This window comes from Bombina bombina, chromosome 1 (genome assembly GCF_027579735.1).
Source record: "Bombina bombina isolate aBomBom1 chromosome 1, aBomBom1.pri, whole genome shotgun sequence".
NCBI lineage: Eukaryota > Metazoa > Chordata > Amphibia > Anura > Bombinatoridae > Bombina > Bombina bombina.
The window spans coordinates 92,593,267-92,737,445 of NC_069499.1; the positions used below are offsets into that span (position 1 = coordinate 92,593,267).

Genomic DNA, 144,179 nt, shown 5'->3' on the forward strand with positions numbered 1-144,179 from the left:
GGCAGCTATAAGATTTATCAGGATGATCAGCTTCCATGTCTTGTCCTTCAACTTCCATATAAGAACAACGCTTCAATGCTTGTCGTTATACCTGAAATGGGAAAAATCCGTGAAGTAGAAGAAGCATTATCAGTTGATACAATTAAAAGATGGAAAAAATCAGCGCATTTAAGGTACAAAAACATTTTTTTTTTAAACATATTTTATTTTATTGAGGTTTTTAACAATAATTACATAACAAAAACAAGAAAAAATCGCCATTATTCAATAAAGACAGGTATAAGAACCATTTTTGTATCACAATGAGAAAATATCCCAAACAATTACATTTTGGTGAGACTATAGACATCAAGTATAACAATACAGGTGCGACCCTGCAAACATATACATATACAGACATATAGACCAAAAGCTGATAGGCGAATAAATCTAAAACCTCTTTTTATAAATCTGTAGAGACCTCCACTGCTAATAACAGGCCACTCTTGGGCCCACAGACATCAACTAGTTGCGATGGAGGTAAACTAGAATACTATATAAATTTACTGGAGGTTAAAGAACTAGAGTGATATACTGGTAAATGATAGCTGCATCTAGGCCACACATGGGCTACTGATCAGGTTTAACTTAAGTTGTCAATGCTAATCTTAGACAATAAAATAACTAATATGTGTATAGCTTAACACGAATACCATGAGGCTTTGGAGCAACCAAGTTATTGCAGTGCAGAATGCAAGATACATTTAAATAGTGTCGGAAATTTTAATTCTAGGGGTTTGTCCTAATATGCATGTAATGAAAAGCTTGCTTAAATGAGATAGTTATAGGTTTGCATAAACCTTTTTATATCTAGAGAGTATGTATAACGTGGTATTGATTTGTTCGTGGGGAAGTGGAGGAACCTAGTTGAGTCATTGTGCTCATAAAAACCTATAACACTTAATTGCGTTTGGTGTGCGTGTCAACCCCCTACTATAGCTAAAAGGGGAGGTGAGAGGGGTAATCCCTTCTGGGGGATATACTAAGAAGTCTTCTGTAGCCAATTACTTAAATCTCAGTAGATAGCAGTTAAGAGTTTGGAAAGCTACGTGCATAGAGGTACCTATAATACTACATAGTGAAAGGGTACATAGTAGTAGTCTAAGAAATTGGCGCAACTGTGCTTTACACCTAGCATGCTGCCTCGGCCACAGACAGCCCGTTGTCACACAAAAACACATTGGCACAGTTAAGCTGCATATGATAAAGTTCTAAAATGGGGTACCAGTTGATAGAGAACCTGCGGTGGTATCAATAAACTCGAAGTAATTGCACTTTAAGTTAGGAAACATATATGACTCAACCGTAGTATGACTTTTAAATAGTATGGGGGGTAGTTATCAAGCCGTCAACCTCAAATACGCTGGAATTCCGCAGCGTATTTGTGGCGAGGCTGATTCGCCTTAGTTATCAAAGGCTAGAGACCGGCAAAAGTAGAATTTTGTGACGTAAGCTTCGATCCGCCGGACTCAGTCCGACACAGATCGATTCTTCCGTCACTCCAGATGTTCCGCACACAAGTGCCGCACAATCTGACTACTTTTGCTAGTTATCAAATGACTAGCAGGTACGCTCGGCACTTTTCCGGCCCAGCGTACCTGGAGGCGGCGGATCTCATAGGAATCAATGGGAGTCTGACCATAGCGAAAGTACAAGTTCGCTGCTGCCAGACATCCCATTGATTTCTATGGGAAACGTCTACACCTAACACCCTAACATGTACCCCAAGTCTAAACACCCCTAATCTGTCCTCCCTACACCGCCGCAACTAAATAAAGTGTTTTCCCCCTAAACCGCCGCTCCCGGAGCCCACCGCAAGCTACTCTATACATATTAACCCCTAAACCGCCGCTCCCGGAGCCCACCACAAGCTACTCTATACATATTAACCCCTAAACCGCCGCTCCCGGACAACGCCGCAACCTACATTATACCTAGTAACCCCTATCCTGCCCCCCCTATACCGCTGCCCTCTATAATAAAGTTATTAACCCCTAATCTTCCCCCCCTACACCGTCGCCACCTATAATACATTTATTAACCCCTATCCTGCCCCCCCTACACCGCCGCCACTGTAATAAAATTATTAACCCCTAAACCTAAGTCTAACACTAACCCTAACACCCCCCTAACTTAAATATTAATTAAATAAATCTAAATAATATTTCTATTATTAACTAAATGAATCCTATTTAAAACTAAATACTTACCTTTAAAATAAACCCTAATATAGCTACAATATAAATAATAATTACATTGCAGCTATCTTAGGATTTATTTTTATTTTACAGGCATCTTTCAATTTATTTTAACTAGGTACAATAGCTATTAGTTACAATTACACCTAACACTACACTATACTTTAATAAATTATTCCTATTTAAAACTAAATACTTACCTGTAAAATAAACCCTAATATAGCTACAATGTAATTAATAATTACATTGTAGCTATTTTAGGATTTATATTTATTTTACAGGTAACTTTGTATTTATTTTAGCTAGTTAGAATTGTTATTAAATAGTTATTAACTATTTAATAACTACCTAGCTAAAAGAAATACAAAATTACCTGTAAAATAAATCCTAACCTAAGTTACAATTAAACGTAACACTACACTATCATTAAATTAATTAAATAAATTAAATACAAATAACTACAATTAAATACAATTACATAAACTAACTAAAGTACAAAAAATAAAAAAAGCTGTTACAAAAAATAAAAAAATAGGTTACAAACATTTAAAAAATATTACAACAATTTTAAGCTAATTACACCTAATCTAAGCCCCCTAATAAAATAACAAAGCCCCCCAAAATAAAAAAATTCCCTACCCTATTCAACATTAAAAAAGTTCAAAGCTCTTTTACCTTACCAGCCCTTAAAAGGGCCTTTTGTGGGGCATGCCCCAAAGAAAACTGCTCTTTTGCCTGTAAAAGAAAAATACAACCCCCCCCCAACCTTAAAACCCCCCACCCACATACCCCTAATCTAACCCAAACCCCCCTTAAAATAACCTAACACTAATCCCCTGAAGATCATCCTACCTTGAGTCGTCTTCACTCAGCCGAGCCACCGATGGAACTGAAGAGGCGATCCGGAGCGGCAGAAGTGATCCTCCAAGCGGCGCTGAAGAAGTCTTCCATCCGATGAAGTGATCCTCCAGGCGGCGCTGAAGAAGTCTTCTATCTGGGCGATGTCATCTTCCAAGCGGCGCTGAAGAAGTCTTCTATCCGGGCGATGTCATCTTCCAAGCGGGGTCTTCAATCTTCTTTCTTCAGGATCCATCTTCATCCCGCCGAAGCGGAACATCCTTCTTCCCCGACGGACTACCGACGAATGAAGGCTCCTTTAAGAGACGTCATCCAAGATGGCGTCCCTTCAATTCCGATTGGCTGATAGGATTCTATCAGCCAATCGGAATTAAGGTAGGAAAAATCTGATTGGCTGATTGAATCAGCCAATCAGATTGAGATTGCATTCTATTGGCTGATCGGAACAGCCAATAGAATGCGATCTCAATCTGATTGGCTGATTCAATCAGCCAATCAGATTTTTCCTACCTTAATTCCGATTGGCTGATAGAATCCTATCAGCCAATCGGAATTGAAGGTACGCCATCTTGGATGACGTCCCTTAAAGGAGCCTTCATTCGTCGGTAGCCCGTCGGGAAAGAAGGATGTTCTGCGTTGGCGGGATGAAGATGGATCCTGAAGAAAGAAGATTGAAGACCCCGCTTGGAAGATGACATCGCCCGGATAGAAGACTTCTTCAGCGCCGCTTGGAAGATGACATCGCCCGGATAGAAGACTTCTTCAGCGCCGCCTGGAGGATCACTTCATCGGATGGAAGACTTCTTCAGCGCCGCTTGGAGGATCACTTCTGCCGCTCCGGATCTCCTCTTCAGTTCCATCGGTGGCTCGGCTGAGTGAAGACGACTCAAGGTAGGATGATCTTCAGGGGATTAGTGTTAGGCTATTTTAAGGGGGGTTTGGGTTAGATTAGGGGTATGTGGGTGGTGGGTTTTAATGTTGGGGGGGGTTGTATTTTTCTTTTACAGGCAAAAGAGCAGTTTTCTTTGGGGCATGCCCCACAAAAGGCCCTTTTAAGGGCTGGTAAGGTAAAAGAGCTTTGAACTTTTTTAATGTAGAATAGGGTAGGGAATTTTTTTATTTTGGGGGCTTTGTTATTTTATTAGGGGGCTTAGATTAGGTGTAATTAGCTTAAAATTGTTGTAATATTTTTTAAATGTTTGTAACTTATTTTTTTTATTTTTTGTAACTTAGCTTTTTTTATTTTTTGTACTTTAGTTAGTTTATGTAATTGTATTTAATTGTAGTTATTTGTAGTTAATTTATTTAATTAATTTAATGATAGTGTAGCGTTAGGTTTAATTGTAACTTAGGTAAGGATTTATTTTACAGGTTATTTTGTATTTCTTTTAGCTAGGTAGTTATTAAATAGTTAATAACTATTTAATAACTATTCTAACTAGCTAAAATAAATACAAAGTTACCTGTAAAATAAATATAAATCCTACAATAGCTACAATGTAACTATTAATTACATTGTAGCTATCTTAGGCCTAGATTTAGAGTTTGGCGGTAGCCATGAAAACCAGCGTTAGAGGCTCCTAACAATGGTTTTAGGCTACCGCCGGTATTTGGAGTCAGTCAAAAAAGGGTCTAACGCTCATTTTTCAGCCGCGACTTTTCCATACCGCAGATCCCCTTACGTCAATTGCGTATACTATCTTTTCAATGGGATCTTCCTTACTCCGGTATTTAGAGTCGTGTCTGAAGTGAGCATTAGAAATCTAACGACCAAACTCCAGCCGCAGAAAAAAGTCAGTAGTTAAGAGCTTTTTGGGCTAACGCCGGTTTATAAAACTCTTAACTACTGTGCTCTAAAGTACACTAACACCCATAAACTACCTATGTACCCCTAAACTGAGGTCCCCCCACATCGCCGCCACTCGATTAATTTTTTTTAACCCCTAATCTGCTGACCGCCACCTACGTTATACTTATGTACCCCTAATCTGCTGCCCCTAACACCGCCGACCCCTATATTATATTTATTAACCCCTAATCTGCCCCCCACAACGTCGCTGCCAACTACCTACAATAATTAACCCCTAATCTGCCGACTGCAAAGCGCCGCTACTTAAGTTATCCTTATGTACCCCTAATCTGCTGCCCCTAACACCGCCGACCCCTATATTATATTTATTAACCCCAAATCTGCCCCCCACAACGTCGCCTCCACCTGCCTACACTTATTAACCCCTAATCTGCCGAGCGGACCTCACCGCTACTCTATTAAATTTATTAACCCCTAAAGCTAATTCTAACCCTAACCCTAATACCCCCCTAAGTTAAATATAATTTTATTCTAACGAAATAAATTAACTCTTATTAAATAAATTATTCCTATTTAAAGCTAAATACTTACCTGTAAAATAAACCCTATTATAGCAACAATATAACGAATAATTACATTGTAGCTATTTTAGGATTAATATTTATTTTACAGGCAACTTTGTAATTATTTTAACCAGGTACAATAGCTATTAAATAGTTAAGAACTATTTAATAGTTACCTAGTTAAAATAAGTACAAAATTACCTGTAAAATAAATCCTAACCTAAGTTACAATTAAACCTAACACTATACTATCATTAAATTAATTAAATAAAATTCCTACAATTACCTACAATTAAACCGAACACTACACTATCAATAAATTAATTAAATATAACATCTACAAATAACTACAATGAAATAAACTAACTAAAGTACAAAAAATAAAAAAGAACTAAGTTACAAAAAATAAAAAAATATTTACAAACATAAGAAAAATATTACAACAATTTTAAACTAATTACACCTACTCTAAGCCCCCTAATAAAATATCAAAGACCCCCAAAATAAAAAAATGTCCTACCCTATTCTAAATTACTAAAGTTCAAAGCTCTTTTACCTTACCAGCCCTGAACAGGGCCCTTTGTGGGGCATGCCCCCAAAAATTCAGCTCTTTTTCCTGTAAAAAAACACATACAATACCCCCCCCCAACATTACAACCCACCACCCACATACCCCTAATCTAACCCAAACCCCCCTTAAATAAACCTAACACTAAGCCCCTGAAGCTCTTCCTACCTTGTCTTCACTTCACTGGGTATCACACCGATCCGTCCTGGCTCCGATATCTTCATCTAAGCCCAAGCGGGGGCTAGACATCCATCATCCGACGGCTGAAGAAGTCCAGAAGAGGCTCCAAAGTCTTCATCCTATCCGGGAAGAAGAGTAGATCCGGACCGGCAACCATCTTCTTCCAAGCGGCATCTTCTATCTTCATCCGATGAGGACCGGCACCATCTTGAAGACCTCCACCGCGGACCCATCTTCTTCCGACGACGACTTCCCGACGAATGACGGTTCCTTTAAGGGACGTCATCCAAGATGGCGTCCCTCGAATTCCGATTGGCTGATAGGATTCTATCAGCCAATCGGAATTAAGGTAGGAAAATTCTGATTGGCTGATGGAATCAGCCAATCAGAATCAAGTTCAATCCGATTGGCTGATCCGATCAGCCAATCAGATTGAGCTCGCATTCTATTGGCTGATCGGAACAGCCAATAGAATGCGAGCTCAATCTGATTGGCTGATTGAATCAGCCAATCGGATTGAACTTGATTCTGATTGGCTGATTCCATCAGCCAATCAGAATTTTCCTACCTTAATTTGATTGGCTGATAGAATCCTATCAGCCAATCGGAATTCGAGGGACGCCATCTTGGATGACGTCCCTTAAAGGAACCGTCATTCGTCGGGAAGTCGTCGTCGGAAGAAGATGGGTCCGCGGTGGAGGTCTTCAAGATGGAGCCGGTCCTCATCGGATGAAGATAGAAGATGCCGCTTGGAAGAAGATGGTTGCCGGTCCGGATCTACTCTTCTTCCCGGATAGGATGAAGACTTTGGAGCCTCTTCTGGACTTCTTCAGCCGTCGGATGATGGATGTCTAGCCCCCGCTTGGGCTTGGATGAAGATTTTGGAGCCAGGACGGATCGGTGAACCTGGTATGGTGAAGACAAGGTAGGATGATCTTCAGGGGCTTAGTGTTAGGTTTATTTAAGGGGGGTTTGGGTTAGATTAGGGGTATGTGGGTGGTGGGTTGTAATGTTGGGGGGGGGGTATTGTATGTGTTTTTTTACAGGAAAAAGAGCTGAATTTCTTGGGGCATGCCCCGCAAAGGGCCCTGTTCAGGGCTGGTAAGGTAAAAGAGCTTTGAACTTTAGTAATTTAGAATAGGGTAGGGCATTTTTTTATTTTGGGGGTCTTTGTTATTTTATTAGGGGGCTTAGAGTAGGTGTAATTAGTTTAAAATTGTTGTAATATTTTTCTTATGTTTGTAAATATTTTTTTATTTTTTGTAACTTAGTTCTTTTTTATTTTTTGTACTTTAGTTAGTTTACTTCATTGTAGTTATTTGTAGATATTGTATTTAATTAATTTATTGATAGTGTAGTGTTAGGTTTAATTGTAGGTAATTGTAGGTATTTTATTTAATTTATTTATTGATAGTGTAGTGTTAGGTTTAATTGTAACTTAGGTTAGGATTTATTTTACAGGTGATTTTGTAATTATTTTAACTATTTTAGCTATTAACTAGTTCTTAACTATTTAATAGCTATTGTACCTGGTTAAAATAAATACAAAGTTACCTGTAAAATAAATATTAATCCTAAAATAGCTATAATATAATTATAATTTATATTGTAGCTATATTAGGATTTATTTTACAGGTAAGTATTTAGCTTTAAATAGAAATAATTTATTTAATAAGAGTTAATTTATTTCGTTAAATTTAAATTATATTTAATTTAGGGGGGTGTTAGGGTTAGGGTTAGACTTAGCTTTAGGGGTTAATACATTTATTAGAATAGCGGTGAGCTCCAGTCGGCAGATTAGGGGTTAATGTTTGAAGTTAGGTTAGGGGTTAATAAGTGTAGGCAGGTGGAGGCGACGTTGTGGGGGGCAGATTAGGGGTTAATAAATATAATATAGGGGTGTTAGGGACAGCAGATTAGGGGTACATAGGGATAATGTAAGTAGCGGCGGTTTACGGAGCGGCAGATTAGGGGTTAATAATAATATGCAGGGGTCAGCGATAGCGGGGGCGGCAGATTAGGGGTTAATAAGTGTAAGGTTAGGGGTGTTTAGACTCGGGGTACATGTTAGGGTGTTAGGTGCAGACGTAGGAAGTGTTTCCCCATAGGAAACAATGGGGCTGCGTTAGGAGCTGAACGCGGCTTTTTTGCAGGTGTTAGGTTTTTTTTCAGCTCAAACAGCCCCATTGTTTCCTATGGGGGAATCGTGCACGAGCACGTTTTTGAGGCTGGCCGCGTCCGTAAGCAACTCTGGTATCGAGACTTGCAGTGGCGTTAAATATGCTCTACGCTCCTTTTTTGGAGCCTAACGCAGCCATTCTGTGGACTCTCAATACCAGAGTTATTTTAAAGGTGCGGCCAGAAAAAAGCCAGCGTTAGCTACGCGGGTCGTTACCGACAAAACTCTAAATCTAGGCGTTAGGGTTTATTTTACAGGTAAGTATTTAGTTTTAAATAGGATTAATTTATTTAATGATAGTGTAGTGTTAGGTGTAATTGTAACTTAGGTTAGTTTTTATTTTATAGGTAAATTTCTCATTATTTTAGCTAGGTAGCTATTAAATAGTTATTAACTATTTAATAGCTAGTGTACCTAGTTAAAATAAATTGAATGTTACCTATAAAATAAAAATAAATCCTAAGATAGCTACAATATAATTATTATTTATATTGTAGCTATATTAGGGTTTATTTTAAAGGTAAATATTTAGTTTTAAATAGGATTAATTTATTTAATAATAGAAATATTATTTAGATTTATTTAATTAATATTTAAGTTAGGGGGGGGTTTAGGGTTAGTGTTAGACTTAGGTTTATGGGTTAATAAATTTATTACAGTGGCGGCGGTGTAGTGGGGGGCAGGATAGGGGTTAATAAATGTATTATAGGTGGCGACGGTGTAGGGGGGGCAGATTAGGGGTTAATAAATTTAATATAGGTTGCGGCGGGGTCCGGGAGCGGCGGTTTAGGGGTTAAACTATTTATTTAGTTGCGGCGAGGTGCGGCGAATAATAACTTTATTATAGAGGGCGGCGGTATAGGGGGGGCAGAATAGGGGTTACTAGGTATAATGTAGGTTGCGGCGGTGTACGGGAGCGGCGGTTTAAGGGTTAATACATTTATAAGAGTTGCGGCGGGGTCTAGGAGCGGCGGTTTAGGGGTTAGTAACTTTATTGAGTTGCGGGGGGCTCCGGGGGCGCTGGTATAGGGGGTAGAACAGTGTAGTTTAGTGTGGGTGCTTAGTGACAGGCTAGCAATAAAGCTGTAAAAAAGCCGAAGAGCAGCGAGATCGGATGAGTGATAACTCTCACAGTCCGCTGCTCATCGCCCCGTACTTGGTGCGCGGCTTTTTGACAGATTTATTGATAACTTAGGCAAATTTTTTCAGGTCCGCGGCGGCGAAGGTAGGCGAGCTTAGGCGGGCGTATTGAACCGGCGAAGGCAGGAAAGTTGACACGTTGATAACTACCCCCCTATAGCTCTCTCTAGGATGTATATGGATGTCCCTATAGGTATTAAGTTAAGCTGTAAATATATCACCCCATAGGTGATTCTAAGAAGAGTGCCCACCAAACAAAGGTCCCTTACCTGATACAGACCTTGGTAGGAAAAGTTTGTTAGGCAGCACATCATTAGGGAGGCTATTATAATCCCCATAGCCCTGAGTAGAATCAACTTCCCAGTAAGTTTCTTCCTCTCCTAAAAACCTAGGTATACACCTAAATTTATCATATATAATCAATAGATATAATACATATCCCCATGGAATGAGATATATATATATATATATATATATATATATATATATATATATATGTAACTATAACATAATAAAACATATAAAACTAGGACATCTGTCATACAAAAAACCCCTATAACTTAGAGCTGGAGCTTTATATGTATATATGTTTGCTAATATTCAAATAACATTTTGCCAACAAACATATTACTGCATTGCAGACCCTGAAGTAGTTATAGGAACACTCAGGTTTTATTAAATTTTCATGATGCAGATACAGCATGTAATTTTAAACAACTTTCCAATTTACTTCCATTAAAAAAATGTGCACATTCTTTTATATTTACACTTTTTTGAGTCACCAGCTCCTACTGAGCATGTGCAAGAACTCAGACTATACGTATATGCATTTGTGATTGGTTGATTGCTATCACATGGTACAGGGGGAGTGGAAATATACATAACTTTGAAATGTGTTAGAAAATAATCTACTACTTATTTGAAATTCAGAGTAAATGCTATTGTATTGTTTTGCTATCTTGCATTTGCTGATTATGCAAATCTACTGTGTTTACTGGCCCTTCAGTTTGAGAAATTTAGTAAGAAGCACAATATTTATAAATGAAAGAAGCAGAAACTGGTATTTCTAATATATGGCTGACACAAACATAATGCTTTCATAATAAATAACCCCTCAGAATATATGTAAACGGAGTTGGTTAACTGAGCAAAACTTATAAGGTCCTGTACAGTCTTTCACTTGCGCTGTTAGAGCCGCATCTTAGCCGATTCCACATTTGCTTGGTGACCCTTGTTCCCGGGCTTTCAAATCAGCTGTGCGTATGTCCAGATACACAGCGAGGCAGGATCTGAACTCCAATCCGATGTCCATAAATTGCTCCCTCACATCTACTGAGGGACAAGTATAACGCTCGCCCAAGCAGATCGACAGCTCAACCAACCTGGATGCCAGAGTATTCTCCTGCTGCTCAGTTAGAACGATCGGTGTAGTGTTCTCATGACTGACCTGGGCAATATCTACAGGAGTGATAATCTCCCTTGGCTTCCGACTCAAGAAGACTACCCGCTGCTTGTGAGTATGGCTGTGTCTTAAGTGTTCAGCCGATGAACCACATGATGAGTCGCCATCTTTAGTGTCGGGCCCATGTGCGTTAAAGCAGTCCGCTATGTGCCAAGACAGATCTGTGTAATGCTCATCTAGTGAGTAGCTCAGCTCCTGTATGAGCAATAGGAGAGTGAGTTTTGTGTCCATCATAACGCTGCTTGCTTATAATAGTAGAGCAGTTGGTGTGAACCTGCTTGTTTACGGCATAACCCAGGTGCCGTGGGGGGGGGGGGGGTATACAGTGCTCTAGGAGAGGCCACTATTAAACACTTTGAGTTCCAAATTAGCTTAAAGAAGGCATATAGATGGCAAGTATGTTATATTATTCTGTTCAGCAGAGCTCCAGCAAATTACCAATAGTGATGAATAGCGATGATCCTGGTGATGTCCAAAAATAGCCAAGGGATTACTTAGATCTCTGATGGAGCCTCAGAAATTGCGACCAGCCATAACCTCTGCCTAGACACGCCCCCTGTACAATTTTTTTTTAATAAAGCTGCAATTGTGTTTGTTTATGACTTTGGTTATATTCAATTGGCAGAGCTTACCAACCGTCTTTTTTCCTATAAATTAACGAGTAAAAGCCGAAACAGACATATATTGCCAGATTACGAGTGGAGCACAAAATATCGCTTACGTGAGTGTGATATTTGTGCTTCACTAAGTAATACCAGCGCACGCAAATGTGCACTGGTATTACAAGTTAGGCTTAATGGGAACACGACCCCATGTTCACATTGCAGGGAAGCTTTGCACTCAAGACCTTTTACAAAGAACATTGCTTTTGTGCATAGAGAAAATGTTTGATTATAAACAAATATTATTTTCAGTGTTGCCTTATTGTTTTGCTCATCCATCCTACGGTAAGCAAAATCAAAATACTATTCCTTTGTACTTATATTTTGAGCCTTTTTATGTGATTAAGAGATATGTATTTTATTTGATACACTGAGTGTCAGTTAGCATGCTACAATCTAATTTTTTGAGGTTTATTTTCTGGTTTCTAAAGTGTGAAGCAACCAAATTCAGAGAAAACTGGGTAACTAGCTCCACAGGGGTTGGTAATATTCAAGTAGCGGAACCAGCAGTGAGTGTTAATTAACTAGAAGGTTATTGCAACTGTGTATTGCACCAGAAAGTTAATTTGGTGACTATTACAGTGGATCTTAGGCTTATATTTGGGGTTTATAAGTTAGGGCATAATCAGGCATTGACATGGGGTGTTTTTACAAATTAGGGTTACCAGTACTGAGTATTGTGGTGGGACTCTTTGAGCAGAAAGAGGATTAATTAATTAAGAAGATTTTAAATGGTATAAAGTAATTTGTCACCAAGGAGGTATTTATTATATTCTCACATTGTTGTGCTAGTACCAATGAATGTATTTATTTTAATATTAGAAATAGAGATGTTTCTAAACATTTTGCACACGTCCTGTTAATATAACAATGTTTTAAAGTTTTTTGTTTTTGTTTTTTTAAATACTGTTTGGAATATTGCTTTACATTTTCAGAACATGAAAAATGAATGGGCAATTTGTGGCAAATTTGGAATCTATGATGAATTTTCCTTGTATTTGTTAATAATGGAAAACTAAATTTATATCCATAAATCTTTATAATTTGTGTTGACAGAATCACTAGTGGTTTCTTTCTTTCTTTAGGTTTACACAGGTTCATATGCCTAAATTTTCAATTAGCTCCTCTGTTAACTTGAAGGAGGTCCTCAGCGATATGGGAATAAAAGATGCTTTCAGTAACAAAGCTGACTTCTCTGGGATTTCTCAAGATGCTAGGCTGGTGGTGACTAAAGTAAGTGCTCACATTTTATTCAATTATTTCTGCAGATGTTTAATTTAGAGGCACAAAAAATGTAATTGTGCCATCAGTTTATATTGTATTCAAGCATACTTAAATTAAAGCCTGTAATTATCATTTAAAAATAAGAAAATGTATCCTCATGAACTGTCAAAATATCTTGCCCTCGCTTACCTTAAAGGGACAGTAACAAAGTGTGAAAAAATACAGGGTCAGATTACGAGTGGAGTGCAAATTAACAATTCCGCTCAAGCTTTTCGCACTTGTGAGGCTGCGCTCGTATTACGAGTTGAGAGTAAACTGTTTTCACTCTTGCGCTAACCCAACAAGCGCAAAAAGCCGAACTTAGAATATTGCGTACGCATATACCTATTCCCCCCACTCTCACGCAAACCCGATTGCATATTTTTCCCCCCACTCTCACGCAAACCCAATTGCATATTCCTCATTTGCGATAACCCAATATGAATATTTCACATTCCAATGTTCTGCACATTTTTTTACAGTAATTACATAGTTAAAACCTTTATTAAAAATGAATATTGCATTAATATGCTTTAACATGTTTTCATCTACTTAACTGCAAAGGGCTCCAATGCACTTGTATATGTGTCTATATACTGTATGTGTACATATGTATTTATGTGTTTATATCTGTATATATGTCTGAAAATACATATATACTCATATAAAAACATATGTACACATATATTGATATATATATATATATATATATATATATATATATATATATATATATATATATATATATATATATATATACTGTATGTATATACATACATATGCATTTTAAAGATGTATATATATATGTATATCTATGTTAAAGCCCTGCCTTTTTATTCTAACATCTGAGACCTCATATCTTTATATTATGAGTGTGTTTACTTTTTAACGTTTTTTTTGTTTTGTTTTTAAATGTTTTTTATTGAGGACACAGATAAAGATATGCATCACAGTAGTTGTAAAACATAACAAGATATAAACAGTAATCAATATAACCACTAAGTGTCTGTATTGTAAGAGCAGATTATTCAGTCCTCTGATTTTGCATTATTTTCTTATGAAAGTCACAGTTATGTTCACGTGATGGAACAATGAGATTAGAATGCAACAAGTGCTGGGAGGTAGTAAGTCAAATGTGTATCTAAGTCTGTGTCTCGGCAGCAGATTTCGAGCCCTCCGCCAGACCCGACTGGTTAAATAATATTACAAAACAATAGTAATACAATGCTTAAATATCTATCCAATTCAATAACAATTTAATAACAGCATACACATGAGTCACATAGGGGGGGGGGTCCATTCCAACATATATTGTATCTAAAGTGTAGTGGTTTAAAAAGGATGGTGGGGTTGCTTCGTTTCTCCTTTTGTTAAGTGCTATTAACCTGAGGCTATGGGATCGCGGATGGTGCAATGTGGAAGGATAACTATTGTCATGTCTGTCTTGTAATGGTGTCTGATCTATACAAGTTTATCCTTGTATTGTGTCCATTCTTGTAGCATGTAGTCATGTAGCTCTGTGCTACCCTGTTGCATGTGGTGGTACCTTTCTAAGTGTATCAGGGCGTCTACCTGTCTTACCCAGTCTGTTACTCCATGTACAGTCCGTGTCTTCCACCTCTGGGGAATTAGAAGCTTTGCACTATTTATCATAATGAGCATCAGGGCCCTAAGAGCCCTGTTCTCGATTTTAGGGAGATTTAGGTAGAGAAGTGTTTTAGGATCGTTTGGGAGTGTTTTACCTACTATTCTAGTAATGTGTGTTAAGATATCTACCCAGTAGGTATCTAGGTTAGGACAATCCCACCAGATATTGACCAACGTACCCTCACCTCCGCACCCTCTCCAGCACCTCCCGCTGGCAGTTTTGCATATGTGTTGCAGCCTGTGAGATACCACCTCGATAGGTACTTGTAACTTGATTCCTGTACTCTAGCAGAAATTGATGCCTTTTAGTGGTCTCGAAAGTGATCCACCATTCCTGTGGTGTAATGGAAGCATTTAGCTCCCTTTCCCACATTTTTGTATATGAGGGTAGCGCATATTTGTCTGGTTGTAAGAGTGTCTTATAGAGAAGTGATATGGCATGTCTGGTAGGTGCTTCCCGTGTGCATAGTGTCTCAAATGTTGTCAAAGGTCTGGTCAATAGATCCCGGGGGTTGTGTGTCCCTATCAAATGAGTCAGTTGCGTGTGAGCGTACCAATTTATGCATCTGTCGCCAAGCGACTCCTGCATGTCCACTAGAGATCGAAGTTTGTTGCCCTGCAACACGGAGTACAATGTCCTGCTTTTCAAGGTTAGTTCCTGGGTCTGATAGGATTTTTTGAGGTTCCACGGCAATGCCGGGTTGTCGCATATGGGAGTTATTGGAGAGTGGGCCGAGGAGATGTGTTGACTGGAGGCTAACCGCTTGTTTGTATGTATTGAGGTGGGGTACCCCAAGCCCTTATCCCTGGGAAGGTAGAGTGTATTTCTAGCTACTCTTTGTCTAATTCCCTTCCAAATGTATTGCTCTATGTGTGTCTGGAGTTTATCTAAGAAACCCACTGGTAGGGGCACAGGAATAGTTTGCATGATGTAGAGCATTCTGGAGAGGACATTCATTTTTAATTAATCCGGCCCAGCCAGGATATTATTTTGTTCTTCCAGCTGGAAAGATCCGCCACAATGCTGTTTTCCAGATTTATATAGTTGTTTTGAAATAGTGCCTGTGGATCTGGGGATAAGTATATTCCCAGATATTTCATTTTGACTTCTTGTCTCCTCAAGGGGCAGCTGTGTAGTAGCTCGAGGAAAGCCTCTGGGTCATAGGTTATGTTTAGAATTAGATACTTTCCCATACTCTTCAAATATGCCTAGAGCCCTAGGTAGCGTTGTGTCAATTTTAGTGAGAGTGAGTAGAACATCGTCGGCATACAATGCCAACTTATGTTCTGTACTGCCTACTTTAATTCCCGTGACGCGTGTGCACTCCCTTATTTTTTTGTGCAAGTACCTCCATTACCAGTGCAAACAAAATCGGGAACAGGGGCAGCCCTGTCGCGTCCCGTTTCTTATCAGAAACCTATCAGATAGGAGATTGTTAACTTTGACCTGGGCGGTGGAATGTTTGTATAGTGCGAAAATTTGTGCTATAAAATTATCACTAAATTTCATTGCGCTCAATGTTCTCTGCAAGAACTGCCAGTGGACCCTATCAAATGCTTTTTCCGTGTCTGTGGAAATTAGGGCCACCGGCAGTTCCCACTGCTGGGCGTATGTAATCAGTTGCAGTATTTTTAGGGTGTTGTCCTTTGCTTCCCTGCCCGGCACGAAGCCCACCTGGTCGGGGTGAATTAGGTTCGTATATATTTTTATGTCAATGTTGAGTAACGAGATAGGCCGGAAATGCTCAGGCCTGTCTGGTGGTTTGCCCGGCTTAGGCAATACTGTAATGTATGCCATCATCATTTGCTTTGAGAAGCCGCCCTCCATTCGCAGTTAGTTAAATAGTGTGGTAAGGGGGACTAGAATATGGTGTAGAAAGGTTTTGTAGTATGTTATCCCCAGCCCATCGGAACCAGGGCTTTTGCCATTTGGCAAGCTTTTAATTGCCCATTTGACCTTGTCACTTGTGATTTCTGAATCTAAGGTTTTGGAATCCTCTGTTGAGAGCGTGGAGAGGATGTGTATATCAGTAAGCTACTTGTCGATATCTGCTTGCTTGATTTTGTTTTCTAGGTTGTACAGTTTTTGTAATATGTCTTCAGAGTCTCTGCTATTGCTACGCTATCTCTTTGTATGTTACCTTTCTCATCAACTATGTTATATATGTGGGAATTTAATTGTCTACGTTTAAGGGCTTGTGCCAGGGAGGTGCCCACTTTATCATTGACATCAAAATATTTTTGCTGTAATTTGGCTGAGTTTTGTTGGTATTTTTGAAGAAGGTGGTTATGGAGATCATTTCTTACTTGGTGTAGTGACTGTTTAATTGTGTTTGAGGATGGGTTCTTTTAATGTTCCTGTTCCCAGTGCTAGGGTGGAATTAAGAAACTGTCTGTTTGACCTATTGCTCCTGGTTTTGTGTCTTATAAACTCTCCCCTTATCACCCACTTGTGTGCCTCCCACATTATTGTGTTGGAAGTGTCAGCGGCCATGTTCTCCTGAAAATAGAGTTTCAAAGCTGTGTCTATCTCCATCTTAATCAGGGGATGGTCAAGGGTCTGTTCTTCTAGTTTCCATAAGTATGGAAGTGCTGGTGTGTTAGACCAGTCTAAGGTGCATAGCACTAGTGCGTGGTCCGACCATGTAAGTGGAAGGATTTTGGAATTATTTATCCATGAGATTCCTGTCTGGTCAGTCATAAGGTAGTCTATCCTCGTATAGACCTGGTGGGGGTGGGAATAGAAGGTGTAATCTCTATTTCTGGGGTTGGCATCTCTCCAGATGTCATGTAGTCTGAACATCCTAAAATGGGTATTGGCAGCTTTATTTACTCTGGCTGGGGTACTAGTTTTCCCGCTGGATGTGACCCTGGTTGGGTCTAAAGGTAGATTCAGATCCCCCCCAAGCAATATCGTGCCTTTAGTGTGTTCCAACAAATTGTGTCCTAATTGCTGAAGCAGAAGTTGTTGCTCTTGATTTGGGAGGTACACGCTCAGAAGAGTAACCATTTGGGCAAACAGCAAACCCACCACAATTATGTACCTCCCACCTTGGTCTTTTTCTATATGTTTAGGTTGGAAAGCCAGTGTATTGCTAAGAAATATGCCCACTCCTCCTGTTTTTGAATCTCCTTATGATAGGAAGAAGGTTTTATAGTTATTGCTAATGAGCTTAGGTTCCCTCCCCTTCTTAAAGTGAGTTTCTTGCATAAATATAATATCCCCTGAGTCTCTGCAGAGTTGATTAAAAGCTATGGACCTTTTCGCAGGGCTATTTAATCCCTTTGTGTTTATTGTGATTAAGGAGATGGATCTGTTTTGCATTTTAATGGTCTCCGCTGTGTAACGGGAAGGGTGTTTTGTGTGGTGCCCCTGAGTGTATTAGTAGGAAAGCGAACCGGAGGGGGTTTCCATTGTGTTAGAGTGTGCTCCAAATTTACTAGGCACTCCAGATAGTATCAAGGTGGAGGTTCTAATGTATTCCCGTGTATATGCTGTACAGATATAAAACAATCCAAGTGTAAACAGTAAATGTATAACAATTTTTCAGAGAAAATTAAATAACAGTTTATAATAAATATACTTTCAATTTCCCTGTGTAACTTATGCAGTTGTTTGAAAGTCAAACATGCAGCGCAGTGGATTACTGCGAGTACTTACTGAGTCTATAAGGGAATTATCCCAAACCAACATGCCCTATAACAGTAAAGATTTTTTATTTTTTTTAAATATACAATATATTACGACCTGAATTCTAATGAGTTAGCGAGAGTCCCATCCAAGGAGCAAGTGCAGTCCTTTTCATGTAGTGTCATTTTAGCCAGTATGCTACCGACTGCTCCATGAAGTGTGTCTGTGTCTTCGCCTGTGGGGGTCGTTGACGGGGAAGGTTCTCTGTCTGGTGGTGCATTTGAAGTTGCTCTCGGTGGCATTCTGGGGTCATTTGGTACTACGTTGAGTTGTAGACTTTTGCAAAAGTGTTGAAGATCTTCTGCGGACTTGTAGACTGCTGTTGTGTCCCCTCTTGATGCTATTATGCTCACCGGGAATCCCCATCTGTAGGTGATGTTTTGGTCACATAGTGCTGAGGTGATATTGTGCAGCTCCCTCCTTTTTTGTAGGGTGGCCGGGCATAGGTCAGCAAATATCTGTATCCGTGCACCTGCGTGTGTAAGGTTTTGCTTTTGCATGGAGCATTTCAGTATCTCCTCCCTGTCCTTGAAGTGCTGCAGTTTGAGCACCACGTCTCATGGAGGGGCCTTAGGGGGTGGCTTAACCCTGTGCGCCCTTTCAATTGGTATCTCATGTGCGTTGTTATCGCCTTTTACTGTCCTGAAAAGGGTTTGTATGTAGCCCTCCAGGGCCGCTGGCAGGATTGTCTCGGAAACCCACTGGATGCGGAGGTTATTCCGTCTCCCCCTGTTGTCTAGATCTTCCACTTTTTCTAATAGGTGGTAGATTGTTTCTTCCTGGCCATAGACCAGTCGCGAGAGGTGCTGAACATCATTGTATGTGGTATTATGGCTTTCTTCCAACGTGGATACTCTTTTGGTTACTTTCATAATATCTTTTTTTCATGTCCTCATACCACCCCTTGACCTCTGTCATCATCTCTTTTATATCTTCTTTGGTACAGAGTAATTTCAAGTCACCTTTGATGAGATTTGTGTATTCTGATGTGTGGCTGGTCTGGGGAGAGGCTCCAGCATGAGTGTTCCCTAGTGTGGGGGTTAGGGGGGGATGTCTCCACTTGTTTTAGATATTGCTGCATTGTTTTCGCACTAGAGTGTCCTTCTGGCTTGTTAGATTTGCGCCCAGGCATAGTACAATGAAGTAGATAGACTGATAAAGGTCTAAGGCCTCACCTCAAAACTTTATGATCACTTTTTCTTGTGACTTAATATAGAGATGCCTGAGGCCTTTTTATTTACATGAACCACGTGGCTATTGAATTTAATATAATGCTTAATGTGTGGTCATGGATTCTCTGTGGGTACCCCAGTTTCTGCTGGTGTTACTCGTTCCTGTCTGCAGGATTATGCTATCTTGCCCGGTTTATTAATGCAGGAGTGGTGCCCTGGATATGTCTGGTAAGCTATGTGTGTTAGGGAGTCCGTCTTATCTTAATGGCGTGGTTTTGCGGTACCTGTTAGGCTGTGGTTCCTTTGAGTGTCTGATCTGCCACGCCGCCGGAGCTGGAGCTGTGTTGTACCTGTCTCTGATTTTCTTTAGGGAGGTCTTCTGTGGTGGCGAGATTGTGGCATGTGCGCCCTGTCAATGGCGCACCCGTGTGATGTCAGCCTGCGTTGCCATGGTGTACGCTGCCGGTCTCTGTGGCTGTTCCGCTGCTCCTCCTGCCCACTTACTGGTTGTTTGCCTGATGTTGCAGGTGTGTAGAGGTTAGTGCTGTGCGCTTTGTGTCTCTGCCGGCTGAGCTCCGGTGGCCTCGATTGGCGCGAAAAAGGCTTCCTGTTGTAGCGGGTCTTCCAGCAGCTGTGTTTGTGGCTTTTAGGCTCCCTGGGCATAGGGTACTATGGCAGGGTGTGTTGTCTTTCCCCTTGGTGGGTCCTTGATGGGTTTTAGTGGTCGTATTTATCCAGGCATGAGGATTGGGCCTAGGAGCTGTGTCAGTGTGTGGCCATCTCTCTAAGCGGCCAAGCTCCCCCCCTTTAACGTATTTTTTATGTGTTTTGTGCAACTTTTTTATTTCGTTAAAACAGTTAACCAGAGCTCTGGGGACGCGGTAATCATTCTAGAATAAATTGCAATTGTGCTTAACTAATCACATTTACTTTCAAAACGTAATACCGTAATAACGGTTAACCGATGAACACAAACACCCACGATAAATCCTTTATTGCTCACACTCAAACGTTTGCGCTCCTCTTATAATCTGACTCAATATCATTTCTGTGTATCTGTATAGGCATGTGCTTTTCATTTGTGTAACGTTCACACCCACATGCTGTGCTCCGAAATCACATTCCTTCAAAAAGTGTCCAGCAAATTGCTGTTCAATAGATGGCAACCCTATGCTGGACTTGGAAGGGATCAAAGGTGTATACATAAATGTGTCTATTTTTGTGTATGAGTGTATAAATACTGTATGTATATATGTATGTTTGCTGTGTTTTAAACTTAGATTTCTTTTCAAGTCCATAGTTTATACCTAATTAAGGAGCGCCACTTTTTGAACTTTTTTTTACTTAGCACTCGAGCAATAGTTAATGTGAGTTTTTCCGAGTGCTCCCATCGATGTCTATTATGTGAGGGATTCATTGCATCCATGCTTTTCAACATCCAGATGTTATTGTGCCCTAGAATTTTTTTTGAAATATAATATTTTCATCAAACTATAGCGATATCACTAATATATGTGGACCCCCCGGTTTAATTTAGCCCTAAATACTTTTTATAAGCATGGTATTGAGATTATTCCATGCCTCCCACTAGTCATGGGTGCTTCCATGTTGAAATCTAGATTTCACTGCAATACAGTGCTAATATAATTTAGAAACCTACAGTGAAACTTAATTTCCAAAATGGCACCACCCATAGTAAGAGGGGGGTGCATGAAATGTATCTATTGTTTTGTGTCCCTTTAAGCATATCTGTGATTTATATTTATTACAATTGTGAATGGCTACAGCTCTTTGCATTAGTACACTATAGAAAATTATGCTACCAAAATCATGTGCAAGCAAATTAACAAAACTGTGCATGTGCATTTGTGAGAATCATACACAGAGCAGTGCATGAGAAACGTATACTTATTTCTGGTATATGATTGCCCAGAAAACGTATATAGGGGGTATGGAAAGGGCTATGAATTCTCAAATTAATTTCACAAAAAATAATCAATATTTTTAATAAACATATATAATATAAATATACATATTAATCTTTGATGTGCAGATGATGACACGTCATTGCCATCTGCCCAATGTTTTTAGTACAGATGACGACCGCATGTCGTCATTCTGGTGGGGGGTCTCAGAGCAGATCTACCGAGCCGTTTTAGCATTACCAGGGTTTTTCAAGATGCCGGTGACATCATCATTCTTGTGATGTCACCACACATGGGCTTGGAGAAGCCCAAAAGTGCTAGGCTGCTGCAGGCAGAAGAAGTAACCTGAAAAGGTGGGTAAGTATAAAAAACGCTGGATCTCTCAGTTCGCTTAAGTTCTAGAAATGTCCAAGACCCACTCTTTGAATGCAATTTCTGTGACTTAGAGGTATATAGTTAAAGCAAAATTTGGTTAAGATTACAATAAAAAACAACAACTTGTTGCAGAATAGGGTTTTTCGGCACTTATAATAAGTCATCAAATAGGTCTAGGGACCAAGACCACTCATTTTAAAGCCTAGAAATGTCCCTTTAAAATAAAGCCCCTATATAGGTTTTAATAGTGATCACTGTGGTAATATTGATCACCTGGTGTAAATAAATGTGTATTTATTTAAATAAAGGTTTATGGGAGCTCCTATGTGCATTTCAAAGTTATATAACTATAACCAAATGACCTTATTTATAGAAGGATAAACCCTTCTTAGTTTGAATATAAAATGGTAGTGAAAATATGCATTGTTCCCATATTTTTTGTTGTAGATTTCTCCCATGCCATGATAAATACATAAAGTTATAGTTTGAATTTGCTGGGTCTGCTGGAAAAAAAAGGTATAATTAGTGATGTCGCGAACCTAAAAATTTGGGTTCGCGAACGGCGGACGCGAACTTCCTCAAAAGTTTGCGAACGGGCGAACCGGGCGAACCGCCATAGACTTCAATAGGCAGGCGAATTTTAAAACCCACAGGGACTCTTTCTGGCCACAATAGTGATGGAAAAGTTGTTTCAAGGGGACTAACACCTGGACTGTGGCATGCCGGAGGGGGATCCATGGCAAAACTCCCATGGAAAATTACATGGTTGATGCAGAGTCTGGTTTTAATCCATAAAGGGCATAAATCACCTAACATTCCTAAATTGTTTGGAATAATGTGCTTTAAAACATCAGGTATGATGTTGTATCGATCAGGTAGTGTAAGGCTTACGCCCGCTTCACAGTGCGCAGTGTAGGTGATATACCTGCCCTGACCATGCTTTGCAGACCAGGTATCAGTGGTCAGATGGACCCTTGCCCCAACACTGTGTGCCAGAAATGCCATTATAGCAGACTTATATGGCTTTGGCGTTGCTTTTTGGTAATTAGAAGGCTGCTAAATGCCACTGCGCACCACACGTGTTTTATGCCCAGCAGTGAAGGGGTTAATTAGGGAGCATGTAGGCAGCTTGTAGAGTTAATTTTAGCTTAAGTGTAGTGTAGTAGACAACCCAAAGTATTGATCTAGGCCCATTTTGGTATATTTAATGCCACCATTTCACTGCCAAATGCGATCAAATTTAATAAAAAAATTAAATTTTTTAGCAATTTTAGGTTTCTCACTGAAATTATTTACAAACAGCTTGTGCAATTATGGCACAAATGGTTGTAAATGCTTCTCTGGGATCCCCTTTGTTCAGAAATAGCAGACATATATGACTTTGGCGTTGCTTTCTGGTAATTAGAAGGCCGCTAAATGCTGCTGCGCATCACACGTGTATTATGGCTAGCAGTGAAGGGGTTAATTAGGTAGTTTGTAGGGAGCTTGCAGGGTTAATTTTAGCTTTAGTGTAGAGATCAGCCTCCCACCTGACACATCAGACCCCCTGATCCCTCCCAAACAGCTCCCTTCCCTCCCCCACCCCACAATTGTCCCCGCCATCTTAAGTACTGGCAGAAAGTCTGCCAGTACTAAAATAAAAGGTTTTTAATTTTTTTTTAATTTTTTTTAGCATATTTACATATGCTGTGGTGTAGCATCCCCCCTTAGCCCCCAACCTCCCTGATCCCCCCAAAACAGCTCTCTAACCCTCCCCATCTGCCTTATTGGCGGCCATCTTGGGTACTGGCAGCTGTCTGCTATTATTTCACAGTCAAAAAAGTGTTGTTTTTTTTAAATGTACACTACTGTTACACCAGATATGAGTGATGGCACTGGGCAAGTGGGCACAGTATACGCTGTGAGCCTGACACACACGCTGGCAGGCAGGCAACTGCAATTAGATTACACAGGAAAAAAAAAAAAAAAAGCAGACTGATGTTCTAGCCCTAAAAAGGGCTTTTTGGGGTGCTGTCCTTACAGCAGAGATCAGATGAGTCCTTCAGGACTGTAGTGGACACTGAATACACTAGCCTAGCTATCGATTTCCCTATTAAATCAGCAGCAGCTACACTGTCCCTCCTCTCACTAAGAATGCAGCTTCCAAATGAATCTAAATTGGATGCTGTCCAGGAGGTGGGAGGGTCTGGGAGGGAGGGTCTGCTGCTGATTGGCTGTAATGTGTCTTCTGACTGTGAGGTACAGGGTCAAAGTTTACTCAATGATGGCGAATAGGGGGCGGATCGAACATCGCATATGTCCGCCGTCCGCGGCGAATGAGAACATGCTATGTTCGCCGGAAACTATTCGCCGGCGAACTATTCGCGACATCACTAGGTATAATGTAGGGGTTTAAATTGCCTACAGGTGAGCAGCATCTAAAAACTCTAGAACAGCTCAGCACAAGGGTTATAAATAGAATCGGACTAGATCTTTAATACCCATGTAACATATTACACCCCATGTTCTATATTTCTGTTTTTCCTTACAATTGTAGATGCATCTTATATAAAGGAAGGTCATTTGAAACTGTGTGATTGGATAACATTTTGCTATCTAAATGATGTGTATTTTGTTTATGTATCAGGCTGTCCACAAGGCAGTATTGGATGTTCATGAAAAAGGAACAGAAGCTGCTGGAGCCACAGCTATTGAAATTATGCCCATGTCAATCCTTCAGTCACACAAAGTCAATAGACCATTTATTCTTCTAATATGCAGCGAAGAAACTGACAGCATATTCTTCATGGGGAGAGTTACTGACCCCACTGCAAAGTAACAACCAACAAGAATAATAAGCAAGTTCATGGTCACTCTTGTCATGTTCCATTCCAATTGCTTTACTAATAAAATGTCTCTTTACTTTGTACTTTATGTGTGATTATTATTTCTTAAAGTTTAAAGCAAATGATCATTGTCAGATTCTCTAGCAAATCCATTATCTATATATATTATAACTTCCACATTTTTATAGATTTTAAATTTCTAATCATCTTCAATAGAATGTTTTTTGCTTCCTTGCAATCTAATGTAAACATATCTGCTTAAATGTATTAGCCAACTCAAGTTGTCCCAATGATATCCCTGAACATTTGGATTTCTTTCATTTTGATTGGGTAAATTCATATATACCCAATATACAGTATATAGCTATTGGGGCAGGTTTAGCAGTGGTGGCACTGGAAGCACGGGCAAGAATGCCAGACACTGTCACTTGTGCTTGCACTGTTTTCAGGTTTGTGCTAATTAAGTTGACTCTTCAGATCCATACAATCATCTTAATCTTTTTTTGGCTGCCTCACAGATGACTTATTCTTTGGGAGTATCCTGCACATCTGTGGCACATTCACTCCAAACCACTGCTGCCAGAGGCTGATTGAAAAAGAGTGGATTTCTTTAATGGGACATGACATTTTCTTTTATGACTCAGACAGAGAATGCAATTTTAAACAACATTCTATTTTCCTTCTATTATTTAATTTGCTTCATTCTTCAGATATCCTTTGTTTAAGAAATAGCAATGCACATGAATGGGCCAATCACACGAGGCATCTATGTGCAGCCACCAATCAGCAGCTAATGAGCATATTTAGAAATGCTTTTCAACAAAGGATATCACTAGAATGAAGCAAATTAGATAATAGAAGTAAATTGGAAAGTTGTTTAAAATTGCATGCTCTTGGACACCTGCTCCAGAGGAGGAGCTTAGCACAGGTTGCTGAGAGTTTGTCCTCTAGTCCTAGAGCACCTGGCGGAATCCCCACGCGCCAAGCCCGACACCTGAGGCCACCGGAACACACAGTGGAATTACATACCACTGTTTCACCTTCTCCCAGATTGGAAAAACTGCAACATTTACTGTTTGGTTGTAATCCTATTAATACCACGGATAAACTCCATGAATGGATACTAACTTACTACCCTACTAAAAATCAATCCTGGAGGATTGAGTTGCGGTAAAGATTTACAGTTGCTAGAACCCGCATTGCTATCTTATATTCTAAAGTTAAGACATCACCTTGATCTCTTTCATCATCATACACACTCTTTCTCTCACCTTGCCTCCCCATTTGGTGCGAAGAACGGAGCCTGCCTGGTGGAGCGGACAGCGATTCCCATTGCAGAGCCGCGATTGCGGTAACGAAGGAGGTCACCACAGACGTGAGCTCATCCCCCCCTCCCCCACTGGTGCTGCACGGGAGGAGGTGGACTGGAGCGGAGCTGCTGCTGAGTGCTGGAGGCACTGGGACTTTCGTGTTGTGACCGGGAGTCTGTGGAGGTGGTCAGCTGGGCTGCGGCCGAGAGTTTTGAGCGGGTCGAGTGGACCGGCATTGACCCAATCACCTTGATCCCTCCTCCCCCACCGGTGCTGCGTGGGAGGAGGTGATAAGAACGCCGGTGAGTTAACCGGCTTCACTAAGGGGGCGCCGGAGTTACGCGCTGCTACTGAAACTAGTAGGAGAGAGTGGCAAGACCCCCAATGGATACCCCCCAACACTGCAAAAAGACCACCACAGAACGAGGAACTCAACTCCCTCCTTCCCCATCGGAGGTAGAGTAATAATCACACTATTGTGACCGCACTAAAGGGAATTGGTTGTAGCCTGGGCCACAAGGGAAACATTATAAAGAGCTGAGGATCACTCGTTGTTTATATTTTTTTTTTTTCCTTTCTTCCTTCTCTTTGGCCCAAATGTAAAAAGGGATGGCTATACTCTAAAAACATCCACTGAACTTGGACCATCTTAAAGGCATCCTGGGTGAGGCAGGTGAGTATAACTCAGTTGAAATGGAAGCAGCTTGTTATTCTTTCACATGAACTAGTAATATAACTGGGCAAGGAATTATAAAGCAGTGTGTTTTGATACATATTAATGGTGGGCGTAAGGAAAGAAAGAATTTGTAAGATCACTTAAAAGAACTGTTACACTTTTCATAGCTCTGCAAAAGAAGAAAGAAGAAGCTAAAATTAATGCAGAGGCGATCCTAAAAGGAACAGACATTTGATTATTTTTCACATAGTTTTGCTGAATGCATATGTATTTTTTACAAAGCAAGGGAATAACAGTTTATTTCGTATGTAAGATTGTACCTATAGATACTAGGCATCGATGTGATATTTTACTTTGCTTATTTTTGCTTTATTTCTTGATATTGCCTTCCCTTCTGCTGTTGTTTTTTTTTTAGGCCTCTAATGTGGTATTGGTATTGTTTAAATAGTCTAGACAACTATCTTTATTCTCCACGTACAAGAGTGAAGGTTGTTTACAATTTCAAATACAAGTAGAGAGGAGGACTAATAACTGTTCTAGAATTACTACTACTCAGTAATATTTTTTAGCTCCTCCCCGCTACAGTCATATCATAGTTGTTGAGTCAAAAATCTCCTCGCTCCAAAAAGGGAGGGGGAAGAAGAAGGGAGGGAATTTTGGAGAAAGTTATATCGCTCCCTGACCTTAAAATTATTATATTATTCATTACCAAGCAGGTATACCTACAAACCAAAACTCAATTTCAGGAATACACCTTTATATTGATTACATTATGTCTCATATCATTGCTAGTACAATTGATTGAATTTTTGTTAAGATATATAGACAATTTTAGAACAAAATCTGAATTTGATAATCCTCAGACTTCAGTGTCAAGGTTCAGTGAGTGAGAACAAAGAGTCATAGCTCAGTGGACCAGAATTTTTTTTTTTTTGCTCCCTTAGAATAAGGTAAATCACTGCCAATACTTGACTAAATAGCCTGGAATAAAACTCACTCAATCCCTTCCCCCCCCCCCCCCCCCCCCCCCCCGGTCTCTGGGGCTTTTTTTTTTTTTTTTTTTTTTTCCCTTCCCCTCTCTTTCTTCACATCATTCACAAGTCATACACACAGCACAAAATTCCTCACTCCCCCCCCTTTTTTTTTCTTCACTCTTTCTCCCTGGGCTCGCCCCTTAAACTCACCATCAACTCACATAACCACCTTGTTGTTTGTAGATAATTCTCAATCTTCAAATTCACTTTAAGTCTCTCCTATCATCATTCTTTCCCCCCCCCCTTTTTTTTTTTTTCTTTCTTCTCTCCCCTTATTCTTCACTTTTAAATCACTCCCCACTTTTGGGTCAGACCCCCTAATCACATAATTGGTACATGGATAAATTTCTTGACACCTCCTTTAAGACACCTCCCTCAAGCATGGCGGGTAGACATAAGGATAAAAAATCCAAGGGAGCCCCAGAAATAACAACTGATATGCAATCTTCAATCTCCAATGTAACTCCAGTAAACGAGGTAATCAATATTGAAAACTTGGTTGCAAGTATCTCTGAAGCCCTAACCCCAAAATTTGACTCCCTGAAATCTGAATTAAAACAAGACATCACCTTGCTTACCCTAGAAGTTAGACAATTTTCAAACAGATTGCAGGAGGTGGAACAAAGGGTCTCAGACCTCGAAGACCTTACTAGTACCCAAACCTCCACTTTAGAGGACACAAGAATAAAGTTGCAAAAAATGCACTTAAGACTCGAAGATTTAGAAAACCGATCACGTAGAAACAATGTTAGGATTATCGGTATACCAGAAGGAAAGAAATATGAAAACCTAACTCTGTTTATAACCCAAAACCTAGCCCAATTACTTGAAATACCCACTACGCAACTAATAGTGGAAAGAGCACACAGGTTAGGTCCACCTTTACCCGAAAACGGTTCTAATCACAAACCTAGACCAGTAATAGTGCGCTTTCTAAATTACCTAGATAAAATAAATATCCTTCAGCAATATAGTAAGAAACAGCCTATTAGTATAGATGGTGTTAAAATTCTCATATTTCAGGACTTTTCATTCGAAACTTCTTTAAAAAGACGAGAACTGGCACCACTTTGCACAAAGTTAATACAGAAAGGGATACGTGCAACCTTAATCTTTCCAGCTAAATTAAAAGTAATCATCAAAAATGAAACACACCTTTTTGAAAAAGCATGCAAAGCCGAAAGGTTCATTTCAGAGTTAGTAAGTAAAGAGACTTAAACCAAACACAGAGCAATTCTCGTAAGAATTATTATGATTTGTAAGAACAATATGCAAAATCTGGAAAAGAAATATTCCAGGATAGGGAGGAAAAAGAGGGGGTATTTATCCCCTCTTTATAGATTGAGTTTCCTGATCCTAATTCCATTCTCCTTTCCCCCCTCCCCCCCTCCTTTTTTTTTTTCTCTTTTTTCTCCTCTATTTTTTTCTCTCTTTTTTTTCCCTCTCCTTCCTCTCCCCGCCCACCCCCCCCCACGTGGCGCCCCTCAGGTTCCCTCCTCATCAACATTTTTTGAAAAGAGATGACAGAACCTATAGATAAAATCAAAGTTATTTCCTGGAATGTAGGGGGAATTTCAACCCCAATAAAAAGGAAAGCTATCATCTCACACATGCGAAAGATGCAAGCAGATATAATTTTCTTACAAGAAACACATTTAAATACAGAAGAGGCGATGAAACTGAGGGGCTCTTGGATTAAACAAGTATTCGTCTCACCTAGTTATAGAAGGAAAAGACGAGTGGCTATACTGATAGGGAAAAGATTAGAACCAGAGTTATTACAGTGCAAGAGTGACCCAGAGGGGAGATTCATAATGTTGAAGATTAAAATTGCTAAACAAAGTTATACGTTATGTAATATATACGCACCCAACGAATTAGATTATGATTTCTGGAATTCAATACAATCTAAACTATTATCGTACTCAGAAGGCCACCTGATTATTGGAGGCGACTTCAACATGGCTCCTCAATCCCCGTTGGATAGAATGAGGTATGAGAGCAGACAGACAAAACACAAAAGGGACAACTTAGAAACAAACATATTCAAGAAAATCACCCACAACCTAGCAGTAAGAGATATATGGCGGATGCAAAATCCTGATGCACGCGATTATACGTGCTTATCTAAAGCACATAAGACCCTATCTAGGATAGATCTATTTTTAATAGATGAGCGATTAAATACCAAAAACATTAGGTCTGGGATTACACCCATAATTTTGTCCGATCACTCCCCCATTTTCGTAGAAATACAGTTACATAGTACTAGAAAGGCACCGGCAAGATTTATTTTCCCCTATTATTTGGCGAATGATGCAAAATTCAAGAAACACTTAAAAGATAAATTTAAAGAATATATCGAACTTAACTTTGAATATATAAATAAGCCGGAAATCTTTTGGGGAGCCGCAAAGGCGGTCATGAGAGGTGAAATAACGGCTTATGCCGCCATGATCTCTAAAAATTTGAAGAAAAGAGAGATCGAAACCACCAAATTTGTAACTAATTCTTACAATCGTTATATCCTTCAGAAATCCCCCTTTAATTGGGCCAAATATATCAAAGCCAAGACGGAAAGAGATGCATTGGCATTACTTTTGGAAACTCAAAGAGACCTCAGATTTCAGGCTAAATTGTATCGGTTTGGTAACAAATCTGGCCGATTGTTAGCTAGGCTAGTTAAGGGAGAAAAAAAACCTATTCTGATTGATAAAATTCAACAGGAAGGGGAGATCTTAATAAAACCCGAAGATATTTCAGAAGTTTTTTCAAATTATTATAAAGATCTTTACTCAACAAGGGCTACGGATGAAGAACAGTCCAAGGAATTCTGTGACAAAATACACTGCCCCACAGTCCCGGAAGAGATAGTAAATACTCTGAATGATCCAATTTCTGAGAAGGAGGTTAATGAAACGATTTCTAAAATGCCGCTTCACAAAGCAGCAGGTCCGGACGGGATCCCAAATGAGGTCTTTAAGATCCTAGCTCCAGACATAATCCCATTACTATGTAATTTATACAATGACTTTTACATTAACGATAAAATTATACCACCTAGTTTCTCAGCATCTCATACAACACTTCTCCTTAACTCCCTCAAGGAGTCATACCGGCCTATAGCGCTTCTAAATTCGGAGTACAAAATCCTGACCTCCATTCTGGCTCGCAGACTTCAAGATGGCCTCTCTCATATTATACACAAAGACCAGGCAGGTTTTCTTAAAAACCGAAATTCTGCATCCAAGATAAGGGAAGTTTTGTTGATAACAGAATATTTTTCTTGGAGGGGAGACGAGACAGGGGATAGCCCGGATCAGGCTATTGTAGCAATTGATGCTTAAAAGGCCTTTGATTCAGTCTTTTTTAGCCACATATTTCATTCCCTAGATAAATTTGGGTTTAAAGGTAAATTTTCCAACTTTATAAAAAATTTCAATTAAGGACTGTGTCTTTAAAGAAGTCACTGACTCATTTATGTACCTGGGAATCTCTATCCCAGTTAATCAAGCAGACTTATACAAACTAAACATAACACCAACATTGTAAAATATTCGGGAGAAAATGAAAATCTGGCAAAATCTACCAATTTCACTGTCTGGTAGAATAGCACTATATAAAATGATTCTTCTCCCAAAATTATTGTATATTCTACAGAATATCCCAATATTTATTTTTGAAAAAGACAATCGTTCCCATAATACGGCAGTTAGAAATTTTATCTGGCAGGGGAGAAGGTCTAGAATAGATTATTCTTTTCCAAACTGACAGCAGGGAAAGAGTATGGAGGCTTGGCATTACCTAACATTAGATCATATAACCTAGTATTTTTTGCAAGAACAGTAGCAGATTGGTTTCTCTTGAAAAATTACGTGACCAATATAATACTAGAGGAAAACATATGTCATCCTTTTTCTCCAGCAGGGTTGGCACATTGTGCACCAAAAGTATTACCGTCGGATATCAAGAAACTTAAAACTATCGCGAACCCAGTAAAGGCGTGGTGGAAGATAGGAACCCAGTTAGAAATTAACTGCAATGCCTCACAATTCTTACCAATAACAGGGAATCCTAACTTTCATCCTGGTCTGAAGTCCGCAATTTTTTACAAATGGTCTCTATTAGGATTGGTAAGACTACAACAATGTATCAAAAAAGAGACAAACTGTATAAAAACCTTCGAGGAGTTAAGGAGTGAATTTAAGTTATCAAATAAGGAATTTTTTGCTTATTTACAAATAAGACATTATATTGCAGAACTGGTCAGACTTATAGGTTGGAGTTGGACCTTGGGAAAAATTGAAAGTTGGCTATTATTAATTAAAAGTGGGTATATGTCTATAACCCCCTGTTATATGTTATTAAATAACATCAAGGGAATTTCTCTCTTAGAACAATTAGCGACCGATTGGAACAGGCTAATCGGTACCAATAATATAGAACCAAAATTAATCCAGAAATCAATTAAAAGAGTAACACATGCCACGCTCTCCGCCACTTGGAGGGAGGCACATGTCAAACTATTGCATAGAGCATATTTTACACCAGAACAGGGATATAAAATACATAATTTAACCTTCAATAAATGTCCAAAATGTTCTCTTTCCGCAGCAGAGTTAACTCATATGATATGGTATTGTCCCAAGGTTAGGCAATTTTGGTACAAGGTAGAATATTTGCTTAATAATCTACTGGGAATCTCCCCTCTGGTCCTCACATTAACACAAATCACACTCTGCACCAAACAAAGTGAAGAACTACAACCCCAGGAGAAATTAATAACCCTATCAATCTTAGCAGCTAGATATCTCATTTTCAAGGGTTGGAAAAGCCATAAGGCCCCCACGATTCCAGAGGTTAAAAATTGTCTTAAAAAACAATGCATACTAGAGCAGAGAGATACTGACATTAGTAATGAAGATGACATTAAAGCCTTTTTTAAGAAATGGTCAGCCTTTATTAAAAGTCACTCAGCGAGTGAAATAGAATGTCTGATTTTCCCTTTCAAGAATTCAGAAATGGTCCTTTTAGGTATCTGGTAGAGAGAGACGAGGGGGTGGTGGGGGTGAGAGGAGGAAGGGGATTTCCCCTGTAGACCCCCCCCCCCTTCCCCCCCCCCTTCCTGTTTTTCCTTTCCCTTCATTCTCTGCTTAGTCAGTTCTGGTTGTCAGATAATAATCTGATAAAAATTCGTAGATAATTGGCTGTGCAGAAAAGAGGACAGAGAGAAAAGTAGAGTTCAAAAGAAAAGAATAATCCTAGTAGTGCAGAGAGCCCATTGGGAGGCTCAATATTTTAAGATTCCTTTTGGGTTTATTTGCAGCCACATGCAATGTGAGATAAAAGTGAATTGTATTTGTTTTCATTTTTTTCTTTTTATTGTTATTTATTTTAAGTTTAAACCTGTTTAGTATGTACTTGGCCATGTGAGGCACAAGAACTGTAAATTGGCTCTATTGTAACTCTGCCAGCCATTAACAAAAGAAATAAAGAAAAAATTAAGATTTAAAACATAAAAATTGCATGCTCTTTCTAAATCACAAAGGAAAATATTTGTGTTTCATGGTAAGAATGCCACTTGTGCTGCTGTTTCTCTGGCAGCCCTTTTTTGCATACCCTTTGACTGTATATTAGCCAAACAATATTTAGCTTTTATACGCATTTTTAACTGTTATTTTGGTTTTGGATTCAGCTAAAAAATGAAAAAACTTTGTTGTTTTCCCCACATTCCCAATTAAAAGCACCATGCCCACTATTTTCTTTTATAGCAAAAATTAGCTTTGTTTTTAATAAACACTTTTTTAAATAATTTTTTTATTTAAATTTAGCTCATGCTCTCCCCATCCTTGTATTTACCCTGGCTGCCAAATAAGCTCATCAGGGAATCCTGTAGAATCCCATGTGACCCACACTCCTTGCACACATGCACTACTAGAGAGATGCAACCTCCATGACGAGGCCCAAAGGAGGCTGAAACGTACGTCTGGGGCTTGTTGTTTCCTCTTGTTCTGAGGAGATTTGACAGGTATTTTGGTGCTGGACTGTCATTGGGCAGGGTAAGACTGATATGCTACTGGATATTTTTTTTCTGTGAAGGATATAGTGTGCTAAAAGAGACTGCACCATGAGTGGTACTGTCCTTGTGAACAAACACAGAAGTTTTTCTAGCTTTTGTTCTGTCTCAGTTGAGTACGTCTCTCTATTTTCTTGATTGAATCCCATGTTATGTCACCATTCATTCATCTGGGACTTCCTGACAACTTAATTGCATTGGTAGGAGGAATCTAATAAAATAAATAAATATATAAATAGATAGATATTTTAAAATATTTTTAAGTATTTGTATTTAAAACCTATTCCGCCATCTCTGCAACAAATATAAACGTTCCCCAGAGTAACAACCCATTCCCTTGAGTATCCCTTATGGTCTAGTGTGGGTGAGGGGCATCAATATTCCAGCAGCTTGCCATCCTAGTCCACTCCCGGCCTGTAACAAAGATTGGCTCAGCAAGGAGTCCTAGATGGTGAACTCATTTGGACCCACCTAGCTGATCAGCACAGCAGTGCAGGGAGGCTCTGAGAGACAGCAAGATAGGAGGTCAATTTGCGTGTCAATGTGTAGGGCTGCACTCCAGACTGGGGACTGCTAGCATATTGGCGCACCACAGCCTCACTAGACCACAAAAATAGAAGGTATGGAACTGTTGTCAAATCCCACCCCTACCATCACGTTGCAGGGAGAGGTGATCAGTTTAGTTTTGCTGCAGATTCATTTAACTTGCTTGGCCTGGAAGTCCACATCTAGGGGTGTGTTAAACTCATGTGTTTGGCACTCTAGGGGTTAATGGGAAAAAGAAATCATCCAAAAAATAAATTAATTATTACTGTCTAGTATATTAGATTGCAGATTTCTTAGAGTTCCAGAAAAATATCATAATATGAGCGCAGTTAACTCTTTCTTGAAATCAGACAACCCTGTGTACATTGAGGGGTATGATTGCACCTCACTGATGAGTCCCACAGAAGTCGGGAATACACATCTGGCATTGAAATGTGTCTCATTTAGACGAATATAGCCTGGTATTTTAGGGCTGGTCTGTCTTTTGTAAGAAATAGAACAAAGGATTAAAAATTAACCCTCTCAGCCAAAGAAGAAAAGAAGGAAAGCTTTCCATCAAACATGTTAATAAAAGTTTGCCATTTTCCAAAAGTTTATGATTAAGAATCAGGCTGCTCCACCACTCAGGTAAGCAAAATGCAAAAACTGAAAGAAAGTACAAACTAGGGGTGCCATATAGTGTTTCACATATGAATATAATATTTCTCAAAACCCCACAGAATAATAGAGTTCTGATTACCAAAACAATGATATCCGTATGCACACTGAGATTTCTGAGCTGCTTAGTGAACTCAACTCTAGTATTATGTTCCATATGTCTACAATGTACAGTCCAAAATAAATGTATTTAACTGTAAAAACTTAAATAAAAAATGTGCAAAATACAGCAACACACTCATCAGCTGTAGTGATGGGCAAATGTGTCGAAAGTACAATTGGTTTTGAACATTTGTTTTGGACAAACGAATATCGATAGGGACGAAAACCCTTAAAATCCACTAAACAAATGTTATTTTCTACTTTTGAATGTTACTTTAGTTTTCAAATATAATTAGATTGAATATCTATATTAAAAATATCGAAGTTCAATAGTTAATGTGGTAGTGAATTTAGTAAAACGATGCATAATAAATATTAATATATTGATTCAAATGTTTCTATTTCAAATATTGCATCATTCGAATATTACATTTAAACAGAGCAAAAAAAATACTAGAAATGAGAAAATACTAATAATTAGAAAATAAAATTAGAAAATTCATTAGAAATACTATTTGTTTATTTTTTTTAATTTTGAAAAACATTCGCCCATCCCTACTCAGCTGCAGTATGAGGGTGGATGATTCATCACCCTGAGTTGGCAGACCTATTTCATTATTACTAAGCTTCCCCATCTTATGTTCTTTAAGATGATACATCTTTCTGCATGTGCTGGAGTAGCTTATAAAATTGTAATATTTACTGAAAAATATGGATGGCACAAGTAGATGCATTTTGATCATTTTTGTAGCAAAGTTCTACAAAACATAAAACATCAATCCAATCAACTTAAAAAGAATCTCACACCTAGATTACAAGTTTTGCGTTCGTGTTTTAACGCTGTAAAAATGGTAATTTCAGCGTTAAAACAGCACTGTAGCCATTACAAGTCTTGTCGGTATAGCTGTAAGGCAAGCCTTTTAGCCTGTAATGCAACGTCAGTCCTTCACACGTAAAAACTGGGTTTTTTCATGGGACTTCCATTGCGCAGCCATTACGAGTTTTGCGGTGAAGCTAAAAACCTTGCGTTGCAGCCTATACCTACAAGATCCGTTTCAGAATCTGAGACCAGTAGTTATGAGTTTTGCACCACAAAACTGTTACACAAAACTCATAACTAAAGTGTTATAACGTACACTAACACCCATAAACTACCTATTAACCCCTAAACCAAGGTCCTCCCGCATCACAAATACTATATTAAAGTTATTAACCCCTAATCTGCCACTCCTGACATCGCCGACACTAATAGAATTTATTAACCCCTATTCCGCCGCTCCCCAACATCGCCGACACTATACTAAAGTTATTAACCCCTATTCCCCCGCACCCCAACATCGCCCACACTTTAAAATATCTTTTAACCCCTATTCCACCTTTCCCCGACACCGCCACCACTAAAATAAACCTATTAACCCCTAAACCTAACGCCCCCTCACGTTATATTAAAATTACAATTTCCCGGGGGGCGAAGCCAACTGGGGAAGCGAGCATACACACGCATTCAGAGCTCCAGAGTTCAAAAGCACTAAAACCATAATCCTTGGGCAAAAGAACTTTACTGTCTGCGAGATAAAGTGTCATGAAAGACCACAGCAGTTGTCACTTCCATTAATGGAGACAGTGGTATTATCTTGAGGCTTCAGACTATACACGCATTGGTTGGAGGGGAGCTACGGCCTTCACAGGTGGAAGCAGCGCAGCGTTGTATAGGATCAAGTACTGAAGACTGAGCTGACAGCTTGTAGAGGTGCTGTATACACACCGACATATAACCGCTATCTAGACAACACAATTCAATCCTGTGAGAAGCCGATGCGCCCAAAACCTGATCGCATACGCAGATTGCAAGTTTCAACTAGTAACGGAACACAGGACAGAGGAGATAGTGTCGAGGTGAGCACTCGGGATACCGGTAGATAACCTGAGGGAGATTTACAGGTTAGGGGTGTGGGGAGATACCAGAGTGGCCACAGTAGTAATAGCACTGAGACCCTGAACTCCTTGCTACTCTTTTTGGCGCAAATAGCCGCCATATTGAAGAAATTAGGAAGCACTGGCCTAAAGACTGTCTCTTCCTAAAAGCCTCCAAAGCCTGAGCCGGTTGTGTAGCTTAATTTCATACTCCAATATCCCAAAACACTTCATTAGCTAGATATAGAAGGACTGGGCTGCTATATGACATTTGCATCTTGCATAGCAAGTAAAAGCTTCAGATTTAAATGGGTCTGGACATTAAAGATATGTTTTTATGCTTTCTCCCCATTTGTATTTTGCATAAATATTAATACCAAGCATACCTTCAGTTTACATTATATGTTCGACAACTCCAAATCACTGCTGTAGGTCTGACATTCTTAAAAATATTAAGAGGCTCCCTAACACTTTCCCCCTCCATTTCCTGCTGTCCTGGTCTCAGCAGGTCATATCCACATCCCATCTCCATCTCTGTCCAGTGAGGATACTGAGTGTCTCCTGTTGTGACTTACAGCCTCATAAACAGGTCCAATAGCTTATTAAGCCTTCTGGTTGGGATACCTATAAACTCATCTGAACTATATTTGCTCTCTGCTGTACTTGCTAAGACCCTTAAAATGATACTGGAGAAGTGATCTAACTTTTGAATACCTCCAGAGTGTAAGCAAGAAAATTGGAGTTCTACCTTTAGAACAAGGAGGAAGCGGGTTCTCACCGATCATATTCATTTCCCACTGTGAAAGTGGCAGTGGGTCATATCACAGTAACCCTTTTCCGGCCTGGTCCAGAGGTGACGTGTCCCCGGGGAGAGGGGAGAGGAATAGCTCCAAGATCACCTATATGCTAAATCCTCATTCATATATATCATTACCCATAACTCTGTGAGGATGAGATTCTTTACTACCTAAATGTGACCTAGGGGGTTGAAGGGAGGAATTCCGATAAAGCAGTGTGGAAGGGGATATATACCTAATTGACCCTGAGTGTATTCACCCTTACTGTAGAACTAGGAGAGCGAGAGACTGTGACGTAATGGCAAACTCTAACAAAAAGAAGCAGAGACAGTTAGATGGTTTGAAAAGGACTGTCGCTGACCATTTTCACAGTAAAGTGGTTGTGGACAGAGAGGGCTCAGAAGACGAATCAAGAGATTCATTGCGCTGTTTTCAGGATCACCTAGCCAGTAGTCCAGCTGATATGACACGTCAAAGAGACAGTGATAATTCGGTAATGGAGTCCATCAAAGCCCTGTCTTCTAAAATGGATAACCACTATGCTTCCCTGAAGAGCGACATTAAGACCTCTGTCAAAGATTTAAAGAGAGATATTAGTGCTCTAGGTGAGAGAATGGAATCAATAGAAAGGAGACAGGAGGACCTGTCAGTTGACCAAGCTAACTTGCTATCATATTCGCAAAATTTAGCTGAACAGATCTCAGATCTTGAAATTAAGTTGGCTGATCTGGAAGACAGATGTCACCGCAATAATGTGAGAATTAGAGGGATCTCAGAAGAGGTTGCAGCGTCTGAACTTCCTGACTTCCTGAAAGGCCTATACAAATCTATCCTGGGATCCTGTCAGGATTCAGAAGCCGTAATGGATAGAGCTCATAGGGCTCTCAGACACAGGAGTGCTTCCCAGGATCAACCAAGAGATGTGATTGTTAGATTCCATTATTTCACCTTTAAAGAGAAGCTCATCAGAGCTGCTTTCAACACAAAGGCTCTTCCGGAACAATTCGGCAACATTCAGATCTTTCAGCCCACACGCTCTGCAAGAGAAGATCCTTTATGCCTGTGACACAGTCTTTGCGTAAAGTTGGAATCAAGTATCGTTGGGGATTCCCAGTCAAACTGTATTTCCAATACGACAACAAGACACACGTCATATCGGACCTACAACAGGGCCTCAACTTATTAAAAAAGATGAACCTAGACATATTTCATTCAGGGCAATCTTCAGCTGGAGATCCAGCAAACGGTTTATGTGCTGCCGCCCCAGCTTGGGATCCTTTGCCTAAAAGAAGTTCTACAGCAGTTAAAAGAAAGGAGCAGACATCGGGACATATATAATTTAAATATGTAAGGAAAAGTATCTATCCAGGTCTGCGGATAAGGTAGTATGGCAAAGTAATTTATAGTAACTGTTTCTATGCTGATTTCTGAGACTCTCACTAATACTCACAGACCAAAAGAAAAATGGTAAACCCACTTTCGATATCATATAATGCTAAATGTTTTAGAGACTTACACATTTATAAGTGCCTGGTAGAAGATGGACTGATTTGATGACTCGTTGTTATCTAAATGCCATGTATTGTTTTTTTCCCATTAGCATTGTAATGTTTACTGTGCATATTGTTATTATGTTATTGTAACTGTATATATAATTTACATAGGTTATCTAAAAAGCAATGACCCTATCATTTTCAGGGACAGGAATTATAACTGTCTTATAGGTAGAGAGGTAATAATTGAGTCTTGTTCTAATATGGGGAGCCTCCCACATAACTGATAGGTTAGAGGTAATCTCTTGATTATACATGAGTTATCGCTGCCAGCAAAAGTAAAGCTAGAAGATAAGGAATTGTGAGTGATAGGGAAAATTGTCCCCTTAAGTTTTTCATCATAAGAGGGAATATAGGCGGGACATAATATTTTAGGGTGATCCCCAGAGAGGGGAGCTTTGATTTACCTATTTTTCAAAACTCTCTTAATAAACTTTAGAGACAAGTTAGATTAGTTAACATTGCTAAGTAACACTTTAACAGTTTGGGTGCAGGCATAGCAGACGGTAGACATGAGTGGAGATCTTTCTAACCCCTTCAAGGTTAACATGCTAAGTTACAGTTATTGTATTTTGTTCACACTGTATTTAAATTTCAATATATTCTAGCGGTCATTTGACCAGGGAATCCCCCCACACACACACACATGTACCCCCTTCATACTTTCTGTTAGTATTAATATATTTCATCAAGTTTTTTCATTTTATGCTTGCCAATAATTGAGACTTTTTTACTTTTGCCACCTTCCCCCCCCCCCCACCTTATTTCCTTATTCCCCCCTGTAAACACGAACTATATAGCTGGCTCTAATTATACCAAGGTAACAATTTACCACTCCTTTACCTAACCAGCTATTTAAAATGGTATATTTAAACTGTGGAAGGGGGAATATTCCATTCCCAGTAGTAAGACTGGGATATCCAGAGAGCGGCTTGGTCCGCTATTTTGAAATATTTCTTAGGTTATACCATAATAATTGATTATTGAGATACTTTTTATTATTGTTGTGTACTAGCACTCAGACTCAAATCAGGGCAACAGGTTCGGCAGTTTTTTTTGTTTTTTTTTTTTTCTCCCTCCCACCTTTCTCTCTCCTCACCTGAGGAAGCTCCACTCCCTTGCATACAAATATAGATTTGACATATACCCCTCTTACACATCCCTTTAGCGGTAAATTATGGGAGACTTTAGAATAATAACACATAACACGCAGGGGCTTAACACCCCCACTAAACGAAGCCTCTTACTTAATAGTTTAAGAAAGAATAGTATAGATGTCGCACTTATACAAGAAACACATTGGATACGGGCGAAGGAAAGCACTTACCATTTTCAAAATTACTCTCAAGTTTTTATAGCATCATTTGATTACTAAGTCAAGAGGGGTGACTGTTCTAATTAAAGACTCTCTTGCATTTGAAACAATCTATGTTGAGAGGGATCTGCAGGCAAGATACCTCATTATTGTATGCAAAATGAATAATGTTATTCTAACATTAGTGAATGTATACGGTCCTATCGGGCCAAATTAGGTTTTTGAGAAAACTCCTGAGGCGGGTGTCCACTGTGAGACAGGGTGAGTTGATTATAGGTGGATATTTCAACTTGGTGTGGGACCCAAACATAGATAGACAATCTCATGTACACGGAGGTATTGATAGGGCAGTAGGTTCACTATCAAGGGCCTTCCAGAACTTGGTGGCACAATATCAGTTGTACGATGCATGGAGAGCTATGAATTCAGTTGAGAGAGAGTTTACTTTTTATTCGAATCCCCATAAGTCCTACTCTAGGTTAGATACCTTTTTCATCTCCCCTCGGCTCATTGATAAGACCACTTCTGCTAAAATTCTGTCATCTTATTGGTCTGATCACCAAGCGCTTGCGGTGGGTATAGGTACATGTCCGCATTCTGGTGTTTTTTCATGGAAGCTAGCTGACTGGCTTCTTGGCTCTCCTGAAACAAAAACAGAGATAGATTGTGTAATTACAGACTTCTTTACCATAAACGATAATAGAGAAAACTCAATGCAGACGTTATGGGCAGCCATTAAAGCTTATATTAGAGGCTATTTTTTTAAACAGGAGGCCGTAGCTAAGACAAAAGGGGGGAGTCCTTGGCAGTATTGACGTGTCGCCAACGAGAGCTGCAAAAATTACTCGAAAATAAATTCTCACATCAGGTAAATGATCAGATTCAAACAATCAGAAGCCAGATTAGAGATTTAGAGATAGCAAGAGTACAAAGAACATTCGAGAGATTTAAGCAGTTGTATTATTATAGTAACAATAAGGTGTCCACTCAATTAGCTAGTAAGCTCCGTAATAGGATGGTGCAACGTAGAATTCTAGCATAAAAAGAGGTATCCAGTCTTTGGACATCTCCAGGAGATATAGGTAAAACTTTCCATAAGTATTACAGTTCTCTTTATAATTTAAACCCCCTAGCTGGAGAACAACAACCAAACAGAAATCAAATAAAGCAATACTTAAAGACTCTTAATCTCCCAACCTTATCACTAGATAACATAGAACAGATGAAAGAGCCAATCTCTTTAGAGGAGGTTGATATTGTATTGAAGAACATGAAAATAGGTAAGGCTCCAGGCCCAGACGGCTTTTCTGGTAGGTTTTTTAAAAAAATTAGCGAGCAATTAGCACCTGTCCTCTTAAGATTTTTTAACGAATCTTTCACCTCAGGTAGCCTACGGTCTGAGTTTCTAGAAGCATCGATCATTACCCTATTAAAACCGGATAAAGACCCCCAAAATTGTGGGAGTTACCGGCCGATTTATTTGATCAACATTGATACTAAGATATATTCTAAGATTCTGGCTGGTTGCCTGGCTAAGGTGATTCCCTCCCTGATTCACGGAGATCAGGTGGGCTTTATTCCTAGTAGGGAAGGACCAAATAATACAAGAAGGCTCATGCATATATTTACAGAAGCTAAAAGGAGAGGGGTTCCCCTCCTCGCCCTGTCACTAAATGCCAAAAAGGCCTTTGACAGGGTGAGGTGGGACTACCTATGGGAGGTATTAGAGGTGTTTGCAGTTCCTGTGGAGCTCAGAACGGCAATTAAGGCGTTGTACTCATCCCCCACGGTAAGAATCAGGGGAATAGACATTGTGTCCCATAAGTTTGATATCTCGAATGGTACTCGTCAGGGGTGCCCTCTGTCACCACTTTTGTTCGCTTTGGCAGTGGAGCCCCTGGCGCAGGCGATTAGGCAGAATGAAGACATAAGGGGGATAAAGATTGGAAACTCTCATCATAAAATCTCATTATTCGCCGACGACGTTACTTTATTGTTGACATCTCCTCGTTCATCCCTACCGGCTGTTATGTCTGTCTTAAAATATTTTGGCTGTCTTAGCTATTATAAGCTAAATTAATTGAAAACAGAGGTGCTACATATTAATGTGGAGGTGAGAGACTTGATATACCTCCAGAATAGATATAAATTTAAATGGTCTGCAAAATATATCAAACATTTGTGAGTTTTCCTGGGGCCAAGTATCCGAGACGTCATATCTAAAAATCTTGTAGACAGATTACCTGAGTTTAAGAAACTATTGAATTCCTGGGAGTATGCTGAAATTTCTTGGACAGGTAGAGTGGCAGCGATAAAGATGTCCTTCCTCCCTAAGATCACATATTTATTTCGGTGTATCCCATTTCAGGTTCCTAGAGCCTTGCTGAATAAGTTGCAAGGTTTGGTGACTGAGTATATTTGGAGGGGGAAGAAGCTGTGAATTTCTAGGACTTTATTACATAGACCGATAGATAAAGGAGGGCTAGCCCTGCCAAATTTGATCCATTATCATGATGCAGCACGTCTATCTCACATCTTAACATGGGGGAGATAAACGAGCATTTTTAGGTGGCAGGATGTGGAGCGAGCCCTCTTACCTCACCCACTAGAACTTTCAGATTTACTATGGATTCCAACACACAGTAGGCGGCAGTTGGGAATTGATCACCCCATAATGCTCGACAATTTGAAGTTTTGGGATAGAATTAAGCATCTAGAGGGGGTTGCTCCACATCCTTCACCAATACACCCTCTCAGAAGTATAACGAGATGCATGTTGGAGGCGCATGATTCCCTTTGGGAGAGATGGGATGGTTGGTGTGTTAGGGATCTATACGAAAATGATAGATGGATGTATGCGAGAGAATTCATTGACAAATTCAAATTACCCCAGAAATATAATTTTGAAATATTCAGGCTATTCAGCTTGATGAGATCATGGGGCTTAATGGGACAGACCCCAAGGGAGGTATCCAAATGGGAAAGCTTTTTACAGTTGAGCGGAAAGCCGGGGGGAACCATGTTGTTTCACTACCACATTGTGTCAGAGGGCCATATAGAACATATGTCGAATCCCCAGAGAGCTTGGGAAATTGAACTGGGCTTCGCGGTGGACACCCGCGTCTGGAACAGAGAGTTGGCATTTACTAGGAAAGTACTTAGAGAGCTTCATTATAAGGTAGCGTGAGGTGGCATTTAGTTCCCACAAGATCACATAAAATATTCCCAAACTCCTCCCCGCTCTGCTAGAGAAACTGTGGCCAATTGGGGTCGTGGACCCATATTTGGTGGGACTGTGCCAGAATTGGACCTTTGTGGAAGAAATGTTTTAAAATTCTAAAAGATCTAAATTATAATATCCCCTATACACCTACTAGTGGGTTATTACATTTAACATTCACGAAAATGGCCTTGCCTAGGAAACAATTACTTATTTACTTATTCACCTCAGTGAAGTTACTCATAGAGAGAGCGTGGAAACAGCTTTCGCCATCTACAATTCAAGAAGTCATTTCTCATATGGCATACACACAAAATATGGAAGAATAGGTTTATAGGATACAAGATAGATTGCATATACATTACAATACATGGAACCAATGGAATGAAATGTTTCAGATTTAGTTATTAATATGTAGATAGGGTAGTTATCACTCAAAACATTCTTCCAACTGAACGGTTCTGATAATTGAAGAAGAGACAACGAGACTGTTTGCTATATATTGTTTTATTTGTATTTTGTGAATGTCACTCTATTTGGTTTAAATAGCTAAAGAGGAGATATTGGTTAAGAATGTGATACTATAATTATGCAATGTTAGCTATGCGTGTTTATATTTTGTATTTGATAAGTTAAAAAATCTGGTACAGGTATGTAGCATAATGCTGCTTGAGTTCATCTCCTTAAGACTATTAGCAATAAGCTATTAAACTACAATTAAACTAACAACCAATTAAAGAAAACTAAAATACACATTACAAAAATCCTAACGCTACTCTAAAAATTACAAAATATCTGATTACAAAAAAATTAAAAATACTAAATTACAAAAAATAACAAATACTAAATTACGAATAATAACGAACGAAATTATCAAAAATAAAAAAGAATTACACCTAATCTAATAGGTGTAATTCTATCATAATAAAAAAGCTCACCCAAAATAAAAAAAAAACCCTAGCCTACAATAAACTACCAATAGCCCTTAAAAGGGCCTTTTGTAGGGCATTGCCCTAAATTAAACAGCTCTTTTACCTGTAAAAAAAAACCCACAAAGACCACAAACAAAACTTAACATTCAATCAGAAGAAGGCCCTACGGGATCTTCAAAACAACAATAATCTGGTAATACGCACTGCGGATAAAGGCAGTGCGGTAGTGGTAGTGAACAGGTCAAATTATATAGCTGAGGCACTCTGCCAGTTGCACAATCCACGTGATTATTCAAAGCTGAATAGGGACCCCACTAGAGCATACCAGCTTGAACTCAAACATATTTTGGACGATGGTAGGGAACAGTGGTTCCTGGACGAACAGACTTTTGACTATTTGAATGTACAACATCCCAGGACCCCCTGTTTCCACCATCTTCCAAAAGTACATAAAACTTTATCTAATGTACAGGGGAGGCCTATTGTGAGTGGAATCGGCTCACTGCTAGAACGTCTCTCGCAGTGGACTGATTCCATTCTACAGCCCCTTGTGGTCCAATTGGCTTCCCATTTAAAAGACACCAAACATGTCATCAATATCATTAAAAATTTCAAATGGGATAGCAGCTATACATGGCTAACTATCGATGTGGTTGCACTATATTCCTCTATCCCACATGACAAGGGTTTGGAGGCCATTAAGTACTTTTTGTTGAATTACTCTGACTTTACTGTAGATTTCCAGATATTTATTATCAGAGTTGTGAGGTTTCTTCTCACCCATAATTTCTTTCAATTTGAGGGGGATTGCTATCTCCAGAGATATCATATGCCAATTTATATCTTGGTTGGTGGGAGCTGTGCCGCATCTATCGGGATGGCAATCCCTACAGGGATAATATCAAACTATATTATAGGTACATCGATGACCTGCTTCTAGTCTGGAAAGGTCAGGTAAACAACATTGAAAAGTTTATGTCTTCTGAATTCCAATGATCTGGGCTTGAGGTTTACCTGTGATTTGAATCCCATAGAAATTCATTTCTTGGACCTGTCTTTAAAGGGTTCGATTGACAAAGGGATCACAACGTGTGTTTACCGCAAGCCTATATCGGGGAATTCTATTTTGCATGGTAATAGCTGTCACCCTGAAACGCTTGTCAGCCGAAACGCATAAGCCCAGTGCTGCGCTCACTCTGCATGCTGAAAGTCTTCCATCTGTTTTTAAAGGAATCAATAAAGTTCAAGTTTTATACTACCAGGCGTGGATCATACATTTTTTCATTGGAAGTTTGCCAAGGTAATAGGTCTGTTATACCAGAGAACCACTAGTATAATGTATCTACCGTTTTTATCTTTTACCGTGTGTGTCACCTGAAAGTGGATAGAGTTTTTAAGAAGGATTCCAACCCCCCCTGTTTTAGATTTCCCTGATGCTAAGTAGGTGTTTTGGTATTTATGGCTAAAAAGTTTCGGTTTGCTACCCCTTTTGAAATGGGTTTCCTGAAGGAATAATACATCACTAGAGGCTCTGTATAGGTCTCTGAATACCATAGACTTTTTTTCAGCGCTGTTTGATCCCTTTACATTCATGGTGGTAAATGTAAGCATGTGCGTGTACTGCAGCATTTTGGCTTATTGGAGTGTAAGGCCGGCTAGAAACCATAGAGATGTGTTAGGAGTAGAGGTGCAAGCTATGTGTAATAATGAAGAAGAGTATTGGACAACTTCAGCTATTGAGGCTGTTAGTAAAATAACCCTGTTTCAGTGCAGTCAATAATTCAAAAAGTTTCTTATGTTATTTGCTTTGATATAATTGCAAAACCCAATCATATGTAAAAAGTAAAAACTTTGATATATGACCTGTAGCTACAATGGCTGACAGAATGTTCTTACAGATGTTTAGGTGTTCTGAAAAGTCAAGGTAAGGCATTGTCCAGTGCTCGGGCTTTAAGTGAAGGGGCTAAACTCTGGTCACCCGTTTGAGTGGTGTTGTCTGTGGGGTTGTCATCTATGCTTTGCTCCTTTGTATATCTCTGCCCATCTTCTGGGTGGGGTATGCTGATATTTAGGGCTTCACAAAAGCTTAGAGATGTCATCCATGTTTCTGAAAGTGGCTGTAGAGTCTCCTCTAGTGGCTATAATGCTGACTGGAAATCCTTAGCGATATGGGATCTTCTGATCCTCAACATTGTGGTGATGAAATGTAGTTCTCTTCCTTCTTGCAGCGTCATTGGGCTGAGGTCAGCGAAGATCTGTATGTTGTTACCTGGGTGTGTTATCTTTTGTTTTTGTCTAGCGTGCCTGAGTATCTCCTCTCTGTCTTTGTGGTTCAGCAGTTTTACTATGACATCTCTCTGAGGGGCCTTTTGTGGTGGCTTTGCTCCTAGTGCCCTGTGTGCTCTTTCTATGATCCCTTGAGCTACATGATCCCTTGATTGTTCTGAATAAGTCCTGAATGCATCCCTCTAGAGCGGCTGGCTGTATCATTTCAGGAATACTGCATATGCGTAAATTATTGGGACACCCTCTGTAATACAGATCTTCCACTTTTTCTAGGAGATGGTGTATTGTCTCTTCCTGGTCATAAACCAATTTTGATATATGGTGTATGTTGTTGCAGGTAGTGTTATGGTTTTCTTCAAGTGTTAAAACTCGCGTGGTAACCTTAGATAAGTCTTTTTTTGAGTTCTCCGTACCAATTTTTGACCTCTCCCATAATCTCTTTGATATCCTCATTGGTACATAGGGATTGTAGGTCTTCTTTGGTAATTGTGGCATTGCTGATGATAGATGGAGATGCCCTTTGGGAATCAGCAGGAGTAGTAGTAGATAAAGTGAAAAATAATCCTAGCGTTTCACAAACGCTAGGATTGAATATTGAAACAAATAAAAGGGACTTTCATTCATGAACTATAAGATACTTCATGTAAAAATATAATAATAACTAGTATTTATATAGCGCCTTTCTCCCAGTGGGACTCAAAGCGCTTTTTCAGCACTCGCTCTCGGATTTAACCAAATCGGCAGCTGAATAGTAATAGTTGTCATTATTACCCAATTTAATTGTACTAATTTTATCGACCTCGGAAGGAAGAAGGGCTGAGTCATCCCTGCCGGGATTTGAACCTGTGACCTTGGATCTTTTAAACTGGCTTTTTTGTAGTCAGGGCATTTACTAACTGAGGTACCTCACTGGCCTTAGAAATCTTCTTTATTTGTCTCAACTGATCGGCGATTTGAGCTACTAACAAAAAATTTGCTAAGAGGTGACATTTTCACCTCTTAGCCAATAGCAGTAAATCCGGCTCTCATGGGCGCCAATCAGGATTTACTGCACTGCTAATGGTTAAGAGGTAAAAACGTCACCTCTTAGGAAAAAATGTTTTGCCGTGGCATTTGTTAGCAGCTCAAATAGCCGATCGGTTGAAACAAATAAAGGAGCTTTCTACATGAAGTATCTTATACTTCATGAATAAAAGTCCCCTTTATTTGTTTCAATAGTCATTCCTAGCATTTGTGAAATGCTAGGATTAACTTTCACTTTAAGGAGTAAATGTTGGGCGATGTGGCGGCTGTTTCTTGATGCTTGAGATATTGCTGCATCAGTTTGACGTTGCTATTGTGTTCTGATTTGTTGTTTCTGCAGCCTGGCATATCAAGATATATGGTTTTGCAATACTTTAGGCACTTGGTTGGAAATATAGATGTCTGAGTATGATCAGAGTCAAGGTTAGGGGATGTTGTCTGGGGCCCTTTGTGCTTAGGGTATCAGATATAATGTAGGAGCTTCTGTGTTGTTTGTTCCTCTGCAGGTGTGGATTATTGCTTCCCAGGGTAACCTTTATTATATTTTGTGTCCGTATGCTGCAGCAGCAGGCAGCAGTCTAGCTTGTGTGGCCTCTTGACTATAGCTCTAATAGTGAGCTCAAGGAGTAATATTCCTGTGCTATATCAGTGAAGCTGGTTTGCCTATGCGTTTATATAGTCAAGGAAAAGAAGACAAAAACTGGAACCAAGATGCCAGTGCAAAAGATGGTTTATTCAAGTAGTGAACAGTAGGTCATAAAAGCTCCTACTAACTGACGCGTTTCACGCATAGGCAAATGCGCTTCATCAGAGATCGTTTATATAGTGTTCTTGGGCTGCAGATGCCTGGAAAGAAGTGCCCTTTGTGATCAGTAGCCAGCCAATAAAGTCTGGTGTTAGTGCAGCGCTACCTGTTCACACGTGGTTACGTCCGTTTCCTGCTATGGCTCTTTCAAATTTCAGTCGGCAGTCCCCCACTCCGGGGGTGCTCCAGAGGGATGCCGCGCTGTTACCGCTACAGATCGTTGAGCCACAGACCCGTTGTCTAGTCTGCCTGTTGCCTGCGACAGATGCCAGGTGCCGATTTTGTCCCACTAGGCCCCTGCAGTACATTGTTGACTTCCGGTCTCGTCACTCGTGAGCCCTGCTCCAAAATCTTTTGTGGACCTATGTGATGTGGGTTGTATGGTGCACTGTTTGTGAGTGGATTAAGCCAGCCCTGTAGATCTATGTGGCCATCTTCCAGTGCGGCCAAGCTCCACCCCCGAATTCTATTTTTTTCTGTCTGTATATATTGTTATATACACAAGTTTACATGTTTAAAATAGAAATCTCAGAAATGTTGGTGTTACATTAAAGGGACAGTCTAGTCCAAAACAAACTTTCATGATTCAGATAGGGCATGCAATTTTAAACAGTTTTCCAATTTACTTCTATCAACAATTTTGCTTTGTTCTCTTGGTATTCTTAGTTGAAAGCTAAACCTAGGAGGTTCAAATGCTAATTTCTAAGCCCTTGAAGGCCACCTCTTATCGCAGGGCATTTTGACAGTGTTTCACCACTAGAGGATGTTAGTTCATGTGTTTCATATAGATAACACTGTGCTCACGCATGTGGAGTTCCTAGGAGCCAGCACTGATTGGCTAAAAGGCAAGTCTGTCAAAATAACTGAAATAAGGGGGCTGTTTGCAGAGGCGTAGATACAAGGTAATCACAGAGCTAAAAAGTGTATTAATATAACTGTGTTAGTTATGCAAAACTAGGAAATGGGTAATAAAGGGATTATCTATCTTTTAAAGCTATAAATATTCTGGTGTAGACTGTCCCTTTAATATAAATATGTTTAATCAATTCTAAAATGCTTTGTGATTATTTAAGGTTTGTGGGGAATTGTATTTAAATTACTAAAACTGTTTATGAAGACCCAAATAATTTCTTTCTATATTTATATTTTTTTTAATATTTTTTATTAGATGGTGTTATTACGAGTGTAACTGTACTTTGTAATGTTTTCTTGATGTGTTTTGTGACACTTTCTGTTTCAGTTAACCAGAGCTCTGAGGACGTGGTAATCATTCAAGTGTAAATCGCAATTGCGCTCAAGCGATCATGTTCAACTTGTAATTAGGGATGGACGAATGTTTCTAAAAAATCAAAAATTTGAAACGAATTTTGATATATTCGTTCTTTTGAATCGAATGTCGAATGTTTATATAACATTTTAACATTCTATTTTCGCATTTTCGTTTTTAATTTTTCAATAAAATTTGAAAATATCCGTTCAAATAATAGAATGTTTAGCTATGTATTCATTCAATTTCGAAAATGTAATATTCAAATTTGAATGTGACATTCGAATTCAAATATAACATTCGAATTTGAAATAGTGTTTCTAGTCTACAACTGTGTTTAATAAATGTAATATTCAAATTTGAATGCTACATTTGATAATAGAATTTTTTAGGATATTCATTCTTGTCAACATTCTATTATGTAAATCGAATTTCTACAATAACATTCGTTCTAACATTCAAATTCGAATGTAAACGCATTCGCCCATCCCTCCTTGTAATACGAGCAATAAACACAACGCTCTCAAACACTTTCAATAAACCCCTTTTCGCTGGCTCTTAACTATTAACACGCCACTCGTAATCTGGCCCAATATGTTTATACTATACTAAGTTTTGTGCCAAAAAAGTAGTTTATAGTAATTTTTGTGGTTAAAAAAATAAATAAAAAATCTGAAAATGAAATAACCTAATGCTGTTTCACTTGTGTTGGTGCAAGTTCTGTGTCATGTGATGAGTTTGGTGATTTGTCTTCTTTGTTTCTTGCCGTGAGAGCTTTACAAACGCATACAAATAAAATGTATGCAAAAAGTATAAATAACCGTAAAGAGAAATGTTATATGGCCATTAAAGGGAACGTCTACTACAAAATATGTATTGTCTAAAAAGATAGATAATCCCTGTATTACCCATTTCCCAGTTTTGCATAACCAACACTGTTATATTAATACACCTTGTACCTCTTTGATTACCTTGTATCTAAGCCTCTGCAAACAGCCCCCTTATTTCAGAACTTTTGACAGGCTTGCATTTTAGATAATCAGTGCTGACTCCTAGGTAACCCCACGGGAGTGAGCACAATTGTATCTATATGGCACATATGAACTAGCTCTGTCTAGCTGTAAAACACTGTCAAAATGCAGTGCTAAGAGACGGACTTCAAGGGCTCAGAAATTAGCATTTGAGCCTAGCTAGATTTATCTTAGAACAAAGCAAATTTGAAGATAAAAGTAAAAGTCACTGAACACATCAGAACGAGGCTCCCATTGGAGCCTATGGAAGCACCCTTTGATGAGCGCAATGTTTCCCAGCAATGCGAACGCGAGCTTGCGTTCTCATTGCTGTTAACTTTTAATACCAGCGCACATTAGCGTGTGCTGGTATTATAAAGTGGAATGTAAATATTGCTTTCATGAAAGTGATATTTAGCACTCCACTTGTAATCTGGCCCTTTATGTTCTTATAAATAAATTATTAGTACTTTAGGGATTAATCTAAGACTTTGTACAGGAAGGACTCTGACTAAAGAACTTTTTTTTGGATTTTCTTTCATGATTCAGATAAATCATACAATTAAACACAAACCTTTCTAGTTTACTGCTATTATCAAACAAATGTACATTGTTCGCATGGTATTCTTTGTTGAAGAGAATACATAGGTAGGTATTGTGCTTTTGTCTGGAGCACATTATGACATCTGTTTTGCTAGAAATTTTAACATTTCTGCCATCTAGTGTTAAAAAAAGTTTATTTTTAAAAGCATTCTTTTAAAACTGTGGCTAATTTGGGCCAAATTACAAGTGGAGTAGAATTTAACGCTCCCAATGGCACGCTAACTCCACTAGAAGTAAGCTTTTTGTGCGCTTGGGTAGCACTCATATTACAAGTTAAAAGTTTCCACTCGTGCGCTAACCCAATGCGTACAAAAAGCAGAATATTGCAATTGTGTTAATGTATTCACCCATAGAAGTTAAAAGAGCAAAAAAACACCTAGATTACGAGTTTTGCGGTAACAGGGGTGCGGTGCTAACGCTCAGTTTATGCTCACCGTTCACCTACAAACAACGCTGGTATTACAGATTTTTTTTTTAAACCCGGCGTTAGCCGCAAAAAAGGTGAGTGGAGAGCAAAATTTAGCTCCACATTTCACCTCAATACCAGCGCTGCTTACGGTAGCGGTGAGCTGGCTAAACATGCCCGTGCATGATTTCCCCATAGGAATCAATGGGGCAGATTCGGCTGAAAAAAAAAACAGAGCAAAAAAGCAGCGTTCAGCTCCTAACGCAGTCCCATTGATTCCTATGGGGAAATAACATTTACGTCTACACCTAACACCCTAACATGAACCCCGAGTCTAAACACCCCTAATCTTACACTTATTAACCCCTAATCTGCCGTCCCCGACATCGTCGCCACCTATATTATATTATTAACCCCTAATCTGCCGCTCCGGACACCGCCGCCACCTACATTATACTAATGAACCCCTAATCTGCTGCCCCCAACAGCGCCGAACCCTACATTATATTTATTAACCCCTAATATTCCGCCCCCAATGTCGCCACCCCCTAACTACACTTATTAACCCCTAATCTGCCGTCCCCAATGTCGCTGCCACTATATTAAATATATTAACCCCTAAACCTAAGTTTAACCCTAACCCCCCCTAACTTAAATATAATTTAAATAAATCTAAATAAAATTACTATAATTAACTAAATTATTCCTATTTAAAACTAAATACTTACCTGTAAAATAAACCCTAAGATAGCTACAATATAACTAATAGTTACATTGTATCTAGCTTAGGGTTTATTTTTATTTTACAGGCAACTTTGTATTTATTTTAACTAGGTACAATAGTTATTAAACAGGTATTAACTATTTAATAACTACCTAGCTAAAATAAGTACAAATTTACCTGTAAAATAAACCCTAACCTAAGTTACGATTACACCTAACACTACACTATAATTAAATTAATTCCCTAAACTAACTACAATTAATTACAATTAAATTAAATAAACTAAAGTACGAAAAAAAACCACTAAATTACAAAAAATAATAAAATAATTACAAGAATTTTTTAATTGCACCTACTCTAATCCCCCTAATAAAATAAAAAAGCCCCGCAAAATAAAAAAAAAAAACCTACCCTATACTAAATTACAAATAGCCCTTAAAAGGGCCTTTTGCGGGGCATTGCCCCAAAGTAATCAGCTCTTTTACCTGTAAAAAAAAAATATAATACCCCCCAACATTAAAACCCACCACCCACACACCCAACCCTACTCTAAAACCCACCCAATCCCCCCTTAATAAAACATAACACTAACCCCTTGAAGATCACCCTACCTTGAGACGTCTTCACCCAAACGGCAGAAGTCCTCAACGAAGCCAGGCGAAGTGGTCCTCCAGAGGGGCAGAAGTCTTCATCCGATCCGGGCAGAAGAGGACCTCCAGACGGGCAGAAGTCTTCATCCAGGCGGCATCTTCTATCTTCATCCATCTGGAGCGGGTCCATCTTCAAGCCAGCCGACGCGAAGCATCCTCTTCCAACGACATCCAACTGAAGAATGAAGGTTCCTTTAAATGACATCATCCAAGATGGCGTCCCTTGAATTCCGATTGGCTGATAGGATTCTATCAACCAATCGGAATTAAGGTAGGAAAAATCCTATTGGCTGATGGAATCAGCCAATAGGATTGAAGTTCAATCCTATTGGCTGATCCAATCAGCCAATAGGATTGAGCTCGCATTCTATTGGCTGTTTCAATCAGCCAATAGAATGCAAGCTCAATCCTATTGGCTGATTGGATCAGCCAATAGGATTTTTCCTACCTTAATTCCGATTGGCTGATAGAATCCTATCAGCCAATCGGAATTCAATATTATTTTAAATTATATTTAAGTTAGGGGGGGTTAGACTTAGGGTTAGACTTAGGTTTAGAGGTTAATACATTTAAGATAGTGGCGGCGACGTTGGGGGTGGCAGATTAGGGGTTAATAAAATTTAACTAGTGTTTGCGAGGCGGGAGTGTGCGGCGGTTTAGGGGTTAATATATTTATTACAATGGCGGCGATGTCCGGTCGGCAGATTAGGGGTTAAAAAATGTATTTAAGTGTTTGCGATGTGCGGGGGGGGGACTCGGTTTAGGGGTTGATAGGTAGTTTATGGGTGTTAGTGTACTTTTTAGCACTTAAGTTAAGAGTTTTATGTTACGGCGTTAGCCCATAAAACTCTTAACTACTGACTTTTAAATGCGGTAGGAGTCTTGACAGGAGAAGGTGTACCGCTCACTTTTTCCAAGACTCGTAATACCAGCGTTAGGAAAATCCCATTGAAAAGATAGGATACGCAATTGATGTAAGGGGATTTGCGGTATGCTCGAATCGCGGAATAAAAGTGAGAGGTACACCTGTACCTGCCAGACTCGTAATACCAGCGGGCGTTAAAAAGCAGCGCTGGGACCTCTCAACACTGCTTTTTAAGGCTAACGCAAGACTCCTAATCTAGGCGATAGTGAGGAAAAAACTAACACTCTACTCGCTCGCAAAACCCGATTGCATATTCTCAAGTCCGCTAACCCGACATAAAAATATTAATATTTCACATTCCAATGTCCACAGCAGAATATGTTCTATTTATTCTTAAATACATATTTCTACAAATATCTGATGGTATTTTGGTAAAATATAGCTATATCTATCTATCTATCTATCTATCTATCTATATATATATATTCTGTATATAGATGATTATGTACAGGGAGTGCAGAATTATTAGGCAAGTTGTATTTTTGAGGATTAATTTTATTATTGAACAACAACCATGTTCTCAATGAACCCAAAAAACTCATTAATATCAAATCTGAATAGTTTTGGAAGTAGTTTTTAGTTTGTTTTTAGTTATAGCTATTTTAGGGGGATATCTGTGTGTGCAGGTGACTATTACTGTGCATAATTATTAGGCAACTTAACAAAAAACAAATATTTACCCATTTCAATTATTTATTTTTACCAGTGAAACCAATATAACATCTCAACATTCACAAATATACATTTCTGAAATTCAAAAACAAAACAAAAACAAATCAGTGACCAATATAGCCACCTTTCTTTGCAAGGACACTCAAAAGCCTGCCATCCATGGATTCTGTCAGTGTTTTGATCTGTTCACCATCAACATTGCGTGCAGCAGCAACCACAGCCTCCCAGACACCGTTCAGAGAGGTGTACTGTTTTCCCTCCTTGCAAATCTCACATTTGATGATGGACCACAGGTTCTCAATGGGGTTCAGATCAGGTGGACAAGGAGGCCATGTCATTAGATTTTCTTCTTTTATACCCTTTCTTGCCAGCCACGCTGTGGAGTACGCGTGTGATGGAGCATTGTCCTGCTTGAAAATCATGTTTTTCTTGAAGGATGCAGACTTCTTCCTGTACCACTGCTTGAAGAAGGTGTCTTCCAGAAACTGGCAGTAGGACTGGGAGTTGAGCTTGACTCTATCCTCAACCCGAAAAGGCCCCACAAGCTCATCTTTGATGATACCAGCCTTGCTGGCATCTGAGTCGGACTGGAGCTCTCTGCCCTTTAGCAATCCAGCCACGGGCCCATCCATCTGGCCCATCAAGACTCACTCTCATTTCATCAGTCCATAAAACCTTAGAAAAATCAGTCTTGAGATATTTCTTGGCCCAGTCTTGACGTTTCAGCTTGTGTGTCTTGTTCAGTGGTGGTCGTCTTTCAGCCTTTCTTACCTTGGCCATGTCTCTGAGTATTGCACACCTTGTGCTTTTGGGCACTCCAGTGATGTTGCAGCTCTGAAATATGGCCAAACTGGTGGCAAGTGGCATCTTGGCAGCTGCACGCTTGACTTTTCTCAGTTCATGGGCAGTTATTTTGCGCCTTGGTTTTTCCACACGCTTCTTGCGACCCTGTTGACTATTTTGAATGAAACGCTTAATTGTTCGATGATCACGCTTCAGAAGCTTTGCAATTTTAAGAGTGCTGCATCCCTCTGCAAGATATCTCACTATTTTTGACTTTTCTGAGCCTGTCAAGTCCTTCTTTTGACCCATTTTGCCAAAGGAAAGGAAGTTGCCTAATAATTATGCACACCTGATATAGGGTGTTGATGTCATTTGACCACACCCCTTCTCATTACAGAGATGCACATCACCTAATATGCTTAATTGGTAGTAGGCTTTCGAGCCTATACAGCTTGGAGTAAGACAACATGCATAAAGAGGATGATGTGGTCAAAATACTAATTTGCCTAATAATTCTGCACTCCCTGTATAGGTATAGATATATACAGAAATAAATAGGGATATCTATTTAAAAATACATGGAACTTATTCTGCTATGTACAGAACATTGAAATGTGAAATATTTACAGTAAATACACAGTATAACATGTTATACATGTTTTTATCTACTTAACCGCAAAGGCCTCCAATGCACTATAACCCCAAATAAGGACAAGGGTGCAACAGATTCCAAATAACAAAGTCCAATGATTGCACTCTCTGGGTTTAACTCACAGCAAACTTTAATGTGAACGTTTTTGGGGGAAGGAGTGAATGCTCCAAAAACGTTCACATTAAAGTTTGCTGTGAGTTAAACCCAGAGAGTGCAATCATTGGACTTTGTTATATATATACTGTATATGCATATTTAGACATGTATAAGTATGTAGCTATATGTTAAAGTCCATTGCCTGCCTTTGCCTGAAATCTTTGAGCCCTTATAACTTTTTTATGCAATTTGTTTGTTTTTAATCATTTTTATCAGATAGTGTTATTATAAGTGTAACTGTACTTTTTTTGTGAAACCGTTTACCAGAGCTTTGAGCATGCAGTAATCATTCTAGCGTAAATTTCGATTCCACTCACGCGTTCGTATTTACTTTCAACTTGTAATATGAGCACTACCTCTGATGCCTGCAAAAACTACTACGATATTCGTAATCTGGCTCACAGTGCTTCAGACACATACATTAGGCATGCTCTCCATCAAAGGATAATATAAGAAAAATATAAACACTTTTATGCTCCATCGGAATCAAGAAAGAGAACATTTAGGTGTCAGGTGTCTTTAATCACCTTTTAATTACTTTTTATTTAAATAATCATCATTTTCTGGAAGCAGCCACTATGACATCACATTTTACCCTGACTTTAATTATTGTCCTCCACATGTCAAGGAAGGATAACACTGCTGTAAGATACAGGCTCATATCTCTCTTCAAGCGAAGGGGCCGATTTATCAAATGCCTGGCAGACATGATTCGCTGTAGCCAACAGCATACGCTTGTGAAATGCTTGTGCAATGCCGCCCCCTGCACATTCGTGGCCAATCGACCGCTAGCAGGGGGTGTCAACAATCCTCCCGATTATATATGATCGCAATGATTGCAGTCCGCCACCTAAAAGATGCGGACGAGTTAAGGAGTAGAGGTCTTATGAACGCTGCTTCTTAACTTAAGTTTTTCCGGCGAGATTGCACCAATCGCTGCTTGGTAAATCTACCCCTAAGATTTAATATTGACACCAAACCTTCTAGTTTATAGATTAAATTCTTCCTTACTAACCTTTTAAGCCTTGATGCAGAAAAACTTTTTTTTTTTAAACTTAGCATTTGTTTGTGTAGAAAAATGAATAAACTATTATTGGTTAATAGTAGTCACAATTAGTTACAACTCCAGTAACCAAGTTGGATTGTACTGAATTCACTGCAATTAGATTTGTATTTTCATGAAGCTGAGAATGTTCTAATTCAGTTTCTGTATCTCAGACAGCTTCATTACTTTCAATAGAACGCAGTTTGCAGCTCTCTAAGGCCTCCAGGTACAACCCCTTTTCGTACAGAATTTAGGAAGGTCAGCCCTGTAAGGTGTGTGAGATGTTTTAACTCCAAGCTGAAGAGGTCTTGAGAATCTACCGTAAAGACAAAGTGGAAGCATTTGCAGACTTTGGGCTCCATGTACTAAGCCGTCAATTCATCCGTCATTTTAGACGCGGATAAACTCGCCGTTACTCGCCGCGGGCGAAATGGTGTCCGCTGTCACTATGTACTAATAATCCCCCAATAAATAGACAAGTCTAGCCCGCCGCGAGCAGTGGCGGATTATTGATAAATTTGACGTCTCGCTCGCCGCGACTAAGCTGATGTACTTTTAACTTTCAGTTGAATTGTCTGGCCAATTATTAACACGTGACATGCAAGGTGTCACGAACATCATAGTAGTCGCGGGAATAGAATTTTGCTCCTATAAAAGTTCAACTTATCTAAACAACTTTATTATTGTTCTAAATTTTTTGAAGAGTGATAACAGAGCGTTATTTTTGTAATATTTATTTACAATTTGGATATGGCTTCATCTGGATCTGATAATATATAAATATTAATATAAAAATAATTATAAAGATTGACAACTATACAATACAAATTTAAAATATAGATTACTCTTTAATTACAGTCGACAAATTTGGCGCAATTTATGTACATGGAAATGAGAGACAAATTAGACGCCAGTTATGCTGTACAATGCTGATATTACTGCCTTTTATATATGTCTAGACTGGCGTCTAGATTGACTTTCCTATTGTTTTGTACCTTGCCCGCCACCTAAAAGGTGGCGAGGCAAAAATAACGAGGTGGGAGCGGAAATTGTAGCGAGCGGACAAATAGATTTTTTAGTACATTCGTTTTTGGCGAGTTGGTGGTCAAATGTGTCTAATTACAGTGAAAAATTGAGAGGTAGCGAGGTTTGGCGGATAAGTACGCTCGCAATTTTAAAGATGCGAGTTTGAACATAGTTGACGACTTTGTACATATCAGTTTGCGAGTTTTGACGCGAGATTTGTTGCGGGTAGCTCGCTGACTGCTTACTACATGGAGCCCTTTGTGCCTTGTTTCTGAGAATACCTAGAGGCATTTTTTATGAAGATCCTGAACTATAATGGAGCAGCCATGAATACAATAGGAAATATTAGTTTTTGGATATTTAAAACAGGTTCCCTCCTTAATAATAAATGAAAAAAAGATATAACTTAAAATGACATGAAGCCCAAACTTTCTCTTTCATGATTTAGATAGAGCACAAATTTTTAAACATGTTTCCAATTTACATATACTGTATTATCAAAATGTCTTCATTCTCTTGGTATCCTTTGTAGGAGGAACAATGCACTACTTTGAGCTAGCTGAGCACACAAGTATGCAGCCACCAATCAACCGCTAGCTCCCTGCTCCTGAGCATACCTAAGTATGCTTTTCAACAAAGGATACCAAGAGAATTAGATAATAGAAGTCAACTGGAAATTGCATGCTCTATCTGAATCATGAAGTAGATTAACATAATTTCATTAATTGTATGTTCCATGCAATTTGCAAAAGTGTAATTTGTATTACCTTGTACCTTTCATATATATGAGGAAGGGGATACTCTGTCCCCGAAACGTCACTACTTTCACAGTAAAAGATTTTTCATGGAAAGACCAGAGAGTGCCAGTTTTTTGTTCCGATATATATATATATATATATATATATATATATATATATTAATATTAAAATTCACTGCGTTTGCTTAGCAAACAAAGAAAGAATATTTGTCGGAGGAATAAGTCAATTATTTACAACTTGGTAAATTTAACTTTGGGGGAAACATGGCATAAAAAGGGGTATTTCATCACTGTTTTCAAACATATTAGCAAATATGTTTAACAAACAACCTATCAGGAGGTATAAATTACTGCACTTTAAAGAAGCCATATCGACATGCTGAAGAGGAAAACAGTCTCCTAACGGTAATTTATTTATTAGTTTGATTGTATTGTCTTTTAAACTACAAAAAATATAATTTCAAGCATTATGGCACCAAATGCTGAATTTCCTCAATGCCCAAATTACAATTGTTTAGATACAATGATTTAACTAACTTTACTATAGATAGATAGATAGATAGATAGATAGATAGATGATAGATAGATAGATAGATAGATAGTTTTTTTTAAGAAATAGCAGAAGCAGCTCTGTGTAGATATTTCAAATGTTTTTGCAAATTAAAGGGCTATTATTGTCAAACATTACATGCTCTAATTCATTACAGCAAGTAATTTTAAGTCTAGCGAAAATGTAATGCTATGTTTAACCCCTAAAAAGGCATTAAACACATAAGGCAAGATTACAAGTAGCGTGTTATGCTTTTTCCCGCAATCAATTTCCATTGCGTAGGTATTACAAGTCTTGAAAAATCACGATTGTGTGCTAGCCTTCGACTTTTGCGCAACAAAACTTTCTGCAATCGAAAAGCTTTAGTTAATAACTTTGTGCAACAAAAAAGTTTAACAAAACACTTCAAAAACACATTACAAAATAGTTACACTCATATTAACACTGTCAAATAAAACATTTTTAAAAAACATATTGTACACAAAAGTTATAAGGGGTCAAAGATACGAGATTGCCGGGGATAAAAAAAAAAAGCTGATGCAGGGATTTTACATTGACATACATACACAAACATAGAGAAATATGGATTTATATGTATAGACATATGTTTAACAATGGAGAAAATATTTCACTTTACAATCTTATGCACATTAAACAATATCTCAGATGTATTTTCAAAGAGATTTTCATATATATAGATCTCGAGATATCTAGACATATATATATTCATATACATATCTCGCTATAAAACAATATATAAGTCCAAAAATCATCATATATATAGAGAAATATTTATTTTAAATTTAATAGAATATATTCCATAGCCAAAACACTTTCGCAATATGAAATATTCGCATTTTCATGTACACTTTTCGAGAAGAATACGTCATGGGCTTCTCCATTGACTTCTATGGGGAATACGTGAATGCGCACATGATTTCGCTGTTTGTATTACACAGCTAAACGCGCACGCAAAATAAGTTATTTCTCAACTTGTAATAGATGCGCAACCCCAAATGCAAAAAAGCCATAACGCGTGCAGAGTTTTCGCAACTGATTTGCCACGCGACTTGTAATCTTGCCTATAATATAAGTACCACTTAGTGCATACTATATAAATATATGGTGATGCTGGTACAATGTATGTAGTAGTAGCAAATAATTATTGGTTTTAAGCATTGCTGATGAATATGCGATAGCCATTGTGGTTTTGAAATGTAATATAAACTCTGATGTAATTATGACATCATCAGTGTCCAAAAATAGTTTCCCAAGTAAACTTATATGTGTGAATGTATTGTTTTTGTGTTGGAATAAATATTTAGAAAATGTACTTTTTATACAGTTTTTTTTTAGTTTGTAATATGTTGTCTGTAGTGTCCTTAAATTATAACGTTTATCTAAGTGTTTAGAATGACTTATTTAACCCATTCACTACCTGGAATTTCAGAGAAAAGTTACCAAAAGTACTGCACAATATTTAGCATTTTTGCTTTCACTCAGTGTAAACAGAAATAGAGATTTTGTTTTTTTTAGTTACCTATGTAAACTATATATATATATTGGCATAAAGAAAGTGGATGACAGTTTCAGCTAGCTATTTATTCATAGAATTTAGAAATTATTGTTAAATTATATATACACAAAAAGATGATCACATTCCACAAAAACCTGCAGCTTTCTAACTGTAGAAAAAAATCAGCAGCTTTGTCTAAAATGATGCAATGGGATAAAACTGCCCAAATTCCCAAAATTGACTCCCAAATCTAGATATATTTTCAAATTAGGTGACCCAAGGTATTGATCTAGGCCCATTCTGATATGTTTGATGCCACAATTTGGCTGCTAAATACTATCAAAGAAAAAAATAGTTTGTTAATTTTTTTGCAACCTTTGGGTTTCTCACTGAAATTATTTACACACAACTACTGCAGTCATAAAGCAAATGGTTGTAAACGCTTCTCTGGGATCCCCATGGTTCAGAAATAGCAGATATACATGGCTCTGCTCTTCATTCGGCTACATTCCGAGTTGTGCGTTAAGGTAAAAAAGCAACATTAAGAGGTCCTAACGCTGCTTTTTGTACGCCCGCTGCTATTACGAGTCTTGCAGGTATAGGTGTACTGGCCACTTTTTTGGCCTTACCGCAAAACGACTTACGTAAACTTCGTAAAGTCTTTTTTCTATGGGACTTCCATAGCGCCGGTATTACGAGTCTGTCCTGGGAGGCCAAAAAGTGAGCGGTACACCCTCTACCTCCAAGATCCCTAACGCATCAGCCAATAGGATTTTTTCTACCTTAATTCCGATTGGCTGATAGAATTCTATCAGCCAATCGGAATCTAAGGGACGCCATCTTGGATGACGTCACTTAAAGGAACCTTCATTCGTCGGGTAGTCGTCGGATGAAGAGGATGCTCCACGTCGGATGTCTTGAAGATGGACTCGCTCCGCGTCGGATGGATGAAGATAGAAGATGCCGTCTGGATGAAGACTTCTGCCCGTCTGGAGGACCACTTCGCCCGGCTTGGATGAAGACTTCTCCCAGCTTCGTTGAGGACTTTGGCCCGGTTGGATGAAGACTTATGTTGATTCCTTTAGGATAGTTGTCCGGTCTTCAGAACTGTAAGTCGATCTTCAGGGGGTTAGTGTTAGGTTTTTTAAGGGTGTATTGGGTGAGTTTTATTTTTAGCTTAGGGTTTGGGCCTGCAAAAGAGCTAACTGCCCTTTTAAGGGCAATGCCCATCCAAATGCTCTTTTCAGGGCAATGGGGACCTTAGGTTTTTTTAGATAGTATTTTATTTGGGGGGTTGTTTGTGTGGGTGGTGGGTTTTACTGTTGGGGGGGTTGTTTGTATTTTTTTTTACAGGTAAAAGAGCTGATTACTTTGGGGCAATGCCCTGCAAAAGGCCCTTTTAAGGGCTATTGATAGTTTAGTTTAGTCTAGGGGTTTTTTTTTTATTTGGGGGGGCTTTTTTATTTTGATAGGGCTATTAGATTAGGTGTAATTAGTTTAAATATCTTGTAATTTGTTTATAATATTCTGTAATTTAGTGTTTGTTTTTTTTGTACTTTAGCTAATTTAATTTAATTTATCTAATTGTTGTTAATTTATTTAATTATAGTGTTGTGTTAGGTGTTATTGTAACTTAGGTTAGGTTTTATATTACAGGTACTTTTGTATTTATTTTAGCTAGGTAGTTATTAAATAGTTAATAACTATTTAATAACTATTCTACCTAGTTAAAATAAATACAAATAAATACAAATAAAAATAAACCCTAAGCTAGCTACAATGTAACTATTAGTTATATTGTAGTTAGCTTAGGGTTTATTTTATAGGTAAGTATTTAGTTTTCAATAGGAATTATTTAGGTAATGATAGGAATTTTTAGTTAGATTTATTGTAATTATATTTAAGTTAGGGGGTGTTAGGGTTAGACTTAGGTTTAGGGGTTAATACATTTAGTATAGTAACGGCGAAGTTGGGGGAGGCAAATTAGGGGTTAATAAATGTAAATAGGTGGTGTCGATGTTAAGGATGGCAGATTAGGGGTTAATAATATTTAACTAATGTTTGCAAGGCGGGAGTGTGGCGGTTTATGGGGTTAATATATTTATTATAGTGGCAGCAACGTTGGGGGCGGCAGATTAGGGGTTAATAAGTGTTGGTAGGTTTCGTCGAAAATTGGGGGCAGCATATTAGGGGTTAATAAATATAATGTAGGTGTCGGCGATGTTGGGGGCAGCAGATTAGGGGTTTATAAGTATAATGTAGGTGGCGACGGTGTCCGGAGCGGCAGATTAGGGGTTAATAAATATAATGCAGGTGGCGGTGATGTCGGGGGCAGCAGATTAGGGGTTAATAAGTTTAAGATTAGGGGTGTTTAGACTCAGGGTTCATGTTAGGGTGTTAGGTGTAGACATAACTTTTATTTCCCCATAGGAATCAATGGGGCTGCGTTAGGGAGCTTTACGCTGCTTTTTTGCAGGTGTTAAACTTTTTCTCAGCTGGCTCTCCCCTTTGATTCCTATGGGGAAATCGTGCACGAGCACGTACAACCAGCTCACCGCTGACTTAAGCAGCGCTGGTATTGGAGTGCGTTAAGGAGCAAAATTTTGCTCAACGCTCACTTCTTGTCTTTTAACGCCGGGTTTGTGAAAACTCGTTAAACCACCGCTGCATGTAAGTGAGCACCGCACAGCTCAAAACGAAAAACTCGCAATCTAGCGGATTGTTTGGTAATTAAAAAGCAGCTAATTGCAGTTGTTTACCACTCTTCCAAAATTCTAAGCAGTGAAGGGGTTAATCAGTTACCTACCTGTTAAGTGTAATGTTTGTTGTAGTGTAGGGATTACTCTTCCACCTGACACTTTTTACCCCCTGATCCCTCTGAAACAGCTCTGTTCCCTCCCCACTTGACTAACAAGACTGCAACGGTTGCAAAACCTATCGATGCAGATCTGTGTTATGTGGTATGCTGGGACTTCGCATGACGAAAATCTACATAGCATTGGATGAAGGGGTTAAAGAATCATGAATCCCAAAATGTTCCTTTGTTCTCTTGGTGTCTTTTGTTGGAAAGCAGGGACATAAGCTAAGGAGCATGCATGTGTTTGAACCACTATATGGCAACAGTTTTTCAAGAATGTTATACATTTACAAGAGTACTAGATGGCAGCACTATACAGCTTCCAATTACCCCGCATTATGCATGTTTCTTGATTTCTTTCTTTCATGATTCCTATGGAGCATTTTTTTTAAAGAAATTCTCATGTCACCCTTTGATGGAGATGTGTCTAGAGCAGTATATAGCAGCAGTTTTGTAAGAATGCTTTCAAAAATATAATTGTTTTTACACTAGGCAGAAATGTATACCATTGTTAAAAGTCAAAACTGCTCCAAAAGCTACCTTCTTAGTTATGCTCTTCAACAAAGTATACCATATAACAATGTACGTTTGATAATAGACATAAACTATTGTATTGTATTGTATAATTGTATGATTTATCTGAATCATGAAAGAAAATCTTGGGGTTTAATATCCCTTTAAAGGGAGAATCTAGTCAAAATAAAAAACATAATTTATACTTACGAGATAAATTCCTTTCCTTCCGGATAGGGAAAGACCACGTCTTCATTCCTTACTGTTGGGAAATAAAACACCTGGCCACCAGGAGGATACAAAGACACCCCAGCCAAATGCTTAAATTTCCCTCCCACTTACTCATTACCCCAGTCATTCTGCAGAGGGATCAAGGAAAAGTAGGAGAAATATTAGGGTATAAAGGGTGCCAGAAGAATAAGAAACTTAGACAAAAAAAAAGGATGGGGGCCGTGGACTCTCCCTATTCGGAAGAAAGGAATTTATCATGTCATCATAAATTATGTTTTCCTTCCTAAGATAGGAAGAGTCCACGGTTTCATTCCTTACTGTTGGTAAAACTATACCCAAACTCCAGAGGACACTGAATGAATAACGGGAGGGAACAAAAAGAAAGAGGAGGACCCTATTCTGAGGGCACCACAGCCTGCAAAACTTTTCTCCCAAAAGCTGCTTCAGCCGAAGCAAAAACATCAAACTTGTAAAAATTAGAAGTATGTAAGGAGGACCAGGTAGTCGCCTTACAAATATGATCCATAGAGGCCTCATTCTTAAAGGCCCAAGAGGAAACCACTGCTCTAGTGAAATGAGCCGTTATCCTCTCAGGAGGATGTTGTCCCGCTGTCTCGTAAGATAACTGGATGACACTCCTTAACCAAAAAAAAAAAGGAAAGTCGAAGTAGCCTTCTGCCCCTTCCCTGAATAGACAACAAATAAAGAGGAAGATTGTCTAAACTCCATAGTAGCCTGAAGATAGAACTTCAAGGCACTAACCACATCCAGATAAGATAAGGGAACTCACATTGCAAAGAGATCTCAGAAACTCTGCGTGCAGAGGCAATAGCCAATAAAAAGAGAACTTTCAAAGATAACAATTTAATGTCAACGGAATGCAATCCAATGAGGAGCCCCAGATCTAAACACAGGTCTGATCCTAATTAGAGCCTTATCAAAGGACTGCACGTCTGGAAGCTCAGCCAGTCTCTTGTGCAATAAAACTGACAGGGCCGAAATCTGTCCACTCAGGGAACTTGTAGAAAGGCCCTTCTCCAGTCCATCCTGGAGAAAAGATAAGATCCTGGCAACCTTAATTCTGTGCCAGGAAAAACCACGCACTTCAAACCAGAATATGTAGGTCCTCCACCCTTTGTGGTAGATACGCCAAGTAACTGGTTTACGAGCTTGATTGTGGATTGCTGACAGCGAATAGCTGTGGGCCTCCGCCCACTCCAGAATTTGAGATACTTCCTTCATTGCCAAGGAACTTCTCGTTCCTCCTGATGGTTGATGTAAGCCACCGAGGATATATTGTCTAATTGGAATCTGATAAACTGGGACAAACCTAGAAGTGGCCAAGCCTTCAAGGCATTGAAGATTGCCCATAGTTCCGAAATTATTTACACACAACTACTGCAGTCATAAAGCAAATGGTTGTAAACGCTTCTCTGGGATCCCCATGGTTCAGAAATAGCAGATATACATGGCTCTGCTCTTCATTCGGCTACATTCCGAGTTGTGCGTTAAGGTAAAAAAGCAACATTAAGAGGTCCTAACGCTGCTTTTTGTACGCCTGATGCTATTACGAGTCTTGCAGGTATAGGTGTACTGGCCACTTTTTTGGCCTTACCGCAAAACGACTTACGTAAACTTCGTAAAGTCTTTTTTCTATGGGACTTCCATAGCACCGGTATTACGAGTCTGTCCTGGGAGGCCAAAAAGTGAGCGGTACACCCTCTACCTCCAAGATCCCTAACGCATCAGCCAATAGGATTTTTTCTACCTTAATTCCGATTGGCTGATAGAATTCTATCAGCCAATCAGAATCTAAGGGACGCCATCTTGGATGACGTCACTTAAAGGAACCTTCATTCGTCGGGTAGTCGTCGGATGAAGAGGATGCTCCACGTCGGATGTCTTGAAGATGGACCCGCTCCGCGTCGGATGGATGAAGATAGAAGATGCCGTCTGGATGAAGACTTCTGCCCGTCTGGAGGACCACTTCGCCCGGCTTGGATGAAGACTTCTCCCAGCTTCATTGAGGACTTTGGCCCGGTTGGATGAAGACTTATGTCGATTCCTTTAGGATAGTTGTCCGGTCTTCAGAACTGTAAGTCGATCTTCAGGGGGTTATTGTTAGGTTTTTTAAGGGTGTATTGGGTGGGTTTTATTTTTAGCTTAGGGTTTGGGCCTGCAAAAGAGCTAACTGCCCTTTCAAGGGCAATGCCCATCCAAATGCTCTTTTCAGGGCAATGGGGACCTTAGGTTTTTTTAGATAGTATTTTATTTGGGGGGTTGTTTGTGTGGGTGGTGGGTTTTACTGTTGGGGGGGTTGTTTGTATTTTTTTTTACAGGTAAAAGAGCTGATTACTTTGGGGCAATGCCCTGCAAAAGGCCCTTTTAAGGGCTATTGATAGTTTAGTTTAGTCTAGGGGTTTTTTTTTTATTTGGGGGGGCTTTTTTATTTTGATAGGGCTATTAGATTAGGTGTAATTAGTTTAAATATCTTGTAATTTGTTTATAATATTCTGTAATTTAGTGTTTGTTTTTTTTGTACTTTAGCTAATTTAATTTAATTTATCTAATTGTTGTTAATTTATTTAATTATAGTGTTGTGTTAGGTGTTATTGTAACTTAGGTTAGGTTTTATATTACAGGTACTTTTGTATTTATTTTAGCTAGGTAGTTATTAAATAGTTAATAACTATTTAATAACTATTCTACCTAGTTAAAATAAATACAAATAAATACAAATAAAAATAAACCCTAAGCTAGCTACAATGTAACTATTAGTTATATTGTAGTTAGCTTAGGGTTTATTTTATAGGTAAGTATTTAGTTTTCAATAGGAATTATTTAGGTAATGATAGGAATTTTTAGTTAGATTTATTGTAATTATATTTAAGTTAGGGGGTGTTAGGGTTAGACTTAGGTTTAGGGGTTAATACATTTAGTATAGTAACGGCGACGTTGGGGGCGGCAAATTAGGGGTTAATAAATGTAAATAGGTGGTGTCGATGTTAAGGATGGCAGATTAGGGGTTAATAATATTTAACTAATGTTTGCAAGGCGGGAGTGTGGCGGTGTATGGGGTTAATATATTTATTATAGTGGCAGCAACGTTGGGGGCAGCAGATTAGGGGTTAATAAGTGTTGGTAGGTTTCGTCGAAAATTGGGGGCAGCATATTAGGGGTTAATAAATATAATGTAGGTGTCGGCGATGTTGGGGGCAGCAGATTAGGGGTTTATAAGTATAATGTAGGTGGCGACGGTGTCCGGAGCGGCAGATTAGGGGTTAATAAATATAATGCAGGTGGCGGTGATGTCGGGGGCAGCAGATTAGGGGTTAATAAGTTTAAGATTAGGGGTGTTTAGACTCAGGGTTCATGTTAGGGTGTTAGGTGTAGACATAACTTTTATTTCCCCATAGGAATCAATGGGGCTGCGTTAGGGAGCTTTACGCTGCTTTTTTGCAGGTGTTAAACTTTTTCTCAGCCGGCTCTCCCCTTTGATTCCTATGGGGAAATCGTGCACGAGCACGTACAACCAGCTCACCGCTGACTTAAGCAGCGCTGGTATTGGAGTGCGTTAAGGAGCAAAATTTTGCTCAACGCTCACTTCTTGTCTTTTAACGCCGGGTTTGTGAAAACTCGTTAAACCAGCGCTGCATGTAAGTGAGCACCGCACAGCTCAAAACGAAAAACTCGCAATCTAGCGGATTGTTTGGTAATTAAAAAGCAGCTAATTGCAGTTGTTTACCACTCTTCCAAAATTCTAAGCAGTGAAGGGGTTAATCAGTTACCTACCTGTTAAGTGTAATGTTTGTTGTAGTGTAGGGATTACTCTTCCACCTGACACTTTTTACCCCCTGATCCCTCTGAAACAGCTCTGTTCCCTCCCCACTTGACTAACAAGACTGCAACGGTTGCAAAACCTATCGATGCAGATCTGTGTTATGTGGTATGCTGGGACTTCGCATGACGAAAATCTACATAGCATTGGATGAAGGGGTTAAAGAATCATGAATCCCAAAATGTTCCTTTGTTCTCTTGGTGTCTTTTGTTGGAAAGCAGGGACATAAGCTAAGGAGCATGCATGTGTTTGAACCACTATATGGCAACAGTTTTTCAAGAATGTTATACATTTACAAGAGTACTAGATGGCAGCACTATACAGCTTCCAATTACCCCGCATTATGCATGTTTCTTGATTTCTTTCTTTCTTGATTCCTATGGAGCATTTTTTTTTAAAGAAATTCTCATGTCACCCTTTGATGGAGATGTGTCTAGAGCAGTATATAGCAGCAGTTTTGTAAGAATGCTTTCAAAAATATAATTGTTTTTACACTAGGCAGAAATGTATACCATTGTTAAAAGTCAAAACTGCTCCAAAAGCTACCTTCTTAGTTATGCTCTTCAACAAAGTATACCATATAACAATGTACGTTTGATAATAGACATAAACTATTGTATTGTATTGTATAATTGTATGATTTATCTGAATCATGAAAGAAAATCTTGGGGTTTAATATCCCTTTAAAGGGAGAATCTAGTCAAAATAAAAACATAATTTATACTTACGAGATAAATTCCTTTCCTTCCGGATAGGGAAAGACCACGTCTTCATTCCTTACTGTTGGGAAATACAACACCTGGCCACCAGGAGGATACAAAGACACCCCAGCCAAATGCTTAAATTTCCCTCCCACTTACTCATTACCCCAGTCATTCTGCAGAGGGATCAAGGAAAAGTAGGAGAAATATTAGGGTATAAAGGGTGCCAGAAGAATAAGAAACTTAGACAAAAAAAAAGGATGGGGGCCGTGGACTCTCCCTATTCGGAAGAAAGGAATTTATCATGTCATCATAAATTATGTTTTCCTTCCTAAGATAGGAAGAGTCCACGGTTTCATTCCTTACTGTTGGTAAAACTATACCCAAACTCCAGAGGACACTGAATGAATAACGGGAGGGAACAAAAAGAAAGAGGAGGACCCTATTCTGAGGGCACCACAGCCTGCAAAACTTTTCTCCCAAAAGCTGCTTCAGCCGAAGCAAAAACATCAAACTTGTAAAAATTAGAAGTATGTAAGGAGGACCAGGTAGTCGCCTTACAAATATGATCCATAGAGGCCTCATTCTTAAAGGCCCAAGAGGAAACCACTGCTCTAGTGAAATGAGCCGTTATCCTCTCAGGAGGATGTTGTCCCGCTGTCTCGTAAGATAACTGGATGACACTCCTTAACCAAAAAAAAAAAGGAAAGTCGAAGTAGCCTTCTGTCCCTTCCCTGAATAGACAACAAATAAAGAGGAAGATTGTCTAAACTCCATAGTAGCCTGAAGATAGAACTTCAAGGCACTAACCACATCCAGATAAGATAAGGGAACTCACATTGCAAAGAGATCTCAGAAACTCTGCGTGCAGAGGCAATAGCCAATAAAAAGAGAACTTTCAAAGATAACAATTTAATGTCAACGGAATGCAATCCAATGAGGAGCCCCAGATCTAAACACAGGTCTGATCCTAATTAGAGCCTTATCAAAGGACTGCACGTCTGGAAGCTCAGCCAGTCTCTTGTGCAATAAAACTGACAGGGCCGAAATCTGTCCACTCAGGGAACTTGTAGAAAGGCCCTTCTCCAGTCCATCCTGGAGAAAAGATAAGATCCTGGCAACCTTAATTCTGTGCCAGGAAAAACCACGCACTTCAAACCAGAATATGTAGGTCCTCCACCCTTTGTGGTAGATACGCCAAGTAACTGGTTTATGAGCTTGATTGTGGATTGCTGACAGCGAATAGCTGTGGGCCTCCGCCCACTCCAGAATTTGAGATACTTCCTTCATTGCCAAGGAACTTCTCGTTCCTCCTGATGGTTGATGTAAGCCACCGAGGATATATTGTCTAATTGGAATCTGATAAACTGGGACAAACCTAGAAGTGGCCAAGCCTTCAAGGCATTGAAGATTGCCCATAGTTCCAAAATTGATCAGGTCCACAACCCCTGTGCCTTCCTGGCACTCCAAACAGCTCCCCATCAGGATAGGCTTGTGTCCGTAGTCACAATCTCCCAGGATGGTCTTAAGAAGCACGTCCCTCAGGACAGATGATCTGGACAGAGCCACAAAGAGAGCGATTCTCTCAACCGGCTGTCTAATACAATCTGTAGAGACAGATCAGAATGATCGCTGTTCCACTGTCTCAGCAAGCAAAGTTGTAAAGGTCTGAGACGGTCCAGGCAAAAGGAATGATTTCCATGCAGGTCACCATGAGACCAATCACTTCCATACACTGAGCCACAGAGGCACTCAAGGAGATCCGGAGGGCAAGACATGCTAAAGTTAGCTTGCAACATTTCTGGTCTGTTAGAAATATCCTCATGGATATGGAGTCTATTATAGTACCCAGAAATTCCACCCTGGTACTTGTGATAAGAGAACTCTTGTCCAAGTTTATCTTCCCTCCATGTGATCAAAGAAGACTGAGAAGGGACTCTGAATATTCTTCCGTAAGATGAAAAGAGTTCTGACAATGGTTAGAAGAACCTTCGTAAGGATACTTGGAGCAGTAACTAGGCCAAACTGAAGGGCAATGAACTGTGCTGGTCCAGGAAACCAAACCTCAGGAACTGAAAGTGTTCATTGTGGATTGGAACATGAAGGTAAGCGTCCTTCAAATCTGTAGTGGTCATAAACTGGCCTTCCTGAACTAAAGGAAGGATGGACCTTATCATCTTCATCTTGAAGGAAGGGACACTGAAAAATTTGTTTAAGCACTTTAGGTCCAGAATTGGGCAGAAAGTTCCCTCCTTCTTTGGGACCATGAAAAGGTTTGAATAAAACCCCAAACCTCTTTCTTCAATAGGCACCGGGTCAATAACTCCTAAGGAGGATAGGTCCCGAAAGCACCCTAGAAAGGCATCCCTATTTTCTGGTCTGGTAGACAGGTTCGAGAGTAGGAATCTGACCCTGGGCGGATAAGTTTTGAAGACTATCTTGTATCTCTGAGTATGATCTACAGGACCCACGAATCCTGTATGTTCTTTAACCAAGCGTCTGAAAAAGAGACAGTCTGCCCCCTGCATGATCCGATCCAAGATCGGGAGCCGCCGCTTTTTGCCAATTTGTTTTGGCTGGCTTCTTATTCTGCTTGGACTTATTCCAGGAGCCGGCTTCCAAGTACTCTTGGGTTGCTCGGGCTTGGAGGAGGATTATAGTCGTTGGGATTTTTCAGAATGAAGGAAATTAAAATTAGAATATTGTCGTCCCTTAGACTTGTTCTTCTTATTTTGCGGTAGGAAGGCACCCTTTCCTCCGGTAACCGTAGAAATAATGGAGTCCAGGCCTGGACCAAATAAAATAATTCCCTTGAAGGGAAGAGAAAGGAGTCTGAACTTAGAAGTCATATCCGCAGACCAAGACTTCAACCAGAGCTGGCGTATAGGATCGCAAAGCCAGAGGCCTTTGCATTTAGGCAAATAATTTGCATGTTCGCATCACAGCTAAAAGAATTAGCAATTCTCAGAGCTTTAATTCTGTCTTGAATATCCTCGAGGGGAGACTCCACCTCAATGAGTTCCAACAAAGAGTCGCACTAGTAGGTAGCTGCTCCGGCAACCGCAGCAATGGCAGCCTCGGTTTGAAACAAAAATCCCGTATGTTGAAACATCTTTCTCAGAAAGGTTTCCATTTTCTTATCCATCGGCTCTCTGAATGAAGAACTATCCTCAAGAGGTATAGTAGCATTATCCACCTTAGGAATGGAGCCCCACAAATCTAGTTGAGAGTCCGGGACCGGGAACAACTTTTTAAAAGTAAACGAGGGGGAAAAGGAAGATCCAATTCTTTCTCTTGTGTTTGTTAGAGCGAGGTAATGCACTGAGGGCCGCAGACACCACCAGAAGAAGGCTCCCTCCGGATGGAGGATTAGATGTGCTACGGGGAACTGCTTGCGGAGTGTATAATGTAGCAAGGGTAGTAATCTCACAGGACGCCATGTCCTGAGAGGTAGACGGCTCAGAGGGACTAATAGCCTTAGCAGGCTTGTCTCCCTTCTTAGATTTTATAACAGTGTTAAGGCATGTCGAACATAATTGAGTGGGCGGGAAAACCATGCCCTCCTCACAATATAAACAGGTATGATTTAGTACAGAAGAAGTACCTTCTAACATGTCAAAGTCCTCCATAGCTCAGATTTTTATATACTCCCAATGGCTGGGGCACTCAGCACCTCCTAGACCAAAACAGTTAACAGCCGGACAGATAGCTCAGCAAGCCAGACAGATAACTCAGCAAGCCGGACAGATAGCTCAGCATACTAAGGCACTGGGGCTGAGCTCTGTAGCAACCCAAGGGTTGCAGGTTCGATCCCCAGCGAGGTCCACTCAGCCTTTCATCATTCCGAGGTTGATAAAATGAGCAGTGCCTTGAGACCCTTACGGGTGATTAGCCGTGCTTTACAAGTACCCAATACGTACATACGTCTCCTCAGGTTGAAGTCTCAACTGGAATGAACATAAACCACGTGCTATGAAAAGTACAGCAAGTTTGAAAAACGAAAGTGTAACCTGTTTGTTCTCAAGTGTGACAGTCTTATAGCAGCGCTCCTGATATGGATCTGAGTGAGAGAAAGCAGGCAGTGAAACTCGTCAACACTGATTGCTTACAAGCTGTTAGCAGTAGTCTGGATGGTTTCGCAGAAAAAAATTCCATGCATCTTCAGACTCTAACGTTCATCAATACTCTAACTGAGAGGTTGACATGACTACTTAAAACTCCAGTCCTATCTCAAAGGGCAGATACCCTCCAAATCTTCTGACACTTTTCTGCCACCTCCTATAATGAAAGGCAAAGAATTACTGGGGTAATGAGGAAGTGGGAGGGATATTTAAGCTTTTGACTGGGATGTCTTTGCCTCCTCCTGGTGGCCAGGTGTTGAATTTCCCAACAGTGAGTAACTCTCCCTATCTTAGGAAGGAAACGTTCATGATCCAGACAGGGCATGCAATTTACACAACTTTTCAATTTACTTTAAAACCGTTGAAGGCCGCCTCTTTTCTCAGTGCATTTTGACAGTTTTTCACATCTAGACAGCACTATTTCATGTGTGCTATAAAATGACAACATTGTGCTCACTCCTATGGAGTTATTTATGAGTCAGTGCTAATTGGCTTAAATAGAAGTCTGTCAAAAAACTGCAATAAGGGGGCAGTCTGCAGAGGCTTAGATACAAGGTAATCACAGAGGTAAAAAGTATATTAATATAACAGTGTTGGTTATGCAAAACTAGGGAATGAGTAATAAAGGGGTTATCTATCTTTTTAAACAATTCTGGAGTAGACTGTCTCTTTAATGTAAAGAAAGGTTCTATAAGGTACATTATTAGGTTTCTTGTTTCCTTCCAGCCCTTGCATTTCACAGTATCTGTTCTTGTGTAACAAAGGGAAAGCAGGGATTACTTAGACCCACTGATAAAATCTCAGCCATGCCCTAAACCGTACATAAACAAACTAAAATTACATATAACATTCCCTGATTCCCCTGCCCAATGACCCACCTAAAATTAGCCCATGGCTCACCCTGACTGGGCTACTCCTAGGCTCCTAATCAATCCTAGATTGTCTAGGGCTTCATATACATGTAGGGTTGCCAACTGTCCTACATTACAATAGTGGAAAACCTGGACATGTGTTAGGTGGGGAGCACACAATGACCCCTCCCCAAAGCTTCTACTTTAGTTCACCAATTTACCCAGCTATATATTATTTTATAACTGATTGTTTTATCCCTTAGGCTGCCAATAACACACAAATTAGTGAAACACAAAAAGCACCTTTATAACTGCCAGTAACACATAAGACAGTATTCTTAGTACCCACCATAGATGCTAGTAACCAGGGCCGGACATACAGCATAGGTGTCTGTATGCACAAAAATCTGAAGTGCACCAGTCCCTGCTCACCATTCCCCATTGTCCTGATTATCTTAACTAAGATGGTCGCCAACAGGGAAATAACAGCACAGCACGTGTGCAGGGCCATCTTTGTTAAGGCAGCCACATGAAAGATGGTCACTGCACGTGTGTAGTTCTGTTATTTCAGTGACGTGGCCATCTTAGTTAAGGTCACCCAGGTGACCGGTATTTATAATAGGCAGAGACAAGTGCCCCTCTATGAAGGGCCCCTGTAGGGAAATGCCAGTAACACATGAAGTTACATACCTGCTACCAAACAGGAAGCTGTTGGTGATTGGTGGATATGTGCAACTACTACTGTTAATTGGCTCACTGGTTGCGTTCACTCAGGAACTGCAATACTTGTGGTTCCCAAGGGAGACTTTAACTATTTGCAGGGTCTTAACTTACTCATCTTGAATCAGTCATTTTTGTATTATTTATATAATGATGTATTCCAAGCAAAGATTAGCCTGAGAACAAAATGTAGAATTTTTTTTAATTATGTTAGTGGTTTAAATATTAAAGACACAAAAATAAAGGTTAAGTTTTTATAAAGTAATGAGTGCTGCCATGTTGGAACCTAGTTTTACCCTTATCTATCTCTCCTGCTGAGGAAATTTAGAGAAAGATATAAAACAGTCCATACACAAGGGTGTGCAAACAAGGCTGTTTAGAATACATGATTGTTAAAATAATTATCAAACAGGGTTTCCACACAGCCTTGTTTGCCCACACTCCTGTGTAACACCTGTTCATAATTGTCCACAGCATAAGAAATAGATAAGGGGAAACCTACGGCTAGATTTAGAGTTTTGTCGGTAATGACCCGCGTAGCTAACGCTGGCTTTTTTCTGGCCGCACCTTTAAAATAACTCTGGTATTGAGAGTCCACAGAATGGCTGCGTTAGGCTCCAAAAAAGGAGCGTAGAGCATATTTAACGCAACTTCAACTCTCGATACCAGAGTTACTTACGGACGCGGCCAGCCTCAAAAACATGCTCGTGCACGATTCCCCCATAGGAAACAATGGGGCTGTTTGAGCTGAAAAAAAACCTAACACCTGCAAAAAAGCCGCGTTCAGCTCCTAACGCAGCCCCATTGTTGTCTATGGGGAAACACTTCCTACGTCTGCACCTAACACCCTAACATGTACCCCGAGTCTAAACACCCCTAACCTTACACTTATTAACCCCTATTCTGCCGCCCCCGCTATCGCTGACCCCTGCATATTATTTTTAACCCCTAATCTGCCGCTCCGTAAACCGCCGCTACTTACATTATCCCTATGTACCCCTAATCTGCTGCCCCTAACACCGCCGACCCCTATATTATATTTATTAACCCCTAATCTGCCCCCCACAACGTCGCCTCCACCTGCCTACACTTATTAACCCCTAATCTGCCGACCGGACCGCACCGCTATAATAATAAAGTTATTAACCCCTAATCCGCCTCACTAACCCTATCATAAATAGTATTAACCCCTAATCTGCCCTCCCTAACATCGCCGACACCTAACTTCAAACATTAACCCCTAATCTGCCGACTGGAGCTCACCGCTATTCTAATAAATGTATTAACCCCTAAAGCTAAGTCTAACCCTAACACTAACACCCCCCTAACTTAAATATAATTTTAATCTAACGAAATTAATTAACTCTTATTAAATAAATTATTCCTATTTAAAGCTAAATACTTACCTGTAAAATAAATCCTAATATAGCTACAATATAAATTATAATTATATTATAGCTATTTTAGGATTAATATTTATTTTACAGGTAACTTTGTATTTATTTTAACCAGGTACAATAGCTATTAAATAGTTAAGAACTATTTAATAGCTAAAATAGTTAAAATAATTACAAAATTACCTATAAAATAAATCCTAACCTAAGTTACAATTAAACCTAACACTACACTATCAATAAATTAATTAAATAAAATACCTACAATTACCTACAATTAAACCTAACACTACACTATCAATAAATTAATTAAATACAATACCTACAAATAACTACAATGAAATAAACTAACTAAAGTACAAAAAATAAAAAAGAACTAAGTTACAAAAAATAAAAAAATATTTACAAACATAAGAAAAATATTACAACAATTTTAAACTAATTACACCTACTCTAAGCCCCCTAATAAAATAACAAAGCCCCCCAAAATAAAAAAAATACCCTACCCTATTCTAAATTACTAAAGTTCAAAGCTCTTTTACCTTACCAGCCCTGAACAGGGCCCTTTGCGGGGCATGCCCCAAGAAATTCAGCTCTTTTTCCTGTAAAAAAACACATACAATACCCCCCCCCCAACATTACAACCCACCACCCACATACCCCTAATCTAACCCAAACCCCCCTTAAATAAACCTAACACTAAGCCCCTGAAGATCTTCCTACCTTATCTTCACCATACCAGGTATCACCGATCCGTCCTGGCTCCGATATCTTCATCTAAGCCCAAGCGGGGGCTAGACATCCATCATCCGACGGCTGAAGAAGTCCAGAAGAGGCTCCAAAGTCTTCATCCTATCCGGGAAGAAGAGTAGATCCGGACCAGCAACCATCTTCTTCCAAGCGGCATCTTCTATAGGAATAATTTATTTAATAAGAGTTAATTAATTTTGTTAGATTAAAATTATATTTAAGTTAGGGGGGTGTTAGTGTTAGGGTTGGACTTAGCTTTAGGGGTTAATATATTTATTAGAATAGCGGCGAGATTCGGTCGGCAGATTAGGGGTTAATAATTGAAGTTAGGTGTCGGCGATGTTAGGGAGGGCAGATTAGGGGTTAATAAATATAATATAGGGGTCGGCGGTGTTAGGGGCAGCAGATTAGGGGTACATAGCTATAATGTAGGTGGCAGCTCTTTGTGGTCGGCAGATTAGGGGTTAATAAGTGTAGGTAGCTGGCTGCGATGTTGTGGGGGGCAGGTTAGGGGTTAATAAATATAATATAGGGGTCGGCGGTGTTAGGGGCAGCAGATTAGGGGTACATAAGTATAACTTAGGTGGCGGTCGGCAGATTAGGGGTTAAAAAAATTTAATCGAGTGTCGGCGATGTGGGGGGGCCTCGGTTTAGGGGTACATAGGTAGTTTATGGGTGTTAGTGTACTTTAGAGCACAGTAGTTAAGAGCTTTATAAACCGGCGTTAGCCCAGAAAGCTCTTAACTACTGACTTTTTTCTGCGGCTGGAGTTTTGTCGTTAGAATTCTAACGCTCACTTCAGACACGACTCTAAATACTGGAGTTAGAAAGATCCCATTGAAAAGATAGGATACGCAATTTACGTAAGGGGATCTGCGGTATGGAAAAGTCGCGGCTTAAAAGTGAGCGTTAGACCCTTTTTTGACTGACTCCAAATACCGGCGGTAGCCAAAACCAGCGTTAGGAGCCTCTAACGCTGGTTTTCACGGCTATTGCCAAACTCCAAATCTAGGCCCTAGGTTCCAACATGACAACAACCATTACTTTATAGAAACTCAGTGCAATTAAAGGGACAGTCAACCCAAAAAATGTCCTTACTCCTACAGATAATGTTTACTAGGATAAATATTTTAAAATGTAGCGCAATTTTGCTAAATATATTGTTTTCAAGAAAAATTACTTACTACATGTCCCTCTGGAGTTTTGAAATGGCCGCCAGCCCCCTCCTCTATTTCGTCATAACCCTTTTTCCTTCCTTTCTCTTCTGGAAGAAACTTCTCGTGCCTCCGCAGTCCCGTTGTTTGCGCATGCGCAATGCACCAATTTTAGTGAAGGGACCTTTTGAAGCAGGAACTTAAAATAACCACTCAGTATCCTAGCGGTTCCTATATGCGGCAGACCAGTTGGCTTCTCTTCATCTACCGCCGCATATAGAAACCGCTAGGATACTGAGCGGTACTGATGATCCTGAATCCTGCTAATTTGACATGTCACATTAGATTTAATACATTATTCCTCTTATCAGTGTCTGGTTTAATGAACTCTAGTGGAATCCCTTGTTGTTATAACTGTATGTGCTGGCGGAGAGGACAACATTCTCCTACACTTACTTGCAAAAAGATATATTAATGAGGCAGTAGTGCTGTCACAGAGTGTGTATGTCTGGGTTCACTATATAAAAGGCGCTGAGCTGTAGGGAAAAAAGCACTTACCACTGCAGTTTAGTTTACTTCTATATGGTGTGTAGATTGATCGGAATCTGATCCATGTTGTATATTGTATACCACTACAATATGAAGCCTTTGTTGTCATTGATTATAATAAACCATTCTATTTACCGCATATTGCACCCAAACTCACTCATCACTTTCTGCAATGATTATCTGAGATACAAATGTAGCCATATTTTCTGTTTAAGAATCACTAAGATAACCTTTATATAGATTGAAACGAAATAGTGTCCCCTTTGTAAACTGTGCCTAATAGGTAAAACGAGAATGTAAGGGAAATATAAAGAAATTGCTGAAAGTGGTTCTGAACATCTGTGAAATCCCAGCTACTCCTAAATTACTGAGAATACCAAACATTACATTCTGGATGTTCATCTTCATTTTCCTGGACGGCCCCCACTCACAGATTATAACCAAAAATATGTCCGACAATAAAGCAGCCAAGCACTCCAACTGCAGTCTCTCAGCAGGTTTGCTGTCAATAGAGGTTGTTAGCCCTTGAATATATGTATCAGAACAAAGGGCTCAGTGATGAGAAATGTCTATGCAAAAACCCTCTGAGGATATACAGAAACGTTTCGTGTCAGTTCTGTAATTAATGAACATTAATTTTGTCAAAAGATAAACCTTTTAAAAAATAGATAAAAAAAACTCAGATTTAGTGAATGTTTACTAATATGTGTGTTTATTTTGTGAAGAAAGTTTCCTAAAGAAAACAAATATAGACATAAATATAACTAAACTTCTCATATAACCGGCATTGTTATAATAATTTCCTCTTCTCTGAATTGTGATTTTTAGTTTATTATTATAACATTCAAAGGTATTTTCTGATATTCTCACAAACCTGCGTGTAAAATACAAGACACACACTTTACTGAAATAAATGTTTTAGAATGTTGTGCAACTTCCAGGAATATTTAGGTGCTGTATATCACTGAAGCAGAAAGGAATGTTTGCTGAGATCTGTCTAAAACATTCGTTTCAGTAAATTGTGTGTCTTGTATTTTACACGCAGGTTTGTGAGAATATCAGAAAATACCTTTGAATGTTATAATAATAAACTAAAAATCACAATTCAGAGAAGAGGAAATTATTATAACAATGCCGGTTATATGAGAAGTTTAGTTATATTTATGTCTATATTTGTTTTCTTTAGGAAACTTTCTTCACAAAATAAACACACATATTAGTAAACATTCACTAAATCTGTGTTTTTTTAATCTATTTTTTAAAAGGTTTATCTTTTGACAAAATTAATGTTCATTAATTACAGAACTGACACGAAACGTTTCTGTATATCCTCAGAGGGTTTTTGCATAGACATTTCTCATCACTGAGCCCTTTGTTCTGATACATATATTCAAGGGCTGACACCCTCTATTGACAGCAAACCTGCTGAGAGACTGCAGTTGGAGTGCTTGGCTGCTTTATTGTCGGACATATTTTTGGTTATAATCTGTGAGTGGGGGCCGTCCAGGAAAATGAAGATGAACATCCAGAATGTAATGTTTGGTATTCTCAGTAATTTAGGAGTAGCTGGGATTTCACAGATGTTCAGAACCACTTTCAGCAATTTCTTTATATTTCCCTTACATTCTCGTTTTACCTATTAGGCACAGTTTACAAAGGGGACACTATTTCGTTTCAATCTATATAAAGGTTATCTTAGTGATTCTTAAACAGAAAATATGGCTACATTTGTATCTCAGATAATCATTGCAGAAAGTGATGAGTGAGTTTGGATACAATATGCCGTAAATAGAATGGTTTATTATAATCAATGACAACAAAGGCTTCATATTGTAGTGGTATACAATATACAACATGGATCAGATTCCGATCAATCTACACACCATATAGAAGTGAACTAAACTGCAGTGGTAAGTGCTTTTTTTTTCTACAGCTCAGCACCTTTTATATAGTGAACCCAGACACACACACGCTGTGACAGCACTACTGCCTCATTAATATATCTTTTTGCAAGTAAGTGTAGGAGAATGTTGTCCTCTCCGCCAGCACATACAGTTATAACAACAAGGGATTCCACTAGAGTTCATTAAACTAGACACTGATAAGTGGAATAATGTATTAAATCTGTGACATGTCAAATTAGCAGGATTTAGGATCATCAGTACCGCTCAGTATCCTAGCGGTTTCTATATGTGGCGGTAGATGAAGAGGAGCCAACTGGTCCGCCGCATATAGGAACCGCTAGGATACTGAGCGGTTATTTTAAGTTCCTGCTTCAAAAGGTCCCTTCACTAAAATCGGCACATTGCGCATGCACAAACAACGGGACTGCGGAGGCATGAGAAGTTTCTCGCAGAAGAGAAAGGAAGGAAAAGGGGTTATGACGAAATAGAGGAGGGGCTGGCGGCCATTTCAAAACTCCAGAGGGACATGTAGTAAGTAATTTTTCTTGAAAACAATATTTTTAGCAAAATTGCGCTACATTTTAAAATATTTATCCTAGTAAACATTATCTGTAGGAGTAAGGACATTTTTTGGGTTGACTGTCCCTTTAAGAAAACCAATAAATTTTAAAGTTAAATTACAGGAAAGGGGAAAAAATAAATAATGAAAGCATATTACAAAGTTTTTACGTGATAGAATAAACATAATTAAACATTTTGGGCTAGATTACAAGTGAGGTGCTATCTTAATGTAGTCCCGTAAAGGGGCAAATTTGCCCGCTTACGGGTGCACGTTAATAACCAGCCATTACAAGAGGCTGGTTAATGCTATCGCAAGCTCACTTTTAAGCAGCGCTAGAAATTATTATAGTGATGGTAGATTTCAGTCTATAAGAATGTTACAATGAAAAATATATTAGTTTGCAAGTAAAACCACATAATTGAAAAGATTTATAATCCTAATTGGTATTGTCTGTTCCTCCGCACCTCTTCATTTCCTCTTTTGACTGGGCTGTAATGTATAGAGCAGTCACATCCACTCTCTACATGGGCCCCATCCGATATGCAGCGTCGCCCGCAAAAGCTGGCGACGCCAGATTTTGCGCAATTTTGGTATCACATATACGGCGTAGCATACAAGTTACGCGCGTATATTTCACCCTTCGGCCGTATTTTTTTTACCCATAGACTAACATAGAACTACGAGCAATTTAGTATCCAATATACAGCTTAAGTACTTACACACGCAGATTTCTGAAAATCTACTTTATTCTCATCTCGCCACAAATTGCAGGCGCAGGAACCCTTGCATTGACTAAAAAAGCAACGTAACTCCCTGGAAGCCTTAACAAACACATACATTTAAGCAGCATCTCAAGGTTAAAGGGACAGTATACTATGATATTGCTTTTTTAAGGTTTATTTGTGTATTTGAAATAGTTTGAAACCACAGCATAATCATCAAATGGATTGAGCTTGTATATACTTTATCACATTGTGGACATATACTTGCTTATTTACTGTAAATTGTATTACCTTCATCTCTTTAGAACCCACTGGAGTGTAATTTATTCTAATGCTAACACAGCAAAGGGACAGTCAAGTCCAAAGCAAACCTTATTCTTTTAAATAGGGCATATTATTTTAAACTACTTTAAGATTTAATTAGAACACTTGCTTTGTTCTCTTGGTATTCTTAGTTGAAAGCAAAACCTAGGATGGCTCATATGATCATTTCTAACACCTTCTTGAAGGCTGCCTCTTTGTAATTGTGTCAAACCAATCACAGACACCACAACCTCTCACCTGCAGACTTAAAACACCTGATAATGCCCACCCTATCAGTAACATCACTACTATATATACCAATGTTTCAATTTATATTGGATGTGAGATACATTGATTTACATCTTAGAAGTGAATATTACTATATGTACACTTCAGAAACAATTATTGTGGATGTGAGTTATAGTACAAGAATATGTCAGAAACAGGATAATATTACCTTTTTTGGGCCATTTTCCACACAGGCCTTATTATATGTTTTAACAATATTAGTGTACTAAAACACCCCTCACATGGATGTGGATGACAATTATATGGTAAATAACAGAGGACAAGATGTATGGTGAACTATAAGAATATTTATTTCTTTTTGGCTTCTTGTATGAGGGAGCTGAGGTGACTGCAGTGGATCACCGGCACTATAACAGATTCATTTCTATCTCCTTGAATATACACTGAGATAGATACATGAATAATTCCTGTGTGCCCTCTTGTTCTATCTTGCTCCCATTATAGCTATATCCGAATTATAACATCTTGGACACAATACAACAGATAACAACAAAGTGCTTAGGAGCTTTATTGGGAAGAAAGACTGACTTTTAAAAAAGGACGGATCAACACTTTATACTGTCTCGAGCCGCTGAGATAAAAAATCCGCTACATAATCTGGAGAAGACCATCGGACACTTGCAAGTATCGCTACTAACTGCTACATAGTAATTACATACTGACATAATTGTATACCTTCAACTGGGACATTTTTTCAAACGATTACTGTGTCCAGTTTTGTTACAACGATTGGAGGATTACTACCAGTCAGGTGACGTGACGTCAAACCTCACGGCTCATCACTCACAGTTACTCCTAACGGCTAATAGATCGGACGCATCAACTATACACTGTGCTTGAAAGCCGTTTGGATTTTACTCACTCCTATGGTTATATCATTGATAACATAACGTTATGAGATTATTGTGATAACATCTATCTGCCTTAATTAAGCTGAAACTTTTTTTTTTATTATTGTATATTGGCCTATCCCCCTAAATTAAGCTGATACATTTTTATTACTGTGCCCTATTATATCGGCCTATCCCCCTTTTTTTCTAGATCTATTTTTGTTAGCAATAGCTTTGTTTTTAAACACATTTTTTTAGCTATGTTTTTTTGTCTTTGATGCCGGCATCCTATATATCTTTGTATGTGCATATTGTTTAATTGTAAACTACGATATTTTCAAAAGACCGTTATATAAATTTATTATTTATTTGCTACATTGATTTCCTTGTCATTCCAATTTTTTATATTTTTCTTGGTTAGCTCTATTCGTGGAGCGCTTATTCCACTCCTTATTTTCACTTTTTTACTTAATAGTCTGTATTTTGAGATTCATCAGACCACTTAGGGATTTAAGCATCAACCATTTAATTAGCACTCACACCAACCCTCTCACCTTGACTTCAGTGGATTTCCTTGTTCTCCTGGTTTGAGAAGATTCTTCTGTTTCTGCTGGTCTGCTGGCCATAGATGATAGGCTGGAGGCAGTGTCCTGCTGGTGTGTAAAGTGCTCAACCAACACACCCAAGAGTTGATTTTGTTCCCGCCATCTATTGTCCATCTGCATCTGCATATCAGACAGAATTCTCATCATCTGCGACTGGTTTTGTACAATTCCATTTAATGATGCTGCCATGTCCCTCTGCAGCTCTATACTACGCTTGAGTAACCTCTCTTGGCTGCTGTGAAACCTCTGTTGACCTCTTTGTCTGCTCTTGCAGCTTGTTATGAGCCTCCTCTGGAGTGAAATGTATTCCTCACCCAGGGGAGAAAACAGTGCATCCACTGGCTCTTCAGCAGCAGGGCTTCTAGGTGTTTGATGTGCAGGTTCAGCTGCATCTGCTGCTGCTTGTGGGACATCTTCAGCTGCATCTGCTGGTGCTTGTGGGACATCCTCAGCTGCATCTGCTGCTGCTTGTGGGACATCTTCAGCTGCATCTGCTGCTGCTTGTGGGACATACTCAGCTGCATCTGCTGGTGCTTGTGGGACATCCTCAGCTGCATCTGCTGGTGCTTTTTGGACATCCTCAGCTGCATCTGCTGGTGCTTGAGTAATTCCAGCTATATGCTAATCTGCAGATGGTGGAGCTCTCCCAAGTGAAGAGAATGGTGGAACTCTCCCAAGGGAAGAGGATGGTGGAGCTCTCCCAAGGGAAGAGGATGGTGGAGCTCTCCCAAGGGAAGAGGATGGTGGAGCTCTCCCAAGGGAAGAGGATGGTGGAGCTCTACCAAGGGAAGAGGATGGTGGAGCTCTACCAAGGGAAGAGGATGGTGGAGTTCTCAGGGTGGATTGGTAGTCCCATTGATGACCAGTGTGTGACCACTCAGTCTGTCCAGTTTGCACATCTTGCGACATACCCTGTGTGTAAAAGCCATGACTGCCCTGATATTGTGTTGGGGGGGTAAAGACATGGACCCTTTGTGGCTGACTTGGCTCCCCCTCAAAGCCAAAAGAAGAATATTACTGTGGCCAGGAATCTTGCCAGGGCTCGTATGGCAATGGTGGTAGCATCACTTCCGGGTCCTCTACTGAAGCCATCCAACCCTGCTCATGCCTGGGAGCATAATGTTCACTTGGTTGCATGAAGACTGGTGGTGGCTGCATGCCTGTGACTAATGGTGGTCATGGAGTTGGCTGCATGCCTGTGACTGGTGGTGGTGGTGGAGGTGGCAGCATGCCTGTTTGCATCCTGGTGACAGGAGGTTCTGTGGAGGAGTCAAATGATGAGAGGGATTAGTACAGTCATATATATGTCCATGTGGGCATACCATGTACATTGATACATGCTAGGGCCTATACTCATTCTCATGTCAAACTCTATAACATGCATGTGCACAATGTGATTTGTGATATGAGGGATTCTAATCTGCACAGTATATAGGTATGTGTTTCATACAATTGTTATGTGTACATGTCATTGATGGAAAAAATGTGTTTTTTAAGTGACACTATGGTCACAGAATTTACTTTAGCCTGATGTAGGCACAGAACCCGCTTTCTGAGCTAAAAGTATTGTGATGGCTATAGTGTCCATTTACTGAAAACTCTACTTGTGGCTTGTGGCCTGTGTTACTCTGAGACATGTTAGTATTGCACTATTCCACCTCATATCATGAATTGCATTGTGTTAAGTAGCATTAATGTTAAATATAATTGTAGATGTTTTTGTTAGTAGGCCAAATACCATGCTCCTCATTGTGTACATGAATGTGTGACATTAAAGGATGTTATATATCAAATACATATCATACTGGTGTGTGGGATGTTACTCACCAGCATGATGTGCTGTGGTTGCAGCCCCTGGAATTCCACGGACTGCTGTGATACTCAGGGACCTGCTTATCATCTCCTGCCAGGTGTTGTATTCTGTGTCCAGGGGTGGACCACAGCCTGTTCCCCTCTGGTGCATGGCTTCCTGCCCCATCTTCTCTTTCACCCGCCTCTTACAGTCATCCCACCTTTTTTAAGGCCCTCAAAAGTCCTCCTCTGCGGGGCCACAATGTTGACGGCATCCTCTACCACCAACCATGCCCTTTTTACGCCTCTGGCAACGCCTTTGCCCTTCTCCTGGCCAAAGAGGGCACTGTGGTTGTCCATGATGGCCTGGACTAGGGCAACATTCTCATCGAATGAGAAGTTAGGACATCTCATCCTCTCATACTCTGTGGACACCTGGCTTGCTCCCTGCGATGTCCCTGGTGTGAGTTCCTCCCTATCCTCTCCCTCCTCCCCCCTTCTGTCCCCATGTGCACCCTCTGTCCCTCTCCTTGATGTGCCTGGTCTCTGGGGCTCTCGGGCATCTCCCCTCCCATCATCCCTTCTAGCTCTCCCTCTCCCCACTCCACTTACTCCCTGACGGGGACCCCGCTGCTCCGCCTGTCCTCTCCAATACTCCTCTCCCTGCCACTTCTCTCCCCTCCGCCCTACCTCTCCCTGCCATCCTCACACTACACACACTCACATACTCACACTCACTCCAAGTTCAATCACACACAATCAGAACCAAACACTCAGCCTATGTGTGAGGTGTTAGAAAAAAAAGTGTTGTGTATTTTGTATATGTATGTATGCAATATGTGTGCAATATGTAAAAATATGTGTAAGTGTACAAGCTTAAACAACCAACAATGCGACCTAACTAACTCCTCTGTTTGCGCCTCTCTCTCTACTCTGACTAATCCTCCACTCCACGGTAGTGTGCTGTAGCTCAACGAACCATCCAAACACACTGAAGAAAATGGCGGCTGCGCATGGGTTTATATATGACTTTTGAATAGCGTAATTACGTTGCACATTTTTAGATGGAGTCGCGGGTGATTTTTACAAGTGTTATCCTAATTTGCATAAAACTACTCTTTACGTGGACAAGATACAGGCGTAAGTTACTTGCAACGAAGAACGCCAGTTTGTCCAACTTACGCCACTTTAGCATCTGACGGCGCCGTATATGTAATACCCCAATGTGCGAGGCGACATTACGGGCGTCGCTGGTTCCCTCACTTGCGCCGAAAACTACGCCATATATCGGATCGCGCCCCATAGGCTTTCTAAGGGCTTTAAAGGGGCGGAACTTCAAGATTGTCATAAATAAAAAAAGAGTGGGCTGGCATAACATTGCATTAAGAGCATTACTATATGCACTAATTTAACCCTTTCACAGATGGATTACAACCCAAAAAGGTACACATATACTTTTTTTAATGACAAAGATTAAATATATGGCATTTGATTAGTAAAGGTTTACCATCACTTTAACTAGAGATTAGACCTCTGGTTAAGAAAAAAAAGTGCAAAATTGCACCTAAATAAAGAAAACAGTTTTATCAAATATATGGCCTTTGTATTTATTTTTGCACAAATGTTATAAGGGGTTAAAGTGAGGGGACATAAAGTGCCTTTTTATGGAGGTCAATAGGGGAATGTGTTTTCCTTTATAAATATATATGTACATAAGCATATACATAAATATTTATTTACTGCTGAAAAATGCTGCACAATTTGCCCCTTACACTGCACTAGGTGATTTGCTGTGGCTGCCGACATAAATACGAGGCTCCCTTTGGAGCCTATGGAAGTGTGCTCTCCTTCGGTTTTGTGCCGTACCTGTAATACCAGCGCACATTTTACGTGTATTATTATTATCGGTTATTTGTAGAGCGCTAACAGATTCTGCAGCACTATAAACAAAGGGGGAGTACAACAAAACAATTATAGAGAGCAAATGGGTAGAGGGCCCTGCCAAGAGTTGCACTGTTGTAGTCAGCTCTTAAGAAGGTGATCTACAAACAGTTGGACTCTTAGGCTTACATGCTAAGTGGGTCCATGGGATAACAATGGAGGAGTGGAACTGGTATAAAGTAAGGTTAGCATAGGTAGGTTGTATGCATCCCTGAACAGTAGAGTCTTTAGGGAGCGCTTGAAGCTTTCAAAACTAGGGGAGAGTCTTGTGGGGCGAGGCAGAGAGTTCCACAAGATGGGAGCCAGTCTGGAGAAGTCCTGTAAATGGGAGTGTGATGAGGTAACCAGAGAGGAGGAGAGGAGGAGGTCGTGAGCATATCAAAGGGGACGGGAGGGAGAGTATCTGGAGACAAGGTCTGAAATATAGGGGGAGCAGTGCAGTTAAGGGCTTTGTATGTCAGACTGAGAATTTTATCTTTGATCCTAGAGGCAAGAGGAAGCCAGTGAAGGGATTGGCAGAGAGGAGCAGCAGATGAAGAGCGACGTGTAAGGAAGATGAGTCTGGCAGGGGCATTCATTATGGATTGTAAAGTATCTAGGTGGCAGTTGGGGAGACCAGAGAGGACAGAGTTGCAGTAATCGAGGCGGGAAAGAATGAGGGAGTGGATTAAAATCTTAGCTGTGTCTTGTGTAAGGAAGTGTCTAATTTTAGAGATATTTTTAAGGTGGAATCGGCAGGCTTTAGCCAAGGACTGAATGTGAGGAGTGAAAGAAAGATCTGAGTCAAATGTGACCCAGAGACATCGAGCATGCGGGGTAGGGGTAATGATGGAGTTGTCGACAGTTATAGAGAGATTGGGGGTGGAGATTTTTGAAGGGGGGAAAATGAGGGGCTCAGTTTCGGAGAGATTTAGCTTGAGGTAGTAAGAGGACATCCAGGAAGAGATGTGAGAAAGACAGTTAGTGACACGGGTTAGCAAGGAAGGAGATAGGTCTGGTGCAGAGAAGTAGATTTGGGTGTCGTCGGTATACAATGATATTGGAAACCGTGGGACGTTATTAGGGAACCTAGTGATGACATGTAGATTGAGAAGAGAAGGGGACCAAGGACAGAGCCTTGCGGTACTCTGACAGAAAGTGGTGACGAGGCAGAGAAGGCTACAATAAAGAGGGAGGGGAGTAGCTGTGAGGGGATAGGGTCAAGGGGACAGGTAGTGAGGTGAGAGCGCAGTATAAGTGTTGTAACAGGGGAGAATGAGCTAAGTTTAAGGTTATGTGGGTTGTGGTTGAGTGAGAGCATTTGAGGGGGGAGAGAATGGAATTATGTTGAGAGCTGATATCATTTCTGATGGAGTCAATTTTGTTATTGAAGTGGCTGGCAAAGTCTTTAGCTGACAGAGAAGTTGTATTAGGAAGTGGGGGAGGGCGGAGGGGAGTATTGAAAGTGGACAACAGACGTTTGGGGTTTGAAGAAAGATTAGAGATAAGAGTAGAGAAATAATGTTGCTTATGGAGATTAAGGGCAGAATAGTTGAATTCAAGAGGAATTTGTAATGAAGAAAATCAGCTGAACTCCGAGATTTTCTCCAGTGCCGTTCAGCAGTACGGGAATATCTGCATAGGTACCGTGTCAGAGGAATATGACAGGGCTGAGGATGAGTGTTTGATTTCTGAGCAATGGTAAGAGGAGCAAGATTGTCAAGGACGGATATAAGGGTGGAATTATAGTGGCAGATTAGATTGTTCAGGGCAGGAAAAGGAGGAGAAGGATGAGAGGAGAGGTTTGAGGGAATTAGCAAGCTGTTGCTGATCAAAAGACATAATGCGGAAAGGAAATATAAAGACATAATGAGGAAAGGAAATAAGGTAGCCAGGCAGACAAGTGATCTATACATTGAGTTGAGGAGCTAGGGGGTCGGTATATGACTGCAACACGTACAGAGAGAGGGAAGAATAAGCGAATCATGTGGGTTTTGAATGAGGGAAATGTGAGGGAAGAGATGGGATGTATTTGTTGAAAGGTGCAGCGAGAGGAAAGTAAAATACCTACACCACCTCCTTGTCTATTACCAGACCTAGGAGTGTGGCTGAAGTGGAGACCCCCATGTGACAGAGCAGCAGTGGATGCTGTTTCTAGGGGAGAGAGCCAGGTTTCTGTTAGGGCCAGAAAGTTGAGGGAGCGGGAGATGAAGAGGTCATGTATAGAAGTAAGCCTGTTGCAAACAGAGCGAGAGTTCCAGAGTACGCAAGTGAAAGGGGTAGTGGCTTTTGATGCAAAAGGAATGTGAGTAAGGTTTGCAGAGTTTTGTTTTCTGAGTCTATGGGATGTACACATGGTTGTGCATGGCTGGGCAGTGGTTGGGGACCAGGATTAGGGGAGATGTCACCAGCAGTAAATAAAAGCAAGAGGGAGAGAGACATGAGATGAGATACGAATTTGCAGTAGTGAGACTGCTTTTGAGACGAGCTGCAGGGGGAAGAGAGAGTGTTTAGGTATAGGTAAAGTTCATGAGTACAAAAGTAAGGTGAGTTTAAGAGAGATGGGCTAATGAACAGTGCAGGTGGAGAGGGAGAAGGAGTAATTGAATAATTTAGTTTGTTATAGAGACAAGAGGTAGCAAAAAGGAATATGAATATATTGAGCATTTTTACAAAATTGGGAACCAGTCAAACACATAAGACACAGAATTACAGTAGCAATTGCATAAGAAAACAAAAAGGTATAGGAAACATATTACAGAGGTTTTCTCCTTGTGTCTTGCCCCATTCTTGTATAATTCTAATGTTAATGCCTTACTTATAAAATGTTAAGTTAATTCTTGTATAATTCTAATGTTAATGCCTCACTTATAAAATGTTCACTTTGAAAATGTGAACATATGTTGTTATAGCAATGCACAGCCCAGTGCAATGCACAATCCAAACTAGTATGACATATATGCAGACAGGGCAGTCAGCTGAGTCCACTAAATTTAGTTGATTGCTAATCAAAGACAATTGGAAAGGCCAATTGGAAAGTTAGATTCTGGTCTGGTCAGGGTGAGATGTTAAAGGGACAGTCTAGGCCAAATTAAACTTTCATGATTCAGATAGGGCATGTAATTTTAAACAATTTTCCAATTTACTTTTATCACCAATTTTGCTTTGTTCTCTTGGTATTCTAAGTTGAAGCTTAACCTAGGAGGTTCATATGCTAATTTCATATACCTTGAAGGCCACCTCTTTTCAAAATGCATTTTAACAGTTTTTCACCACTAGAGGGTGTTAGTTCATATGTTTCAAATAGATAACACTGTTCTCATGCACGTGAAGTTATCTGGGAGCAGGCACTGATTGGCTAAACTGCAAGTCTGTCAAAAGAACTGAAATAAAGGGGCAGTTTACAGAGGCTAAGATACAAGATAATCACAGAGGTTAAAAGTATATTAATATAACTGTGTTGGTTATGCAAAACTGGGGAATGGGTAATAAAGGGATTATCTATCTTTTAAAACAATAAAAATTCTGGTGTAGACTGTCCCTTTAAGTAAAGAGACAATACAATTTGGAGGGGGTGAAAACTGTGGCATAAGACAGCTATACATTTTAGAATAATAGCAAGTATTGATAAGGATTGAGCATCACATGGCAATTAACATAACATTAGAAGTAAGACATTGGATAATAGTAAAACAAATGTAGGACTAAATTAAAGGGACAGTATACACTCATTTTCATATAACTCCATGTAATAGACACTACTATAAAGAATAAGATGCACAGATACCGATATAAAAATCCAGTATAAAACTGTTTAAAAACTTACTTAGAAACTCTCAGTTTAGCTTTGTTGAAAAGGCAGCTGGAAAGCCCACTGCAAGTGGGATATAAGACACTTCCGCCCCCCCCTCCCCCTTCTTTTGCATATGAAAAGACCATTTACACAAACAGGAGCAAGCTGGAGAAGGTAGCTGACGGTATTCACATAAAACTTTGGGGCTTGGTTAGGAGTCTGAAAATCAGAGCAATGTTATTTACAAATAAGCAAAACTAAACTTTTTTTTTAAAAAAAAACTTCATGGGCTATATAAATAGATCACCTACAAAACATTTATGCAAAGAAAAAATCAGTGTATAATGGCCGTTTAACAAACTAAAATCATTTGCTCTATGTAAATATTCACATACCAAAATAGAGTTACAGGAGAGGAAAAAAACAGAGTGCAGTGAATACTTTGCAGATTGACAAGGAATATATTCATTCACATACCAAAAATAGAGTTACAGGAGAGGAGAAAAACAGAGTGCAGTGAATACTTTGCAGATTGACAAGGAATATATTCATTCACATACAAAAAATAGAGTTACAAGAGAGGAAAAAAACAGAGTGCAGTGAATATTTTGCAGATTGACAAGGAATATATTCATTCACATACCAAAAATAGAGTTACAAGAGAGGAAAAAAACAGAGTGCAGTGAATACTTTGCAGATTGACAAGGAATATATTCATTCACATACCTGAAATTAGAAGAGAGAGTAGGGTTAGCTTGATGTAGTGTGCATTGGTATGAGTGGAGCACAAATATCGTGCTCGCGTTAGCACAATATTGTGCTCCACTCATAATCTAGCCCTTTGTATTACAATCTCAAACTGTTTAATGCCCATTTAAAGTAACAATAATTATAATACATTAAATTGGTGCTCTTTCATGCAGCATGCCTGATAGAATAATAATAATAATTCTTAATGCCAATGTGCCCACTGACACTCTTTATACTTACAGTTCTGCAGAAACACTATACCTCTACCAGAAAGATGAAAGTTCTACTTAACTTGTCATTACTTATTACTTTGGTACTTGCCTCAGACCATGACGCATCACATGAGGTAAAAAAAGACCACAAAGATGATCATGAAGTAGAACAAATTAAAAAATCTGTAGAACAAATTGCACCGGCAAATATGGAATTTTCTATTGATCTGTACAAACACGTCGCTTCCAGTTTAGAAAAGTCATCACCAAGCAACATATTCTTCTCCCCTTTGAGCATTTCAACAGCCTTTGCTATGTTGTCCTTAGGTGCAAAATCAAAAACTCACAAACAGATTCTTGAAAGCCTAAAATTAAATCAAACAACCATTTCAGAAGAAGAAATATATAAAGCATTTGGTCATCTTATCAGGACACTGAATAAAAATAAGAGTCATTTGAAAGTAAACATTGGGAATGCGGTCTTTGTACAGGAAAGTCTAAACCTCGTAAAGAGTTTTGTGGATGATTTGAAGCATCACTATAATGCAGAGCTTCGTGTGTCTGATTTCACAAAGCCAAAGATTGCAGAACAACAAATTAATGATTATGTGAAGAATAAAACAGAAGGGAAAATTGATCAACTTCTCAAAGACCTTGACCCAAATACTCAGTTGGTCCTTCTGAACTACATCCTATTCAAAGGTAAGAAAGTACATGTCCTAGACTCTGTATGATGTATTATTTGGCTTTAAAAGGGAATGTATCAACTGAAACTAACGGCTAAATTTAGAGTTCTGCGGCCAAAGGGGTGCGTTAGCTACGCTTGCTTTTTCCCCCCGCACCTTTTAAATACCGCTGGTATTTAGAGTTCACAGAAGGGCTGCATTAGGCTCCAAAAAAGGGAGCGTAGAGCATATTTACCGCCACTGCAACTCTAAATACCAGCGTTGCTTACGGACGCGGCCAGCTTCAAAAACGTGCTAGAAAACAATGGGGCAGTTTGAGCTGAAAAAAAACCTAACACCTGCAAAAAAGCAGCGTTCAGCTCCTAACGCAGCCCCATTGTTTAATATGGGGAAACACTTCCTAAGTCTGCACCTTAGCACCCTAACATGTACCCTGAGTCTAAACCCCCCTAACCTTACACTTATTAACCCCTAATCTGCCGACCCCGCTATCGCTGACCCCTGTATATTATTATTAACCCCTAATCTCCCGCGCCGTACACCGGCGCAACCTACTTTATCCCTATGTACCCCTAATCTGCTGCCCCTAACACTGCCGACCCCTATATTATATTTATTAACCCCTAATCTGCCGTCCCCAACGTCGCCTCCACCTACCTACACTTATTAACCCCTAATCTGCCGCCCAGAGCTCGCCGCTACTCTAATAAATGTATTAACCCCTAAAGCTAAGTCTAACCCTAACACTAACACCCCCTAAGTTAAATATAATTTAAATCTAACGAAATAAATTAACTCTTATTAAATAAATTATTCCTATTTAAAGCTAAATACTTACCTGTAAAATAAACCCTAATATAGCTACAATATAAATTATAATTATATTGTAGCTATTTTAGGATTAATATTTATTTTACAGGCAACTTTGTATTTATTTTAACCAGGTACAATAGCTATTAAATAGTTATTAACTATTTAATAGCTAAAATAGTTAAAATAATTACAAAATTACCTGTAAAATAAATCCTAACCTAAGTTACAATTAAACCTAGCAATACACTATCAATAAATTAAATACAATGCCTACAAATAACTACAATTAAATAAACTAACTAAAGTACAAAAAATAAAAAGAACTAAGTTACAAAAAAATCAAAAAATATTTACAAACATTAGAAAAATATTACAACAATTTTAAACTAATTACACCTACTCTAAGCCCCCTAATAAAATAACAAAGACCCCCAAAATAGAAAAATGCCCTACCCTATTCTAAATTTAAAAAGTTCACAGCTCTTTTACCTTACCAGCCCTGAAAAGGGCCATTTGCGGGGCATGCCCCAAATAATTCAGCTCTTTTGCCTGTAAAAAAAAACATACAATACCCCCCCAACATTACAACCCACCACCCACATACCCCTAATCTAACCCAATCCCCCCTTAAATAAACCTAACACTAAGCCCCTGAAGATCTTCCTACCTTATCTTCACCATGCCAGGTTCACCGATCCGTCCTCCGAAGTCTTGATCCAAGCCTCCGAAGTCATCCAAGCCCAAGTAGGGGCTGGCGATCCATAATCCGGCTGAAGTCTTCTATCAAGCGGCGGCTGAAGAGGTCCAGAAGAGGCTCCAAAGTCTTCATCCTATCCGGGAAGTAGAGGAGATCCGGACCGGCAACCATCTTGATCCAAGCGGCATCTTCTATCTTCATCCGATGACGAATGGTTCCATCTTAAAGACCTCCAGCGCGGATCCATCCTCTTCTTCCGACGTCTAACTGAAGAATGAAGGCTCCTTTAAGGGACGTCATCCAAGATGGCATCCCTCAAATTCCGATTGGCTGATAGGATTCTATCAGCCAATCGGAATTAAGGTAGGAAAATTCTGATTGGCTGATGGAATCAGCCAATCAGATTCAAGTTCAATCCGATTGGCTGATTGGATCAGCCAATCAGATTGAGCTCGCATTCTATTGGCTGATCGGAACAGCCAATAGAATGCGAGCTCAATCTGATTGGCTGATCCAATCAGCCAATCGGATTGAACTTGAATCTGATTGGCTGATTCCATCAGCCAATCAGAATTTTCCTACCTTAATTCCGATTGGCTGATAGAATCCTATCAGCCAATCGGAATTCGAGGGACGCCATCTTGGATGACGTCCCTTAAAGGAACCTTCATTCTTCAGTTGGACGTCGGAAGAAGAAGATGGATCCGTGCTGGAGGTCTTCAAGATGGAGCCGTTCGTCATCGGATGAAGATAGAAGATGCCGCTTGGATCAAGATGGTTGCTGGTCCGGATCTCCTCTTCTTCCCAGATAGGATGAAGACTTTGGAGCCTCTTCTGGACCTCTTCAGTCGCCGCTTGATAGAAGACTTCAGCCGGATTATGGATCGCCAGCCCCCGCTTGGGCTTGGATGAAGACTTCGGAGGCTTGGATCAAGACTTCGGAGGATGGATCGGTGAACCTGGCATGGTGAAGATAAGGTAGGAAGATCTTCAGGGGCTTAGTGTTAGGTTTATTTAAGGGGGGTTTGGGTTAGATTAGGGGTATGTGGGTGGTGGGTTGTAATGTTGGGGGGGGTATTGTATGTTTTTTTTTACAGGCAAAAGAGCTGAATTATTTGGGGCATGCCCCGCAAATGGCCCTGTTCAGGGCTGGTAAGGTAAAAGAGCTTTGAACTTTTTAAATTTAGAATAGGGTAGGGCATTTTTTTATTTTGGGGGTCTTTGTTATTTTATTAGGGGGCTTAGAGTAGGTGTAATTAGTTTAAAATTGTTGTAATATTTTTCTAATGTTTGTAAATATTTTTTTATTTTTTGTACTTTAGTTAGTTTATTTAATTGTAGTTATTTGTAGGTATTTTATTTAATTTATTTATTGATAGTGTAGTGTTAGGTTTAATTGTAACTTAGGTTAGGATTTATTTTACAGGTAATTTTGTAATTATTTTAACTATTTTAGCTATTAAATAGTTCTTAACTATTTAATAGCTATTGTACCTGGTTAAAATAATTACAAAGTTTCCTGTAAAATAAGTATTAATCCTAAAATAGCTACAATATAATTATAATTTATATTGTAGCTATATTAGGGTTTATTTTACAGGTAAGTATTTAGCTTTAAATAGGAATAATTTATTTAATAAGAGTTAATTTATTTAGTTAGATTTAAATTATATTTAAGTTAGGGGGGTGTTAGTGTTAGGGTTAGACTTAGCTTTAGGGGTTAATACATTTATTATAGTAGCGGTGTGGTCCGGTCGGCAGATTAGGGGTTGATAATTGTAGGTAGGTGGAGGCGACGTTGGGGGCGGCAGATTAGGGGTTAATAAATATAATATAGGGGTCGGCTGTGTTAGGGGCAGCAGATTAGGAGTACATAGGTATATTGTAGGTTGCGGCGGTGTACGGAGTGGCAGATTAGGGGTTAAAAAAATATGCAGGTGTCAGCGATAGCGGGGGCGGCAGATTAGGGGTTAATAAATATTATGTAGGGGTCGGCGGTATTAGGGGCAGCAGATTAGGGGTACATAGGGATAACGTAGCTGACGGCGGTGTACGGAGCAGCAGATTAGGGGTTAAAAAATGTTAACAGAGTGGCGGCGATGTGGGGGGATCTCGGTTTAGGGGTACATAGGTAGTTTATGGGTGTTAGTGTACTTTAGAGCACAGTAGTTAAAAGCTTTATAAACCGGCGTTAGCCCAGAAAGCTCTTAACTACTGATTTTTTTCTGCGGCTGGAGTTTTGTCGTTAGATTTTTAACGCTCACTTCAGCCAAGACTCTAAATACCGGCGTTAGAAAGATCCCATTGAAAAGATAGGATACGCAAATGGCGTAGGGGGATCTGCGGTATGGAAAAGTCGTGGCTGCAAAGTGAGCGTTAGACCCTTTCCTGACTGACTCCAAATACCAGCGGGCGGTAAAAAACAACGTTAGGAGCCTCTAACGCTGGTTTTGACGGCTACCGCCAAACTCTAAATCTAGGCCCAAGACTTGTATCCAGTCTAAAGTATATTTACATGGTTGGATAGCTTAATTTTTATTTTACAGTGTAATTATATTTAATTGGCAGAGCGTGTATACAGAACTAACAACAAAGTTTTAAATACTTTTTCCATTTTTCCTCCCATATCATATCCTGTTAAAGCCGCATCACTTCCTCTGAGATAGCAAAAATAACGGGTAGATTACGAGTTTTGCGCTAAACAGAGTGGGAAACTAACAGCAAAAACGTTTCACTTTCCATAGCGCTGCCATTACAAGTTACTGAAAAGCCTCTTTGTGCATGTGATATGGTGGCGTTAAGCTCCATACCGCTCAAAATCAAAGGGCTGCTTTGACGTACTTGTGCACGCTTTCCCCCATAGACATCAACGGGGAGAGAGTTTTAGAAAAAAAACTAACACCTGAAGTGCAGAATGAAAAATCTCCGTAACGCAACCCCATTGATGTCTATGGGGAGAAGAAAGTTACGTTTAAATCTAACACCCTAACATAAACCTCAAGTCTAAACACCCCTAATCTGCTGCCCCTAACATCTCCGACACCTAAATAAAGTTATTAACCCCTAATCTGCCGCCCCCGACATCGTCGACGCTAATCAAAGTTATTAACCAATATTCCGCCGCTCCCCGACATCGCCGCCTCTATAATAAAGTTATTAACCCCTATTCTGCCATTCCCTAACATCGCCAACACTATAATAAAGATATTAACCCCTAATCTGCCGCTCCCCAACATCACCGACACTATAATAAAGCTATTAACCCCTAATCCGCCGCTCCCACGACATCGCCGACACTATAATAAAGTTATTAATCCCTAAACCTCCGGCCTCCCACTTCGCCGTCACTAAATAGACCTATTAACCTCTAAACCTCTGGCCCCCACATCACCGCTACTAAATAAACCTATTAACTCCTAAACCGCAAGCACCCCCACAACGCAAAATACTAAATTAAACTATTAACCCAAAAATATAACACCCCTAGCTTTAAATTAAAATTACAATATAACTATTTTAAAATAAATAAAAAATTACCTGTGAAATTAAAAAAAACTAAGTTTAAACTATAAATTAACCTAACATAACTAAAATTTAAAAAAAAAATACTAATTAAAAAAATCTAAATTACAAATGTAAAAAAAAAATAACACTATGAAAAAAATTAAAAAATCTAAAATTACAAAAAATAATAAAAGCCCAAAGCCCTAATCTAAAAAAAAAAAAAAAAAAAAATTAAAAAATAAACCTAACACTAACCCTCGAATATCTTCTCACGGTCCCTGAAGTCCGGACATCCATCTCCATCCAGGCGGCGAGAAGTCTTCATCCAGACAAAGATATCTTCTTCCATCCCGGGGGCGTCTTCTATCTTCATCCCGGCGGTGCAGAGCTATCCTGGAAGCCGAAGACATCCTGTGTGGTCTGTCCTCTTCATGCGGTCACCGCCGTACACTGAAGTTGAATGCAAGGTAGCCGTTTCTTCAAATTCAAATTAGCCAATATGATGAGAGCTTCTGAAATCCTATTGGCTGTTCAAATCAGCCAATAGTATGAAAGCTACTGAAATACTATTGGCTTTTCAAATCAGCCAATAGGATTTCAGTAGCTCTTATCCTATTGGCTGTTTTGAACAGCCATTAGGATTTCAGTAGCTCTCATCCTATTGGCTGTTTTGAACAGCCAATAGGATTTCAGAAGCTCTCATTCAATTGGGTGATTTGAATTTGAAGAATCAAATCAGGCAATAGGAAGGCAAGGTATACCATTTTGAAACTGCTACCTTGCATTCAACTTCAGTGTACAGCGGATACTCTATGAAGAGGACGCTCCGCATTGAATGTCTTTGGCTTCCAGGATGGCTCCACTCAGCCAATAGAATGTGAGCCCAATCCTATTGGCTGATTGGAAGTGCATTGGAGTCCTTAGCAGTTAAGTAGATGAAAACATTAAAAAACATATTCATGCAATATTGAATAAAGCATTACAGTGTGTATTTACTGTAAATATTTCACATTCCAATTTTCTGCACATAACAGAATATGTTCTATGTATTTATAAATAGGTATTGTTATATATATATATTTGTGTGTGTGTGTATATATATATATATATATATATATATATATATATATACCTATATTTGTGCTCCATACATAACACTAGATCACGCAATTGTACACTGGTATTTGAAGTGGCCCGCAATGCAAACATGAGCTTGCATTTGCATTGCATGGAAGCTTTGTGCTCAATAAAGCGTGCTTCCATTTGATCCAGCGCATCGAAAGGGGTAAGTTGCTCAGCGATGAGCAGCACATTGAAATATATATAAATATATACATATATATTTATGTGTTTGTATGTATATATACACATAATAACACACAAATATGTATGCATTAGGGCCGGGCGATATGGGCAAAAATGAAAATCGCGATTTTGGGCCCAAATTATTTTCTTATAAATGACTATAACACCTTAATTTTTCAATAAAAATGTATTTAACACTACAGAATCTTAATGTACATGTTTCTCAATGTCCAATACACTCTTGGAGCATAAAAATACAAACCACAAAATAGTTAAAATAAAATAAGCTGCCTGTGTTGTGGTTATATAGTAGCCACTAGCCAGTTCTTAGGTCTTCTGACACAACATTGTCATGTTTTCTTGGGCAGTCATTCTAACTGTGGTATGCTTAACATATGAAGCAGTGTAAGCATGGAGAAACCTGAAAAGTGCTGACTTTACAGCAGTATGACTTGTGTATAATATAAAAGCAGTAAAGGTAGTACAATGCACACACTGCTGCATGTGTTATTCATTTAGATGAGTGACTGTCTAGGCAAACATGAGGGATGTGGCATTGACAAGGTCAATCCTGACATCCTGCAGCCTGTCATACTACATCACACAGCTATTCTGTAGTAGTAGTACATAACAGAACACTAAGAACAGTTATTGTTAGAGGTTAAAGTACATAATACAAACAAGTGAACTCAACACATATAAATCTAATTGAAATTAAATTAGCTGGCCAGTTCTTACCACATTGTCCATGTTTTCTTGGGCAGTCTAGCTGTGGTATGAGTAACATATAAAGCAGTTTGTGCATGGAAAAACCTGAAAAGTGCTGACTGTCCAGCAGCATGATTTGTGTTTCTAAGTGCAGTAAAGGTAGTACTTAGTACAATGCACACTGCTTCATGTGTTAGTCATTTAGCTGAGTGACTGTCCAGGAAAACATGAGGGATGTGGCATTGACAAGGTCAATCCTGACATCCTGCAGCCTCTCATATTACATCACACAGCTATTCTGTAGTAGTAGTACATAACAGAACACTAAGAACAGTTATAGTTAGAGGTTAAAGTACATAATACAAACAAGTGAACTCAACACATACAAAGCTAATTGAAATTAAATTAGCTGGCCAGTTCTTACCACATTGTCCATGTTTTCTTGGGCAGTCAGCCTAGCTGTGGTTTGCGTAACATATAAAGCAGTTTGTGCATGGAAAAACCTGAAAAGTGCTGACTGTCCAGCAGCATTATTTGTGTTTCTAAGTGCAGTAAAGGTAGTACTTAGTACAATGCACACTGCTTCATGTGTTAGTCATTTAGCTGAGTGACTGTCCAGGAAAACATGAGGGATGTGGCATTGACAAGGTCAATCCTGACATCCTGCAGCCTGTCATATTACATTAATTTTTACAGCTATAGCTGTAGTACAGAACACTGAGAACAGTTATAGTTAGAGTACACCACCGCTTGACCGTATATTAAAACAAATGTATAATATAAAAAATTGAGTATGTTGTACAATTCAACCACCAGATGTTAGCGCACCCTAGGCTTTTGCTAGAGCATTAACATTTTATTCTCAACTTGCAATATGAGAATAAAAATGGGAGCACTGTGGGTTGCACTCTAGAGATGTTGGCGCACCATAGCACTAACATTTTTAACCTATACTTGTAATGTAGGGCTATATTGTTATATTTTTCATGCACTTGGCTTTACTGATAATTAGCTTTTTCTTTGATTGTATGTCTTCTCTGGAACATTAGGAGAATGGGTACATACTTTCAACCCTGAGTCCACACATTTGGGTAATTTCATTGTGGATGATAATACTACCGTTCATGTTCCAATGATGTCTCGTAGTGGAAGATATAAGATTTTCCAAGATGAAGAGCATTCATGTGTTGTAGTTCAACTGCCCTACAAGGATAATGCATATATGCTTCTCGTTATACCACAACTGGGAAAAATCCATGACATAGAAAAAGCATTATCTGTTGAAAAAATTACAAAATGGACAAATTCAACAGTTTACAGGTAAGTGTTATTTTACTTACATAGCAAAGCGCTAAACTATTTAAAAGGACATTCAAAATTTAAATGCACATAGACTAATTACATCTTTGAATCGGAACATATTTGCAATATACATGTATAAGCACAATGCTTCTAGTAAAAGTTATCACTGTTTAAGTTTTAACATTTTTCTCTGCACGTGCATGTGAAGCATAGCTTGATATTGCTGCAATGTGTAAACACTAAATAAAAAAATGCTTCAAGCTATGGAGAGAATGTAAAAATACCAGTTTCTGTATGCTTTAGATTGGAAAACTCAAATGCACCCATTCTTTGCTCTTTAGTATAAATACTATGTTGCAGATTAATGGGACATAATGGTCAAATATTGAAATTTGTACATTTCAATTAAAAATATGTGTTTTTGCAATATAATTATGTTAGCAAAATATTTTTAGTTAAAATTATTATTGTTTCAATTAAATAAATACATATGCTATGCATAGGGCTGCCTGCCACCTTTAATTCACACAAGACCTGAACACTCTGGTGTCGTGCACAGTACAGCATTATTTTTTTGCAGAGTAAACACAAGGGGGTCAATTTATCTAAGTGCGAGCGGACATGATCTGATATAGCGGATCATGTCCGCTGCACATCGATAAATGCCGACAGCGTATGCTGTCCATTCCTGTGAACTGCTGGTGCAATGCTGGTGCATTCCTGTGAACTGCCGCTAGTAGGGAGTGTTAATCAACCCAATCGTATTCGATCGGGCTAATTGCTGTCCGCCACTTCAGAGGTGGCGGACGAGTTAAGGAGCAGTGGTCTTAGGACCGCTGCTTCTTAACTTCCGCTTCAGGCGGAAATGAAGCAAAATGGGTCGGAAAGCAGCATCTGCTGCTTCATAAATCGACCCCTACGTATAAAAGCAAATAAACAGCAAATAAATGTCTGTCCGACATGATCCAATCAGCAGATCATGTCCGACAGACATTGCTGAATGCGGAGAGCAATACGCTCTCCGCATTCAGCATTGCTCCAGCAGCTCTTGTGAACTGCTGGTGCAACACTGCCCCCTGCAGATTCGCGGCCACACGGCTGCTAGCAGGGGGTGTCTATAGACCGCTGCTTTATAACTGGTGTTTCTGGCGAGTCTGAAGGCTCACCAAAACACGGCCCTTCAAGCTCCATACAGAGATTGATAAATGGGCCCCAAACACTCACATAGATATTCGCATTCTCACACAGTCTTTATCTCACACAATCTCACACTCACAAGCAAACACACACATGGGGGCCGATTTATAATTGTGCGGGCGGACATGATCTGCTGTAGCGGATAATGTCCGCCACACATCGATAATTGCAGACAGCATACGCTGTCAGCATTTATAATTAAACAAAAGCATTTCTCGTGAAATGCTTGTGCAATACCGCCCCCTGCAAATTTGCGGCCTCTAGCAGGGGGTGTCAATCATCCAGATCGTATCTGATTGGGATGATTGCTGTCCGCTGCCTCAGAGGTGACGGGCGAGTTAAGGAGCAGCGGCCTTTTGATCGCTGCTTCTTAATTCCTGGTTCTGGCGAGACTGAAGGCTTGCGCGGAATAAGCAGCATAGACTGCTTGATAAATCGGCCCCATAATCTCTCTCACACAAACTCTCACACACACACAAAGAAACGCTCTTACACACACACACTCTCAAACACTAACACACACACTCTGTCTCACACTAACGCTATCTCACACGCACACAAAGAAACGCTCTTACACACACACTCTCAAACACTAACACACACACTCTGTCTCACACAAACGCTATCTCACACGCACACAAAGAAATGCTCTTACACACACACTCTCAAACACTAACACACACACTCTCAAACACTAACACACACACTCTGTCTCACACAAACGCTATCTCACACGCACACAAAGAAACGCTCTTACACACACACTCTCAAACACTAACACACACACTCTCACAAACATTCAATCCCACACATAAAAAGACTCAGTCTCATACTCACACATTAACATACACATAACCTCTCACACACACAAACTCTAACACACACACAAAGACACGCTCTCACACATAGTCTCTCACACACTAACACACACAATCTGTCTCACACAAACTCTATCTCACACACACACAAAGACGTCACACTTTCACACGTAGTCTCACACACACTCTCACTCAGTCTCATACTCACACACTAACACACACAATCTGTCTCACACAAACGCTATCTTACACACACACAAAGAAATGCTCTTACACACACACTCAAACACTAACACACACACTCTCACAAACATTCAATCCCACACACAAAAAGACAGTCACTCTTTCACATGTAGTCTCATACACACTCTCACTCAGTCTCATACTCACACACTAACATACACATAACCTCTCACACACACAAACTTTAACACACACACAAAGACACGCTCTCACACATAGTCTCTCAAACACTAACACACAAAATCTGTCTCACACAAACTCTATCTCACACACACACAAAGACGTCACACTTTCACACGTAGTCTCACACACACTCTCACTCAGTCTCATACTCACACACTAACACACACAATCTGTCTCACACAAACGCTATCTTACACACACACAAAGAAATGCTCTTACACACACACACTCAAACACTAACACACACTCACAAACATTCAATCCCACACTCAAAAAGACAGTCACTCTTTCACATGTAGTCTCATACACACTCTCACTCAGTCTCATACTCACACATTAACATACACATAACCTCTCTCACACAAACTCTATCTCACACACAAACATAGATGGTCACTCTTTCACACGTAGTCTCATACTCACACACAAACATACACATAATCTCTCTCACACAAACTCTATCTAACACACACACACAAAGACACGCTCTCACACACAGTCTCTCAAACACTAACACACACACAATCTGTCTCACACAAACTCTATCTCACACACACACAAAGACGGTCACTCTTTCACACGTAGTCTCATACACACTCTCACTCAGTCTCACACACTAACATACACATAATCTCTCTCACAAACTCTATCTCACACACTCACAAAGACATGCTCTCACACATAGTCTCTCAAACACTAACACACAAAATCTGTCTCACACAAACTCTATCTCACACACACACAAAGACGTCACACTTTCACACGTAGTCTCACACACACTCTCACTCAGTCTCATACTCACACACTAACACACACAATCTGTCTCACACAAACGCTATCTTACACACACACAAAGACGGTCACTCTTTCACACGTAGTCTCACACACACTCTCACTCAGTCTCATACTCACACACTAACAAACACAATCTGTCTCACACAAACTCTATCTCACACACAAACAAAGATGGTCACTCTTTCACACGTAGTCTCACACACATTCTCACTCAGTCTCATACTCACACAAACTCTATCACATAAACACACAAAGATGGTCACTCTTTTACATTTAGTCTCACACACACTCTCACTCAGTCTCATACTCACACACTAACACATATATAATTTCTCTCACACAAACTCTATCTCACACACAAAGACACGCTCTCACACACAGTCTCTCAAACACTAACACACACACTCTCACAAACATTCAATCACACACACACAAAGACAGTCACTCACACAGTCACACACACAAAGACACTGACAAACACAAAGACATACACACTCTCATGCCACAGCTAAGCACATGAAGGAGCCATAAAAAATTTGCATGTCTGGATCTGACTAAGCTTCAAACCCGGACACACAAATGGAAACCTGGACTGCCATTCCCGGAGAGGTGGCAACCCTAGCTATGCACTCCCTGTGATCCAACACTGTACATTCTCAGAGAGTCATCAGTGGTTTACACAATGCACACCAATACCAGCTCTCTCAGTAGGTGTAGTGTTTGAAACAGCATATGTGTGTATGCTGCTGAAACAATAATAACTTTCACTAAAAGCATTTTTGCTAAATGAAATATATTGCACAAATGCTTCTATCTATAATTGAAATCTACTCATGAACCTTTAAATTTTGACTATTGTGTCCCTGTTTAGAATTGATTAAGAATAGTTTAAAGGGATATAATATTCATATACTAAATCACATAAAGTGATGCAGCATAACTGTAAAAAGCTGACAAGAAAATATCACCTGAGCATCTCTATGTAAAAAAGGAAGATATTTTATGTCACAATTCTTACAATTTCTTCAGCTTACAAGAGTAAGTAATAGCCAATCAGCATCAGCAGTACTGAAGTCATGCTATGCTTTGCTGTGATCTCATGAGAGTTCACTGAAATCTAGTGAGATTGCATAGTAAACTTCCTTAAACTAAATAGGGAAATAACATGAATGTGCATGACAGATGCATGCTCCCTTGCAAGTCCTGGGACTAGTATCCTGATTAATTAATAATTAAATTCCCTTTACAATGAAGTGTGAATACATAGAAAATTTTGAGGTAAATATCTTCCTTTTTTATTAGAGATGTTCAGGTGATATTTTCTAGTCAGCTTTTTACAGATATGCTGCATCACTTTCAAGTGCCTCAAAATTTGGATATCGTGTCCCTTTAAAAAGCACAAGGAAAGTAGATTAATTATGTATGTTAGGTACTTTAATGACTGCACTATTTAGTTTTTGTGCTGTTACGGACACTGGGAAATCTGCTGCCCGCTGAACCCACACCACCAACAATGATAGGTCGTATTTACATTATGGCCTAAATTAAACATAGAAACTTACGGCTAAATTACGAGTTGTGCAATTAAGAGGTCCTAACGCTGCTTTTTTACGCCCGCTGGTATTACGAGTCTTGAAGGTTTAGGGTCACCGCACACTTCTTTGGCCTTCCCGCAAAACCACTTACGTAAACTTTGTAAAGTCTTTTTCTATGGGACTTCCATAGCGCCTGTATTATGAGTCTGTCCTGGGAGGCCAAAAAGTGAGCGGTACAGCCTACCCCGTCATGAGTCCTAACGCATTAAAAAGTCAGTAGTTAAGAGTTTTATGGTACAACGCCCAAACATTAAACTCATAACTAAAGTGCTTAAAAGCACACTAACACCCATAAACTACCTATTAACCCCTAAACCAAGGCCCTCCAGCATCGCAAACACTATAATAAAAAATGTAACCCCTAATCTGCTGCTCCGGACACCGCCACCACCTACATTATATTTATGAACCCCTAATCTGCTGCCCCCAACATCGCCAACACCTACATTATATTTATTAACACCTTATCTATGCCGCCCCCATTGTCGCCGCAACCTACCTACACACTTTTTAACCCCTAATCTGCCACCCCCAACGTCGCCGCCACTATAATAAACATATTAACCCCTAAACCGCCGCACTCCTACCTCACAAAAATTAGTTAAATATTATTAACCCTAATCTGCCGTCCCTAACATTGACGCCACCTACCTACATTTATTAACCCCTTATCTGCCACCCCCAACGTTGCCGCCACTATTAAAGTTATTAACCCCTAAACCTAAGTCTAACCCTTACCCTAACACCCCGTAACTTAAATATAATTACAATAAATCTAAATAAAATTCCTATCATTAACTAAATTATTCTTATTTAAAACTAAATACTTACCAATAAAATAAACCCTAAGCTAGCTACAATATAACTAATAGTTACATTGTAGCTATCTTAGGGTTTATTTTTACAGGCAAGTTTGTATTTATTTTAACTAGGTAGAATAGTTATTAAATATTTATTAACTATTTAATAACTACCTAGCTAAACTAAATACAAAAGTACCTGTAAAATAAAACCTAACCTAAGTTACACTAACACCTAACACTACACTATAATTAAATAAATTAACTAAATTAAAAACTTTAATATAGTGGTGGTGACGTTGGGGGCGGCAAATTAGGGGTTAATAAATGTAGGTAGGTTGCGGCGACATTGGGGGTGGCAGATTAGGGGTTAATAAATATAATGTAGGTGTCAGCGATGTTGGGGGCAGCAGATTAGGGGTTCATAAGTATAATATAGGTGGCGGCGGTGTCCGGAGCGGCAGATTAGGGGTTAATAATATAATGCAGGAAGTGGCGCTGTCGGGGGCGGCAGATTAGGGGTTGATAAGTAAGATTATGGGTGTTTAGACTTGGGGTTCATGTTAGGGTGTTAGGTGTAGACATACATTTTATCAATGGGGCTGTGTTAAGGAGTTTTACGCTACTTTTTTGCAGGTGCTAGACTTTTTTTCAGCCGGCTCTCCCCGTTGATTCCTATGGGGAAATCGTGCACGAGCACGTATGACCAGCTCACCGCTGGCTTAAGCAGCGCTGGTATTGGAGTGCGTTAATGAGCAAAATTTTGCTCAACGCTCACTTCTTGTCTTTTAACGACGGGTTTCTGAAAACTCATAATACCAGAGCTGTAAGTAAGTGAGCGGTGAGACAAAACTGCTCGTTAGCACCGCGCATCTTCTAACGCAAAACTCGTAATGTGGACCATAGATTTTGACGGCAGATAAGAGCCATAGGCCCAGCAAGTCTGCTAGATATTTCCTAAACGTATAAACTTATCTAGTTCGTAGGATAGCTTTATGTTTATCCAGGTATTCTTAAATTCCCCCACAGTGTTTGTCATTACCACCTCTTGTGAAAGTTTATTTCATTAATCAATCACCCATTCTTTAAAGACATTCTTCCTCAAATTACTCCTGAATATACTACCCTTCAGCTTGAAATCATGTACTCTTGTTCTTGAAATGTTTATTTTTATGTAAATTTTTCCCAGCCTCAGTTTTACTAAGCCCTTTAATATACTTGAAAGTTGCTATCATTTCACCTATTTCCCTTCTCTCCTCTAAGCTATACATATTTAGGTCATTGAGCCTCTCCTGGTATATTTTATTTTTTACACCATGTACCATTTTGGTAGTCCTCCTTTGCACAGATTCAGGTTTGTTTATATCCTTACGGAGATAAGGGGGCCTATCTATCAAGCTCCGAAAGGAGCTTGACGGCCCGTGTTTCTGGCGAGTCTTCAGACTAAAGACCACAGCTTCATAACCTGTCCACCTGCTCTGAGCGATCAGGTTGATTGATACCTCCCTGCTGGCGGCCCATTGTGAGCTGCTGGTGCAATGCTGAATACGGAGAGCGTATTGCTCTCCGCATTCAGCGAGGTCTGGCAGGCCTGATCCGCACTGTCGGATCAGGACCGCCAGACTTAGTTAAATAGAGGCCAAGGCCTCAAGAACTGCACACAATTCTCAAGATGAGGCCTAACTAATGATCTGTAAAGTGGCATAAGAACCTTACTATTTCTGCTGCAAATACCTCTACCATTATATCCAAGCATTCTCTTGGACTTACTCACTGCAATAATACATTGTTTACTAAATTTTAAATTATCTGAAATAATAATTCCCAAGTCCCGTTCCTCATCTGTAACAGTCAGTAAAGTGTCATTGAGTCTGTAATTAACGTTTGGATTTTTCTTCCCTAAATGCATAATTTTACACTTTGCAGTGTTAAACTTTAAATCCCAGTCATTTGTCCAATCATCCAATTGTTGTGTATTACTTTTAATTTTATCTTTCCCCTGGGACATCTACTCTAGTACAAATGTTTGTATCATCTGCAAACAGACATAATTGTAGCCTTTTGCTGATATCTTTGATAAATATGTGAAACAAAACAGGCCCCAGAACTGACCCCTGAGGAACACCACTAGTAACAATCCCCTCTGCAGAATGTACTCCATTTACTAAGACACTCTGTTTTCTATCCTTAAGCCAGCTGTCTACCCAGTTCACATTTTTTGAGTCTAGACCTAGAATATACAGTTTGTGAATTAGTTTGTTGTGTGGGACTGTACTTTTGTTACATAATCAGGAAGTCACTTAGATTAGTTTTACATTATCTCCTTGAAGTAAAACCATGCTGATTTTGGTCCTCTAAATTGTTTATCTTCATGTAAGTCATATTTTTTTCTATTAAGAAACATTCCATTAATTTCCCTACTACTGAAGTTAAACTAACTGGCCTGTAATTCCAGATTGTTCCCTACTGCCCTTTTTATGAACAGGTACTACATTCACATATTTTCCAATCATCTGGAACAGCTCCTGTTAATAGGGACTGATTAAACAGATCAGGTAATGGGGGAGTTAGAACTGATCGAAGTTTAAAACCCTTGGATTAATATTATCAGGACCCACTGACTTTTTTTACATGTTTTTTTGATAATGCCAACAAAACCTCATCTTGTATAAAAAGATTAATACTAAGCTCATTTCTATTTTTTGTAGCATCCCTTAATGTAGACATTCTATTTTCACTATCTTTTGTGAAAACAGAACAGAAGTAATCATTAAGACAGTCTGCAATTTGCTTATCTCCTTCTACTATTCTACCATCAACTGTTTTCCATTTTACTATTCCAACCTCGGTTTTTCTTCTTTACTGATATATCTGAAGGTTTTGTCCCCATGTTTTACTGACTGTGCTATCTTCTCTTCTGCATGAGCTTTAACCTTCCTAATTAACTGCTTAGTCTTTTTTTGTTGGAGTCTCCATATTTGCATATCATCATCTGACTGTGTGTGTCTGTAATTTTTATAAGCTATCTTTTTTGTCTTTACAGCATGTGCTACTTCTTTGGAAAACTATATTGGTTTCTTCTTTCTTTTACTTTTACAGACATGTCTAATACAGTAGGCAGTTGCATCTAAAATGGCACTCTTCAAACATTCCCACTGTTCTTGAACCCCTTGAACTTAAATAGTTGTTTAGGTATTCTCCCAAGTATGAAAAATCCAACTTCCTAAAGTCTATGGGGTACATTTATCAAATGCCGGGCAGACATGATTCGCTGGGGAATTGCTTGTGCAATGCTTCCCCCTGCACATTCACGGCCAATCGGCCGCTAGCGTGGGCTGTCAATCATCCCAATCGTATCTGATCGGGATGATTGCAGTCCGCCATCTAATAGGTGGCAGACGAGTTAAGGAGGGTGCTCTGACAAAATGCAGACGGACATTTGGCCGACAGCATTCTGTCTGACGGACATTTGGCCGACAGACAGAATGCCAAAGCATGTTCCGAGTTCGGCCGAGGGCAGATACGCTCCAGAGTGCTCTGTTCTAATCAGAGCCTCGGGCACCACAACCGTCTCTGGGAACCTAACCATGGGTCTCAGCCTGCACGTCTTGTAATTCTATGTCTGTGAAATTATCTATCTATCTATCGAATCTATCTATTTATATATCTATCTATTGAATCTATCTATCAAATGTATCTATCTATCTATTGCATCTATTTATCTATCTAATCTATCTATTTATCAAATCTATCTATCTATCTACCTATATCATGGCCGGACTGTTATCTGACAGCCACTTGTGTGTCGGACTATTATCCATCGGCTAAATGCCCATCTGCCAAATCTCTGTCGGCCAAATGTCCGTCGTCTAGCAGTCCGGCCACAAATTGAAAACAATTATGTTCAAGTACAAATTTGATTGCTTGAAGAATGAAATCTAGATGTTTATCTGGAATATTCCATTCACAAAAGGCATTTGATTTAGCTTCCAGACCCAAATAATGGGGTATACATGTATATAGAGCCTATACATTACACGTTACCCAAAGGTTATCACCATTCCAATGGAGTCCTTCAAATTGAGATATCACATTCATTGTGTCCCTAAGGTATGCTCTAGTTTTTTCACCAATGGGTTGGAGAAAAAAAATCAATATGATCCGAAAGATTGCTGGTCAAAGAATTGAGCCTATACATTACACGTTACCCAAAGGTTATCACCATTCCAATGGAGTCCTTCAAATTGAGGTATCACATTCATTGTGTCCCTAAGGTATGCTCTAGTTTTTTCACCAATGGGTTGGAGAAAAAAAATCAATATGATCCGAAAGATTGCTGGTCAAAGAATTGATGCCAGATATATACGGTCTTTCCGTATACGGTCTTCCCGGAGGATTCTCCAACCTCTTGTTAACCTTAGGCTCTACCACTCAAACACCTTTGTCTGCTGATCGTATTACAATCTTATCATTATTCATGAGGTCCCTAAGTGCCTTTCTCTCATATTTAGATCAATTATCATTGATCAGACTTATTCATTTGTCCCCTTTCTTATCCATAGCTTTCCATAATTATTTACTAACTACATTATTGAAGGTATATTCCCCTTAGGCTCATACTGGATAAAAGGTAGATTTTTTTTTTTAAAGTACTTTGACAGATGTTAGGACTATCCTCATATGTACTTAAATTAAGTAAATCCTCCACTTCAATTTGATCTGGACTAGTCTGAACATAATTTTTTTAATTCAAGACTCCTAAACATACTCACAGTTTGATAATCCTCACTATTTAAAAAAAATGCTTTCACTATAAGCCATTTTATTATTCTTAATATAACATATTTTTTATGTAAGTTTTCAAATATATCAACATATACCTGAAATTTATTTGGGGGAGCTTTTGGAGCAAAATGAAGACCCTTACTTAATAATCATATTTCTATTGGAGAAAGATTATACCCAGACAGGTTAAAAATATTTGCCTTCGATCTTTCTAATTCCAATTTCTTGCATTTAGTTTTCTGGGCCCCTCCTCCCCTTAGTCCCCTGCTGTGATCTTGAGTACATTTTCGTCGCGGTAATGGTGTAAGATTGTACTTGTGTTCTTGAACTACTTGAGTTCTGGGATTCGTATGTGCCTGATACAAATAATAAGGTGGGCCCCTTTGTGTCTTTGGGTATGTCCTAAAAAAGTAGACCGTTTTTTTACATTTAATTTGTTCATATCTACTATCTTAGATCTTGCCCCTAGTTCTTCCCAAGTTTACAAAGAGCCATTGATATCACAATAGTCCCCTAAAGGACTAAAACTATAATGGATAATTAACCTTGAATTCTGATGGGTGTTGGGTGAGTCTAAGTATTAGTTCTCAGATCATATCTAAGCCTTTGTCTGTTATATTCCTCATTAGGACCCTGGATATTCATATTTTTATATTCATTTTTATTTTGTTTTTATTTTTATAATAGTGCTTATTAGGTACTGAAGTTGCTGAATGGGGCCCCTCCAGATTGTTTGATTTTTTATTTTATTTATTAGTCTCAGTCTCATCATTATCAAACTTTCCTTTTCCTATCTGTTTTTTAAAATTAGATTTTTCTTATTTATAAGAAAATACTTTATTATCTTTATAAATTTGCCCATCTAGGGGCACACGTTAAACTTGCACTCCACTTGTCACCTAGCCCTTTATATTCATATACGGTGTTTGCTGTCCCTCCCTAGAAAACTTTTTATAAATAATTTTAAGATTTTTTTTTTTTTAATAATAATAATAATAATAATCCAAATCATCAGTTCATGTACTACTGAAAAAAAAACATTCTGGGCAAGTTAACTGATACATATTAATAATGTTGTATTTTTTTTAGAACCATGCGTCTTTATTTGCCCAAGTTTTCAATCAGTGCTTCCCTTAATCTGAATGACATCCTCAGTGGAATGGGAATGAAAAATGTTTTCAGTGCTTCTGCAGATTTATCCGGAATTACTGAAGGTGGTGGATTGAAGGTGTCCAAGGTAGGTATAAGAATGCTCAGGGCCCGATAATCAAAACCTCACAAGTTCAGATGTGGTTTTTCACGCCAACCCTCACAGTGGCTGCCCTGGTGCAATTATGGTAAAAAGGGGCAGTCCCTGTGAGTGGCAAGATGTCTACTATTCAAAGTAATGGAGCTCGCTGGAAAGGGACACTTCACTCTGTAGAGCGAAGTTAGCAGTGAGCAGGGCGCACTTTAAAAATTAAATCCTACCACTATCTTCAGAACTCACCAAAAGTAAACCAAACTCAATGTTTAATGCTACATGGTCCGACTGGTCAACACTCCAAAACAAATTCCCAAAAATGTCATCCCCTAGGTCACCTCTCACAACACTACTCTGGAACACGGAATTTGAAATAGGTAAAACTTGGAATACTAGTGTCATGAGGGATCCATGTGATTTTCAAGATTTAATCCTCGTACACGACTTAACGGTTAAGGGTAAACTACACACGAGGGAAGAGCTAGTAGAACTGGGCCATCATTGTTTTAGTTCTTGGTTGTGTCACAAATGTGACACTACATACTATTCCATAGAAATAAAGAGGACTTTCTTAGACCCCTCACATCATTTGAAACAAAATGCATCAATAGGAATCAGATAGAAAAGGGGACAATATCCTGTATCAACTTCTCACAGAACAATTATTTCCTACCAGACTTACTTATGTACACAAGTGGGAGTTAGAACTAAATAAACAGATATCGCCAATGCAATGGAAACTTTGGTCCCATGCCACAGCGAAATCAGCACACTCTGCCTCATACTTGGAGACAAATATAAAAGTCCTCACGAGGTGTATTAACACCTCACAAATTAACACACATGTTTAGAAATGCAAGTAACAAATGCTGGAGGGGTTATGCGCAAGAAGGCACAATGCTACATATATGGTGGGACTGCCCTATATTAAATACATTTTGAAAAGAGATGATTTGACAATTGGAGAGGTCATAGGCTTCTCCCCAAAAATCTCCCCAGAGCTCTTTCTCTTCAATGATGTACTAGATATCACCTGTGAAATGAGACGCAGCATTACGCAAATTATGATTAATGCAGCAAAAAAATGAATTCCAAAATTATGGAAAAATACACAAGTGCCATACCTTAAATGTTAGACAGATATGATTCTGAAAATGGAGAGGTATTACTTTTTGACCTTGGGGTAGCTGTATTTATATTGGGACATTATGTTTTTATGGGAACAATACAAGTATAAATCAATACAATCCATACAATACTAAGTTCACTCCAGTCGGTGCATATAAGCATACAGATACGTGCACAGATTCTTGGTGGCAGCAATACTAATGTCAATATTTAATAGCACTATTAGTATTTAACAATGATGGTGGTATCGGTAAGGCAGTTATACTAAGGCACTATTTTAAGAACTTAAACTATATCCCTGGGCATTGTAGGTTTTGTTTTGTTTCCCCCCCCCCATCCCTCCCCCCCTCATCCCCACTTATACTATACTTATACTAATACATGTTAACATAACATAATAGAATTGTTGGAAAATTCTAAATGTATGTTCTGTTTGAAACAAAATATGTAATCATTACGGAAACCCATTGTTTTATGTTAATATATAGCTTGCGGAAGAGACAATCTCGATTTTCAAAATAAGAAATGAGACTTAAAAGAAGAATTTTTTTCTTACCCAAATTTCATAGGGTCTCAATGTCTGGACAATATGTAAAGTTTACAGAATTATCACATTGTTTGAACAGTATTTTAATATGCCTGTAACTGTATTCAATTTTCCATTAATAAAAACTAAGAAATAAAAAAATCAAAAAATCCTGTAGCCAATATAAATCACATGAAGCTTTTCGAGAAAAGCCCTCTCTCCTAGTTTGCAAGAAAAAAACTGTGAGATCTGTAGAATTACGCTGGGATTAAAAAAAAATTCATATATGCCTATGGAATGCTCATGTTCAGCCCATTTTACGAAAACAACAATTACGCTTTGTATTTTGTACTCATAAGTACGAATTTCTAAGTGATTTTTGCACACCCAGTGTACTTAAAGGGACAGTCTAGTCAAAATTAAACTTTTATGATTCAGATAGGGCATGTCATTTTAAGCAACTTTCCTTTTTACTTTTATCATTAAATTTGCTTTGCTCTCTTGTTATTCTTTGTTAAAAACCAAACCTAGATAGGCTCATATGCTAATGTCTGAACTGTTAAAGGCCGGCTCTTATCTCATTGCATTTCAACAGTTTTTTTCACAACTAGACAGCTTTAGTTCATGTGTGCCATATAGAGTGGAGTTACCTAAGAGTCAGCACTGATTGGCTAAAATGCAAGTCTGTCAAAATAAATGAAATAAGGGGGCAGTCTGCTGAGGCTTAGATACAAGGTAATTATAGAGGTAAAAGTATATTAATATAACAGTGTTGGGTATGCACAACTGGGGAATGGGTAATAAAGGGATTCCCTGTCTTTTTAAACAATAAGTAAGATGCTTCTTTAAATTTCAATTTATGCTGTTTATTTTTAATCCCATAACGCCCATGACGTACCATGTACATAGCCAGTTGTTAAGGAATTGTCTGCTTATAATAGCGAGGGTTTTGCAGCGAGTGGAAAGACGGTGCTATTGGACCCCCCTCTCCTCACTGTAGGCTTCCTAAAATAAATAATATTAACCCCTTAGTACTCTTTTTCTATACCCTACATAGGGTACGTCGTTGGGTTAATATGATTTATTCCTGAGTAGTTTACATACAAATTTAAGTTTTTGACAAAATATGATTTTTAGTGAAGAATTTTGTTACGATTTTTGATGCACCTTAACAATACAATTTTTTTACAGCGTATTTTTGTTTGAATAATTCAATTATTCATTTTGTAAGATTTTTGAAATACGAATTTCATTGTGCACTTTTCTGATGTATGCATCTCCGGTGACAGCTGCAACTCACCAGCTAGCTCTCAGTATTGCATTGCTGCTTGTGCCTACTTGGCTACCTAGGTAAACTCTTCAACAAAGAATACAAAGAGAACAAAGCAAAAAGCAAAATAAAAGTAAATTGGAAAATTGTTTAAAATTACATTTGGTAACTTTTAGCAACTGTACCCTAATAGTATAAAACACCTGTTTTGCACATTCTACATTCACCTGTTATCAGCTCATCTACAACAGGCATGCACATATATTCATAAATATTTAATAAACTATTTAATTTACAACTATTTTACAGTCTAAGGTTAAGTGATATAAATGTCTTCATGGTTTTATTCAGTATCTATAAATTAGTTATTACTGTAATTTATAATATTTCAGGATGTAATATAGTTTATACTTATGAGTTCCTTATATACACACTAGAATATAATTTTTAAAGTCACAGTCCAGCCAAAATTGAAATCCACTTAGATGCATTTCAGTTTTAAATAGAAGCATTTAGGTAATATACCTGTATTAGCAAAAATGCTTCTAATAAAAGCTATATTTGTTTCAAAAGTGTATTTAAGTATGCACCGTGCACCAGCATTTTATACATAGCACTTACTCAGAGAGCCTAATGTGCTTGTTCCATCTGGTAATGACTTGATTTGTTAATTGCTGGCATGATACAAGTCCCACTGGCTCTCTGAGCAGCTGCAGTATTTAAAATGCTGGTGCACTAAGAATATCTAGCTACGGTATGCTTCACATGCACGTGCAGTGAAACATGTTGATGTGACCACAATGCTATATTGTTTTGTTTATTAAAAACCCACCACTGAGAACAAGTTTTCAACAGAAGAGCTTTTCAAAATAGAAACTGGGAGGTCTCCTGAAACTGACCAATACAATAGCAATTTCACACCTCTTAAGATTTAGGAATAATGCATTCCAGTAACCCCTTTGTTCACTCTGCAAGGAAAATACTCATTTGCATGTGTGGCATTCACCTACTGCCATCCAAATACATCCTTAACATAGAGTATCCCTATGAATGCCATACTTCTTTAGTCACTTCAGGAAAACAACCTCTGCAAATGGTGTGATTTTATATTTAATTTTTAGTACTTGATTATAAATCACAATCGTACTGTAGGGATTTTCACTTACAGTACTAGCTTCTTGTAAAATCCATTTTTAAAGGAGATTGCTTAGCAGAGACTTTCATAGTTAACAATTGCAATCTGTTTCATTCCTCACTACTGCTAACCTATCCAGTGACGTGCAGTAATAGGAGGCAGGGGAGGCAGAGGAGGGGGAGGCAGAGCAAAGATTTAAATTAATATTTATTATAAAAAAAAGTATGTGTTTTTTTCTTATTAAACTTTGGCCACGCCCACCCCGCTCCAAGGGTACCCGCACCCACAATGGCGATTTTCACTGATGACTGATCTACTGTACACTCTCTGCGGCTCTGCGCTTGCGCTGCCAAATTCACCATGTTGCGCAATTATCTAAATATATATTTGTTAGGATGGGCAGACTATGCACTATTTTTTTATCACTATATGGTCACTTTGCAACTTTTACAAGTATTGTTTTAAACAATATATTATTTCTATTGCTTGTTAAATGACCGTTTTCATTTTGGCATGAACTGAAAACAAAATGGTAACTACGTGTTCTATGCAAACCCATATAATTATTCTTTCTTTACTGGATTTTAACTTTGATTAAACTGTAAATCATGACACCACTGCTTTGCTGCTTTGTGACTTTCTAAGAGATCCTTAAATGAGATTGCTACTTTGCGACCGGGTTTTTAAAAGGGACACGCCTCTATGCATGTTAAGTACAAACTTGTTCACAATATTGCCTTTCAATGTGCCTGCACCTACATTAGTGAACTTGTAATCTTGAACAAGCATTCGTTACTGTGAGTTCAGTAATGTAGGCACTTTCATGAACGAGTTTGGACTTAGAATGCATGGTGGTGTGTCCACTATAAAAACAAGGTCACAAAAGCACAATTTTAATAGTCTCTTAGGAAAATACAAAGCAGCAAGGCATCTGGGTCACGATTTACAGTAGTGGGTGGAGCTTAAATAATTAATTCTTTATAATTATACAAATGCACTCAGACAAATGCTTTTTTTAAAAAAAAAAAACGATGAAGAACAATGTATTAACAAAACATAGAAGTATGACATAAATGTACATTAATTAGCTTATTATATAAATACATAATACATAAAAAAAAATCTATTGTGGCTGAGTTGATCACAGGTGAAGGCTGTAAGAGCAAACCATTATTTTAACCATTTTAATTGAGTTGCTAAGCAACATGCTCGGAGAAATTAATTTTACTGTACAAATGATCTCTTTTCTGGACAAAAAATGAAAACAAGGAGGGTGTGATGCTTAAAGAGACAGTAAAGTGAAAGTTACACTTTCATGATTCAGATAGAGCATGTGATTTTATCCAACTTTCCAATTTAATTCTATCGTCAAATTTGTTTTGTTCTCTTGGAATATTTTGTTGAAGAGTTAACCTAGGTGGGTTCATAGGGCTTCAGGAGCGTGCATGTGTCTTGAGCACTCTTTGGCAGCAGTATTTGTAACTTTTTATAACATTTTTTTAAAAACAATGTTGCAAACACAACTTCCATATACTGCTAAGCATGTGCACTCTCCTTAAGTCCTTTGAGCCCACCTAGGTGTGCTCTTCAACAAATAATACCCAAAAGAACAAAGTAAAATTGATAATAGAAGTAAATTGGAAAATTGTTTGAAACTGCATGCTTCATCTAGACCATAAAAGTTTAATGTAGACTTTACTGTCCCTTTAACACCTTACAATTACAAATTGTTCATGCCGTTGTAAAATAGAAGGATGTAAAGTTGAGCTCTGGAGCCACAATACAGTGGAGCTCTCAAGACAGACAAAGTTAAAGGGACATGAAACCCAATTTTTTTCTTCCATGAATTAGAAAGAGTATACAATTATAAACAACTTTCTAATTTACTTACATTATCTAATTTGCTTCATTCTCTTGATATTCTTTTGCTATCTAGATATGCTTAGTAGCTGCTGATTGGTAGCTGCACATAGATGCCTCCTGTGATTGGCTCACCATGTGCATTGCTATTTCTTCATTAAAGGATATCTAAATAATGAAGCAAATAAGATAATCAAAGTAAATTGGAATGTTGTTGAAAATTGTATTCTCTATCTTAATCATGAAATAAAATGTTTGGGTATAGTGTCCCTTTAATGACAATCACCTGCCGGTGTCTTGCTTAGGACCAATTCTAGTGTGCAACTTTTACTTTGTATTTAATCCCTTTGTTCATAGTTAGTAATGTTCATCCATTAAGAGTGACTCCAGAATTGTTATTGTTTAAAAAGATAAATAATCACTTTTTGCATAACCAACACAGTTATATTAATACACTTTTTACCTCTGATTACCCTGTTGATAAAAGTAAATTGTTTAAAATTGCATGCCCTATCTGAATCATGAAAGTTTTATTTTGACTAGACTGTCCCTTTAATAGCAAAATGCTTAGGTTATTTAGGAGGATTAGTAAATTTATCATACCGCAACAGTCTCAAGTACATTTCTCAACTGTTAATAATATGATATTTAATTAAGGCTAAATTTAATTTTATGTTTCAGGCTATCCACAAGGCCGTGTTAGATGTTAACGAAAAAGGGACAGAAGCAGCTGCTGCCACAGCTATTGAAATGACACGGTTAGCCTCCTTCGAATCTGAGAGAGTTGATAGACCTTTTCTCCTGTTAATCTGTAACCAAGACACTAACAGCATCCTCTTCATGGGAAGAGTTGTCGATCCAACAGAAAAATAACCAGTAACAATATATGCTTAACGTGTGCTTGTGACAGAGGTTTATTGATCGTAATTATCATTTATGTATTTTTTTTTTTAATTAAAACATCTCTGTAAACTGATCCCGTGTGTCCTTTCTTCAGTTTCAGCTTTCAGACATATATGAACCTGTTTTATTTGTAATATTTTTTAACCACAATGGCCAGAATGTTTTCATTTATGACCTTTTAAGATTAAAGGGATACTGAACCCAAATAATTTCATACATGATTCAGATAGAGCATGCAATTTTAATCAACTTTCTAATTTGTAAGCTTATGAGCCAACCCATTTTTGGTTCAGCACCCTGGATAGCGTTTGCTGATTGGTGGCTACATTTAGCCACAAATCAACAAGCTCTACCCAGGTGATGAACCAAAGATTGACTGGCTTGTAAGTTTACATTCCTGCTTTTTAAAATAAATACACCAAGAGTACGAAGACAAATTTATAATCTGAGTAAATTAGAACATTGTTTAACATTGCATCCTCTATCTAAATCATGAAAGAAATAATATGGGTTTAGTATCCCTTTAAGCACATGATCTAATACAGTCCTGTGGAATTTAGATGCCTGTAAAGCTAGGATCTATAACTCATAAAACACATGCTCTAATGCAGTGTTTCTCTACCCCCTACAGTCCTGGTTTTCATTATAGCTGAACTAGAGCACAGGTGAAATAATCAGCTGATCAGTAGCCAACCTGCTCTCACCAATCAGCTGATTATGTCACCTGTGCTCTAGTTAGGCTATAATGAAAACCTGGACTGTTGGGGTTACTTGAGGACCGTGGTTTAGAAACGCTGTTCTAATGCAGTATAGTATGTAATTCTTGCAGTATGTAAACAGTAATACTAATATTAAAGGGACATGAAACCCAATATTTTTCTTTCATGGTTAAGATAGGGAATACAATTTAAACAACATTCTAATTTACTTCTATTGCTTAATTTGCTTCATTCTTCAGATATCCTCTGTCGAAGAAATAACATTGCACATGGGTGTGCCAATCACATAAGGCATCTATGTGCAGCCACCAATCAGCAGCTACTGAGCCAATTTAGATATGTTTTTTAAGAAGGGATATTAAGAGAATGAAGCAAATTAGATAATAGAAGTAAATTGGAAAGCGGTTTAAAATTGCATGTTCTATCTGAATTATGAAAGAAAAAAGTTGGGTTTCATGTCCCTTTAACAAACATACTAAATGAGTAACCCTCAAACATATCCTATATTTGGGTTTCAAATAATATTTGCTGTATTATGTTGATTACAAAGACCAGAGAGTACTCAGGGCATCTTATAGGGAGAAGGAACTCCAGCAGACAGGGGACTATGAATGTAAATTACAAAAATGATGGTTAAAAGACATGATAATGCATTAATTATATTAGTAAATAGCACTATTTTATTATTACAGTAATGCCCTTTAAAGGGATATGAAACCCATTTTTTTTCTTTCCTGAGTCAGATAGAGCATGCAATTTAAAGGGGCATATGCTAAATCACTTGAAACTGATGCAGTATAACTGTAAAAAGCTGACAGGAAAATTTCACCTGAGCATCTCTATGTAAAAAAGGAAGATATTTTACCTCACAATTTACTCAGCTCAGCAGAGTAAGTTCTGCGTAAAAAGTTATACTCAGCTGCTGCCCAGCTGCAGGTAAAAATAAATAAAAAAATTAAGAAATGAACAGCAGCCAATCAGCATCAAGAGTGCTGAGGTCATGAACTCTTTTACTGTGATATCATGAGATTTGACTTAACTCTCATGAGATTTCATTGTAAACTTCCTTAAGCTGAATAGGGAAATAAGATGAGTGTTCACGAAGCTTACTCCCTTAGCTGTCCCAGGACAGACATACTAATTTGCTGTTTAGAAGTCCTTTACAATGGGATGTGGCTACTGAGAAACTTTTGGGGTAAAATATCTTTCTTTTTTACATAGAGATGTTCAGGTGATATTTTCTAGTCAACTTTTTACAGCTATGCTGCATCACTTTCAAGTGTTTCAACATTTGGGTATTATGGCCCTTTAAGCAAATTTCTAATTTACTCCTATTATAAATTTTTCTTTGTTATCTTGGTATCTTTATTTGAAAAAGAAGGAATGTAAGCTTAGGAGCCAGCCCATTTTTGGTTCAGCACCCTGGGTAGCGCTTTAAGATTGGTGGCAACATTTTTGTATCTGTATGTTTAAAACACAATCGCCTAGATTTAGAGTTCTGCGGTAGCCGTCAAAAGCAGCGTTAAGGGCTCCTAACGCTGCTTTTGGCCGCCCGCTGGTATTTAGAGTGGTGTAGGTAAAGGTCTAACGCTCACTTTCAAGCCGCGACTTTTCCATACCGCAGATCCCATTACGCCAATTGCATATCCTATCTTTTCAATGGAATCTTCCTAACGCTGGTATTTAGAGTCTTGGCTGAAGTGAGCGTTACAACTCTACCGACAAAACTCCTACCGCCCATGGAAAGGCTGTAGTTAAGAGCTTTCTGGGCTAACGCCAGTATATAAAGCTCTTAACTACAGTGCTCTAAAGTACACTAACACCCATAAACTACCTATGTACCCCTAAACCGAGGTCCCCACACATCGCCGCTACTATAATAAATATTTTTAACATACTAATTTGCTGTTTAGAAGTCCTTTACAATGGGATGTGGCTACTGAGAAACTTTTGAGGTAAAATATCTTTCTTTTTTACATAGAGATGTTCAGGTGATATTTTCTAGTCAACTTTTTACAGCTATGCTGCATCACTTTCAAGTGTTTCAACATTTGGGTATTATGGCCCTTTAAGCAAATTTCTAATTTACTCCTATTATAAATTTTTCTTTGTTATCTTGGTATCTTTATTTGAAAAGAAGGAATGTAAGCTTAGGAGCCAGCCCATTTTTGGTTCAGCACGCTGGGTAGCGCTTTAAGATTGGTGGCAACATTTTTGTATCTATATGTTTAAAACACAATCGCCTAGATTTAGAGTTCTGCGGTAGCCGTTAAAAGCAGCGTTAAGGGCTCCTAACGCTGCTTTTGGCCGCCCGCTGGTATTTAGAGTCGTGTAGGTAAAGGTCTAACGCTCACTTTCAAGCCGCGACTTTTCCATACCACAGATCCCATTACGCCAATTGCATATCCTATCTTTTCAATGGAATCTTCCTAACGCTGGTATTTAGAGTCTTGGCTGAAGTGAGCGTTACAACTCTACCGACAAAACTCCTACCGCCCATGGAAAGGCTGTAGTTAAGAGCTTTCTGGGCTAACGCTGGTATATAAAGCTCTTAACTACAGTGCTCTAAAGTACACTAACACCCATAAACTACCTATGTACCCCTATACCGAGGTCCCCACACATCGCCGCTACTATAATAAATATTTTTAACCCCTAATCTGCTGACCGCACACTGCCGCAACCTACATTATACCTATGTACCGCTAATCTGCTGCCCCTAACATCTCCGACACCTATATTATATTTATTAACCCCTAATCTGCCCCCCTAACGTCGCTGCTACCTAACTACACTTATTAACCCCTAATCTGCCGACCGGACCTCGCCGCTACTCTAACAAAGTTATTAACCCCTAAACTGCAGCACTCCCGCCTCGTAAACCCTATAATAAATAGTATTAACCCCTAATCTGCCCTCCCTAACATCGCCGCCACCTAACTTCAAGTATTAACCCCTAATCTGCTGACCGGACCTCGCCCCTACTCTAATAAATATATTAACCCCTAAAGCTAAGTCTAACCCTAACCCTAACACCCCCCCTAAATTAAATATAATTTTAATCTAACGAAATAAATTAAATCTTATTAACTAAAGTATTCCTATTTAAAACTAAATACTTACCTGTAAAATAAACCCTAATATAGCTACAATATAACTAATAATTATATTGTAGCTATTTTAGGATTTATATTTATTTTACAGGCAACTTTGTATTTATTTTAACTAGGTACAATAGCTATTAAATAGTTATTTACTATTTAATAGCTACCTAGTTAAAATAATTACAAAATTACCTGTAAAGTAAATCCTAACCTAAGTTACAATTAAACCTAACACTACACTATCATTAAATAAATTAAATAAATTACCTACAATTACATACAATTAAATAAACTAAACTAAATTACAAAAAACAAACAAACACTAAATTACAAAAAATAAAAAAAGATTACAAGAATATTAAGCTAATTACACCTAATCTAAGCCCCCTAATAAAATAACCCCCCCCCCCCAAAATAATAAAGGTCCCTACCCTATTCTAAATTAAAAAGTAACCAGCTCTTTTACCAGCCCTTAAAAGGGCTTTTTGCGGGGCATGCCCCAAAGTAATCAGCTCTTTTGCCTGTAAAAAAAAATACAACCCCCCCAACATTAAAACCCACCACCCACATACCCCTAATCTAACCCAAACCCCCCTTAAATAAACCTAACACTACACCCCTGAAGATCTCCCTACCTTGAGTCGTCTTCACCCAACCGGGCCGAAGTCTTCATCTGATGGGGCAGAAGAGGACATCCAGACCGGCAGAAGTCTTCATCCTATCTGGGCAGAAGAGGACATCCGGACCGGCAGATATCTACATCCAAGCGGCATCTTCTATCTTCATCCATCCGACGAGGAGCGGCTCCATCTTCAAGACCTCCGGCGCGGAACATCCTTCTTCACCAACGACTAGACTTTAGTTCCTTTAAATTACGTCATCCAAGATGGCGTCCCTCTAATTCCGATTGGCTGATAGGATTCTATCAGCCAATCGGAATTAAGGTAGGAAAAATCTGATTGGCCAATCAGATTCAAGTTCAATCCGATTGGCTGATCCAATCAGCCAATCAGATTGAGCTTGCATTCTATTGGCTTTTCCGATAATTGTGTAATGCAGGTGTCAGCGATAGCAGAGGCGGCAGATTAGGGGTTAATAAGTGTAATGTTAGGGGTGTTTAAACTCGGGGTTCATGTTAGGGTGTTAGGTGCAGACTTAGAAACTGTTTCCCCATAGGAAACAATGGGGCTGCGTTAGGAGGTTAACGCTGCTTTTTTGCAAGTGTTAGGTTTTTTTTCAGCCCAAACTGCCCCATTGTTTCCTATGGGGGAATAGTGCACGAGCACGTTTTTTCAGCTAGCCGCTACCGTAAGCAACGCTGGTATTGAGAGTTGAAGTGGCGGTAAATATGCCTTTACGCTCCCTTTTTGGAGCCTAACGCAGCCCTTCAGAGAACTCTCAATACCAGCGTTGTTTAGAAGCAGCGCTAGAAAAAAAGACGCGTAGCTAACGAACCCCTTCGGCCGCAAAACTCTAAATCTAGGCGATTGAGCCCAATGATTTAAACTTCGCCAGATCAGAAATGATGGAATTACCGTAAAAAAGCAGTCCCTGCAAGTGATGAGATGTCTCCTATTGAAAGTAATCTAGCTCGCTGGAAAGGGACACTTCACTCTGTAGAGGGAGGTTAACAGTGAGCAGGGGGCGCACTTTAAAAATTAAATCCTGCAGTCAATATAAATCATTTTATGCTGCTTTCTACGTATAGCATTTTACAATCGCCTTTATTTTCGTAAGCATGTGTTTTTCTATTAAAGGGACAGTCTAGGCCAAAATAAACTTTCATGATTCAGATAGGGCATGTAATTTTAAACATTTTTCCAATTTACTTTTATCACCAATTTTGCTTTGTTCTCTTGGTATTCTTAGTTGAAAGCTTAACCTAGGAGGTTCATATGCTAATTTCTTAGACCTTGAAGCCCACCTCTTTCAGATTGCATTTTAACAGTTTTTCACCACTAGAGGGTGTTAGTTCACGTATTTCATATAGATAACACTGTGCTCGTGCACGAGAAGTTATCTGGGAGCAGGCACTGATTGGCTAGACTGCAAGTCTGTGAAAAGAACTGAAAAAAGGGGCAGTTTGCAGAGGCTTAGATACAAGATAATCACAGAGGTTAAAAGTATATTATTATAACCGTGTTGGTTATGCAAAACTTGGGAATGGGTAATAAAGGGATTATCTATCTTTTAAAACAATAAAAATTCTGGTGTAGACTGTCCCTTTAAGTTATTAATTATTTTGAGTGTTTTGAGAAAAACTAGCCACCTTTTAATTTGCGAGAAAAAACAGTGAGAACTGTCGAGTGAAAATCTTTACAGGATTACACTGGGATTAGAGAGACAATTTCATATATGCCCCCTAGCCCATTTTACGAAAAAACGACAATTACGGTTTGAATTTTGTACATTTAAGTACGAATTTCTAAGCGATTTTTGCTCATCCAGTGTACTTTTTTCTTTCCAATGGCATAGAGAGTCCACACATCCATTCAATTGCTAGTGGGAATCCAACTCCTGGCCACTAGGTGGAGGCAAAGAACACCCCAGCAAAGTCTTAAAGGGACACGAAACCCAAAATCTATCTTTCTTGATTTAGATAGAGAATACAATTTTAACCCCTTGAGGACCAAGGACGTACGCCATACGTCTTAAAAAAAAAGACACTTAACGACCGAGGACGTATGGCGTACATCCTTGGTCTTGGAAAGCGGTGGAAGCGATCCTGATCGCTTCCAGCTGCTTTCCGGTTATTGCAGTGATGCCTCGATATCGAGGCATCCTGCAATAACACTGCTTGGCCATCCGATGCAGAGAGAGCCACTCTGTGGCCCTCTCTGCACCGGATATCGATGGCTGGTATCGTTGGTGGGTGGGAGCCAACGTGGGAGGCGGGTGGGCGGCCATCGATGGGCTCAGTGATGTGGAGGGGGCGGGATCATTGGCCGACAGACGGGGGCGTGCACGGACGCACTCGCATGCACGGGGGGGGCGGGCGGGCACGTGCATGGGGCGGGAGCGGGTGGGAACCGCTATACTACAGAAATTGTAATGTTTCAGAAGTGGGAGAAAGGGGGGTGGGAGTATGCCCTACATCATACGTTAGGGTACTTGGAGGGAGTGGGGGGTTTGTCTTTGACGGGGGGGAAGCTACACTACAGAAAATTAAAAAAAAAAATTAAAAAAAATACGTTTTATTCTAAGCTGGGTACTGGCAGACAGCTGCCAGTACCCAAGATGGCATCCATTAAGGTAGAGGTGGAGGGTTAGAGAGCTGTTTGGGGGGATCAGGGAGGTTGGGGGCTAAGGGGGGATCCTACACAGCAGCATATGTAAATATGCTAAAAAAAAACACACAAAAAATAACTATAAATTTTATTTTAGTACTGGCAGACTTTCTGCCAGTACTTAAGATGGCGGGGACAATTGTGGGGTGGGGGAGGGAACAGAGCTGTTTGGGAGGGATCAGGGGGTCTGATCTGTCAGGTAGGAGGCTGATCTCTACACTAAAGCTAAAATTAACCCTGCAAGCTCCCTACAAGCTACCTAATTAAAGGGACATTAAACCCACAAAATTTATTTCATGATTTAGATAGAGAAAACATTTTTAAACAACATTCCAATTTACTTCTATTATCTAACTTTCTTAATTCTTTAGATATCCTTTGCTGAGGAAATAGCAATGCACATGAGTGAGCCAATCACAAGAGGCATCTGTGTGCAGCCACCAATCAGAAGCTACTAAGCCTATCTAGATATGCTTTCCAGCAAGGAATATCAAAAGAGTGAAGCAAATTAGATAACAGAAGTAAATTAGAAAGTTGTTTAAAATTGCATGCTCTTTCTAAATCATGAAAGAAAAAATTTGGGTTTCATGTCCCTTTAACCCCTTCACTGCTAGCCATAATACACGTGTGATGCGCAGCGGCATTTAGCGGACTTCTAATTACCAAAAAGTAACGCTAAAGCCATATATGTCTGCTATTTCTGAACAAAGGGGATCCCAGAGAAGCATTTACAACCATTTGTGCCATAATTGCACAAGCTGTTTGTAAATAATATCAGTGAGAAACCTAAATTTTCTGAAAAAGTTTGTGAAAAAGGGAACGATTTTTTTAATTTGATCGCATTTGGCAGTGAAATGGTGGCATGAAATATACCAAAATGGGCCTAGATCAATACTTTGGGTTGTCGACTACACTACACTAAAGCTAAAATTAACCCTACAAGCTCCCTAGAAGCTCCCTAATTAACCCCTGCACTGCTGGGCATAATACACGTGTGGTGCGCAGCGGCATTTAGCGTCCTTCTAATTACCAAAAAACAACGCCAAAGCCATATATGTCTGCTATTTCTGAACAAAGGGGATCCCAGAGAAGCATTTACAACCATTTATGCCATAATTGCACAAGCTGTTTGTAAATAATTTCAGTGAGAAACCTAAAATTGTGAAAAATGTAACTTTTTTTTTTATTTGATCGTATTTGACGGTGAAATGGTGGCATGAAATATACCAAAATGGGCCTAGATCAATATTTTGGATTGTCTACTACACTACACTAAAGCTAAAATTACCCCAAAAGCTCCCTACATGCTCCCTAATTAACCCCTTCACTGCTGGGCATAATACACTTGTGGTGCGCAGTGGCATTTAACGGCCTTCTAATTACCAAAAAGCAACGCCAAAGCTATATATTTCTGCTATTTCTGAACAAAGGGGATCCGAGAGAAGAATTTACAACCATTTATGCCATAATTGCACAAGCTGTTTGTAAATAATTTCAGTGAGAAACCTAAAGTTTGTGAAAAAATTTGTGAAAAAGTGAACTATTTTTTTTATTTGATGGCATTTGGCAGTGAAATTGTGGCATGAAATATACCAAAATGGGCCAAGTTCAATACTTTGCAATGTCTTCTAAAAAAAAATATATACATGTCAAGGGATATTCAGGGATTCCTGAAAGATGTCAGCGTTCCAATGTAACTAGTGCTAATTTTGAAAAAAAGTGCTATTTGTATTTATTGCCCTATAACTTGCAAAAAACCCAAAGAACATGTAAACATTGGGTATTTCTAAACTCAGGACAAAATTTAGAAACTATTTAGCATGGGTGTTTTTTGGTGGTTGTAGATGTGCAACAGATTTTGGGGTCAAAGTTAGAAAAAGTGTGTTTTTTTCCATTATCTCCTCATATTTTATAATGTTTTTTATAGAAAATTATAAGATATGATAAAAATAATGGTATCTTTAGAAAGCCCGTTTAATGGCGAGAAAAACGGTTTATAATATGTGTGGTTACAGTAAATGAGTAAGAGAAAAATTACAGCTAAACACAAACTCTGCAAAAATGTAAAAATAGCCTGGGTCCCAAACGGACAGAAAATGGAAAAGTGCTGTGGCCATTAAGGGGTTAAACAACTTTCCAATTTACTTCTATAATGTTTTTTATAGAAAATTATAAGATATGATAAAAATAATGGTATCTTTAGAAAGCCCGTTTAATGGCGAGAAAAACGGTTTATAATATGTGTGGTTACAGTAAATGAGTAAGAGAAAAATTACAGCTAAACACAAACTCTGCAAAAATGTAAAAATAGCCTGGGTCCCAAACGGACAGAAAATGGAAAAGTGCTGTGGCCATTAAGGGGTTAAACAACTTTCCAATTTACTTCTATTATTTAATTTGCTTCCTTCTCTTGCTATCCTTTGCTGAAAGCATTATCTAGGAAAGCTCTGGAGCAGCAGAGAACCTAGGTTCTAGCTGTTGATTGGTAGCTGCATATATATATCGATTGTGATTGGCTCACCCATGAGTTCAGTTAGAAACCATTAGTGCATTGCTGCTAGAGAGAATGAAACAAATTAGATAATAGACGTAAAATAGAAAGTTGTTTAAAATTGTATTCTCTGTCTGAATCATGAAAGAAAAAATTTGGGTTTCATGTCCCTTTAAGTATCCTCCCATTACCACAATCCCCATTCATTCTTTGCCTGCGTAACATTGTAGGTGATGTGCACAGAAGGTGTCTGAAGAAATCAAGTTGTTAATCCTTTAATAGGTACTTTCCCCTGCAAACAAGGATTGGGGTTATGCTGTGCCCATGTAATTCTCTCTGTTTAGTAAGAGTAATGGTGGCTTTTAGCAGTTGGAAGACGGCGAGGTGGTCTTTGCTTACCTTCCAACATTTTTGCTACCCCTATATAGAAAACCAGGGTTGGTTACTTTGTTTTTTCTTTATCTACAGGTCTATGTCAGTGATTATTCTGTCACACCTGTTTGCTGTACCTGCCCTACAGCAGATCCACAGGTAAGTGCTTTTACCTTCTAGGGGGTCGATCTGATAAAAATCGTTGCCCGCAAAAGCCGGCGACGCCAATATTTGCGCTGGTTTGGTATCCTATATACGGCGTAACCTAGAAGTTACGCGCGTATATTTCTGCCGTCGCCCGTAGTTTTTTGGGCCATAGGCAGGTATACCAAACCAGCGCAGTTTGGTATCCAATATGCAGCGTAAGGACTTACGTGGCGAAAATGGAGAAATCTTACTCCATTTTCACCTCGCCACAAAAAGCAGCCGTAAGAAGCCTTACGCTGACTATTGGAGCCCCTTAACTCCCTAAACTAGCTAGAAAATAAACCTAACGCATGCGCAATGTCTATCTATCTGTCACCCGCAATCTGCTAAATAAAACCTAACACCTAACGCATGCGCAATGTCTATCTACCTGTCAACCGCGATCCCCCGCCGCAATCCCTAATAAAGTTATTAACCCCTAAACCGCCGCTCCCTCACCCCGCCGCCATCTACATAAACTAACCCCCTACTGTGAGCCCCTAAAACCGCCGCCACCTACCTTATCTATCGCCTAATGTGAACACCTTACACCGCTGCCATCTACCTTATCTATCCCCTAATCTGACCCCTTACACCGCCGCCACCTATATAAAAATTATTAACCCCTAATCTAATCCCCCTATACCGCCGCCAGCTATATTAATAGTATTAACCCCTAATGTAAGCCCCTTACACCGCCGCCATCTATATTAAAATAATTAACCCCTAATTTAATCCCCCTACCCCTCCGCCATCTATATTAAAATGATTAACCCCTAATTTAATCTACCTACCCCGCCACCAGCTATGTTATCTATATTAACCCTAAGTATATTTTAGTTAATATAGTTATTACATTATATATATTAACTATATTAACCCTAATTATATTAGGGTTAATATAGTTACTATAGTATTTATATTAACTATATTAACTCTATCTAACCCTAACACCCCTAACTAAATTCTTATTAAATTAATCTAATTCATATTATAAACTAAAATATTCCTATTTAAATCTAAATACTTACCTATAAAATAAACCCTAAGATAGCTACAATATAATTAATAATTACATTATAGCTATGTTAGGGTTTATATTTATTTTACAGGTAAATTGTTAATTATTTTAACTAGGTATAATAGCTATTAAATAGTTATTAACTATGTAATATCTACCTAGTTAAAATAATTACCCAATTACCTGTAAAATAAATCCTAACCTAAGTTACAAATACACCTACACTATCAATAAATTAAATAAACTACAAATATCTATCTAAAAATACAATTAAATAAACTAAACTAAATTACAAAAAAAAACACTAAATTACAAAAAATAAAAAAAAGATTACAAGATTTTTAAGCTAATTACACCTATTCTAAGCCCCCTAATAAAATAATAAAGCCCCCCAAAATAAAAAAATTCCCTGCCCTATTCTAAATTAAAAAAAGTTCAAAGCTCTTTACCTTACCAACCCTTAAAAGGGCCTTTTGTGGGGCATGCCCCAAAGAATTCAGCTCTTTTGCATTTCAATAAATATACAATACCCCCCCCCCCAACATTACAACCCACCACCCACATACCCCTATTCTAAACCCACCCAAACCCCCCTTAAAAAAGCCTAACACTACCCCCCTGAAGATCTCCCTACCTTGTCTTCACCACACCGGGCCGAACTCCTCATCTGATCCGGTCGACGTCTTCCTCCAAGCGGCAAAGAAGAATTCTTCATCCCGGCGACGTCTTCCTCCAAGCGGCAGCAAAGTCTTCTTCCTTCCGGCAGCATCTTCCATCAAGCGGCATCTTCAATCTTCTTTCTTCGCTCCGCCGCTGCGGAGCATCCATCCCGGCCGACGACTGAACGACGAATGAGGTACCTTTAAATGACGTCATCCAAGATGGCGTCCTCCGAATTCCGATTGGCTGATAGAATCCTATCAGCCAATCGGAATTCGGCGGACGCCATCTTGGATGACGTCATTTAAAGGTAATCCAATAAAGAAGAGAGTACCCGGAGAGCTCTGTTTAAAATCCAAAGTGCTTTATTTATACAAATTCATTAAAACTTTTTTCCTTGCAGCAGCAAAGTAAACAAACAAACGATCCGTGTGCTTATAATCAAACACACATTGTGTTTCCACTGAGGTAGCGTCAGAGGGTCAGCTGACGTGTTTCGGCCAATAGCCGTAGTCAAAGCTGTATGACCCCCTCACACACCTCCGTGCTTTAAAAAACAGTAGGTTATTTCTCATTGGTTCATTAAAAACATGACGCTACTCAGTTGCTATCGATAATACATTTCCATGCAATCAGTGAAAACAAATTAATTTCTGTATACATTTATAAATTTATTATACACATTTTGTCTATTAGCATTTGTTACTAAGTAAACTTTCCTAGTATTTCGTTAGACCGCTGCTGCTAGACTCTTTACCAATTTGTTATATTTCTCCCTGTGCTTTTTTCTTCCATATTCTTTTACTCCATGGCAAAGTAGTTGATTTCAATGTAAGTTTCCCTTTGTCTCCTATTGATTGGGTGTTACAATATATCAAATTATGTTAGCTCAAATTGACCTGATTTGTTTTATTTATTTATTTATCTATTATTATGCAAGGAGATTATAGCTTTTAATTTCAATAAATTATCAGAAGGAATGTGATATGATACTCCTGTTTTATTAGCCATTTTCTTTCTGTCTTAATTTCCTCTTAGTTTGAATTTCTGAAATCATTAGTTTCCTTAGCTTATCCTTTCTTTTTAAAGGTTTGTTATCGTATATGTTATTCCTAGGACTTCCACCAGATGACACATGGTGTTTCCATTTGATTTTTATACTTTCCTTCACTTAATAAACAATTTGCTTGTTTTAGTAAGTCTGCACATTTTTATTTTTATTTTTATTTTTAAAAAGAATTATTAACTTTGTGTATGATTTTTTAATGATTTTTTTTAAAAATGTATTAGTTTCCCAATTTCATTCACTGCCAGAAGTTTATTACATCGGATTCCAGATTTAGACCCTTCGGAAATCTGGTCTGCAGTTTTATCATCCAGTAAACTTCTTGTTTACTTAAGATGTAATCTAAGTCTCCTCCTCTTGCTGGTACCCTGACTTTCTGAATTATAGTCCATCTCAACGTATTTGGACTTTTATTATGTTTCCTTGTGAAATGTTCTATAAGGGGAGTAGTCATAGTTCCTGTTTTGATATTTGTAACGTGCTCACGTATCCTACTTCTTACCTCCCTTGTTGTTAGGCCTGTGTACTGTATGTTGCAGGAAGTGCATGTTAGCAAATAAATGCAATTTACAGATCTACAGTTTAAACACTCACGGTGGTTAAATGTTCGCCCAGTGGCCTCACTTTTAAATTCATCACCTGGGTTCAGATACTCACATGCTGTACATGTACGATTACTGCACGGGTATACTCCTACACAGCTTAACCAAGAGCTTGTGTTAACTTTGTTTTCTTGTAGTTTGGTAGGAGCTACGATATTGCCTATCGTTTTTGCCTTCCTATAGGAGAACTGACATCCTTTCTTTGCTACATTCATTAGGTGGTCATCTGCACTTAGGATAGAAAGGTTCTTTTTTATTATATCACAAATTGTGTGATATTGGTCGCTGTAATCAGTGACAAAATATATACCTTTATCAGGTGCTCTCATACTACTCCTCTTTTGTTTAGTTTTCAGCAAACTGTCCCTGTCAACTTCCCCTAGAATCTCTTTCATTTCCGTTACCATTGGTGCACTGTACCCTCTCTCCTTCAATCTGATTTCTAGGTCCCTAGCCTGTTTGTTATACTCATCTTTCTTAGTGCAATTTCGTCTTAGCCTCGTGAATTGGCCCTTGGTTATTGCCTTAAAGATGCCTTTTGGATGGCAGCTTTTGGCATGAAGCACTGTGTTTCCAGATATCGGTTTTCTGAAAATAGTGCTTGATATTCCCTCATTTTCAGATCCTTTTATTTTAATGTCCAGGTATTCAATGCTTTCTTTATCAAAGTGATAGGTAAAGCTGATCCCTACTCTGTTGTCATTAGTCTTTCTATGAAGTTTTCTGCAGATCTCTTGTCTCCATCCCATATTATTATTAGATCATCTATAAATCTTCTATAGAATTTAATTCTACCCTGCTGGCAGCCACTATCTCCAAAGATGTGGAACAGCTCCCACCAACCCATAAAAAGGTTGGCGTAAGAGGGGGCAAATTTAGCTCCCATGGCCGTTCCACATCTCTGGAGGTAGTAGCTGCCTTCAAACAGGAAATAATTGTGTGTCAAGAGATACTTGGTTACGTTCAATATAAATCCCACATGGATATCACTAAATTTGCCTGATCTTCTTAGGAAAAATTCAATGGCCTCTAGGCCTTTATTATGTTGCATAGATGTGTACAAGGCTTTTACATCTATAGTTAGCCATCAATATTGTTGTTTCCACTCAAAATCACTCAGAAGGTTTAAAAGATCTTTAGTATCTCTCAGATAACTGTACAAAGTTAGCACAATTGGCTGTAGGATGGAGTCTAACCACTGTGATAATCTCTCTGTCAATGAGCCAATCCCACTAACTATTGGCCTTCCTGTTATGTTTATGAGGGATTTATGCACCTTTGGCAAGTGATTGAAAATTGGTACAATTGGATGTTCAATAATAAGATATTGTGCTGTTTCCTGATTGAAAATACCTAGTTCCCTGCCATCATCTACTAGATGTCTCAATTCCCTAGAGAATTTGTTGGTGGGATTTCCAAGACGTTTGGTGTACTGTGATGTATCATTCAACTGTCTATGAGCCTCATTCACAAACCACTGTCTATCCATTACAACAACGGACCCACCTTTGTCCGCATTTCTGATAGTAATGTCTTTGTTTGTACTAAGCTCCTCAAGGGCTTTTCTTTCCTTGAATGTTAAGTTATTCTTGCTATTTCTCTGTATGTTTACTTGATTGGATAGTTCAGTTAATTCTTTTTCTATTCTTCTCTGAAAGGTTACAAGGATAGGGCCCCTATCCTGTATTGGGTAAAACTTTGATTTATTTTTAAAAATCGGTAATTGTGTATTTTGATCATTTTGGTCACAAATATCTGGTATGTTCTCTGAGAGAAGTGTTTCCATTGCAATCACGTCACAGGTTTCCATAAAGGTCAGCCCTGTGTTGCAGTGTTCATTAGCAGTTTGTTCAATTGTCTCATTTAACATACCATCATTAATTTTAGCAAAATGTTTCTTTAATGTAAGATTTCTTATTAACCCATTCACATCTATAAGTGTTTGAAATAAATTAAACGTTGTAGAAGGTGAGAAACCTAAACCCAATGATAGTACTTTATTTTGTTCAGGAGTCAAAACATATTTTGAAAGATTTAGCACACTTTTTATTAGTACTTCGTTTGTGCATGTACTCTCCCCCTGCTGCCTCTGCGCAACTGGTACCTCTCCTGTGGGGGGTTGTAGCTCACTTGTGGGGAATTGTTGTAATCCTGTCTGTTCCATTCTTCCTTGCCTATACCTCTTCCTACTCCTCTTCCTCTCCCTCCCCCTCTGGGTCTCCGTTGGGGCATGGGAAAAACCTGTACTATTTCATTCTCTTCTGATGTCTTATCTGATAACAGGGAGTGAGTTTCAACATATTTGTTTTGTTCACTATTTCTTTTTAGGATAGATACAGTAGGAGGGGCATTTGTTCTTGATCTTACTACTGTGGAACTTGAATCTAAATTCTCTGCTAAGAGGGGCCTATCATCTTCCTCTGCTGATGCAGATTCTTCTCCCCAGGAAGATTCCCCTTCACTATCAGAAAAAGTTACTTTCTTTTCAACTTCATTAGACCTTCTTCCCCTACCTCTTGATCTATTGTAACCTCTATTTGTACCATATGACAATTTTCTCTGTTGGAATCTTTCTTTCTTATTCCACACATACACACTATTATTATCCAAGTCCATCTGGTCACGTAAGTATTTTCCATGTTTTATCTGCATTAACAGTTGTTTCGCTTCTGCCACACTCTTATGCAGTATGCTGTCAAACTTTAGGTAACTTTCTTCATCCCTTCTCTTATTTAATTCTTGTTGTGTAGATTTAATCCCTTCCTTGGTTATTATTAATTGTCCCATTTTAAAGTCAATAATCATTTTGATCAACCTTAATGAACAGTCTGTTAGTATCATATTCCATTTTGTAATGAAGTCCACATCGCCCGTCTGGAATGTAGGGAATTTATTAATTCTTAATCCCCGTGGGACCATCCCTAAAGTGTGGTATCTCTCTAAAATCCATATATCCCAACTTAGTCTCTTTTCTTTAATCAAAAGTTTTTCCATTTCGTCAAATAGTTGACTCAGTGTTGAATATGACTTATCAGTTGAGAATATGCTTTCTAATTCAGTAATATTACAGTCACGTTCCTTGTCTGATTTCAGTGAGTAAAGAGTTACAGACATATTCTCCTGCACTTGATCCATGGCGTTTTAATTCACTTCACTGAACTGTTAAGGGAGGATAAGGGCGGAGATGTACCTTTAAATCTCCAATATGGGCTTAAATAGAAAATAAACCCTCCCTTTTAACAGTCAGACTTGTGTTTAATACTTTTATATATGAACAAAAATATGTACTATGTACAAATAAATGTCTCAGGGGTTCCGTAAGTTCTTACTTTACAGTCCTCAGTCTTTTAGAGCCAAGACAATTATGAACAGTGATAAACAGTTTCACAGGTTGGCAGGTCGGTAACGGTCAAATTACTATGCACACTTTGCCTCTGTCAGTTTTGTAAGTGTGACCGACCGGCTCCGGTCCATGGAGAGTGGTTAGTATTGAGTGTAATGTGTTTTTATATAAAGTCGCAAGCGGACATGTCAATTTAAATTTAAAGGTACCTCATTCGTCGTTCAGTCGTCGGCCGGGATGGATGCTCCGCGACGGCGGAGCGAAGAAAGAAGATTGAAGATGCCGCTTGATGGAAGATGCTGCCGGAAGGAAGAAGACTTTGCTGCCGCTTGGAGGAAGACGTCGCCGGGATGAAGAATTCTTCTTTGCCGCTTGGAGGAAGACGTCGCCCGGATCGGATGAGGAGTTCGGCCCGGTGTGGTGAAGACAAGGTAGGGAGATCTTCAGGGGGGTAGTGTTAGGCTTTTTTAAGGGGGGTTTGGGTGGGTTTAGAATAGGGGTATGTGGGTGGTGGGTTGTAATGTTGGGGGGGGGGTATTGTATATTTATTGAAATGCAAAAGAGCTGAATTCTTTGGGGCATGCCCCACAAAAGGCCCTTTTAAGGGCTGGTAAGGTAAAGAGCTTTGAACTTTTTTTAATTTAGAATAGGGCAGGGAATTGTTTTATTTTGGGGGGCTTTATTATTTTATTAGGGGGCTTAGAATAGGTGTAATTAGCTTAAAAATCTTGTAATCTTTTTTTTATTTTTTGTAATTTAGTGTTTGTTTTTTTTGTAATTTAGTTTAGTTTATTTAATTGTATTTTTAGATAGATATTTGTAGTTTATTTAATTTATTGATAGTGTAGGTGTATTTGTAACTTAGGTTAGGATTTATTTTACAGGTAATTGGGTAATTATTTTACCTAGGTAGATATTAAATAGTTAATAACTATTTAATAGCTATTATACCTAGTTAAAATAATTAACAATTTACCTGTAAAATAAATATAAACCCTAACATAGATATAATGTAATTATTAATTATATTGTAGCTATCTTAGGGTTTATTTTATAGGTAAGTATTTAGATTTAAATAGGAATATTTTAGTTTATAATATGAATTAGATTAATTTAATAAGAATTTAGTTAGGGGTGTTAGGGTTAGATAGAGTTAATATAGTTAATATAAATACTATAGTAACTATATTAACCCTAATATAATTAGGGTTAATATAGTTAATATATATAATGTAATAACTATATTAACTATAATATACTTAGGGTTAATATAGATAACATAGCTGGCGGCGGGGTAGGTAGATTAAATTAGGGGTTAATCATTTTAATATAGATGGCGGCGGGGTAGGGGGATTAAATTAGGGGTTAATAATTTTAAAATAGATGGCGGCGGTGTTAGGGGCTCACTTTAGGGGGTTATAGATTTAATATAGCTGGCGGCGGGGTACGGGAGCGGCGGTTTAGGGGTTAATAACTTTATTAGGTTGCGGCGGGCTACGGGAGCGGCGGTTTAGGGGTTAATAACTTGTTTTTATTGTTAGGCTAGTGAGGGGGTATAGCGGATAGAGGGTTAGACGTGTCGGGCTATGTTTAGGAGGCGTGTTAGACAGTGCGGGTGATTTAGACTTTAGTCAGGTTTTGTAGGCGCCGGCAGTTTCTAACGTGGCGCAAGTCACTGGCGACTCCAAAAATCTGTACTTACGCAGATTTCTGGACATCGCTACTTTGTGAGACTTGCGCCACTTTAGCAACTGACGGCGACGCATATTGGATAGCTCGAGTTGCGAGCTGAAACTGCGGGCGACGCGGGTTCCCTCGCTTGCGCCGCAAACTGTGCCGTTTATCGGATCGCGCCCTAGGTGAGAAGGATGCAGCACTTTAAAGTTCCTTGAATTAAAAAAAAGGATACTTAGAGAACAAGGTGGATCCTTATGGTACGGAATATCCCTTTTTAAAGGTTGGGGATTTATTGGGCAGCAGTTCAAGGCACTGTTTTGTCATGTGAAGGCTTTTTTGTTTTTGGCTATGGGGATTTTTTTGCACAAATGTTACCTTTTATTTTGTTTGGGTAATATCTCTTTAAGAAAGTTGTTAGACCGCACCTTACTTTTAAATTTGCGATCATTTGATCGCTCAGTTACTTCCTGAGTGCTGAACTGTTCGTTTCTACTGGCTGTTTGGAACCCAGAATTTTCAAGGAGTCAGAGTGGTTTTTCTGCCATAGGATTGTTTTTTCTGCCTGTTACTTTTCTCTGATGGTTGCAGCTTTCTAGGATTTGCAGTTTGAACAGGATTGTTTTATCTGCTGGTGTGGATTGGATTCCTGGCTACAGGTTGGGTGAGTCTCTCCATCATGGCTGGGGTATAGAGGTGTAGGTTTCAATAATTATTTATCTATGCTTAGAATTGTATTCAATTTTTTTATATGGAAATTAGAGTATAAAGGAAATAAATGGCTATTTTATTTACTATGGAAGCTGATCCCAAGCTTTCTCTGTCATTTGATAAATGCCTTTATTGTGCTGATACCCAGGTTATACCTCCTGTGCAATTGTGTTCCCCTTGCCTTAATAACGTTTTTATAATCTAAGGATAAGGATTCCTTGTCTGAGCCTTCTTTTTCTCAAGATAATGCTGTTCAGGAGTTGTCTCAGCTTTCTAGCTAACATGTCCCAGTGTTTGACAGATTCACATGCAGTGCCCTGCGGTTCCTCTCAGTCAGTCTCTGAGAGTGTTTGTTTGCCTAAAGATTTGCTGCGCAGTTGACTTCTGCAGTTTCTGCAGCCCTAAGTGCTTTACTTAGTTCTGGTAAAAGGAAGAGGAAATCTAAGAACATTTCTATGGGTTCTGATTCCACCAAGACTGATTTGGTTAGTCTTTCTCAGTTATCTAGCGCAGGGCTGGCCTTTGGGCAAGGCGCACAAGGCGGCCACCTCGGGTCCCACGGTCAGGGGGGCTCCGTCGCAACAGGTATAAAAATATATTTATTTGTTTTCTGACAATTTTTATTTTTTTAAATTTAAATAAAATATTTTGGCTCCATTTTTTTAAATTTTGGGCGCGGAAGTGAGGAGGGCAGGCACAGAGTGACTGGTGTGGTGCTAAGAGGGGAGGAGGCTAAGCACCAAGGCAATCAGTCCCGCTGGCCCAGGGGAATCGTAGACAGCGAGACGTGGTCACGGTGAGTCAGTCACAGTCTGTAAGATTTACTAAGTGAGCATCTCCTTGTTCTCTTAGTAAAAAAAATTAAGTGATTTAACACAGAGCAACAAAAATGAGGCAAAGACACACAAGATTTCTCCATTTGTCCGCTACTCACATTTCGTTGCCCTTTACAATATAACCCGCCAAAAAATGATAACCAGGGTTCCTTTTTATTCCAAAGAATGCCTATACCTCATAGATAAAACCTAGAGGTAAATGTTGTATCCCACAGTTCAATAATAAAGACAAATGCTTTTACATTTTTGTAGATGTATGTGTACATCTGTGTGCGTGTGTACATGTTACGTGCATGTGTGAGTTTATATGCGTCTGTGTATATGTGTGTCTGTATGTCTGTGTACTGTGTATGTGTGTGTGTGAGTGTGTGTATGTCTGTCTGTGTATGTGTGTGTCAGTGTATGTATGTGTGTGTATGCGTGTATGTGTGTATATGTAACAGTGTGTGCATGTGTGTGTTTGCTCATGTGCTTGTGTGTGTATATGTGTGTGTGAGAGTATATGTGTGTGGGCTACCTGTGTGTGTGTGGGGGGGGGCTATCTGTGTGTGTGTGGGCTATCTGTGTGTGTGTGTGTGTGGGCTATCTGTGTGTGTGTGTGGGCTATCTGTGTGTGTGTGGGCTATCTGTGTGTGTATGGGCTATCCGTGTGTGTGGGCTATCTGCGTGTTTGGGCTATCTGTGTGTGTGGTCTATCTGTGTGTGTGTGTGTGGGTTAGCTGTGTTTGTGTGGGCTATCTGTGTGTGTGTGGGGGGGGCTATCTGTGTGTGTGTATGTGTGTGTGGGGGCTATCTGTGTGTGTGTATGTGTGTATGTGTGTGTGTGCGCTATCTGTGTGTGGGGGGGGGCTATCTGTGTGTGGGCTACCTGTGTGTGTGTCGGGGGGGCTATCTGTGTGTGGGGGGGCTATCTGTGTGTGTGGGGGGGCTATATGTGTGTGTGTGGGGGCTATCTGTGTGTGGGGGCTATCTGTGTGTGGGGGGGGGGCTATCTGTGTGGGCTATCTGTGTATGTGTGGGGGGGCTATCTGTGTGGGCTATCTGTGTATGTGTGTGTGTGGGCTATCTGTGTGTGTGTATGTGTGTGTGTGGGCTATCTGTGTGTGTGTATGTGTGTGTGGGGGCTATCTGTGTGTGTGTATATGTGTGTGTGGGCTATCTCTGTGTGTATGTGTGTGTGGGCTATCTGTGTGTGTGGGGGGGCTATGTGTGTGTGGGGGGCTCTATGTGTGTGTGGGGGGCTATCTGTGTATGGGGGGGGTATCTGTGTGTGGGGGGGGCTATCTCTGTGTGTGTATGTGTGGGTTATCTGTGTGTGGGGGCTATCTGTGTGTGTGTGTGTGTGTGTGTGTGTGTATGTGTGTGTGTGGGCTATCTGTGTGTGTGGGGGGGGGCTATCTGTGTGTGGGGGGGCTATCTGTGTGTGTGTGTGTGTGTGTGGGCTATGTGTGTGTGGGCTATGTGTGTGTGTGTGGGGGGTAACTGTGTGTGTATGTGTGTAGGCTATCTGAGTGTGTCTGTGTGTGTGTGTGTGGGCTATCTGTATGTGTGTGGGGGGGCTATATGTGTGTGTGGACTATCTGTGTGTGTGTGGGCTATCTCTCTGTGTGTGTGTGTGTGTGTGTGTATGTGTATGTGTGGGCTATCTGTGTGTGTGAGGGGGGGCTATCTGTGTGTGTGTGGGGGGGGCTTATCTGTGTGTGTATGGGCTATCTGTGTGTGTGGGGGGGGCTATCTATGTGTGTGTGGGCTATCTCTGTGTGTGCGGGCTATCTGTGTGTGTGTGGGGGGGGCTATCTGTGTATGTGTGTGGGCTATCTATGTGTGTGTGTGTGGGATATCTGTGTTTGTGTGTGTGTGGGGGGGGGGGCTATCTGTGTGTGTGGGCTATCTGTGTGTGTGGGGGGGGGCTATCTGTGTGTGTGTGGGGGGGGCTTATCTGTGTGTGTATGGGCTATCTGTGTGTGTGGGGGGGGGCTATCTATGTGTGTGTGGGCTATCTCTGTGTGTGCGGGCTATCTGTGTGTGTGTGGGGGGGGGCTATCTGTGTATGTGTGTGGGCTATCTATGTGTGTGTGTGTGGGCTATCTGTGTGTGTGTGTGCGTGTGTGTGTGTGGGCTATCTGTGTGTGTGTGTGTGTGTGTGTGTGTGTGTTTGTGTGTGTGTGGGCTATCTGTGTGTGTGTGGGGGGGCTATACAGGGAGTGCAGAATTATTAGGCAAATGAGTATTTTGACCACATCATCCTCTTTATGCATGTTGTCTTACTCCAAGCTGTATAGGCTCGATAGCCTACTACCAATTAAGCATATTAGGTGATGTGCATCTCTGTAATGAGAAGGGGTGTGGTCTAATGACATCAACACCCTATATCAGGTGTGCATAATTATTAGGCAACTTCCTTTCCTTTGGCAAAATGGGTCAAAAGAAGGACTTGACAGGCTCAGAAAAGTCAAAAATAGTGAGATATCTTGCAGAGGGATGCAGAACTCTTAAAATTGCAAAGCTTCCGAAGTGTGATCATCGAACAATCAAGCATTTCATTCAAAATAGTCAACAGGGTTGCAAGAAGCGTGTGGAAAAACCAAGGCGCAAAATAACTGCCCATGAACTGAGAAAAGTCAAGCGTGCAGCTGCCAAGATGCCACTTGCCACCAGTTTGGCCATATTTCAGAGCTGCAACATCACTGGAGTGCCCAAAAGCACAAGGTGTGCAATACTCAGAGACATGGCCAAGGTAAGAAAGGCTGAAAGACGACCACCACTGAACAAGACACACAAGCTGAAACGTCAAGACTGGGCCAAGAAATATCTCAAGACTGATTTTTCTAAGGTTTTATGGACTGATGAAATGAGAGTGAGTCTTGATGGGCCAGATGGATGGGCCCGTGGCTGGATTGGTAAAGGGCAGAGAGCTCCAGTCCGACTCAGACGCCAGCAAGGTGGAGGTTTGGGCTGGTATCATCAAATATGAGCTTGTGGGGCCTTTTCGGGTTGAGGATGGAGTCAAGCTCAACTCCCAGTCCTACTGCCAGTTTCTGGAAGACACCTTCTTCAAGCAGTGGTACAGGAAGAAGTCTGCATCCTTCAAGAAAAACATGATTTTCATGCAGGACAATGCTCCATCACACGCGTCCGAGTACTCCACAGCGTGGCTGGCAAGAAAGGGTATAAAAGAAGAAAATCTAATGACATGGCCTCCTTGTTCACCTGATCTGAACCCCATTGAGAACCTGTGGTCCATCATCAAATGTGAGATTTACAAGGAGGGAAAACAGTACACCTCTCTGAACAGTGTCTGGGAGGCTGTGGTTGCTGCTGCACGCAATGTTGATGGTGAACAGATCAAAACACTGACAGAATCCATGGATGGCAGGCTTTTGAGTGTCCTTGCAAAGAAAGGTGGCTATATTGGTCACTGATTTGTTTTTGTTTTGTTTTTGAATATCAGAAATGTATATTTGTGAATGTTGAGATGTTATATTGGTTTCACTGGTAAAAATAAATAATTGAAATGGGTATATATTTGTTTTTTGTTAAGTTGCCTAATAATTATGCACAGTAATAGTCACCTGCACACACAGATATCCCCCTAACATAGCTATAACTAAAAACAAACTAAAAACTACTTCCAAAACTATTCAGCTTTGATATTAATAAGATTTTGGGTTCATAGAGAACATGGT

General features: G+C 39.2%; 2 protein-coding genes across 2 annotated transcripts in view; both read left to right on the forward strand.

The window, feature by feature from the left end:
* LOC128636348 (serine protease inhibitor A6) overlaps positions 1-24,640 on the forward strand; it is a 64,047-nt gene extending 39,407 nt beyond the window's left edge. Inside the window, exons 3-5 of the mRNA XM_053689375.1 lie at positions 1-173; positions 12,745-12,892; positions 24,359-24,640. The exon at positions 1-173 is cut by the window's left edge and continues 98 nt beyond it. Coding sequence (XP_053545350.1) covers positions 1-173; positions 12,745-12,892; positions 24,359-24,550 — 513 coding nt within the window. The 3' untranslated portion in view covers positions 24,551-24,640. The remainder of the gene's footprint in view (positions 174-12,744; positions 12,893-24,358) is intronic.
* A 35,137-nt stretch (positions 24,641-59,777) lies between these two features.
* LOC128644880 (serine protease inhibitor A6) lies at positions 59,778-120,494 on the forward strand. The gene is made up of 5 exons (XM_053697515.1): positions 59,778-59,884; positions 92,956-93,627; positions 101,688-101,958; positions 113,446-113,593; positions 120,200-120,494. The coding sequence occupies exons 2-5, from the start codon at positions 92,988-92,990 to the stop codon at positions 120,389-120,391; spliced, it is 1,251 nt and encodes a 416-aa protein (XP_053553490.1). The 5' UTR covers positions 59,778-59,884; positions 92,956-92,987; the 3' UTR covers positions 120,392-120,494.
* The last annotated feature ends 23,685 nt before the right edge of the window (positions 120,495-144,179 follow it).

Coding starts and splice junctions, on each gene's coding strand:
- LOC128644880 (XM_053697515.1), top strand. CDS start 92,988: ATGAAAGTTCTACTTAACTTGTCATTACTTATTACTTTGGTACTTGCC. Junction 93,628..101,687: donor GAACTACATCCTATTCAAAG/GTAAGAAAGTAC, acceptor CTGGAACATTAG/GAGAATGGGTACATACTTTC. Junction 101,959..113,445: donor ACAAATTCAACAGTTTACAG/GTAAGTGTTATT, acceptor TATTTTTTTTAG/AACCATGCGTCTTTATTTGC.